Source organism: Homo sapiens, chromosome 4 (assembly GCF_000001405.40).
Source record: "Homo sapiens chromosome 4, GRCh38.p14 Primary Assembly".
In the NCBI taxonomy this organism is placed as follows: Eukaryota; Metazoa; Chordata; class Mammalia; order Primates; family Hominidae; genus Homo; species Homo sapiens.
Window position 1 is genome coordinate 180,082,746 of NC_000004.12, and position 144,179 is coordinate 180,226,924.

The 144,179-nt window shown below is 35.1% G+C and overlaps 3 long non-coding RNA genes across 4 annotated transcripts, besides 1 other annotated feature; 2 read left to right on the forward strand and 1 right to left on the reverse strand.

The window, feature by feature from the left end:
- Nucleotides 1–12,752: 12,752 nt before the first annotated feature.
- On the reverse strand, nucleotides 12,753–34,456 carry LOC124900818 (uncharacterized). The gene is made up of 3 exons (XR_007058396.1): nucleotides 33,899–34,456; nucleotides 19,253–19,509; nucleotides 12,753–13,128 (listed from the first exon to the last, which is right to left on the reverse strand). It is a non-coding gene; the product is annotated as an uncharacterized LOC124900818 (long non-coding RNA).
- Nucleotides 16,861–66,125, forward strand: LOC124900623 (uncharacterized). Of its 2 annotated transcripts, none has more exons than XR_007058392.1 (2): nucleotides 16,861–40,437; nucleotides 66,070–66,125. It is a non-coding gene; the product is annotated as an uncharacterized LOC124900623 (long non-coding RNA). The 2 variants fall into 2 exon arrangements; XR_007058393.1 differs by lacking the exon at nucleotides 16,861–40,437 and adding an exon at nucleotides 64,770–65,012.
- Nucleotides 66,126–89,080: 22,955 nt separating this feature from the next.
- LOC124900819 (uncharacterized) lies at nucleotides 89,081–95,926 on the forward strand. The gene is made up of 2 exons (XR_007058397.1): nucleotides 89,081–94,369; nucleotides 95,381–95,926. It is a non-coding gene; the product is annotated as an uncharacterized LOC124900819 (long non-coding RNA).
- Nucleotides 122,874–123,049: a silencer, noted in NCBI's record as "fragment chr4:181126772-181126947 (GRCh37/hg19 assembly coordinates)". NCBI's record gives its function as "represses an EF-1alpha promoter that drives an FKBP-Casp9 reporter gene in an ReSE screen in phorbol 12-myristate 13-acetate-treated (for megakaryocytic differentiation) K562 erythroleukemia cells {active_cell/tissue: K562(+PMA)}" and the evidence as "EXISTENCE:reporter gene assay evidence [ECO:0000049][PMID:32094911]".

Here is a 144,179-nt window from a genome sequence, read left to right on the forward strand (position 1 = left end):
ACAATGCAAAAATGTCTAATTTGGATTTAATCTCTATAGGCTTAGCCCACTCTCTGATACAACTTTTAATCATGAGTGAAGTAGCTCAAAGTCAAACATTTTGGAAGAAATATTAGAAGGTCTGTGATTTCAGAAGTAAAAATTAGGGACCAGGCATGGTGTTTCATACCTGTAATATCAGCACTTTGGGAGTTCGAGCACTTTGGGAGTTCGAGCACTTTGGGAGTTCGAGGCCAGAGGATCACTTGAACTCAGGAGTTTGAAACTAGCCTGGGAACATAGTAAGAAAAAAAAATAGCCAAGTGTGGTAATATGCACCTGGAGTACCTGCTACTTGGGAGGCTGAGATAGGAGAATGGGTGTGGGAGAGTGAGGCTGCAGTGAGCTGGGCAACCAAGTGAGACCTTGCCTCAAAAGAAAGAAAAAAAAGTAAAAATCAGCACCTGAAATCATTACAGCATCCATAGGATCTCAATAAATTAGAGTTTGACATCAGGAAAACCCTTGTAAAGATTTTCCTTTGCTGGGAAGTATAATTCATTTAGGAACAATTCAAAATTTTTTTAAGAGAAGATTATTATTTAAGAAAAGATTTTTTTTAAAAAAACTGTTACCATCCTTCCAAATAAAACATTCAGCTTCAAAGTCAATACCAGCTTAAAAAGTACTATTTATTTTAAGCACATGTTTATTCAGTGTTTCTACCATGCCGGTACTTTTTGAGGTATGTAGCCGTGAAGCAGAGACTTATATTTTCTCATGAGTCTTACCTCTGGTTGTGGAGACCCTTTATGCAAATTAAGTAAATAAGGAAGGATAATATCTCTAGCAACAAGCTCTGCAATGTCTTGAATTAGGGCAAAGTAGTCAAGTGACTCTATGACTGCTACACATTGGTTCATTAGGCAAGCACTTGCTAAGGAGATGATTTTAAGCAGCACCTGGAATGATGAAAAGTTGTCACTTATGCAGATTGGGAGGAAAGGAATCCAGGAAGGGCTTTTAAGGGGCCCTTGGTGGCATGAGGGGTGGTGATCAATTATAAATTACTTTCAGTTTAGACCTGGCATTAATGCGGTTAAAAATAGTTAGAAATCACATACGTGAATATGTGGACCCGGATGATACATTCCTGAAACAGTTAACACTATTTCCCATTCCATTATCCCATGGAAGATGTTGCTGATCCGCCACAGAACTAGATTCTTCCAAATTCTAATGCATCTTCCAAATCCTCAATAACAGCATTCAGGGAGTCAGATCATTGGCTCATAAGATGAAGCACATATGTATCTCACTCTTATTCTGAGGTCCGGGTAAAACTCTGGCTCAAACCTCTTTTATACACGCATGGAGATATTTTAAAAAGCTTCAGTGTCCCAGCCTGGACCATTTAAATTAGGATCTGTGGGCACAGGACTCAGGTAGGGATATTCCTTTTTTTTTTTTTTTTTTTTTTTTTTTTTTAAAGACGGAGTTTGGCTCTTGTTGCCCAGGCTGGAGTGCAATGGCGCCATCTCAGCTCACTGCAACCTCCGCCTCCCGGGTTCAAGCGATTCTCCTGCCTCAGTCTCCCGAGTAGCTGGGATTTCGGGCATGCACCACCACGCCTGGCTACTTTTGTATTTTTAGGAGAGACGAGGATTCTCCATGTTGGCCAGGCTGGTCTCAAACTCCCGATCTCAGGTGATCCGCCCGCCTCGGCCTCCCAAAGTGCTGGGATTACCGGCGTGAGCCACTGGGCCCGGCCTCAGGTAGGGATATTCTAAAAATTTCCCAGGTGCTCCTTAACATGCATCCAGAGATGAGACTAGGTCCCTGTTCCTCAGTCTCATGCTGTTTCCTACTTATCCATTCAGTTACTATATTATTAAAATAACAAAAACAAAATAAAAACCTCCAGATATTTATAGAATGACCAGCAGCCAGTGCCTTCTACGCCCCAAAGCTGTCGTTTTTCTTTCTGTTTGTTAGTTTATTGTTTCCTAGGCATATTCTGAAGTGCTTATTCTGACTCACTGTCCTTTTCTCTGTAAGCTGTATCAGTTTTTCAAGTGCATAGACATATTTTCCCGATGAGAACACAATGTGAGCCACATATATAATTTTATATTTTCTAGTAGCATTAAAAAAGTAACAAGAAAAAGTTGAAATCAATTTAATTATCCAATCAATACATCTAAAATAACTTTAATATATTAATAAATGGGATCGTTTACAGACCATTTTTCATCTTAATGTCTTTGAAATCTGTGTGTTTTCCATTTCCAGAACTGGCCAAATTCCAAGTGCTGAATAGCCACATGTGGCTAGTGACCTCCAGATTGGGGAGTGCAGTGTAGATAATTAATCTTGTATTTGGATCTTGATCTCTGCTAATGTGCCACTGGAATATATTAAAGCATGCATGATTTAAAGTTACTCTAGAATTGATTTACTCCAAATTAACTTATTTCTGTAATGGTAGGAATTTTACCTGCTGCTTTGGAAATATATTTTGTGGAGGCAAGGCTTTGAGCCACTATAAGAATCATATCACAGATGATCACCAGTTATTACAAGAAGTTCTATTTTTGTGGTAAAGGAACAGACGTACATATGTACACACACATAGCCATACACACAATGTTGGTTGCAAATCAATATGTAGATCTACAGAGAGAGAAAACTGACTCAAAGCAAGTCCCAGGTTTCTCAATCAAATGAAAGTATAATTCTTAAAATGCTGAAAAATTGCTCACATCCTGATATTTTAAATGCTCTAGCAAAATGGTATTTTCTAAAAATGCAGCATCCTATTATACCTTTGAGGATTTTCATTACACTTTCTATATTTTTGCTAAATTAGCAGAACCTTAATCATTAAGGGCATTTTTAACTTCTGAATCCCAAAACCTTATAGTGACTAGTCATGGTTAAATATAAAATAAGAAAACAATCAGTAAAAATCCCTTATCCTTAACTTTACTAAATATTCAAATGAAGAAAGAAAAACAAGTGTTCAAGTTTATGAGGCAATTTGCTTATTAGATTCTTTAATTCTTGCATTTATTCACATAGAAGTAAAGTTGTGGCTATAGTATAAATGTATATAAAATGTGTAATTTCCAGATAGAACAGAACTGACCCTCTTTTATAAATTAAGAGAAAAATAGTTTGTGTATACATGAGCTTAATTTGTGTTCATCTCCAAATAATCATATAATTTTTCCTCAATGCTCTAATTCATGTTAAATCTAAATATTTTACTTTAAATATCATTTTTGCATGTTATCGAAGATTTAATCCTAGTAGAATGGGATCAGGGAGCATCTCTGTTCTATAGAAACAAAATAGTCCTGTGCTGATTGGTCTCTTTCTTTGGATTTGTTTAATTGACTAGTAGAAAACAGACCTATTCCCCTTAACGTTGCAAGTAATATGTAGTCATTAATGAGAAGCCCCTTCTTTTGGAGGTCGCAAGTCAATATGGTTTTCTAAGTGACTGAACTAGAAAAGACTAAGTCTAGGGGGAAATATAATAGAAAAGAAAAAATATGATTCGGGATTCAAGATATATAATATCTGACCATATCTAGAAGAAAAAAAATTGTTCTGCTGCATGAAAAATGTTTCCTGTAATAGAATGCACATATAACACCTTCTGTTTGAAAAAAAATGTGCATTACTCTCACCCAAGTAACTCTTTCTAAACTTAGGTTATCCTTATCATTGAAATTGTAGTAGTAAAGCGATAGAAAAAAAGACATTGAAAATGGAATTTATATTTATTTTTTTCATTAATATTTTATCATAAAATTTGAAATAACACAGCCTTAAGAGGTGATCTTTGGGACTATGCTTTTAAGAACAGAAAGGAGGAAAGATTTATTCCTTTTACCTGTAGTATCTTTATAAAGGGAGTCATCATGATAATGATAATTGCGCAATAAAGCAAAAAGCACACTAAAAATGGAAACATACTTTTGAAAATTCTGAAACAATATATTTTATTGCAGCAAACAAAATAGATAGCTAATACTAATTATGGGCTAAACAAATTTGTTTAATATTCAATTTAATCTATAATACACCAAAAAATTGCAAATAGATTCTATCTTGTCTGTTTAGAATGTTATAAGACTTTGTTCTGTATGCTTTTCAAAGCTTTGTTCTTCTGCCTTTGGGACTAAATCATAAAGTTCAACCAAAAAAGCTTTGTTTCCCAAAGGACACAGCAGGCATTGATAGTGTACTGTAGCTGTAATTCTATAGTGACACCAGATTGGCGACTGACAGAAATCTCTTGGGTGAAAGTGACAAAGCTGTAATATTTTCACAATGGACTGACTGATGTCTTTGGAAGGTCTGTTTGATTTCAAAGGACATTTATATTTTTCTGTGAAGATGAAAGTATATTAGACCTTTGTGATGAAAATCATCTGACTGCATAATAAGCATGGAGATAAATAAAATTATAGTGCTAGTTTCCTGACTTATTTATTGCCTGAAGCTGATTAAGAATATTTCACAGTATAGATCAAGTGCTATTTATTTTTAGGACAAAGTGGTTATGAGGTTATCTTTATTTCTATCTGATTAATAGAGAATAAATTACTTAGAAAATAGAACGCATTGCCTATTCCTATGAAGAGTGAGGAGCATATGTATTTTTATAAGATGATGTATTTATTACTTATAGTTAAAATAATAAATATTTAATAGATTAGCGCATAAAGTATTTTGTTTATATCAAGGTTTGAAACAAAGCATGTAACAACATTTTAATTTTTTTCTGCTTAGTTTACCGGAGGGTATCCAGAGTTCTTGAAACTTTAGTAAACTAAGGAAACTGCCAAAAACTACATAAATTTAATTAAAAGTTAAGTTTTAAAATTTTTGAAAATTTGAAACTCTAAATACATGTTAAAATCTGTCATACTTAACATCAGTAAAATATGAGTAATTTTTAAACTTTCACTTTCATACTGGTTTATAAGATAATATTTTAAGGAGAAAACAAGGAACAGTTCGTGTGTTCACGCCAGCATTCTTGGCTCATATTTTTTAACTGAGTGGTTAACACTTCACTATGTTATTTTGAAATTTGATGTTGCTTATTAGAGCTTACCTAAAGTCTTGCTGTTTGAAAAACTATACAACTATGATTAACATGGGTTATGTTTGTAAGATGTAAATGATATATAATTTAATATTTAAAAATATTAGTTATAGCATTTTAAAATAGCTATTGTAAAATTGCTTGATCAACTACTTAGGAGAATGAAATAAATCTTTTATTTATTTATTTTGTATATGAAATTAAGAATCAACACAATTCAAAATTGTCTGGGCTTTTAATGTTAATCATGCTACATTTATTTTTAAATAGTTTTAAAATAGTGTTCATATATCTTTAGGGTCAAAATACATCTCTCCTTCCTTTGGGCCTCCATTGGATTCTCTTCTAGCAATGGTTTCTTAATGGCTGCCTTGATAAATGGGTTTGTGTTGTCCTGGAAGCTGAAAATAAAATTGCTTGCCACAGATTTCACTGAAAGATGTAAACAATATAGTGTGAAATGGTTTTGATGCAGAAGTTTTATTGATGATAGGAAATAAAGTTTAGAAATTAATTAAAGGTTTATGTTTTATCAAAATATTTTAATTTTTACCTTTGAATTTAATTGTATCATTATCAATTTTTATTACAAGTTACTGTCCATTCATGCAGTGGTTTTCAGCCAGGCCTAGTACTCTACTACCTGAGGGCACTTGGAAACCTGGAGGGACTTTTCAGCTGTGGCAGTAACCAAGGAGTATATTTCTGGCATTAGATGTAAAGGGGCAAGGATGCCAGTTATCTGACTGCTCAGGACAGTTTTACACTGTATTAGTTTACTATTGCTGCTGTAAAAAATTACTGTAAATTTCGTAGATTGAAACGACACAATTTTATTGCCTTACGGTTACGTAGAAGTCCAACAGAGGTCTCAGTGGTCTAAAATCAAGGTGTGGATAGGGCTATATTTCTTTCTAGAAATTCTACGAGATAATCCATTCACTTGTATGTTCCAGCTTCTAGAGGACATTCCTTGGCCAGAGGCCCCCTTCCTCCATTTTTTGAAGTCAAACATTTTATCTCTCTAACTGTTCTGAAGTTTCTTCTCTCAAGAACTCTTCTGAAGTTTCTTGTCTCATAACCACGTTTGCAAAGTCTGTTTTGCCATATGAAGTAACAAACTAACAGGCCCCAGGGATTTGGACTTTTTTGGGGAGCAGTGGGGTTCTATCTGTTTCATGCACCATGAAGAAATTTCTCACTTTTTCAATAGCTGGAACACAGAGAAGCCCTGTGTTGGAGGGTAGTACATGAAATAAGCTGACAGCTTTCACTTCTTTGAAATTTGCATTTGATGCCACTTAAATAATGCTCAGGGTTTGCCCCACGACCGTATCTACTTGTTTTGTTGTTTCTGTCTAAAAAAAGCTAAAGTGGTAATATTGAATAATGAATCAGGATGACCTCAGAGATGGCTCTAAAAGCCATTGCTAAGATATATAGACGTAGATATCTAAGCTTTTACATCTGGATTTCTTCATAGGCAGCCTTTCGTGATGCACACCTCAGGTTCTTGTTCTATGGATTCCTGCAATCTGTCTTTTAAATGTATATAGAGACAGAGTAGGTATAAGACTAGAAAAAAAAAGGGGGAAGAAGTATAAGACAGCTGTCCTTCATTACTTAATTCCTGGATGAGGAATTTTAATTTAATCCATGATAGTTATTTCTTAGAATAATCATCTAGATTTCCTATATCTCTGCAAGGTTATCTTACGATTTTAAAGATTTCTTTTCTGATAAAATCAGTTACATATCACCAAATAAGTTGTTACCATCTATCAGGAATTTTTAAAGACTTGAGGTTCCAAGTAATATTCCCTAATATTCAAATAAATTTTCAAAAGATAAAAGAAAATCTATTAAAACAAACAGCCTAAAATTTTTTACTATACATAGATTATTTAATTTGGAGTAATGATAAAATTGTATTATTTATATCATCTGTGTTTAAAATTGTGATGAAATTTGACATTTATTTAACAGTTCACTATTTGCAAAAATACTGTAAGTGATTTGTAATACTTGCAATGGCACCATAATATAGCTATTAGTATTTCTATTTCACAGGTAAGGAAACTGAAGTTCATAATAATCTTGTCCAACAGCAACACACGTAGTTAATAGTGAAGCCAAAATTGGGACTCTGAATTTGTGCTCTGCTCTTTGGCAGCTGTGTTAAAGTAGAATCACTGTGGAAATTTATTTATGCTGTTGATTCCTCCTTAGATGCTATTAGAGTTCCCCGATTAGTAATGAGTGACTAGTTTGAATTATTGTAGTTTGAATTATACACTAGTTTATAATTGTATATTGGCTTCTTAGCCAATATACAATTAGCCTTAGACAACCTAGGATTATCTAGGCTTCTTAGCCTTAGACAATCTAGGAGTTCATTGAATGTTGAGTACTTTAGTGGGCCAAATCTTCAGGTTAAATATTTTTGGCATGTAAAATTATAATTAGCTGTATGAAGCTGATTCTGGGTTTAGATTGCTAAGGAAAGTCAGAACTAGCTAAATTAGTCCTACTAGAATTATATTGCGTTGATCAGCATATCATAAAGAGGGGAGGAAAGAAAATTCTCCTTGGAGGTTTCCTTTATCTCTCTGAATTTTTAAATTAAAATCTATTTTCTATGTTTCAGGCACTTTATAAATTATTTTAATTAGCATTTTAATACTGGCTTCATATTAATAAATTGAGATAAAACTTTAAATTTTACTAATGCAGTAATTGATTATTTGGTACAACTACAATATCTTTATAATTTGAGCTTTGAAACAATCAAGAATTTTAAAATGCAAATATTATAAGATGGTTTCTCCTACCTGTATATTTGGTGACCATTAACTCTTCAGTCCACTATGATTTTTAACTTGTCATTGTTGATTGAAAGAAGAATGTTAAGTAGGAAAAAGTACTCAAATTAATGTAATTAAATCAAAGTAATTGAGTATAGAATTGCTTACCATGGTATAACTTTTTTATTTTTTATTTTTTTTACTTCTCATTTTTATGTTCTTTTGTCTCATCAACTTTTCCTTGTATCCTATGTGACCATAAGACTACTGGAAAAAACTGGGAACATGTCTACGTTTTGAGGTTCATTGTTTAAAAGAGAATAAACACATATTTTCTTATGTACATCATATATTAATAGATATGGTATCGGCTATACTCTAATTTATTTATTCTGCTTTTTTCAGATATTTATATGTATGTTGTTGGTTGCTTTTGTTTAAGATATTTGATAGCATGTCCCCGAGTATTTCTCTTCTTATTTGTAGAAAAGAAACATTATATAATGTCGTAGAAGAAACAATAACAATATATTCTCATTATATTTGACCTTTACTGGGTCATTCTTTATAAAAACATTTTTTTAATTCATACCAATGGATGCTATAGGAAATATTTTCATTTATTGCATACAGATCATTAAATTTAGAGAGATAACACTGATAGCCACGAAGTGATAAAAGGGTATATGATCAAAGGCTAGAGCATACACAGTGTCTCCTTTTAAGCAATCCTAAGATTACGGTGCATTTCAAAGATAATTGTTTTATACAATTCTTCTTTTAATTTAATCTACATAATAATATTGTCCTGCCAAAATTTTCCAAAATGCTGATGATTAGGCCCATGTTTGGCAAAAGCCTGTGTATCTGTACTCCATAGCATTGACCAGTAAAAGGAGGAAAAATGCTTTTGAAATCAGTATGATTTTATTTCATTTAATCAAAGGCTAATCATTACAAAAGCAAATGATTTGATTGTTTGGTTGTTCAGAAAATAATTGTAAATGGTGTCCATTTCATTAAGCTTTTAAAAATAAAGGCAACTACAATAAATAGTTACAGCCTGTTTATGTCCACTTTCCTAAGTTTTAATACACTACAAAATTCAGCTGACTTACTGTTCATATAACCAGCTTAAGAGTGTAAGTGGTAACTTGGAAGATGACATTTGGAAAAATAGACTGCTCTCTCAGCCCCATGAGGCTCACTGAGCATGAAACGACCACTGGCACCATGGTGGCCTTGTATTATCAAGTAACTGGAGTGAAGTTGATATACCAGCAGTGGCTGGAGTCAGGTTCTGACTCATAAAATAGACCTTTTCATGCTCTGCTACGTTCTCGTTCAGGAAAGCTACCATATGTAGAGAACTGTGTACATAAAATTTGGAATATGATTTCTTGTAGCTTTTGGATAACTGTTATGAAACTCACACGGCAAAAAATATTCTTAGTATTTCAACAAAATTATTTTTATTTTATTTTGAAAAATGCAATTTTAAAAAAATCTCAGTTGTTTATAAATATCATTTCAATCAGTCTTTTATATCAAAAGTGATATGTTTAATATACACTTACTGTGTACCCACAAAAATTAAAAATAGCAAAATTTAAAAATGCTGTTTTAAACAAACATTGATACTTGTATGTAGCATCTAAGATGGCTTTAGCAATATATATTAATATACAATACCTTTATATGGTTATGATAATAGAATAAATACTGTTTGTTCTAAGTATTATTTATTCATTCATGCAGTAAATATTTATTGAGAGTCAAACATGTAAAGGGTACCATGCTATTAATTAGTTTGGAATCTAACTTCCAATTGGAGTGAGTAGATAAAAGCAACTTTTGTTACAAATGAAGATTTACATAGATCATTCTTTTAGTCACAAAAGTGGAAGGGAGAATTTGTGAGACGAATAAAAAATGTATATACTTATCTTTCTCCTTCTAAATTTCCACCTGTCAAGATTTTCTATGTGTGGGACAGAGTTGCAAGGAAGACACAAATAATCCCACTCCTGTTTCAGAACTCCACTGTGCACCAATTTTTATTTTCCCTCCCCTACAGATCATAATCTAAGTTGCTAAGTGAGTGAAAAATAGTGGAATAAGCTTTGATCACAGGGCTGGCTCCTACCTTTCCTTTAAAAACTGTCTGAGCATTTCATCCTTCATCTTGTGCCTTTCTTGGGATAAGAATGGTGAGTTAGAAGAATACTGACTCTCAGGAAGTCTCTGAGTAGCTGGGGAATTGTGACATTCAGCCACTCTAGGGAACCTTATCCTTAGAATACTGATACATACTATTGATTTGGGAAGGTGAGATATGAAGATGAATTCATCTTCACTGATATTTAATTATACTTTGAATATAAGTTTTTCTAATCCATTGACACACATCCCTTTCAGTCACACTGACACTTATTTCATAATCTGATTGAGAAACTCGGTGTTAAATATGACAATGAATTTTATTTTCTTTGTCTGTAAATGTCAGAAAAATATATCAACAAGTTTCCTTAACCTACACAATTCTATGTGCTTCCTTTCACTGAAATAATTTATTTTGCCCTTGGGCCTGAAAACTTTAACATTATCCCACTGATTTCATTATCCATTATTTGTAACCACCTGGATTATGCATATTTGTAATATTTTTATTTGGCTCGTGGAGTTAATGGGGTTAATCTTTAAAATTATAGAAATATATGGATTATTTTTCGAGTGTTTATGAACATTTAAAAACTGTCCTCTTCAAATACTAAAATATTTAATTTATTCTACTCTCTTGCTATTTTTTTTACTTTCTTGTTTAGTTTTTAGTGCTGGGTTATTTTGTCATTAACTTTTATACATTCCCATAGTATTGTATATACATTTTCCAGAAATACTGTATAAAATGTCTTTTACTGATTATATAAGTACTACATATCTATTGTAAATACTTTGGAAAATTCAGAAAAATTACACAAAAAAGAAAGAAATCCCTAGTATAATGTTATCAGGGAAATACAACATTTAGTTTTTGTCAATGTAAAAATTTTGTTTATTTAGCTTATTAGCATAGATGTATAACCAATAAGGAAGTTCGTTTCAACAGTTATTATTACTGACATACTGTGTACCTTGCACAGTGTTATGCACTGTGAAAATAAAAGCAAGGTGTCAGACTCACAGACTAGTTAACAGAGATAAGACAAAGAGATATAGGACAATAGAATAATTAAGCACCAGTGTAATTGGATCATATAAATGAAGGATAAATGCTTTTATAATAACTTCCAATTAAATTTATGTAATTTACGATTATCTTAATGAGCTTTACCAAAAGCACTATTTAATTATGGTTGCTTTTAAGAACAGTGCAACATAGACAGACAGTCTCTGTAGGTTCAACAGCAATTTCTTGTCAACAGAAACAGCTGTACTCAGTGAAATTTCAAGAGACATTTTCTAAGTTAATCAGCTTGGGGGCTATGAAGAAGTAAAACTAGGTGTTTTCTTTCATTTCTTCTAGTCCTCTTAATCATCATAGTTACAGTAGTTACAGGACCCTAGAGTTAGAAGAAATGTCCATAATTATTCTAAATCCTCTACTTTAGAAATGAGACAGTGGAGGCCCAGAAATGCTACCTTATCCCATCTTATCCTTTCAGAAAAAATGGTCTAGTAATACAACTGTTACCTTTGAGATTGTGAATTCCATAAGGACAGGTACTCTTCTGGCTTTTTCTTTGTATGTTATTGGTCAAAATTGTACCTCGTTTAAGTTCTTACTAAATTGAATGAATGTAATCACATCTCTGTAAGACTATATTCATTCATTTAATTTTATAATATTTTCTCATGTATTTACCTATGCATTAACTTATTTGTCATGCACTTTTAGATAACCTACTCATTGTTAAGTACCCTATTCTTCCTAGAAGTGCAAGAATAAAATATATGTTCTTGGCTTTTGTATAACACAGAGTTTAAGGTAGGTATCAGATTTGCAAGTAAGGTTTTGGTGTAATAAAGTTTGTAAATTCCATGCCTCCATCCAGGGTCTAAGTATTATTATTAACATGTCTCTTTGATATACATTAATCTTGGGAGCATCTGTTGTTGTCTCGTATTATTCTTCCCAAGTTAAAAATATCTTATACAAACTATTGTAGTTAACCCAGTACCTCTTGCTGGCAATGCAGATACTCTATAAAAGTGGAAAGCCTTCCCCACCTCCACCTTTTCCAAGTATATTTCCTAATATTCAGGCTTTGTGTCATCTTCCTCATTATAGTTGAAGATGTGATACTCTTATGTCCAACTGTCTTCTTTGACATTAAGGATGAGGAGCGCAAAGAGAGGAATTGTCTTTTTTCAGGCCTGTGGGCTTCCCAGGAGGGTTCAGCATTACAAATGGACTTCCATAGTGTGCCTGTATCCCTAAATGTCTCAGTAATCAACAGATCACCCTCAAAATATGTGGGACAGCTTCCATTCAAGAGTACAGAGATTTTGGTCAGGCATAGTGGCTTGCACCTGTAATCCCAGCACTTTTGGAGGTTAAGGAGGGCGTATTGCCTGAGGCCAGGATTTCAAGACCAGCCTGGGCAACATGGCAAAACTCTGTCTCTACAAAAAACAAACAAACAAAAAACAATTAGCCAGGCTTGGTGGCACTTGCCTGTAGTCCTAGCTACTCAGGAGGCTGAGGTCAGAGAATTGCTTGAGTCCAGGAGGCAGAGGTTGTAGTGAGCCGAGATGGCACCACTGCACTCCAGCCTGGGTGACAGAAGGAGACCCTGTCTCAAAAAAAAAAAAAAAAAAAAAAAAAAAAAAAAAAAGTACAGAGATTTTAGTTGTTCTTTCTCAAAGCTCCCAATTTTTCTTTTTCACTCATTTGTCTCTATATTTTATTTATTTATTTTTCACTAGAAAAAATTACTTCTGAGATTTCTGACAAACTAAAGACACTACACATGATGCCTCCCCCATTCTTTTGACTGTGTTTTCGTTGTTTGCTGACTTAAGTATGTTGAAAGTCTTTCAATTTTATGTGACCAAAATGCTGGATGAAACACAGAGTGAAAATCCATTTTGTCCTATGGTCCTGGATAGGAGGCCATCCTTGGTCACCATGGGCAATAGTCAGGCCTGGAGTTATCTTGAGAGAAGCATCCTAATGATCTGCAACAGCTGTGGCCCCTGCTTACTCACAAAGCTTTCCTCCTATGGATAAAAGACAAGGATCAAGAGTACCAAAATATTTCAACAATCTAGCTAACCCTCTTCCTAGTCAATGATCTTAAGCCCTCCAAGAGATTACAGGACCCTTAGAGAATAGAATATGAGACCTCAAGAAGCAAGTTTAGAAGGGAAACTAATACTTTCAGAATGTTGTTCTGTGATCTAATTCTCAGAATCCACTAATGCTATGCCTTGCCTAAAACTATTTCTGCCTTATTGCTTTCTACTCTTTTCCTTTTTTCTGAAAGCAGTATTTTTATATAGCAGCCATACTAGAAAAGATATTCACCAAAATGAGATATGGATGTCTGATTACGGTATACTTCTATTAGTATTTTATTTTTTAGAACTAAATCATCTATTAAAATAATGCTCATTTTAGAGAATTCTTAGGAAATATTATTTACTCTCATCATCCAGATGCAGACATGCATGGTCTGGAATATTTTTATAAGAGTTACACAAAAATGACTGTCATATTTAAATACTCATCTGGCTGTCCCTCCTGAGTTTATACTGTGTATCTTTAGAAATTAACAATTTGCAGATATATTTAACTAAATACAGAAGCAGAATCAATTCTCCATATTTGTTGACTGACAGAATGGTGGAACAATAGCGGCATTACCCCAACAGTTATGATTAGCAGAGCCCTTTACCTTCTGATTCCATAAAAGCACACAGAACATGTTAATGTAGATATAATGCAGTCCTCAAAGGATTAACATTCCATTTCGCAAAAGATATTTTCCAGAATCTCGGAAGTAGGTGACATCTTTTTAACTTTTTAAAAACTTTTATTTTAGTTTCAGGAGTACATGTGGAGTTTGTTTCTATAGGTAAATGGCATGTTACAGGGGTTCGGTGTACATACTATTTCATTACTCAGTTAATAAGCAAAGTACTCAAAAAGTAGTTTTTCGGTCCTCGCTTTCCACCCACCGTCCACCCTCGAGTAGCCCCAGTGTCTGTTGTTCGCCTCTTCGTGTCCATGTGTATTCAGTGTTTAGCTCCCACTTAAAAGTTTTAGTTCTCTGTTCCTGCACTAGTTCTGTTTGGATAACAGCCTCCACCTTCATCCATGTTGTTGCAAAGGACACGATCTTGTTCCTTTTATGGCGGCGTAATATTCCGTTGCCTATATGTACCACATTTTCTTTATCTGGGCTACTGTTGATGTGCATTTAGATTGATTCCATGTCTTTGCTATTGTGAATAGTGCTGTAGTGAACATACACGTGCATGTGTCTTTATGGTAGAATGGTTTATATTCCTTTTATTATGTACCCAATAACGCGACTGGTGGATCAAATGGTAGTTCTGTTTCAGGTTCTTTGAGAAGTCACCAAACTGCTTTCCATAGTCGCTGAAATAATTTGCATTCTGATCAACAATATGTACCAGTTCCCTTTTTTTTCCATAGCCTTGCCAGCATTTGTTATTTTTGGACTTTAATAATTGCCATTCTGAGTGGTGTGAGATGGTATTTCATTATGATTTTGATTTGTGTTTCTCTAATGATTACTGATTATAAGAATTTTTGCATATGCTTGGACATATATATGTCTTCTTTTGTAAAGCGTTCATCTCCTTTGCCCACCTTTTAATGGGGTTGTTTTTTGGTATGTTAATTTGTTTAAGTTTCTTACAGATTCAAGATACTAAACCTTTGTTGGATGCATAGTTTGCAAATATTTTCTCCCATTCTACAGGTTGTCTGTTTACTCTGTTGATAGTTTCTTTTGCTGTGCAGAAGCTGTCAGTTTAATTAGATCCCATTTGTCAATTTTTATTTCTGTTGCAATTGCTTTGGTGTCTTTGTCATAAAATCTTTCCCATAACCCATGGGAAATACCACCCATAGCCCATAGGGTGGTATTTCCTAGGTTTTCCTCAAGAGTTTTTATAGTTTTAGGTTTTACATTTAAGTCTTTAATCCATCTTGAGTCGAGTTTTTTACATGGTGCAAGGAAGGGATTCAGTTTCAATCATCTGCATATGGCTAGCCCGTTTTCCCACTACCATTTTCTGAGTAGGGAGCCCTTTTTCCACTGCTTGTTTTTGTTAACTCTGTCGAAGACCAGATGGTTGTAGGTATGCAGCCATATTTCTGAGCTCTCTATTCTCATTGGTCTGTGTATCTGTATTTGTACCAGTTCCATGCTGTTTTGGTCACTGAAGCCTTGTAGTATAATTTGAAGTCGGGTAATGTGATACTTTCAGATTTGTTCTTTGCTTAGGATTGCTTTATCTATTTGGTCTCTTTTTTGGTTCTATATGAATTTTAGAATTATTTTTTCTAATTCCATGAAAAAATGTCATTGGTAATTTCATAGGAATAGCACTAAATTTGCTTTGGGCAGTATGGCCGTTTTAACCATATTGATTTTTGCTATTCATGAGCATGGAATGTTTTTCCATTTGTTTGTGTCATCTCTGATTTCTTTCAGAACTGTTTTGTAATTGTTGTATAGAGATATTTCGCTTCCCTGATTATCTGCATTCCTAGATATTTTATCTTGTTTTGTGGCTATTGTGAACAGGATTGCGTTCTCAATTTAGCACTCAGCTGGGACATTAATGGTTTATAGAAATGCTACTGATTTTGTAGATTGATTTTGTTTCCAGAAACTTTGCTGAAGTTGTTTATCAGATATAGGAACTTTGGGGCAGACACTGTGGGGCTTTCTAGGTGTAAAATCATATCATCTGCAAACTGGGAGAGCTTGACTTCCTTTCTTCCTATTTGGATGCCTTTATTTGTTTCTCTTGCCTGAATGCTCTGGCTAAGACTTCCAATCCTATGTTGAATAAGAGTGGTGAGAGAGAGCATCCTTGCCTTATTCTGGTTCTCAAGGGGAATGCTTCCAGCTTTTGACTATTCAGTATGATGTTGGCTATGGATTTGTCACAGATGGATCTTATTATTTTGAGGTATGTTCCTTCAATGCCAAGTCTGTTGAGTTTTTTAACATGAAGGGATGCTCAATGCTATCAAAAGGCTTTTCTGCATTTACTGCAGTGATTATGTGGTTTTTGTTTTTAGTTATGGTTATGTGATCAATTATAATTATTGATTTGTGTATGTTCACTCAAACTTGCATCCTAGTGATAAGGCCTATTTGATCATGGTGGATTAGCTTTTTGATGTGCTGCTGGATTCAGCTTTCTTGTGTTTTGTTGAGAATTTTGGCATGTATGTTAATCAAGGTTATTGACCTGAAGTTTTCTTTTTTTGTTATCTTTGCCAGGTTTTTGTATCAGGATGATGCTGGTCTCATAGAATGAGTAGGGAGGAATCCCTCCTCCTAAGTTTTTTGGAATAGTTTCAGTAGTAATGGTCCCAGCTATTCTTTATATATCTCATAGAATTTGGCTTAGAATTTGTCTGGACCTGGGCTGCTTCTGGTTGGTAGGCTTTTTATTACTGACTCAATTTTGAAATTTTGTATTGGTTAGTACAGGGTTTGAATTTATTCCTGGTTCAGTCTAGGGACCTTGCATATTTCCAGGAATTTATGCATTCTTCTTGGTTTTCTAGTTTGGGTGCACAGACATTTTTGTAGCTGTCTCTGATTCTTTTTTGTATTTATGCAGGGTCAGTGGTGATGTCCCCTTTGTTATCTCTGGTTGTGTTTATTTGGATCTTCTCTCCTTTTTTTATTATTCTAGTGGTTGAGCTATCCTATTTATTCTTTCAAAAAAAACAATTTGTGATTTTGTTAGTCTTTTGTATGGTTTTTCACGTCTCAGTTTCATTCAGTTCAGCTCTGATTTTGGTTATTTCCTGCCTTTTGCTAGCTTGGGGTTGGTTTACTCTTTTCTCAACTTGATCTGGTCTGCTGTTAATACCTTCAGTTGTATTATGAAATACTTGGAGTACGTTTTTCAGCTCAATTAAGATCAGTTTGGTTCTTCCTTAAAATGGCCATTTTGTCTTTCAGCTCCGGTATCATTTTATTGTAAACCTTGGATTCCTTGGAGTGGGTTTCAACTTTCTCCTGAATCTTGATGATCTTCATTCCTATTCATATTCTGAATTCTGTGTCTGTCACTTCAGCCATTTCAACCTGGTTAAGAGCGATTTATGGGGAGCTAGTCATTTGGAAGAGAGAAGACGCTCTGGCTTTTTGAGTTGCCAGAGTTTCTGTGCTGGTTCTTCCTCATCTGTGTGGTCTGGTGTTCCTTTAACTGTGGTGTAATTTGAGTAAAGTCAGTTGACTTCCTTTCTGGTTGTTTTCAGAGGGCTGAGGCTTTGCGCTGCATCTTGATTTGTGGTTGAATTCTTGTCCTTGTTTTCTTGGGAGCAGTGTTTGTCAGCAGAGTATTTTTGGTGTGGCAGTTTGGGCTGTTGTCCAATAGATGGGGGATAAGCATAATGGATGGTAGGTAGGCACTCGTTCAGCCACGTGGCTTCTCTGTGTTTCCTAGGGTTTGCAGTCAAACTGCCTCTCAGTTTTCTGAGTGTGGACTCCTCTCTCACTCAAATGCTGGCTGCAGATCTTGGATTGGCACTCTCAGGCTGCACACCATACCGCAGCTCTGGGGTGAGCTCAGGCTTTATGTTCCCTCCCCAGCTTGGGGGCAGCAAGGACAGGGATCTCAGCAGTGGCAGTGGCAGAGGACCTTTCACTTGTCCCTGGAGATTCCGCCCCAGAGAAACACAGAGCCGCTACCAGTTGGAGCCATCAGCCCAGGCTGGGGCGGCTGTGTTGTGGGCCCAAGCCAGGGCGCCCTGCTTAGTGATGAGTAGGGGTGTGGGGTGCTTATGGGGAAGACAGACTGGCTTCTTCTCCTTAGGGCGGCTGAGGCTTGCTCGAGGTGTGAGTAAAGCATCAGGGTCTTTGTACCTTCCCCACTCCAAGGGCAAGAGGGGCAGAGTCATTGCAGTAGCGGTGGCAGAGTGGCTTTCATTTGCCTCTGAGAGCTCCACCCCAGAGAAACGTGCAGAGCCGCTGTCAATGGGATGTTCAGTCAGGGCGGCTGCAGCGTCCGCCCAAGCTGAAGGCCCTACTTGGGGGTTGGGGGCTCACATGGAAGAGAGACTGAGTTCCCTGGCGTGCTGGTGGTTCAAGTGAAGCCCTCCTGCTCTTTGTTCCTTCCCCAGTCCCAGGACAGCAAGGGCAGAACGGCTGCAGTGGTGGTGGCAGAGGGGCTGTCATTGCCTCTGGGAACTCCATCCACCCCAGGGAAACACAGAGACACTACCAGTGGGAATGCTTAGTCGGGAATGGGGCAGCTGGTCTTCCATCCCGAGGGGCTGGGGGATCCTCTCCTTACGGTGGCTTCAGTGTGCCGGGGATGTCAGCAATGCAACCTGGCTCGTTTTCCTTTTCCAGCCTGCCTGCGGTAAGGGTGGGCCTGCTGCGGCTGCAATGGGAGAGGGGCTGTGGGTTGTCTCTGCTATTCTCCCCGCCCCCTCCCCAGAGAAAAGCAGAGCCTCCACTGACTAAAGTGATCAGGCCGGGGAAGGGGGGTTGTGCTGGGAGCCCAGGTCAGGAGGCCCCGTGCAGTGAGGAGTAACGGGGGCAGGGACCCGCGTGGAAAACTGGCCGCCTTTTCCTAAGACAGCCTTGCGGTGCTGGGGGCCGGCGTTAGTCCTTAATCACTTCGCTCCAGCTGAGCCTGAGAGAAGCAGGAGCGGGACTGTGGAGCAGCAAAACCTGCAGGCCAGCCTGTGCTCTCTGGGATCACTGTCTCAGGCAAGGGCAGGGCTACCACTGGCCTGAGAGTACAGGCGGCACTGCGGTGGTCACGCCAGGCTCCCAGGCCAGTCGGCCTTGTCCATCCAGGTGCAGTGGAGGCGAGGCCTGCGGCCTGTCGCTGCTCAGCCCTAGGGATTCAGCCCCTTTCCTAGGGACGTGTGAGGGAGCCTGGCCTCCACTGTTGCTGGAGCTGCAGCCCCTGGTTGCTACCAGAGTTCCCAGGGGTCCAAGATCCCCGGACTCTGCGTGTGTCTGAACAGCAGCTCTGCCCGGACTCCTCGTAGCTCTCCGTGTCAATCAGGAGGCCCTGGCTGTGCCACGGGGTTCATGGTGCATCTCCTGAGCCCAGGGTTCAGAGGTCTGGAAGAAGTGTGGGACCCCGAGGGCTCTCCCTTACTCACCGTTTCCCGGCAGTGGGGAGCCTCCCCCTGAGTCTGTGCCAGTCCTGAGGAGGTGGCTGTCCTGTCTTGCTCTTCTCTGTTCTTTGTGGATTGTGTTGCTTCCTTGATTAACCCCAGTGTGTACGCCTGGCCCATCCAGTTGAGGAGCTAGTGCTCACTTGTTCCTCTTTCTCTTTTCCATGAGCGCAGTGCACACTGGCTGCTTGTACTCAGCCATCTGGGGCCCCAATCTCAGTATTTTCATTTCATTAGACTACCTAGGAAAGAAATGAGTAAAGTAGTTTTAGCCATTGGACACTCACTATGGTAGATTTTGCAGGCAGAACAACCTTCTTGATGGTTCCACATATGGCGAGCACAGACATTAGAAGCCCTTATCACATTTTCTCACTATTGATAGACTCACACCTTTACTGGCACTGTATTCTTTTATTAGTTGACATTGATCAGTTATTCCAGAAAATATGTTCAATGTTGTATTAACTGACCTTTGTTGACTCCATGTGTCTATGGAACTTTATATATATTTCATAATATCTGACTTTAGAACTTGACGTATTAACCAACTATTGAATCTGGATTGTATAAGTCATTTTGTATAACATAGCCTTTGAAATATACACAACCAGGGTCAAGGCTCTTGTGTTCCTTGTCTCCTCTCTGTCTTTGTCTTTATACCTGTGGACCAAAAATTGCATGGACCTGGTATCCTGGATCCTATTGATTATGCTGATTACATCGACTAGTCTTTTAATCATTTATACTTCTTAATTGCTTCTGCATCTGGCAGAAAACATTAGAAGCAGGCATTAATATTTTGTTATACAAGTCACAGGAGGAATTTAGTAGAAATTCTTTGACTCTGTGTTTGTGATAGAAGTGAGTAAAGGTAATACTTTTTTTTTTTTAAAATGTGTCTCCAAATGCCAACATCTGCTCAGGAAGAAAAAAAGGACATTTGTCCCAATGTTTGCATTATTTCCTATATATAGAACTCTTTGGATGATTTTTAATTTAATAACTATTTTTGAAAAGACTTAATGCATTTAACATCTAAATAAAGAAAAACATAATTTATATAACTAAACAAAGTTAGTGCTGTATGCGTAAATGCTAACAGATTGTTCACCTATAAGTACCTACAGCCTTCCTAATTTAAGCGTGGGGCTACATTCTGGATTCACACATTTTTTGCCCAAAGGTAAATTATTGTTAAAAGGTAAAGAGAATATCTATTCAGCTGTTTTTGGGTGAGGATATGACGTATTTTAGCTATACAAGTAGTGTAAATTTTAGTGTGTACATTTTTACTTTAGATGAATTTAGAAATTGAAGCCTGACCTATACAGATTACTTAAGTTAAAAATGGTTTGCCAAATTTAAACATAGTAATCTGAAGCATGATAGATTAAATGTAAAATTCAATATCTGAAATATATTTCCCTCGCTTTTTAATAAAAAGGTATCACCTTGGGGAAAAATATGTCTTTTCAAATCAAAGTTTAGATTATACATTGTAATACAAAATTTTACCTTAAAAGAAATACAATTCTTAAGTTCTAAAATGAAAAAAGTAAGCAGTGAAACAACACTTACATGTGTTAGTATCCCTGTTATTTCAGGAAGCAAAGTAAAAGAGGGTGTGAACATTTCTACACATCAACATTCACAAAAGTATCTTTGTAATGTAGTGAGTATAAGAATGGCTTGATAGGACTTCAGAACAATGTAAATCTCTGTGATTTCTCCTGGGGATTCTGACTCCTTAGTATGCAGTAGGGCCCAACAATCTGTATTTTAAATAAACAAATCATATAATACAGAGACAACTTCGAGACTCACTGATATGGGAATGATTTTTTATTTTTCCATGTATGTGAGCTTTAATTTTAAAATCAAATATATGTCTAAGTATTGATATGATTTATTTTAGAAATTGATTTCTCTTAATTACACGAAAGGAAGTTTTGTTGTTGTTTTGTTTTGCTTTTTGATGAGTCATGATAGTTATTTGGAAATAATTCCCAATGTTATAAAGAAAAACACATATTTTTCAAGTGACTGCTATTTGTTTGCTACTTTGCTAAGCTACGGCAACCAAAATGTTAAAAATCCCTGCTTTCTGAGGGTGTTTAATCTGGCTAGGTAATTAAAGCATCTAGATCAAAATGTTAAAGAGTCTAAAAGATTATAAGATGGTATATTCTAAGACTCTCAAGACCCCACTGGTAAATAGAGACCATTAAATTAGGAATCAGAAAACATGACTTTGGTTACTCTCTGTGCCTCTTAACAGTTCTCCGCTGTGTGTAAGTCTTTTAACATTTGCACTGAATCTACCTTGTATCCATTACAATTAGTATGAAAATACTCCACTTTTACAAATCACTAGCTTATGGTGGGATATGTGTGCAATAATCTGTATAAAATATCATGTTATAAATAATTTAGTAAATATATGATATTATGATTATTAAGGGTTTTAGGAGTTAAAGGCTAAAATATATTAAAATGCTAAGGTAATAGAAGAATGTATCGGAAAATTAGTGCAAAGAAAAGATTCGAACGACTAGAAAAATGGTGAGCACAGCTGGTTATGAAAAAGTGTAACTCTGAGATACTTTTGTGAAAATTCTCAAAATTATTTGTAATATTAAAGCAGAATTAGAGAGATCTTCCACACACTATAATTTAAGGCATTATTTTAATAGTCTATATGTTCTTTTTATTGTCAGGGTTATTCATTACCTATATATTTATATATAAAACCTAATTGTAAATTAATAGCAATGAAATGTTATACATGCATAAGGGAATGAATTATGGTTACTAAGGGAAACCTTAATTTAAATTTTCTTGTTTCATTATATGAAAATCTCAACTCTAACAATTTATTCATATAAAATTTTATTTTAAATTCACACACATTAATTATATTGAATTAAATTGTAGAGATCATTACCTAGTCTTATTTCTGCTAATGTTTCTCCTTACTGCTTATAAAGAATTCTGCATCTAAAATTCAGTATATTAATTAACCAATGCTTATCAAATAGATCTACAAGTAAAGCACCGCATTAAAAGCTTTATGCAAGGAAGCAAAAATAAGGTAAAGCCCTAATGTTTAAGGAGCATAAAATCTAGTTGTAGAGATAAAATATGCACGGCAAGATTTGTATGGCAGTAGAATCACTGTGTAACTAATATTAGCAAAGTTGACCAGATAAAAGTTACAGCAGTTCAAAAGTGAAACATGTCTTATAAACTGGACTACCCTGAAAAAGTGGAAGGCTTGACTCACAGGTTCAAGATAGGCTTTATATTGGCAGGGAGGGCATTTCAACATGGTGCATTGGTATGTGCAAAATAGAGTGATAGCAATATTGGAGTAAATAGCACAGGGATTCTTCTCAACTGGGCATCAGAGCCTATGGCTTAATGAAGAAATGAACTCCTTTTCTGTGTTAGTCGTTCTTCAAATATGGGGCAATCTCTGTGCTTCTGGTCTTTGCACTGGTTCTCTAGTCCCCCTACCTGTGTCCCTGTAATTATTTGCTGACTCACTTTGTTTTTTTCGATGTTGTTGTTGTTGTTGTTTTTGCTGCAAATGACAAGATTTCATTCTCTATTATGTCTAACTAATATTTAACAGTGTGTATATACCACATTTTAAAAATTTATGTATCCATTGATGGGCGCTTAGGTGAATCTCTGTTGTCTTTTGTGCCATCCCTTTAGGATCTACCAGTCTGTCTTCATTTTTACTTATTTGCTGGCAGATGACAAGAATTGATTCCCCAGATCAAATTTCAGAAATCTCCCAACAAGAAAATATCATGTTAACGGTTTGATGTAGTACCTCACACACACACACGTATCTATATGCACACACCACAAATATCATTGTTAACAGTTTGATGTAGTACCATACACACATCTATATGCACATACCACTTTTTTAAATAATAAAATTCGGTTGTTACTTTTAACAATTTTTTTTCCACATAATAAGCTTCCTCCTGGCATGTTTATTCTTTGCTTGTGAATGAGGCTTCTCAAACTTTGGTTTCCTAATCTGCAAAATGGGGCCAGTAATAGCTCACAAGTTTGTTTTAAGAATTGAATTGAATGAGATGACACTTGGAAAAAGCTTCAAGCACAGTCTCTGGGCCTCAGTACCTTCGCATGAGTTATTATGTCTCTAAATTTCCAATTGCTGAGCTCTGACCTATATGGATATGTTCCATGTCTTCCTCTTAGATTCTTTTTGCAAGACATTTGCCTGAGGAATGACTAGAAGTTGCCAAACCCATTTGTTCACTGATTCATACTCTCACGTAACCTCAGGCTGTCATTTTCAGATCATACACACCCACATACCACATCTCTATTCATTCATTTATTATAGGAACAGGGTTTTGCTATGTTGCACAGGCTGATCTCAAAATCCTGGTCTCAAGCCATCCTCCCTCCTTGGCCTCCCAAATTTCTGGTGTTACAGGTGTGAGCCACTATGTCTGGCCCACATCTCTCTTTCTGAATAAAAAATTCCAATTTTTTGAATATGTTTTCTAAGACACGGTAACATCATGGGTATTGTGAGCATGGACATTGAAGTGAATTGAAAGATGAAGTCATAATTTAAAATTCAGAACTGGGCAATGACACATATGGAAAAAAAGACATTCCAAGGAGGGCTTGTTTTTTGGGAAGTAGGAAATATGCGTAATGGAAATATAAGGTTGGTTCTAGATATATTTTACTTGCTATTCCATCAGGCCATCACAGTGGAAACATTAAGAAGACATGTGAAAATAAACCCAGAGCTCAGAGAAGAGGACTGCAGAAGGCATGTCTGTAATTTAGGAATTACTTACACACATTCCATGGGACAAATCATGATAATGTATGAATTCTCAAAATTTGATATGAAAAACATGATACATCCTTGGATATTTCCATAGTCAGTTGTAAGTAATCTTGAATTTGTGTCTGTTTTTACACTTGCTGCACAGTTTGGATATAGTACTCACTTTCCTCATTGAGGACTTGGGAAAAATCTAAGACTGTCCTCCTCTTTCAAGGAAAAATAGTATAGAACGTGACTGAACCAGGCACTGAGGCATGAGTCACAGAAGGCCTATGGAATATAAAGGATTAATATTCAATGAGTACTTACCATGTGCTATACACCCCTCTATTATTTCCAATGTACTTGCTCATTTAATCCTAACGAAAATTGTGTGAGTCATGCTGTCATTAGCGTCATTTTACAGATGAGGATGCCGGAGCACAGGGAACTTCATACACATTCCAGGGTCCCTACGGTGAGTGGCATGAGATCCTGGCCGGCCTGACTCCAAATCTGAGCTCTGAACCCTTACTGACTCTAAAACAGTAAAACTACATGTGAAATGTCTGTGTTAGGAAAATGGAGAAGGAAATCAACAATCAAAGTAAAATCAGTGTCCTGGGCAGTACATTGCCTTAGAAGAATAAAAGAACATTTCCACTGATATGGTCCTTAGGGTAATGATTTTGTATCCCAGGGAGAACATTAGGCAAAAAAGCAAAATTAGGAATGTTAAGAGCAGTTTGCATTCTAGATATCAGTGAAGCTGCCTAAGGAAAGACGATTCGTTTTTCACAGAGTATCTTTGTACTTTGAGTCAAATGAAATAATTGACCACAGGGTTTAAAAAAAACTATAGCAGTAGTTTAATGATATTTTAATGATAATAATAAATATACTAAGATATATTAAACACTGAATAATGTAGGCAGTTTATCAGCTGGTTATACATACTGCATGTTTCTTAACCATACATTGCATACCTTAAGGGTAACAAACCTGTCTTAGGCTTTTCTTTGATTTTGATAATGTCAGACATATTGCTCATTCTATAGTGGATGCTCACTGACTTTGTTAATTGATTGACTATTTGGATAACATAGTTCTTTTACTATTTTTAAAGACTCTGTGAATGGAATATAATTTTATTTTGCTTACAAATACTTTGTAGTACAAATATTTTGTATCTAATACAATGCTGCAAATATTAAGAAAGTCTTTCTATGATTCTTTGAGTTATTCATTCATTCATTTATTCTTCCATTCATTCAACATATACTACATGCACCAAATCTCATCTTCTGTCACCTATGCAAGGAGATCAGCGTGCAACTCTCTGCTGTCATTGTTTCATTTTCTTCTCTGCTCTGTTATGTCTTTCTCACCAGCTGTTATTTCTTACATACATAACAAGTATTTTCTTAGCCCCACTTTCCCCTCCAGTTACTGCCCCATATCTTCATTCCTCTTTTCAGCAGAACGCCTTGCCTGAGTTCTCTTAGCCATGATCATCCATTACCTTGCTGTCAGTTTCTATTTGGTGCACGTCAATCAGATTTTGCCACACCGATCTCTACAAATTGCGAATGTAAAGAAGCACTAACAACTGCAACACTGCCAAGTCTAAATGTCACTTCTTGGTCCACATCTTAATTGCCCCATCTGGAGCATTTGACCTGGTTGTTTCATCCTATCTCACTGGTCATTCCTGCTAGGTCTCCTTAAAAGATTTTCCGCTTCTGACATGTGGATGTTGGAGCGCACCAGGGCTCCATCCTTGGAACTCATGACACTGGAAATCTAACCAGTCTCGTGAAAGAACTATCTCAACATTTCAAAAGAAAAGAACTGTTTTAGGTCCAACTAAAACTGAAAGTAGAAGCTCTTTTATAGGAGAAAAGATTCCTCACTTGATCTCAAAGAGAACTTTTGAAAAGAAGGAGGGTATAGAGAGTAGCCTGTCTGAGAGATGAGAAATTTGATAAAAGAGTGATCTCAGGAATCCACCCCATACATCAGCCTCAGTATGGAAATGAGCCTGAGCTGGCAGGAAAGGACAAGTGCAGCTTGGAAGGGAGAGTCTGCTCAAATAACTGTGTCTCTTCAGACTTAGATTTGTCAAATAAATCTTAGTATAGTTTCTAGGCTCATAAACTTGGCAAAACCAAACGTTCTACAAGTTTATATTTGTGTGTGTACGTGTGTGTGTGTGTGGAGAGAGAGAGAGATGTAATCTGTAGACATAGGCATGGTGAGGTAAATAAATTGACTATAGCACATAGAATAGTTATCACATGATGGGTATTTGATGAATTGGCTCATCTGTTCTATAAAACAGGGGTCCTCAACTCCCAGGCTGTGGACCTGTACCAGTCCTTGGCCTGTTAGGAACCAGGCTGCACAGCAGGAGGTGAGCGAGCATTACTGCCTGAGCTCTGCCTTCTGTCAGATCAGCATCAGCATTAGGTTCTCATAGGAGCACGAACACTATTGTGAACTGTGCATGTGAGGGATCTAGGTTGAGTGTTCCTATGAGACTCTAATGCCTGAAGATATGAGGTGGAACAGTTTCATCTCAAAATCATTGCCCGAACCACCACCACCACCCACCCCATCTGTGGAAAAATTGTTTTCCATGAAATCAGTCTCTGGTGCCAAAAAGATTGGGGACCAAAGCTATAAAATATGAATTCCACTCATTCTTATAATTTCTAAATTGAACTTTCCAGAATGCTCTGTTTAAGACAAACAACCCAAAAGCACTTTAAACTTCTACAGCTAAATGCAAGAATTATTATCCCTTTGAGCTACTCTAAACGTTAATCTCTACTAAACACTAATTCATAGTTTAATTACACCAGATAGACATTCTTTAAAACTTGACTACTTTGAGCTTAGTTTCAGAGTAATGTAGAGAATGCAATGGAAAGAATCATTTAACTGGAAAAAAAATTATTTTTATTTGGGAGCTGATAATGCTCCCTGTCTTTCTGCTTCTTCAGATGCTTTGGCAAAGTGTTCAAAATATATAGTATAACGTAACTAGCTTAATTTTATCAATTACCTTTATTAAACTAAATATAAAGACTTAGGTCTTCAAAAAGTGCATGGGTGGGAAAATCCACCTGCTCACACAACTGTGGATGGGGACTCTGCATCCCTGGGTGGGTCCCAAGTTGTTTTGTTTATTTTTTTTAAGAATGTTCATATTAATCCCTAATAGCAATTATATCATCATTACCATTCTCTCTTCTGTCTCTCACTTTCTCTTTCCCTCTTTCTCCATACTTTCTCCCTCCCTCTGTCCTTCTTCCACATCTGTTTCTTTTAAACATTACATCGATTCCCTCGCGAATCTGAACTTACATACTGAGAACTTCACAAAAAGAAAGGGAAAGTGAGAGTTCTCCCCAGATCTGGTAGAAAAATTCCAGGAACGACACAAATTGATCTGCTTAGGGGAGGAATACCCTGGCCTGAACACAGTGGCAAGGTATGTATGATGCCACCACAGTGGCCACAGTGGTGAAGCGCTGTGAATATAAGCTCTTACTGGAGCCTTGAGTTTGAGCAGGAATGAATATTTCTAGTCAACTTCATTCAACTCCCTAGTCCCTCAATTGCTTAATTTTTTTTTTTTTTTTTTTTTTTGTCTATCATGCCCACCGGAACCCTTCACACCCTTCACAGTGTGGGGTCCATATTTGATCGTCACAACTACATTTTGACCACAATCTATGATGCCATCAACATGGCATTGGTAACAACATCTACTTTTCACATTCTTACACCCAGACACAGGAATCCATCTGGAGAAAATCATGCAGTTATGCACTTGGGAACCATTACACCTTCATTGTCTCTAGTTTCAGCCAGACATTTGTCAATGCTCCCCAAGCTTCTCATTGTCATTTGTCAGCTCATGCACTCCCTCTGCCTACTGCTACCTCAAACCTTCCCCAGTCTTCTGAAATTCAGATCTCTTGGCCTTGGCAGATGATATTTTCCTTCATTTATTGAAAACATTTCAAGCATCTGGCATAGGGCTCCTACCTCACTTGACAGCCCTCTGTCCCCAATAATATTTACAAATATATGCCTGTCTGTGCTTTTCTTATCTATTTCCTTTTAGATTCAGAGGACAAAATCTCCTTCAAAGCCAAGTCAGTCACTCAAACTATTAACACATGCCTCATCTACTAACTCCAACTTAGCCCTGTCCATCCCCGTTTTTTCTGGTGTCATGAGCTGCTCCCTGTTCTAAGAACATTTTCTCCTCTAAACAATAACTCTGCAATATGTAAAAACAGAACTACCACTCCCTGGCAGGTACCTGCATATACTCACACACCTTACACACACATAAAGCTCCCCTTGGACCATGCTTCTCACTTTAGGGTCCCTGCTGGTTACTTTCATGGAATTTTTTGGAAAAGCAATTTTCATTCACTGTCTCTAACCCTTCAACCTGAATCCCTGCTCAACCTGTTACCTTCTGGCTTATACGCTTAGTCCACACAATTATTTTAGTAAGGTTTTAACCTATTTGTCAAATGCATGGGCAATTTCAGTTGTTTTGCTAGACTTCCTTTTAACGTTTATCTCTGTTAGCCAATCTTGTCTTCAAACCCCCGTTCCCATGGCTTCTGTGACACCACACTCTCCACTAGCACCTCTACCTATTCTTTTCTGTCTTTTTAAGACCTCTCATTTCTTTTGCCCTTAAAATATTATTGCTCTATATTTTTGTGATTCTATTACTGTCATATTGATCTTCTCAACCATCGTACTGTGTCTGAAATCAGACTGGTACTGTAATATCTTGGGTGTTTCCACATGGATGCCTTCCTCCATAGTCAATGGAATTTCCAAAATTGAACCTATCATCTTCTTTTTTTTTCTAAACTGATAACATCTTCTATTTTTCTCTTTTTCAGTTATGGTACTAATAGCTACATGAAATTCCTGGTAGTATTAATTATAGTACCTAGTTGACATTTATTGAGTTCATAGTAGTATGTGCCGAGCACTATGCTAGGTACTTTACATGAAATATCTCAACTAATCTTAACAGTCCTGTACAGCACACAGCACTCTACTACAATTATGTAGTTTTGGAACTAAGATTTAAGTGTGTTTAATAATTTGCCAAAAGTCACTTAGGAAGTGTGGAGGTGGGGTGCTCATTTTGGAGACATGCTGAACAACTATGGCAGACAATCTGAGCATCATCTTTGACTTCTCTCTCTCTCTCCATTCCAAATAGCACCACATCTTGTCATTTTACTCCCCATATATTATAGTTGCAACTATATCCTTAACCTTCTCTGAACTGTACTTCTCAAATATATCTTTCCAGCAGTTTCCAGTAATTAGATAATAAAATTTCCAAACACACAAATCTGGGGGCATTTCCACATGCTCAAGATATCTTGATGTTTCCATGGCTTATCAGATAAATCTCACCTTCCTAAATATAATTTTCATGGTCCTGTTGATTAAACCTTGGTACACATACATCTCCAGCCTCATTCTCCATGGCTTCTTTTGTCTGGATTTCCATTTTTCTTTAGTAATGCAGACTGCTTGTGGCTCCCCTTATAGGCCATTCTATCACTCAGTTCTGTGCCTTTGTTCTTGCTGTCATGTCTGCTTGGAAGACTTCATTCCAGCCTCTTCCCACTGAATGCAAATACCTGTCTCTGTCCCCTGCCGGTCAATTACTTGTTGAGTACTTTCTCGTTCTGATACCTCACTGCCTCTAGTAAGCCTTTTCTTGACTTCCAGAACAAAATAAAAGACTCTTTTCTTTATTTCATCACTAACATTTTCATATTTCCATTTTTAAAAACTTGCAGCTTTGTTTTATAATTATCTATTTCTATCTAGACAGGACCTCTTGAAGTCAGGCTCTACATTCTCTTTATATTCTTATTGCCAGGCACCAGAGCACCCTGTTTGCTAAGGGAATTTTTAAATTTATCTTCAAGTAATAAGTGAACTTTGAGTCAGATCTTGATTAATGTGTTTAGAAATAGGTGGAATAAAGAAGATGAAACATATTAGAGCTTATGCTTGACTATCGTTGGTATTATATTATTTGAATATTAGATCTAACTTTGCATTAATACTATATGTTTTTACACTGTGCATTTTATCATATCTTTTATGAACCACTCATATATTTAGAAGATGAAACAATGGATTAGGTATGGAAACAAAATTGTGTCATAAAATTAGTTAATTTTGTGATTAATTATAAAGTACTTTAAAAACAGCAATGGGTGGGATGGCGTCTGTGGTTGGCAATAGACATGCTGTGGATAATTTATTATTAAAGGCCTTTAAAATTTTAAAAACCCAATTAAAAAAAACTTATAATTGAAGAGTAGGGAATTCTTCTTTAAAAAGCAGCAATAAGATTAAGCCACATTATGCAACCTCTGGGCAAATGCTGATCTCATAATAATAAAGTATTTGCCTATTTTTTGTGTGAGTTAAATACCATTGAAACCGCTGAACTTGATAACACCTCAGGCTATCATCATGTTAGGTTTCTATATATAATAAAGAGTGGGAGACATATAGGGGGGAAACCGCAGAAATGAGAAAACAATTTAGAATGGTTTTTTAAAAAATTGTTTTTGTTTTTTTCCTGAGACCATTAACCTGTCAATGGCACTATCATATGAATTAGTTTATTCCTAACTAGATGATGTTCTTAGGACTAATTGTCACTCATTTCTAAGCCTGCCCAATTTTACACCCACATTAGATAGTACAGTCAAAGGCGCTTAGATCATATGAAATACACTTCCCAAAGAAATATATCCTCCAGCTTTTGCACACGGGCTTTCTTGTGAATTCCTGAATTAAATGATGATAGCTTCCAAATATCACCTTGTTCGTATCTCCTTTCTAAAATAACAACTAAAGATTGCTCTTCTATGTTAAAACTAACTGTTAAAATAGTTTTCTGCTGTGCAGTTATACAGAGATTGGGTAAAAAAAATTGGCTTAAGAAAAAAAGATGGGAAAGCAGAAGTATAGAGCAGTACAGGAAAATCATCACCCTTCAAATGACCATATGTGTTTTTATTTGAAGATAAAATATGTTTCTTGATATACAGATTTTACAGCCAAATTAATTAAATTCTGATATGTTATTCTGCATTTGAGTTTTTGTTATGATTTATCTACCATTATTCGTTATGACATTTAATAGATACTTTTAAATAGCTTTTCTCTGTTGACATTCTTGTTTGTTGATTACCTGGAGGAATATTTTATAATTTATATAATTTTTAAAATTGCAAAATTCTTAAAATTGGTAAAGTTGAACTGATTGGATGATTGTAAAATGTCTCTATGCATTTCTAATAGTTCTTTTGGCATTGTTAATAGTTTTATTTTGTCTGATGAACCTTACCAGTAAAAGAAAATGTTAAGGAAGATATTTCAAACTGCTTTGATTGGTGGGATAAAATATCCTGATGCAGTGGGAAGAAGAACTCTTTGAGGGAATAAACAGTTTGGAGGAGAATGTGCTGTTACTTCCAGAAAAAAACCTATTTTCCCTGGAAAAAAATAAAATCCATAGAAAGTGCCCTTGGAGGCATGGCAAATGAATGAAGACTTGGTTATGTTAAAGCAGCTTCATTCTGAGATGGAAAAAGTGACTCTTTCAATCTTAATTCTCTGGTTAGAGTCTAATAGAATTTTTGGTCTTGTCTCTGTGCCTATTCTGAGGCCCTTAGAGTCCTTAAAAGGTGAATGAATTAAAAAATATGAAGGATGTTTGTCCATTAAATGCCATAATGTCTCTATTATTTACCTATTTCTTTGTAACAATAGGAAACTTGTTGATGGTAGAAGTTGTTCAGCACTCATACACACATCGTTTTCTGCATTACTCTAATTGTTTACTTTGCAATTTAAATGCTAGCAGGGAACACCAAACATTTTGCTAAATTCCCCATTGCTGAAATGAAGTTTAATAGCCAAAAAATTGCTATTGTATGTATTGCTATTGTGTGTGTGTATATATATATATGTGTGTGTGCATGTGTGTGTATATACACATACATATACCTATATTTCCAAATTTGTTGTGTAAGTATATTTCTTCGACTAGCAAATTTCAGATTACAGGTACTAATGAGAGTCAGATCAAACAAATTTAAAATGTATTGGCAAAATTCATTTAAGCTTTTATAATAAAACTTAATTAAATCATGTTTTATTAATTTACTATTTGTAGTAATTTATTAGTGCTAAAATGAGGTTCACTTTTGTATAAGAAAAATAAATAATTTTACTAACATGATAGAATAGAAATACAAAACACATATTCAAAGAAAAAACGACAGAGCTAGATTCCATCCCCCCCCCAAAAAAAAAAAAAAACACATTTGAAGGCAAAAATCACATTGCAGGAATTAATTCACAATTTATAGACAAAAGTACTATGCTAATTAAAATGTATATATTAGATTTTACTTTACTAGGCAACATATTATGATTTATATTATTTCAAATGTTATTTTTAATGCCTTAATGTTATTTTCAATAATACTTATATTTATTTAAAATATTATATAATTTCATCTGTTTCTCTCAGATTAATCTCTCTCAGTTAGTAGAGAATTGACTAATGTTGTCTTTACTTCTCATCAAACTTTTATGAGATCTGAAAGAAATGATGCATGCGTTATTATTATTTTCACATTTTTGCTACCCTTTTTAATTTTGGAGATATAAGCAGAAAGAATTATCAAATAGACAACAAGATAAAGGGAAAATAATGATTTGAAGTATTATTGTAAAATCAATTCCAGAATAATTAGGTTCTGTTGCAGCTGATGCAAAATTTTACTGAAATCGTGTTCATATCTATCATCTAGGAAGTGCTAAATATCTGTAACCACTTGATTACTTTGAGGGAAATTAAATTTTCCATCAACATATCCCCTAATACTACTACTCCTGTCCAGATGATGAAAGGATCAACAGGAATCCTCAATACGTAGATCTTCATTTTATCTTCCTTGGAGCTCTTGTGGTTTAAAGGACCCCAACTTTTGCTACCCATTTTCTTTCTTATCCTTCCTCAGTCTCTGAGCTTGTTGTATTTGGCTACATACTGACCAAGTTATCTGCATGTCTCAAAGACATCTCAACAAAACCTGCATTTATGTATGCACTTATTTATTGTTAAAGTGCATCATCTTTCTGGAGACAAACTAACTTCCCCTCCAAACTTTCCTCTTGCTGTATTGAGTGAAGTTTGCTGCTGGTGGGAATGCCACAGGGATGCAAACAACACAAGAGTTCATAGCCCTGCCCCACTCACAGGAGTCTCGCTGTCCAGCCTTAGAGCTTTTCCAGATCTGTCTTCTAAGCCTAGGAGAATTCCTTGGAATTTCCAGTCTTAGTTCATGAAATAATCTCTGAACTGATTTCCCAGGTTCAAAGTTTGATCCCCTCTATCCCATATTTCATGATTCAAAAGCCATCGAAGTTTTAAATCAAAGATAAATTACACTCCCTCATTTTCTGTCCCTATGATTTAGCCCAATCTATTTATTTTATCATCCTTTCTTTCTTAAAACTGTTGCTGTCAAATCAACTCTATTACCATTTCACAAACACGCTAGGCTTTTAGTCACCATGTTATCTGATTCTGTTGCAGTGGTCTTATTCCTCTTCACTACCTGGACAATTCACCCAGCTTTTAACTCCCCCTGAAGTTCTACTTACTCTTCGACAACTTTGTGCCTTTGGTGATCATTTACCTTTATCTTTCCTGTGGTTTTACAACACATTAGGAGCCTCTTCCCCACTCCTTCCCACCATAGCCAGTCTTAGTGATTTGTCTGCATTCTGTTGCTTGCTCGGTTCAGATGGATAAAATCTTACTGATTTTCATTTCTGTGATGACAAACTGAAGACTTCCTATTAGGCCTCACAGGGGTCTTTTCTGCGTGACCTCCTCTTGCTGCAGTATCAGTATCTCCCAGCCGTACTCTGTACAGCCATATTCTAGTCAGGCTAAAATCTTAACAACCCCACAACGATTCTCGGTTTCTTCAAGCTCCTAGGAATTTGCATATGCTGATTCTTCCACCTGGAACACTCTTTTCTCACAACCCCAATATCCTCACCACCATCTAGTGTATACTTTAAATAGCCGAGACTTAGACTATGACTTCACTCATACAGCCCTTGCTTATCAGGCACACAGGGGCAGGGACATCTCCTGTACTCTCATAGTACCCTGTAATTGTCCTCTCTGAGTGCTCACCATTGTGATGTAACTGTTTTTTATCCCTCCTCTTAAATGTGTAGTGATAAGGGTATTATGTCAATCCTAACAACATTTTATTCCCAGCATGTTTTTTGAAACCACGGAAATTAAAGTGTAGGGTTTTTTTTTTCCCATATGTAGATTTCAAGTTTTCTGTGGACCTAAATCATGTCTTTTAATGATATTGTATTTCATAAACTTTCTAAAAATGTGCTGAGTAGATGTGCTGTTTACTTTCATGGAAGAATGTGGTAATAATTAAATATTTATTCTGAAATGCTTTTTTTACATTCATGGTATTTGAACAAAACATATTCTTATAATTCTAATGGATACATTTATTTGCAGTTAAAAATATCATTTAAGAATACAAAAAATAAAGCTTAAGAGAACAAATGTTCATGGTTTTCAACTTTAACATATGAAACATTTTGAGAAAAACACATTATTATCAACTGTATGTATGTACATCTATATGACATTTTTCATACTTTCCACAAAATTTTCATGAAGTATTTATATAGGCTTCTCTTTAATCTTACATTGTTTAGAAGCATGTCTGCATTTAGTTTAAAATTCATATCTTAAATGTCTTAGGACCTAAATAATGACTTAGCTTTTCAGAAAAATCTTAGATGGTATAGTGATCATTCAGCCTTTGTTAACCTGATTTTTAATTTAGGTTCTACTCCAAGTTAACCTTATGCCCTTGGAAAAGTTCATATGGCTTTCCTCACTTTCATTCTTGTCATTTGTAATATATGGGTAATAGGCTGTATTATTTTTAAAATCTTTTTCAACTTCTAAAGTCCATGATTATTTTATTCAAAAGCTAGGTATGAACTCACACATCAGATTTAAGTCTACACTTTAAATTTCCCCCCTTTTCTGTTTCCATTGTTGAAATTAGAACAGTCATAAAGCTCATCACTAAACTGAACACAAATTTATTTCTTAAGACAATTCAAAATACAAGGAGGCTCTGACTGCTATTTCACTGTAATTCAAATTATTTAGCTATTATAGATAATGGAAAGGTTGACATAAACTAGGCAAAGAGAAAAAATATGGTTGAAAGTCACATATTCCATGTCCTCTTTTGTAATATACGGGGATTTTGATTCAAGAAACAGAAATAAGGTACTTAATGTACACTTCGTGTTAAAGGAGTTTATTATGAAATATGTTGGATTTTAATAGGAGAATGCATTGTAGTAATACATCAGTTTAGCAAATATGTATGGACTTTAAATGGGTTCGAACATCCGTTTCTTTTCTATCTTGAAAATGTTTTGTTTGTCATGATTTAGATTTCTCTTCAGCACACGTTAATTGATATGTGCCATGCGAATATTACGTTGTCATAATTTAGATTTCTATTTGGCACACATTAATTGGGTGCATCATATGTGTGATGCAGCCACTGCCATGCACTGTGGGAAACATGCATAATTCAATGGTGCATAAACAGACATGGCTGTTGACAGAATGGTTGGAGGCCACAGGGTCACCAAAACAGGCTCTGTGTGCATGTCCAGCGTGTGCTCCAGGAAATAGTTTGTGGCCGAAGTGGCTCTTACACATTTGAAGTGGGTAAGATTTATGGAAGGATACTTTACCTCCTGATATGGTTTGGCTGTGTCCCCACCCAAATCTCAGCTTGAATTGGATCTCCTAGAATTCCCACGTGTTGTGAGAGGGACCCAGGGGGAGGTAAATGAATCATGTGGGCCGGTCTTTCCCATGCCATTCTCGTGGTAGTGAATAAGTCTCATGAGATCTGATGGGTTTATCGGGGTTTCTGCTTTTGCTTCGTCCTCATTTTTCTCTTGCCGCTGCCATGTAAGAAGTGGCTTTCACCTCCCACCATGATTCTGAGGCCTCCCCAGCCATGTGGAACTATAAGTCCAATTAAACTTCTTTTTGTTCCCAGTTTCAGGTATGTCTTTATCACCAGCATGAAAACGAACTAATTCACCTCCCTTCAGAAATATTTCAGCCCAAAATACTTTGAGGAAAGGCTAGACATAGTGGCTCACACCAGGCCAGGAGTTCAAGACTAGCCTGGGTAACACAGTGAGACCCTGTCTCTAGAAAATTAAATGAAAGAATTAGCCAGGTGTGGTGGTGGTGCATGTCTGTAGTCCCAGCTACACAGGAGACTGAAGTTGGAGGATTGTTTGAGCCCAGGAGGTTGAAGATACAGTGAGCTATGATCGCAACACTGCACTCCAGCCTAGGCAACAGAGTGAGACCTCATCTGTAAAAGAAAAAAGAAAAAAAAAAAAAACATAAGGTTTCTCCCATGCTACCTATCTGCCTTAGGAGACCTGGGTGAAATAATTTCATTTTTTAAACTCATCGTTGTCAACTACACCTAAAATCCAACTTGGTGTAGTGACTGGTCATCACAAGTGGATCTAATCACCTGTATATACTAATTCTTTGTTTTATAAAAATTGTTCTTACTTGCTCTGTCAAGGGCACCCTGCCTAAACAATTCCCTCTAAGTTTGAATCTTAGGAGGGAGAAATGTGGGAATTTGAAGCTTTCCTTCTGGATAGGCCCATGGACTTGTTAAGCACATTCCTTCATCTCCTTCCTAGCAGCATTTAACCTCTAGATATCAGTAGTTTTAGTGAAAAAAAAAAAAAAAAAAAAGGAAAAGAGAGTTCATTATGAGCCAGTTGGTTACATGAGCTTCCACTTCCCATTATACAAATATTTCCTTTGCTTTTGATTCTCTTTATTCAAGCTTTGTCCTGGTTGAATAACAGATATTTTGCTGGAGAAAATGGAATATGTTACTTACATGAATTATGACATTTTTTCTTATGGTAAGAAGTGAAGGAGCTAGGAGGCAGAAGAGTGGAAGAAAGGAAAGAAATGACAGGGCAAGGAAAAATAAAAGATAAAATGCCCAAATGCATACATAAATAAAAAGGCCAGGAAGGGTACTGCACTTAATGTTCATATTAACTGAAGGGTAAAGTAGGGAAGAGTCTTCTCCACTGTTCATCTACCCCACATACTAACAAGAGGGAGTTTCCAGCAAATAGCTGGCAGCATGTTCAGTACTTTGACTAACGTCTGGAGACAGTTCCATAAAGCAGTTTTCCCTTTTCAGAAACACCAATGCACTGAGATTAAATGAGAGATATTGCAGCTTTCACTCTTGTTCTGCCAACCGCAGGCTTGACCTTGATGCCTTTGCAATCATCTCTACAGCCACAGAGTGGGAAACGATACCTGGGGTATGCTCTCTCATTGACTCCAAGAGCTTCCAAACACAAATTTTACACAGGTAGTTTAAATGTAATGATGAATGCTTCAGTCAATAGATCATAATTTCATAGTAGTTGATCTGTTTTACTTTATATTTAAAGAAAATAAATAACTTTGGGGCCAACCCCTAGCTTGTATTCAGGGAAGGATACAGCACAAAGGAATAAAAGAATTTAGTGTTGTGAAAGATTTTCTGTCAAACAAAAAGATATTTCTAAAATTAGTAATTTTCAGAGTAGAGTGTTTTAATAAAAATATAAACACAAATCAAAATTTAATTGTTTCTTTATACTCTTTCCAAAATATGAGCAATATTTCATGCTCTGAGGGTAAATATTTCATTTTAACTATAGCTGACTTGCCAAATATTCAGAAACCTTATTCCTGTTCTATGAAAGATCTCAAAGTTAAATTAGTTCACGTCACTTTTACAGACTATAACTTAAACCTTTAAAACACATTTTTTTCCTCAGCCTGATTATAGCATATTTTCTTCTCAACTTAATTTTAAATGACATATTCCATTGTAAACTAGCTACAATTAAGGACAAAAATATTTTAAGTAACTAACTGATATATATATGTTTTTGTTTTAATAAGCCCAAATCAATCAAGGTGTTTAACTCACTTATATTTCTACTAAGGTATCACTAGTATCACTAGGATATATGGGTACATTGAAGATATGGTAGTACATAAAAATTTTTAAAACTAAAAAAAAATTTAGTGAAAAATGTTTATCTCCTATTTGTATAAAAAGTGTTTTTCCAGTATTTTTTAAATCCAAATGTTCAAATTAAGATAATGTGAACAATGAATAAAATGGACAAAAAATATTATCTGTTTTTCCTAGGCCCAATGAAATATTTTTTATTTGAAATTTTAGCATTTTTTAACTAGGTTTATAAACTAGTAAGAAACACACACAAGACAAAACAGAGCAGGATTTGTGGTCACAGCATCTTTTCTTCTACAAATATTTAATTATTCTTAAAATAAGGGAACCACATTCTTTCAGAGTAATTATAGACTTGTAAAAGTAATGTAATGTAACTTGTAATGTAACCAATATCTGAGAGTATTTTCCATCAGATAGAAAGTAGAGATTCTCTTAAGAAAGTTACAAAAAAAGGTTCTAAGATTTCAGAGGAGGTAAATTATTGAGTTTTACAGCCTGATACAATTTTAGAGCTAATCAGCTAATCTTATCTTTTATTTTATATTTTACAAAATGTAGGTCAAAAAGTAATTTTTTTTCAAAAAAGTGTTGACTGTATGAAAATTTTACTAATTTGTTTTAATGAGAAGAAAGAATGAGAGAAGTATCCTGCAATAGTAGGAAATCTGAGATGGGAAGACCAGGCTTAGACCTTAACAGAGTGTGTCACAAAAATCACCTCAGTTGACCTCAGTTTTCACATCTATCCAATAAGAGTTTGTATTACATTATTTGGAATATAACTTCAAGTTCATAATTTTCATGATTATATAAAAACCATTACAAATAAATAAAATATCTGCTATGATTACATGAAAATTCTAATTTGAAAAGAAATGCATGGTTTTTTATTTTTTGGTTGCTATTATTAAGCAGAATGTGTTTCAAAGTAGATGTACTCAACCCAAATTTATTTATAATTAGTAGCTTCAGCTGGCATATAGCAATTAATGTGTTTTTTCCAAAGGGTTTAACATTCCTCCTGTTATATACTGCAAGCAACTTATTTGTTTATTATATTATTAAAGCAGCCTTTAGGCCGAAGCGTGGTAAATGATCACAAATCTCAAATTTAATGAAGTCGAAATTGGTGACATTTTATTTCATTTTTCTCAGATCATCATATGATAAAAATCACACTGCATTTTACAATATCTGGAGGACATGATAAACTAGAGTAGCTATTCAAATAAAATCCGTACTCTGTGGCTAAAGCTGGAAGGCTGAGAGTTATAGTAAAGATCACAAATTCATTAATGAGGGCTCTCTTTATAATTGAATTATCTAGTCTGCCATTTGTTTTTTGCAATACATTACTCAATCAGTGACCATTTATTAAGGGCATAATATTTTCCAGATACCAAGCTAGGAAAATGGAAGGGGCTGACGTGTGAAGTAGATTACAAAAACAGGAACTTGGAATGAAGGTGAAAGTGATAGCTCAGCTATTAGAATGAGAATGTGCTGGATGGTCAGTGTGAGGTGGAGAAAGGGAATACCTTTAGAACGGTGTGCTTTTATCAAAGTCAAAACAGAATAGTAACATGATTTACCTAGTACTGAGCCTTTTAGCCTTTATCCTGGAGCAAGAAAGTAAAAATAAAATGGAGAGACCAGTGGATGCTCACTGGATTATTCCCAATATTTATCAATAAGAACTTTCACATATATTATTTTATTTGGTCCATAATATAAAAATCTACTTATATTTTGTTTCTCTTCCACGTATTTGCAACAGAGATTTCAGTTTGAGTCTGTATTAGACTGTGCTACATCTGGAAATGTCTAATAAACAAGTAGGATGGGCCAGGAAGAAAACTGTGTTGCATGAATACTGATTTATTTATCACTGGATAAGTCATCCTGCAGGAATAAAGTCCCAGGCATAAACATCTTGGCTCAGAGAGGAAGTCTTAGTTTTCAGAGGGAGGCAGAATTCTGAATGCAGTATAGTTACTGAAAATTGCATTTATTTCCTGGTGAAACTACCATTGGACCTGAAATTCACAGAGAATAAGAGAACGGTAAGTGACCACTGAAATGATTCTCTTATAAACTTGATAAAATATTAGGGTGTTTGGGATGCCTCTAAATAAAGAAAGAGGACAGAGCAGGTCTTCCTCAAGCACTTATCTAAAAGCTGCTGTATAAATAACTTATCTAAAGGCATTCATGACTCAAATCATGAATGGTAGCATCAAGATACCAAGAGCAGAAGAGATCAGGGACTAACTATAGCCAGAGACATAGTGATGACCACTGGCAGGTGGCTGCCGTGTTCTGTAACTTAGTAATGCAGACTGCAGTGTGGAGTGGAATATCTGCAGGGTAATGGCAGCATCAAGCACCTCATGGAAATAGCAGTGTCTGTAGGGATCTGACTTGTGCAGGAACCATGTAAGAACAAGGCTGGAGGTTATGGCAACTGGTTTAATAGCCCTGGTGCTTTGCTGAAACCATAATTCTCTCAAACACAACAAGCATCTGGTAGAGCAATAGCCACAACTCACAGGGGAAACAGGGACAGGGGACAAATGACCAAAGAGAATGGACTTGTTTATTGGGTATATTTCAGGGGGTTATTTTCTCTTGGTTTTGTCTGCCTTCAAATATGTGACCATGTTGACCTCTCAAACTGTTTTCTTTCCTATCATCTCTAAGGATTCACATACCGGGTGCTTTCTCTCTGTAAGCTGAGTGCAGAAGTTCACATCGTGGAATGTCAAGGAGAGTCAAAACTATGTTGTACTACTGATACTGTAGTCCTTGCAGCTTCTTTTGAAGTCAGTGTGATAGACAGGGTGGAGTAGTAGAAAGCACCTGAGGGTTGGTGCATGAGAGGAAGCATTCATTCAGCGTGTCTGGAAGTATGAGCCTGGGCTTTCCAGTTTCACTGATCTGTTTTCAGCCATGGGAGCATGGCAAATTTGGGCAACAAGTTTGCGAGTCATCAGAGAAACTCAAATCATTACTCTCCAAAACCACCAATAGAAACCCAGATTAGAATATCTTGTAGTATTTCTTTCCATTTGCAGATCTGACATGTTCTTCCTCAAGATGTCTTCCCGACTTGGTGTCTACGTCTAACCAAGTCTGATACACTGAGGTCTCCTTTGTTCAGCCTATTGAAATTCCAGTATTTCACTTACCATGGCATTTTCTGGCCTTTTTTTTAAGAATGTGTCACTGTCAAATATATTATTTCATTCATTTATTTAGGTTTTTTTTGTTTACCTATTTTCCCAGCCCCTACTAGGATGAAAGTTCCGTAAGGTCCATTTTTTTGGCCTATTTTTGCTGCTTGTGTCTCTAGCACCCCAAATAATGCCCAACACACAGAGTGCAGACATTGATTAAATATTGGTTAACAAATAATGTAATGAAAAGAAATTTTGATGCTCTGAAAAAATTTGTCCCAGCTGAGTGATACAGTGAAGAGAAGCTGTGCACTCTTGTCAATTCTGTTTTATCCCTACAATACTTCTTCCCCCAATCACCGCAATAGCATCTTGGCTTGTCTTTCTGCTTCTGACCCCCTCCATTACAGCACATTCTCCACGGAGGAATTACACAGTGGATGTCTACCCCTGGTCCTCCAAGACATCCCATTGCTCCTTAATTAAACCTGGAGCCCTCTTCCAGCCTATTACCTTTAGGCCTTTGCTGACCTGTGCACACTCTGTCCCTATGATTCTGTCTTCTCCTGCATTTTTGATCTTCTTCACATTCCTTGAGCCTGCTGAGTTGTCCTACCCCATGGTATTGGTACTTGCTCTTCTTTCTGTTGCCAGCAAACCTTGGTATGGCTGGCTTCTGTGTACCAATTATTTCTAAAAACCATTTTATTTCGGATTTTAGCATTTTAAGAATAAAGACATATAATAGAACATGTTAATGTTTTGGATAATAATAGATTTATGCAAGTTTATGAGTAATCATAACTTGAAATCATTTATATTAAAACATCATTTGTGCATTAAAAATGGTCAAATACTCACTATATGATGGGCTGGAGAATTCAACAGAGTACTAAAAAGCTACAGTCATTGTAGTGGGGGAGATAAAAAATTAACTGTCTAGCTTCTAACAAACTAGAGAGATAATTTTGTACTAGCTAGCATTTTTGGCATACTTATACTATGTAAAAGTACTATTTATATTACTAGTATTTTCACATCAGCACTTTGATGTAGATGTAAAGTGCAATCATTTTATAGATATGAAAGCTGTAATACAAATAGTTTAAGTAAATTCTTCAAGATCTCACAAATAGAAAATGGGTATCTGAAGCAAGTGTATTGGGCTTCAAATCTCATGCTGCCTTTGTAAGATAAAAGAAATCTCAAATGGAAAAAGGAGCACAGTGGGGGGCTAAGGTCAATCACGGCTTCTGTGGTCAGAAAAGTCTTTCCAGAGGAGATGATGATAAACTGAATCCAGAAGGACTACTGAGTGCAAAAATACAAATGAGGCTGAGAAAAAATGATTCTTGCTAAAAAGTTAAACGACATCAAAATATATAGAATATAGAGTCTGAAAGAGAGTGGAGGAAAGGGGAGGGGTAAGGCAGAGATACGTGTAATGCAAATAAATTTGATTTAATGCTGCGAATAACCATATAATTAGGTAAGTATTTCAGCAAAGTTCTACGCTGACCACAGGATAAGAAAGATTGGAGCAAGGCAGATCTCTTTCGGAAGACTTGTAATATTCCAGAGAGGGATGATAACGATCCTGAAACAAGAAAATGTATTACAGAAGGAGAGCCATAGAGAGGCTGAATACACATTCAGCAGTCGGAATTCAGTTGGAATTACTGATTGTTTAGATGTGGGAGTGAGCCAGAGGAAGGAATTTAAAATAAAACCTGGGGTTCTGCTTATGAGGATTGAGAGGGATATGCACCATTAAGGAATTGAATAGAAAAAACAAATTTCAAGGGAAATACATTTCCTGTATGATTTTTAATTGTAAGTATCTGAGGAACATTTATATACTCACTAAACCATTTGAAATCCATGTTTGGAACCTAACATAGAGTTTAGTTGTGCTCCTGGAGACAACCGCCTGCTTCAACTCCCAACCTGACCACTTCAAATTTGTGTAACTTTGGGTAATTAGTTAATAATGTCTTTAAGCCTTCGTGTCTTCATCTATCACATTGACAGAGTTACAATAGCATATACTGTCCCCGTGAGAATGGGATGTGATAATCTATGAAAAGCATATGAGACATTGCCCAGAGGTATTTTTTTTTTGGCAGAGGCTATAGGTTTTGTTACTTTTTGTTACTTTCATTGGCACTATAGAAGAAATTTGAACAGATACATAGATTTATGACCTACTAATAATCTATAGATTATTAGTAGGTCAGAGTAGATCACCGGTGATGAATGAGATTATCTAGGAACATTGTATAGAAGAAAAGAGAGGAAACTTAAAGTGAAACCCATGGGAACACCTACATTTAAGAAATAAAAGAATAGAAAACTGAAAATATGCCTGAGAATAATTAGTTTGAGGACTGTTAAGAAGACCAGAGAGAGAGAGAGTGGTGTTTAACAGGCCAAATGAGTTGTTTAAGAAGTGAGTGATTAACCAGTTAGACAATGCAGAGGTATAAAGAAAAATGAGAGTAATTTGTCAATTTAGAGGTAGTAGAAGGATTTCAGTAGAATGGAAGGGTCATAGAAGGGTCAGAAACCAGACTTTAGCAGTTTAGAAATTACTGGGAGGTCTGGAAGTGGAGACAATGAGAACAGATGGATCATCATTTTAAAAATATAAAGGCAGCACACATAATTGTTGGAAAAGGTCATGGAGGAGGTAAGAGGAAAGGGAATCTAAAGGACAGGTAGATGAAACAGTTTTTGGAACTTTCAAAATGTTACGATGGCCTGGTTGATGTCTTGCTACACTCTTTGCAATAAAGCAGTCAATAAAAATGAGACTAAACACACAAATATCAATAGCTGTGCCAGTTTATTCATAATGTATATTGATTGATAGAGAGGAATACCGTGCATTCAAAAGTGCATTCAAAACAGAACGAACTTACTTTTATACAATATGTAAGTTACATTTTAATATCATATGACCAATGTATTTCTCTTTAATCTGAATATATTTCTTCAATAAAGGAACTTTAAGTTTAAAGTCATCAATTCAATTGTGAATCAGAAAAAGCATCATAAATACATCATAAATACAATACATTATTTACGCTGGGCTTCCAGATTTTGGTGGACATTCTGTAGGATATCTAAGATATATAAACCTGCGTGCTACTGATAATGAGGGATTCATTCTGGCAATAGCAGAACTGTTGAGAGAATTATCTAATTTATAAGAATAACTGTTCAGTGGTTTGCAGAGTTTTGGGCATCTATGTAAGATGTAAAGGCCACTGTCATTGTGATTGTGGTTGTAGTGTCTTTGTCATATTTCTTGTTAGGTTTTTGCTATGATCCTGGTTGTTACCTAGCATTTCTCGTTTCCACCCTAGTTGAAAACCCAGTTCTCCTGCCTGCTGATTACAGGAGCCACCTTAAAACTTTTCAACATATTACCTTTCAGTTTTAATCACAGAAAATCAGTGTTCCTTGTTGTGACTAAGAAACCATGGTGATAAACCTGTGGTATTACTTCATCATTGATGAGAAGCTGCATGTTCTTTTCATGGAAATAGTAATATCAGAGGAAATATGAATCCAACAAAACTAAAGGATAGCCATGCATTATAAAAATGCATTACCCCATAGAAATGAAAACTGTTCACACAAAAACCCATACATGAATATTCAGAGCAGCTTTATTTGTAATAACCCCAAATTGAAAATGTCCAAGAAAGCCTTCAGCAGATGAAGGGTTAAATAAACTGGTACCTTTATATTCTGGAATCTTTTATATTACAGAATAATAAACTACTGAAAAACACAACAGCTTTATTTAATCTCCAGGGCATTGCACCTGGATGAAAAAAAAAGTCCCCAAAATGTACATACTCTGTGATTCCATTGTATAATATTCTCGAAATGACAAAATTATGGAAATAGAGAACACATTAATGGTCTTCAGGAATCAGGAACGGGAGGTGAGGCAGAGAAGGAGTTTAACAACAAAAGACAACATGAGGGATCTATGTGATGATGAAAATGTTCTTTTTTTTTTTTATTGTACTTTAAGTTTTAGGGTACATGTGCACATTGTGCAGGTTAGTTACATATGTATACATGTGCCATGCTGGTGCGCTGCACCCACTAACTCGTCATCTAGCATTAGGTATATCTCCAATGCTATCCCTCCCCCCTCCCCCCACCCCACCACAGTCCCCAGAGTGTGATATTCCCCTTCCTGTGTCCATGTGATCTCATTGTTCAATTCCCACCTATGAGTGAGAATATGCGGTGTTTGGTTTTTTGTTCTTGCAATAGTTTACTGAGAATGATGGTTTCCAGTTTCATCCATGTCCCTACAAAGGACATGAACTCATCATTTTTTATGGCTGCATAGTATTCCATGGTGTATATGTGCCACATTTTCTTAATCCAGTCTATCATTGTTGGACATTTGGGTTGGTTCCAAGTCTTTGCTATTGTGAATAATGCCGCAATAAACATACGTGTGCATGTGTCTTTATAGCAGCATGATTTATAGTCATTTGGGTATATACCCAGTAATGGGATGGCTGGGTCAAATGGTATTTCTAGTTCTAGATCCCTGAGGAATCGCCACACTGACTTCCACAATGGTTGAACTAGTTTACAGTCCCACCAACAGTGTAAAAGTGTTCCTATTTCTCCACATCCTCTCCAGCACCTGTTGTTTCCTGACTTTTTAATGATTGCCATTCTAACTGGTGTGAGATGATATCTCATAGTGGTTTTGATTTGCATTTCTCTGATGGCCAGTGATGATGAGCATTTTTTCATGTGATCAATGGAACAGAACAGAGCCCTCAGAAATAACGCCGCATACCTACAACTATCTGATCTTTGACAAACCTGAGAAAAACAAGCAATGGGGAAAGGATTCCCTATTTAATAAATGGTGCTGGGAAAACTGGCTAACCATATGTAGAAAGCTGAAACTGGATCCCTTCCTTACACCTTATACAAAAATCAATTCAAGATGGATTAAAGATTTAAACGTTAGACCTAAAACCATAAAAACCCTAGAAGAAAACCTAGGCATTACCATTCAGGACATAGACGTGGGCAAGGACTTCATGTCCAAAACACCAAAAGCAATGGCAACAAAAGCCAAAATTGACAAATGGGATCTAATTAAACTAAAGAGCTTCTGCACAGCAAAAGAAACTACCATCAGAGTGAACAGGCAACCTACAACATGGGAGAAAAGTTTCGCAACCTACTCATCTGACAAAGGGCTAATATCCAGAATCTACAATGAACTCAAACAAATTTACAAGAAAAAAACAAACAACCCCATCAAAAAGTGGGTGAAGGACATGAACAGACACTTCTCAAAAGAAGACATTTATGCAGCCGAAAATGTTCTTTATCTTTACTGTTTACAAGTCAATACCCTGGTTGTGATATGAATCAAAGTTTTGTGAAACGTTACTGTTGGGAAAATCTAGGTAAAGTTACATAAAATCTCTGGTATTATTTCTTATGACTTCATGGAAATCTTTAATTCTCTCACATCAAAACAGTTTAATGAAAAAGTGCATTAAAAGGTACGTTTTTTTTTTGTTTTTTTTTTTCTGGAATCTTGCTCTGTTGCACAGGCTGGAGAGCAGTGGTGTAATCTTGGCCCACTGCAATTTCTACCTCCCGGGTTCAAGTGATTCTCCTACCTCAGCCTCCCAATTAGCTGGGATTACTAGGCACGCACCACCATGCCTGACTAAGTTTTGTATTTTTAGTAGAGACTGGGTTTTGCCATGTTGGCCAGGCTGGTCACGAACTCCTGACCTCAAGTGATCCACCTGCCTCAGCCTCCCAGAGTGCTGGGATTACAGGTGTGAGCCACTGTGCCCAGTCTGAAAGGTATGAATTTCTTATAGAAAAGACCTGGTCTAAAATGTCTAGAACCTTATTGTTTTGATGTGTGGATTTTCCAAAACAAAATGTGTATCATTAAGTATTATGCAGGGTTGCTTATTGTAATAAGCTTTTGAAAAAAATCACAAACAATTTGAGATACCTTGGTTTCTTTGTGTCCTGGAAAAAATTCAGTTCCTCAATCCCTGGGGGTGAGACAAAGAAAATTTGAAAAATAAATGCCTCATTCAAACTATTACATTCATCCCAGATCAATGACATTTCATCTACTATTTTGAATATCAAAGAGAAATAAAAGCTACACAATTTCCATTCAACAAGTAAATGAAAGAACTACTAACATCTATCAGTTATTCATACCGACACAATCAATGAAGAATAATACTTTGGGAGCCCATTTTGAAAACTTCAGGGATCACTGATTTTATTTTTAAATAGAAATGTTACTTTACTGACGGAAACATCATTTGAAAGAAAAATCTCAAATTGTTGTGTGCATTGGAAACCATTACAGGCTTGACATAATATCTGGTTTTGGTTATTTGATAAAGTAGGAAGCTTCAACTCTGAATCATGATTTTTACAGGAGCTACCTTTCCATTCGATATTCTGATAAAAAATTCTTAAAGACTTTTTTTGTTTACCTAAAATTTGTCAATGTACTTAATATTAGGATCATTTTAAGGGTTTTGCTAAGAATTAAAGATATAATCAACTATATAAGCCTTTCAAGAAAACAATCTTGGATCACCTTCTTAAAATTTGAAAATAAAATTGCTTTTTCAGAAAAAAACAAAAACAAGAACAAAAAAAAAAACTGCAGTATAGTTCTCAGGCTATTAAAAAGAGAATAAATTTTACCTACATGATGCAAGCTATATTTGTTTAAATAAGAAGGTAAATCATCCTTATTTAAAGCCATTTGGGTCATCATTTTATGGAAGACAAATATACACTCCTCTGACCAAACTGCCATTGTGTAAGAAGAGATGAGATAAAGATGTCAGTTCAAACTTCCCAGTGTTAGCAACACTAACCGTCATGTAAGCCAGGATTAAAATCAGTAAATACTTGTCTATTTATTTACAGACAGACTCTGAAGACACCTTGAAATTCTGTAAATAAGTCTGCATATAAATTCTTAAATGACTTTAAATGCAAAATATAAATTCACAATTCTTATGGACACAGATAAGAACAATAAGGAAGAACTTGCTGAGTACGATTCCTTGAACTAGTGACAAAAGAAATAATGGTGTTTGGTTTCCAACTTGGATACCTAGTGGCTTCTTGTATGAGACTAAGGTCCTTTAGCAACGTGACCGATGTGAACCCCAGTTTTGTTTTTTGATTTTGTTTTTTTAGTAACATGGGATTTATAGTCAGTGTTTTCTAAATTGTACATATTAAAATGAAAAGTCAAAACCGATCAAATGATATTGTTAAAAGAGACAAATGATGGTACAGCACTGTTAAAGAGTACGATTCCAGTTTTATTTAAAAACACCAACTGTAACTGTGTAAATATACATCATCCATGCTTTTCAGGGTTTAGGGTCAAATGTGTCATGATGTATCAAAACATTAATAATGGTTATCTTTGTAGACTGAGATTGTGCAAAATCAATTATATAGCTCTCTTACATTTGTAATAAAACATGTAATACACATGACTACCAGAGAGGGAATATATGTTATCAAGACATAGTCTTCAGCTTCCCTTCAAGATATCAAAATAAAATGTGTAGGATTTATTTAGTGCTTTTATTTGCAAAATTTAGAATTTTCTTCTTTTTTGGAAGAAAGAAATAACTATATGAAAATGAAAAAAGAAAAAGACATAACAATACTAATATGAATTTTGATCATGTGAATAAATAACTTTGTAATTATCTAGGTCTAGATTTATTTCATTTTCATTCTGTGTGAAGTGAAGTAGCAAATGAACAGGGAAATTTTATGTAAATTATAACTACAAACATGTAAAAGTCCCAGTGTGGGAGTACATATCTTGGAAAGAAAATGTGTGAACACACACACACACATGCATGCAGACACAAGCCTTTATACAGCATTCTCAAAGAGAATCAAGACTCTATTTGATTAAGAAATACTGAGGAAATACAGAATATCAAATGGGGTATATATATATATATATATATATATATATATATATATGCACTCATTTTCAGATTTTTAACTCTACTAGTCCTAATCAGGATATCTGATAGATCCTTTTTCATGTTCTATTCAGTGTCACCATTTTCTTTTCTTTTGTTATTCCAATACGAAAGCATCCTAGCTATCAGGATGCAAAATAGACACTAGTTGAGATTTTTGTCATGATGATGTGACTGTTGTGTCATAAGACAAAATAAATGTCAGTGGCAAATTAGAGTGAAAGTATTATTGTCCAAAGAGCTATCTCCAAAGTGTTTCCTATGAATTGGCTCACATGACACCCCAAACAAGATATGGAGTGGGAGTAGCAATAGCAGTAGTTTATTATTTTCATCAGTATTTTGTATTAAATATGTGCATGTCTTATCTAACAAAGGTTGTCTTTGCATGGCTGTAAAGATTCTAACAATACAACATATCATTATATTGACTATTATACTCTGTCATCAGTAATAAAAAAGTTGAATAAAAGCCAATTATGGTAAAAAAAAAAACACTAAAGAAGACCAAACAGCATGTAATCAATATGGGAGAGATCAGACAAAACTGGCTCCACTACTTTGACCAGAGTTAGCAGCAGATATCTGGAGTAGGAAGTATCCTTTGCTTATGATTTTCCTCAAAGTGAGCTGCAATACAGCGACTCCATTTACTTAACAGTAGTAATCAGATGTTTGAAAGAGACAATAGTCCAGGTTTAAGCGTAGCAAATATGTCTCTTTTGTAAATGAAATATTTAAAACAGAAAACAAAGCACAGGTCAGTAGACTAGAATTTACATCTCAGTTTGAACACTAAAATCTGGTATAGCACTGAGCAATCACTGATACCTGCACCCAGCATTCTCACTGTTTATGGAAGATGAAACAGAAAAGTCTCAAAATAATGTTTGAAATCTAAAATGTTATGACCCTTTTAAGGCACTAACGTATCCCTGTGTTACTGTTTTTTTTTCTAGTATGGAATACAAACATCTTTAAAAATGTAATTTTCATGCAATGAGAATGTATTTTAAAGTAATCATTGTAATAATAAGTATATCACAGTTTAAAATGACTGGAAGAGACGACATTAGCTTTTGCTTTTACTATCACTGTATTTCTAGAGAAGTAAAAATTTAAAAATAACAATAAAATCTGCAATTCATTTACATAAATCTTCCTCAATAAAGAAATATGACCACAACTGTTTCTAATTCAGTAAAGATACAACATCCAAAATTTCTCTGTGTTATGCAGTACAATTAGGTTCATTCAGATAAAAAGAAAAATTTAGAGATTTTTTAAAAAAGTATTATATTTTATGAAATGTTTGTAGATATTACATCAGTCTTTTAGCTTATTTATTAATATTTGGTAATTAAGGGATTAAGCTGGATATTTCTTTTGAACAAGTTTGCATCTCTCCAAATAAGCTATGGAGTAAGAATTCATTGGCAAAATTGTCTAGTCCAGATTTTGATCAGCTCTTTCACACTATACTGGAAGATCACCTTAGAATTACAATCCTGAATGGGAATGCCTAGCTTGACATTAGCTTTATTTCAGTGAAACAGATTCTGGCACAAAAGAAAACAGCAGGTTAAAAAGACATAAGGAACACAGCTATGAGGGAAGTTTTATGCTTAAAGGTAAAGAGGAGTGGTTTGAATTTCTAAAAGATAAAAGAATAAGCCACTTAGATCTTTCAGAGTACTGAAATAGTCATTTTTTACGTAAAAGCAAAACTCGCAGCTTCAGAGAGTTCAGAGAACTTCTTCCTGGAGCTACTGATCCAGCCACACCAGGGATTGTCAGCTATTGCAGGGCACTCTGTCAGCTGTCAGGAAATAAATCTCTCTATCAGACGGAAGCAGTCTGAGTTGGAGCAAGTCCTCCACAGCATGTCACCCCGGGAGCGCTCAACATGCTTGGCGAACAAGGGCTCCCTGTTGTACTCTGATTTATGTATATCTGTAAAGTTACTCCTGATAGGGTAAAAGGAGGAGACTGATCAAGAGTCTGTCACACTCGAAATGCTTTCATACTGTTGCCACCCCACTCAACCTGTCGTCCATGGAAGCAAGGAAACAAAAGCACTGCAGACCGTTCTCAGCAGCCCTTTCCTTTCCTCGGTGACCCTTTCACAGACCGTTACCAGAACCACCACTCACTTCTTGTGCTAGTAGAGAACAGCAAGTAGTTATATTTGTGTTTTAAAGGTTGTCCTGTTAATAGATTGTCCTTTCACACATGCCATGTACCTTATTATCTGAAAATTTACTGAATGCTCACCTTGCTGACAAATTTCACACATGCCTAAGCATGCAACTGGATTTCCCCACATGATCATTTCCATGGTTCATTTCCTCATAGCTCAGGAGTGATCAGATTTTGTCTTCATTTTATTATGTTTTCAATCCAGTGAAGTCCAAATTATATCGTATTTTTGCTAGTATTAATGGGTAAAATTGTGGATATTACTGTTTGGTTGGTGTTGAAATTTTGTCTATCATGTGTAATTTACTGAATGATAAGGATTTGAAGAAAATGAAAAGCCGGGAATACTGAGTTTTATAACATGATACTTGCAAGTAAATTTAAGATACACATCAGGGCTTTGTTTTGCAAGAAGAAGTATAAAAAACACCACAGAAAGGCATTAACTTTCGACTTTAAATTGCAGAACTCAAAGGTATATATGTATACATTTTGGAGAGTTTTGTTGTTGCTGTTAATAGACAATATATTGAAGTGAGTAGCCCAGTTACAGAAGAGCATTATTTGATTAGGGCTTTAAACAAAGCAAGAGGGGTTGTAGGATTTCAGAATTACTGAAAAAGATAATGATGGCTGACAATGTTGAAGAAGACTTGTTTTATGTAAGAGAATTATGTAGACCTGGTGTAATTGTGAATAATTTTATAGCTGATTTTTTTGTTTGCACCCAGAGTTAACAATATATTTTTAAACTTACTTTGTAAACAAGTGCTTCATATTGCAGTTATGTGTATAGATAGATTAGATAGATAGATAGATGATAGATGATCGATAGATAGACAGATAGATTTTCCTTAACCTTCTCAAGAGATTATATGCCTAGAGAACAGAACTGTGCATTGTATCCCATTGTAAGTAACTAATCACTTACAATATTGCTAGAATTGGGTATCTCTTCAGTAAACATTGATTGTAAAAATAATCCTAGTAATCCATAGGATTTACCCCATTATTTGTTTTAAACTTTATGCACATATAATTTATTTTTGTCTTTGTATTAATATACCTGGTTTCTCCCTGCCACCACTGCCTTGCCTGTGTTTTATTTATCTTTTGTGTTATAGTACTTTTTCTAGTAGCAATCCCAATATTCTTTACTGAAGGGATAATTTCTTTCTAACTTCACTATGACTTCCATTTTACCCTGCTCAAGTAGAGAGATTCAAATTATATCATTTATTTCCACTGTATAGTCGTTGGATAGATTGCGTGAGATCCACTGGAAATTATGACATGCAGACACTTAAAAATTTTTTAAACATAGTTTTAAATAGTTCCTTGTTTAAAAAATATTTCCCCTTAAATCTTCCAGAAAATGCTAGAATTATGGAAAGAGGAAAACATAATTTAGCCTATCGGATGTAGAAACTGGAAATCTTGTTTTTATTTCCATTTCTGACATAATGTGTTTTGATTGCTACCATAAAAATGTATGATAACATATATTCACAACTAAAGCCGCCATTGAATCCCATCCATGGAAGAAAGGGAAGTAGAAATGTTTCTTGAATTCGAAAGAGGTTGTGATTGTGACCTTAAGCAACATTTATTTGGAATGCAACAGTGATAAGAGAACCAAAGAGGTGCTAGTGAAGAGCAGAGTTTTGCAGTATGCATGTCCACAGGAATTACAGGAAGGCAGAGCCGACCTGGCTGCTTCCTTACACAGTACCATCATGTCACTGTGGACCTGATGGTAACAATTGCTTTGTAATGAAAATTAAAAAGTAATAGATATGTTTGTTGGATATGTGGTCTCGACATCTTCCAGATAGTGTATTAAAACTCTGTGATTAATTTTATGCAGATTTTTTTAATTTTTTACTTTTCTAAAGTTGATTTTTCAAATTTTTAAATGCCTGATATCATGTAGAAAAACTGGCTCATTGAGCAGACTTCCTGTCCACATGCTTCCAATGCTCATTCAGAGGTAAAGAAACAAGCAGCATAGTATAAAAACAAAAACTACTTTGGATATAGTAAGTTTAAAAATAAATTGTGAGCCAACACAGCTGGTCCATTAAAATTATCGGTAAGCCATGTTAATGTATTTTAAATAAGCTATGAGGATAAATAGCGAAAACATTCTCTAAATGAGCAAAGATTTTAGTAATGAATATTTTATTAATAAAATTATAGCTCTTTCAGTGAAGTTTTGGATAGTTTACTTTTTAAAAAGTGGTAGGTAGTATCATGTGTTAACTCAGCTATGTATATTTTCTTGCATATTTTTCAATCACTCTTAAGATTTTCATTCATTTGGTTATTCTTTTAAATTAATTCTACCACCTAAGTGATACAGCGCTAATATAGTATTTTTCTTTCTGTAACAGGTTTGATTAGTGTGGTGTATTTGCTAGTATAATTCATATTTGACATGTAAATAAGCTAATATTTGTGCTTTAACACCAGTTTCAATTTGAAAGTAAAACTAGAAATGTTAATAGCTTTTAGTGTAAGCAATTAAAAATAAGTAATATATATAATCCTGGAATCTGTTTAAGTTTCCCATAACTAAAGCAGTTTTGTTATGCAGAGTTTGTTGATTCATTATGTGGATACTTTGCATTAAGATAACATTTGCTTTGGGAGGTAATTGTTTTGATATCCTTCCACTAACTACAGTTGATAAGAGGTACGCCTTAAAAAAAATAACAATTCCTAGTGAAATAACCCATATTATAAATGTTTGAACTATCCTTAATATGGACACATTCAAGAAAATAAAATAATTAGTGGTAGTAGAGTTAATATACTGTTATGCTATTGCTAGCATCAGCCATTTTGAGATCCATAGCTTATACTCTATTTTCTCAGTTCTAAGATGTCAATATGTGTCAAAGATACCATTGATCTAATATCAGCTTTCCTGGGAGAAAGACAGAAATGGCCAGCAAGTTTCTTTGGAAATCCATTGTAGTATGTATACTAATTTAAAACATGTTAAAATGAAAAGAAATATTGGTCTTAGATTTGAAAAATTGTGGTTATGTGTGTATTTACAACCCATCATGTTCCAGATGAAACCCACCATATTGCAGCTGACAACTTTTCATCCAGAATGAATGCTGCTTACCTAAAGCTATTATAGTTTTACTGAGGTTGTTATAGGTAGATAGGTAATAATGAAGGTACTGTTTGATAGCAATTAATTGTATGATGGCTTTTCCATTTGTAGTCAAGATTGGAAACAACATGAAATATATTCTAAAACATTTCACTATATAGTTACATCCTGTTTCTAAGTATGAAGAATGTGGGATGTAAGAAGTTTGCATATTACTTTGAAGAAATAAAAATCATGAAAACAAAGAAATCATTATAAAATGAATTATTACTACCAGAGTTTTTTCTCCCCAGCGAAAGGTTGTCATGAGCAGAGTTTTAAGTAGAGAATGGAATCTGATTTTGTGAAACAGATTCCATTTAGAATTATATTATTGAAATTTGAATTCGCATAGAGTGAACCAGTAAGAGAAAAATGGCATTATTAAGAAAATAAATCAAACACAGATTTATTAGGATATGAAAATTTTTAGGAATAATAGAAAAGAAAGAGCTATGTTTTAAGGAAAAGGCCTAGATTGTCCATATTACTTTTGTCTTGTTTGTATTATTTATGATATATAAAATATTTAAATATTTGTTAGAAATTCCAAGGCTTACACATGATATGCACATAATAATTTCCAGAAACACAGAACCATGTTTACTTTAGGGGAACACTTAAATTGAAATATATACATCAATTCAGTACTTGTGTTGTGAAATATGTATGTATACACACACACACACACACACACACACATATCTTCTGTCAGTAGAAACAAAATTGCCACTCTTGCTTTGATCTTACCAACAGATGCAACGCTAGCAGAATGGAATGAATTCAAATAGTCTTAATTAAGCCTTTCTTGTAGGTTTAATTAGGTATGTACCAGCTTAAAATACATCTGGCCTATAAAAAAGACATAATGAGTATTTGATGTAACAATTTGATCTTGTTGTTGTGGTTTTCAAATTCTTTTGTGTGCGTCTGTACACATCTGTGAGTTTGTGTAAAGATAATAGCTATTACTTTCAATTGTTTCTTCTGGTTATACTTCATGGTGACACTTTGGGCCTCTCTGTGACTGTGTGTGTGTGTGGGGTGGGGGTGGGGTGCTGCAACCAGTAACTTTGGAAGTTTTGTCAACAAGTTCACAGAAATAAAAACTCAATGCCAACCTGTTTTGAGAATCCAGTTCTAAATACAATTTTTGAAATTTTTGTCATTATACAAATAGCAATCAAATATTATAGGAAGTAACAAAAATGACAGAAAAAAATTCCCACGTTCTCCATCTTAGTGACTTAACTTTCTTATTTCCATTTCCTTTTTATTCCTTGTTTTATTTATATGTATTTTTAATGTGTTTTTAATTATAATGTCAATACAATTTTATTCAACTTAATATTTAATAAATTAGAGTTTGTGCATGATTATTTTTATAGCAGTTACATTTTGTTTAGGTGATTTTAAATAATTTTCTACCACTACACTAATTAAAGGTATTTAGATTTATTTTTATGGTATGCCATAACACGGAAATGGAACTTTTTTAAAAATTAATTTTCCTCCTTAAAAACTATTGTAAAATTACATACCTCATAGTTTAACTGTTTACATTTATGTGTAACGAGGACATTTTGCATTCATGAATGAAAAATAAAATGATGAAATAGCAGTTATCAAAAGAAACAAACAAAAATACATCAGATATCCACATTTTAAAAAATAGAGCATTATATTATATAATATTCAGACATAGAGATGTGCCATTATAAGACACAGCAGAATGAACAAGGGTAGAATAAGAATTCTCTTGATAGAATTTTATATTAGTTTAATTGTACTATACTCAATAGATTCACATATATTCTGTATATGTGTTAATGCTTCATAGCTTCATAGAAATGGAAAATGTAAGTTGAGAAACATACTAAATGGCTACACTCTATGTACTATGTTCTGTATATATAGCATTTATTCTCACTTTTAATTCTCGTTGCCTGTTTTGAACTTGTTCATGATAGTAATGATGTAATATTTGTGTTACTTGAGTTTATATGGACAAAGCAAGGCTATTTATTTTTTGTGTTATAGGATTTGTGTCAATTATATTAAATGAAACGTCTCTGTCTTACAGTTAACAACACTTGCTATAAAAATCTAATATTGATATAATCGAATGTATTTATTTGAAACTCTTTAATGATTTATAATTTGCCTTTGTCCATGCAGCTGCTATAACAAAATACTATAGCCTGGGTAGATTCTAAACAGTAGAAATTTATTTCTCATAGTTCTGGAGGCTGAGAAGTCCAAGATCAAAGTACCAGTTGATTCAATTCCTGGTGAGGGCATGTTTCCTGATTCTTAAATGGCATCTTCTGGCTGTGTGTTCACATGATAGAAGGAGCAAGGCCTCTGGGGCCTCTTTTATAAGGGCACTAATCCAAGTCGTGAGGCCTGCACCTTCACAATGTAATCACCTCCCAAAGGCCCCACCTTCTAATCCTATCACACTAGTGATTAGGCTTCAACATAAGAATTTTTGTGGAGACATAAACTTTTATTCTTGCAATTTCTGGAATGCTTCATATGTATGTATAAATATATGTTTACACACAGATACATGGTTATCAAAAAGATCTAAATATACAGAGAAGAAATGCTTTGCTTTAAATGAGTGCTTCTCCAGACATAAGGTCTATGCCACACTTTGATAAACATAAGCAATTATGCATGCGCCACTGTATGGAATGTTGCTCTAAGGTGAAAAAGCCTGGTTGAAAATCATGATGTCTTTGCTTGTCCCTCCCAACAACTAAAGATTTTGTTGAGCTTCATTTTCTATATTTATATAATGAAATAATTTTTACACAATCCAAATATAAGATGCATATTTGTTATTTTTACCTACCTGAATATTCTAATACCCCCAGTATTTAGGTGACTGTATTGAGAAAGTTGGTACATTACATACTTAACCCTGGTATCATCATCAACAACAAGAATAAATGAATCTGATAAAAAGTAAGGCAATAAATTAGTTCAATGGAATTCAAAGACAAAATCAATAAAGATAAGATTAAAAATTAATGAGGTGACAAAGTCTAGGCACCCTGACTCACACCTGTGGTACCAGTGCTTTTGGAGGCTGAGTGGGAGAATCACTTGAGCCCAGGGGGTCAAGGCTGCAGTGAGCCGTGATTGTACCACCACACTCCAGCCTGGGTGACAGAGCAAGACAGTCTCAAAAGAAAAAAAAAAAGAGAGAGAGATAAAAACTTGATTAATCACCAGGTAACATGACTTTTTTAAGCAAGGGAGAAAACTTCATCTATGAGCAATAAATATGGAATACCCTTATGAATGGAGATTATATTTTCAAAATTACAGAAAAACATTAAACCCTTCTTTATTAATGGATCTTAAATCTGCATCATGTTGTTAAACTTTGTAATTTACTCAAAAAAAGAAGTAATAGACCTCTGGAGATCAGTAACTTCAAACTTACTTCAAAAAGTTATTCCTAAAAACGATATCAGAAATTCTAAGGAGCATGTGTGATTTCCAGAAGCTTCTCTCAACTCAGCACGTGATTATATTAGTCTCAGTATCCACATACCACTAAGAACTGCTGGTCTGGAAAAGTAAACATTTAGGAATAGTAAGGAAAAATCTTATGGGAATAGAGAGGCAAATCAGTAACAAAAAAAAGAAAAAGAAAAAAACCAGAGAGCGAAGAAACTGGCTCTAGTTAATATTCAATATATCTTTAAAATCAGTTGTCTAGTCACTGCGGGGAAGGGTATGGGAAATGAAGTACACAATGTGGAATCTCCAAATAGCAACTTAATTCCAGAGAACTTGAGTGTTAAGTGCATGCTATGTTTATATTATTCATAAACTGGAGTGCAAACATATGCAAAGAAAAAAATTTAGGTAAATATCCAGTAAAAAACAGTGCTTATAGCAAAATTCAGAAATGATGAGCTTAAAATTAAAACAATGGATTTGACTAATAAAAATTGAAACTTCTGAATGACAAAGTAGTACATTTCATAAATATATTTGAAAGACAATGACATTGCATGTGTGTAGACATGATATTTATTTAAATGCGTATACATAGATATATGTATATATCTTTGCATATGTGTGATAGCAGAAAAACGTGTTAATAGACATAAATATAGAAATAGTTTATGCAATGCAATGAAAAATATTCAACAGCTCATTAGAAAAATGAGTAGAGGAATAGGGTATTGCGTAATAAACTTAAAAAAAGTACTATCAGCTAAAATATTCAATCTCAAGAACATTAAATTAAAAAAATCATCATTAGTAATGATTTAAAAGATAAAGTTGTGTTTCCTGTCTAAAAAGGTTTAATTTTATAACACTTGATCCAAATCAAAAATATGCATATCATTTATCAAATCAATTCTAGTATTTGGATTTGAAATTAGTACAATATTGGTCCATTGTTCAAGGACACATACACCAGGATGTTCATTGCAGTGCTGTTTTTAATACTCCTAAATCAGATAAAAACTTACTTACTATTATTATTTGATGGAATATACATGCAAAACACAATCATAATACTATTCAAATGAATTATATTATTCAAAATTTATTAACTTGGAATTATGGCCTTGCTATATTTAGTAATATAAAAAGGCACATTATGGAATAGAGTGGTTGCATTTTTAAAGGAAGAATATTAGTATGATTATCTATGATATATAAGAGAATATGTCTGGAAAGTAATCAAAGTATAAATTAGGATAAGACAGGAGGGAATTCCTTTATTCCAACTATAAATCAAGGGATACATGTGAGGGAGAAAGATCATATTTCTATAGTGTGATGAAGTCCCGGAGATAGAAGAATATTTGACCAAAGACTAAAGGAAAGTGAGTGACAAAGACATGATGATGGCCGCAGGAAAGACTGTAGAAAGCAAGAAGCAAGTGTGAAAGCCCTGAGGCAGAAACATGGTTGCTGTGGTTCAAGTACACTAAGAAAACAGAGTTCATGAGAGGGGGAGGATAGAGCAGATAAAGTGAGGTCTACAAAGCTACAGGAAGAGGATTGGAAGCCATTAGATGGATTTTGCAGAAGCTTGTCTTGATCCAAGCTACTCTTAAGGGTCACTGTGTCTTAAGAATGGACTTAGAGACAAGAATGGAAGCAGCCTCTACTATCTTTAAAAAACTATTATAGTGATCCAGTCCCAAGAAAATGGTGGCTTATGCCTGGGTGATAGTTTTGGGAGTGATTAGAAGTGAAAAGGTTCTGGAAATATATCTATATCTATGTCTAAATTTCATATATATTTTATATACTATAAATAATATGATACAAAGACATATAGATAACTGCTTTCATTTCACACACATTTTTCTTTACTGTGCTTTTTTTCATTTACAATATATCCCAGAGATCGCTCCATAGTAATACATAGAGATATACCTCATTCCATTTTGTAGCCTCACAATTCTTCATTCTGTGGAGGTACTAGATTATTAATCAGTCCCCTGTTGATGGACATTTAGGTTCTTTCCACTCTGCCATTACAAATAGTGCTGCAATGAATAGCCTTGTGCTTGTATTTTTTCCTATTTTTGCTATTGTGTCTTTGGAATAGATTTCCTAGAAGTGGGATTGCTGAGTCAAAAGGTACATGCAAATGTAACTTTGATAGATATTGACAAATTTCCTTCCAGATTTTGATTTCTGTCTATAGTCTCAGATTTTCTTTTCCTTCCCAACTTGCTTTTACATTGTCTTCTTTTGAAAAACACTGGACATTCTTTTGTTGTTTGTTTGTTTGTTTGTTTGTTTGTTTGAGACAGGGTTTCCCTCTGTCGTTCAGGCTGGAGTGCAATGGTGCGATCTCAGCTCACTGCAACCTCCGCCTCCCGGGCTCAAGCAGTTCTCCCACCTCAGCCTCCCGAGTAGCCGGGACCACAGGCGCTCACTGCCATGCCCAGCTAATTTTTGTGTTTTTGTAGAGACGGGGTTTCACCATGTTGCCCAGGCTAGTCTTGAACTCCTGAGCTCAGGCGTTCCGCCCTCATGAGCCTCCCAAAGTGCTGGGATTACAGGCGTGAGCCACTGCACCCAGACTAAAAAAACACTGTACATTCTTGGTAAAAATATTTTGAATGTGGAATCCATATGGATTGCCGATTATTTTGATATAGAAGATAAAAGACAAGAGTAAACAAGATTTTGGCCTGAATGGCCATATATTTTAATGTAATTCAATTCTAATTCTTTTAAATTTACATTTAGATAACCACATGTGGTGAGTTTTAGCATATTGGGCAATGCAGATATAAGCATCAGGGTAAAAAGGGGACAGAGTAAGTTGAAGACTGAGCTCTTGGGCACTCTGATTTAAGGCCTTAGATCTGGAAATGAGGAAGAACCAGCCAAGGAGACTGACAAGCGAGGTGGGAAAGAGGTGGCAAGTAAATAAACCATTTTGGGATAGATTCAGAAGCCAATGATCAATGGGTCAGATGCTACCAATATTTGCATCCAATGAGGACTCAGAATGGACAACTGCTTGAACAGTGCAGAAAAGACTTCAACCTTTCCAAGTGTTTTATGACTGTTTTGTAGAGGTGCAAGGCCCAGTTTGACTTGGTTTAAGAAAAAACAGCCTTTTCTTTTGTGTGTGGGTCTCCCCATCTCTTTCTCAACGGGACTGCAAAATCTTTAAATGTATATCTTCCACCTTTTATATCTTTGTATAAAAAATTGCCTGACAAAGTTCTTTTTTTGTATTTTAAAGGGTTAGAAATATAAACGTTCTAATCATAAATGTCATTTTAATTATTATTACTTTCCCATCATTTCAGAAACATGAATTAGTCAAGGCAGATTGTTTACAACATAAAATGGTTACATTATAAAATGGAAGAAAATTAATATTTCTAGTAATTGGTTAGGAAGATTTGCAACTGTGATCCATACCTTTAAAAAAGAGCTAGTGAAATTCAGAATATAATATTGGTGTTATCTGTGCAATTTAAAATAATGATGAGCCAGTAATGTTTAGGTAACTTTTAAAAACAATTACTGTTCTAACTAAAGGAATTATTTTCTTTGAGGATAATTCACCTCCCACCAGTTCCACATTTTGACAACTTTATCATTTTGGACCAATGTGAATTTGACCTTTCCCCCCTCCATTCTTCATCTTGTAAGTGCTGTGCCCTTCCAGGCTGATACTTTGAAGACAAATTCTTTGTCCTTGTTTGGATTATTGAACAGTAAATGTCAAGGTTTTTTTTCCCCATTTACAAACGTTTTATCAATTGCTGACCTAAAAAAGATTAGATGTAATCTTAGATATTAAAACTACCATTCAGCATGGAAGATCTTTAAAAAAGAAAAATTCACATGAATTACAATTAACTTTAAAGACTTTTTAATGAGGAAATGACATACTTCTTGAGGTTATAATTTGTGCATTCTTTCAATTTCTTAGCCTATTAGCTTGATTTGACCCTGCAGATCAGGGAGATGTATATTTTGTATGTTTCTCCTGAAGTTCTTCAGCAAGTCTCTACATCAACTCACATACTGGGTTTTGTGAAAGCCAAGAGTTTCTTTAGTCATTGAAGGAACTAGCATGGAATTATAGAGCAAATGTACAAACAAACAAGAAACTATAGCAAAAAGCTAAAAAAAGAACCCTTCCTCATTAAAATTGTCATCGTCATTTAAAGTATATTCTATATAGATTTTTTAATGTGAACCACTGATGTGAAAGCAATGCATATAGGATGAAGTTGTAATTTAATTTATTTAAAATTCTGTCTACACCAGCCTCCTTACTTTCTTTTCATATCTGGTTTATTTTGAAAGAATAAATCTGTTAGCCTTCAAACACTTTCTGTCAAAAATATGAACTTATTTGATATGGGTTAGCAGGGTTGTGATTGGAGACTCAATATTTCATTTATTTTAATGTAAATGACACAGGATTGGATTGAATCTTATTACTTAAATATTGTATTAACTTAAATGACTCAATGTATAGACACGTTTACATCTTTTACATTTTTTTAAAATCTTCCTTAATGTTGGAAAATCAGGTATATGTGATTATTTATATTTGTGAAAACTTAAAAAACACAGGATATATCTGAACTATATTTAGGTTTCTGAAAGACACCTAAATATTGTCTTTTTATTTCCCATATATATTCTACAGTGACTTAACTCTGAAATTCAGCATTTTATCATGTTGACATTCATATCCTTATTATTTAATTTAATGTGACTATGATACTTCAGAAGATTCAGTTCTTACCATGTTCAGCATTTTTTCTTATCATTTAAAAAAATCACATGTTTACATTATATTGTTTTAAAATTGAAGTATTGCCAGTAATGTATTATATATTGTGACATTGATTACTTGGTTAATTTAAAAACTTTATTTTCTATCACAAATATTTTAGTCACAAAATGACATGATTTAATAGAAGGAACATGGGATCAACCTTGTCGTGAAACAGGTTTGACTCGTTGCTAGCTAGGTGCATGACCCTGAGAAAATTACTTAGCTTTTCCTGGCATCACTTTACTGATATGCAATGTGAAGATGATAATCACAGTACTTATTTCATATACAAATGAAAAAAAATCCACATAAAATGTCAACCTGACATAGAGTCATCATTCATAGATCTTATTTACTGTTATTTTGTTGTTATTCTTATCATGATCATGTAAATTATTTTCTGTTTTAGCCAAATATTTAGGCGCTTCTGTTGTGGATTTAAGTGTGTGAGAGGGAGGTAAACACTTTTCTTTTTTTTTTTTATTATACTTTAAGTTTTAGGGCACATGTGCACAACGTGCAGGTTTGTTACATATGTATATATGTGCCATGTTGGTGTGCTGCACCCATTAACTCATCATTTAACATTAGGTATATCTCCTAATGCTATCCCTCCCCCCAGTGGTAAACACTTTTCAAGGGAGCAGTGACTTCTGATAAGGAGTGAGTAGGATGCTAAGGGGAAATGGACAAGAGTCTCTGCGTGTTGAATCTCAAACTGGAAGTCAGAATGCTGTGTTCCTTTCTGACCATTATTTGTGTTTTTAATGGTGGCTTGGTTCCTAGACATGCTTACCAAAATATAATGAAGCCAACACATAGCTGTTTTAGTTGACTATTCTGAGATTTTAAATACCATTGAAAACATTACAAGAGCTATACTATGCCTAAATATCAACAGCTTGCAAATATATGCTGACCTCCTTCTTAGTTGTGGATTTCCTGGATTGTGGTATACAGATTTTGAGTTGTGAAAATCTATGAAAAAAATCTATTTCCCCTCAAATTACAGATTTCTTAATATAGTATGGATATTAACTTTAGAAAATTTAACACAGAAAAATATCACTGGGTTCCAGTAAGCTATAGCCATCTATATTACTTCATAAATAAAAAATACTAAAATTAAATAGCAAACCAGGCTAAATATTGGCCAATCAAGTCAGGTCACTTAAAAATAATTTCTTGAATGAATCAAATAGGGAGCAAAGATTGGCAATCTAGGCCTACTGGCAAACAACAATCATTCCCTTCCATTAACCCTCTTAACAATTACTTGTTCAAAAGCCTACGTAGAGTAACAGCTGTGGAAAATATCAAAGGATCAAATATAGAAGTCATTAGAAAGGATATGAGAGATTCAAAAGGGAGGCAAAAGAGAACTTACATGTATTATTGGACGTTGAAGAGAAAAAATAGTGAACAAACAAAAAGGAAAATTGAAGTTATAACTGAAGAAAAAAGAAATTGAAACTGTAATCAACTCTTTACTTTGAAATTTTTATGTACAATTATTATCAATAAATAATTATCTTTTAAAATTCTTGAACAGCAAGAACTGACAATTATATGATCAAGAATGAAATAAAAAGTCATGGGCCAGAGGCAAGGGTGATATTAAAAATCAGAATGGACATACTAACCAATCAGAAAGGAAGTGGGTTATGCGCCTTCAATGCTACTGCTGACTGACATCTAGTAATTGCACTGAGAGGTAGAGATGTTGTTTCTTCGAGGCGGGTTTTTATCAAGTTATTTATTCCTTCTGCATCCTCCTCTCACAGTGAGTGAGATTACAAAGGTTACATTGGGTAACTTCGGCTACTATTATTCTCTGTAACAATCTTCAGGGCTCACATGAAATGAATCCACTAAATTCTGGCTTTGGGAGGTGGGAGTAAGGGGGTTATAGCATTTTTACTCAAAAGTTTTGTTTTTGTTTTTTAATAAAGCAACCATATCTTAAAACTTTGTAGATTTTATTAGAAGATATTAAACAGATTCTTATTAAAACAGTGTAATACGGATCAGGAACCAGGAAGGCCAACTCCACTGGAAGTATTTTCCATTGATGTCATTGGTTTGAGTTCAAACGATAGCTAAACTAGAGGCAAAAAGAAGACACATGCCTTTCCCGTTGCAGATGGGAGGTCACCAAATTTAAAGATACCTTCAGATGTTTGTCTTCTCCAGGGACAGCTTACTGAAAAATTAATACTTTCTTTTAATAATTTTATTTAATGAATCTCTCACTATATTTAGATAAATGCTCTCTTTTTAAAACATAATATGGATATACATAGCTTACTGGATATAGAAGGATAAATGGACTTTTCTACGGCTGCATGTATACTAAAAATTAATTTATTCACTCATCCAAATATTCAGGGTTGGTTCATAAAAGTCACTTAACTGGTGGAAATAAAAAAAATATATATTTCCTATCATTCTTATTATCCTAAATATACTTAAAAGAATAAATGTGATTAAGATGACTCTGAGTGTGTGGAGATTCATTTCCCACCTTATTTGGGGAGTAAAAGGGGTGATATTTCACCTGCTTAATGCATATTTTAATACTATTTTTGTTGGCCTATGGTTCTTTGCTACATATATACATTTAATTTTTTAAATTCTTAATCATTTATTCTCTCAGTATTTAGAAACATCGTATTCTGTGAAATGCCAAGCATTTTCTTGTTGTTTTACAGATTACATAGAACTGGACATATTTATTTGATAGTAAGATGCATACAATTTTTATTTTTCAGACTTGAATGAAGTGATCATGTAAACTAGAGAAAGGAGATTAAAAATAACCTCTGGATATTCCTCTCATGTGATCTTTATTCTGGATGAAGCATTAGGACAGCTAATAGCCGTGTGTCACTGTAAGTATTGTGTAATGAACTTAGAATGTTTATTTTTTTGTTGCTGCATAACCTCGTATGTTGTACACTTTCACAGAATTTAAGAATAGTAGATGTAGTGTAGTAGCAGTAATGGGCAGAACAATAAAAACTAAAATACTAAGTGGCAGGGATAGCAACACAGAAGGGGAAAATTATTCTGGTTATAGAATCCCTTAAATTGAGTAAATATTTGATATAAACAAAAGTGAAGGACAAAATGATAATTATTTATGATATCAAAGTGATCTTTGCTAGAATATACTTGAGAGTGTGACAGCTTTCTGATGAGGAAGTAAACTAATTGTAAAGCTATGCTGAGAAGAATCATAATCTTACTATGAATAAGAAATGCGTTACGAGTTACAGGATTTGAAAAATAACAGAATGAGAAGCTTTTACAAGCCAGGCTATTTTAATTTTGGTGACGGTTTAGAATCTATAGAAGTACCAAAAATTATAGCACCAACTTCAATTAATAGAATGTTCAATCTGTATCTAATGAAGTTATCAAGTACTCTTTAATCATGCATCTATAATTTTATCATACAAAACCATTGCATTCATAAAGAGAAAAACAATCTTATAAACTGGCCTGAGGACTTCATCTGATCATATAAACGAAGAAATAGGCTTCCAATTTAACATTCTGCAGCACTCTAATGCAATTCAGGGGTAAGTGCTATTACCCTTGGTGAAGAGGTTGAATTTGATAGCCATTTCACTGTTAGACTAACGATGGCCTGTTATATCTCTTAGGTTACAATGTCTTTGATCCTGTGAATGGCAAGGAAACATACAACCTCAGGGGGAAATTCAGACAGAGAAGGTATTTAATAGAAAAGCCTCCAGACAACTGGAGTTTCTTTAGATTTTGAAATCATATGTAGACCTCTTAGCTGAGACTCAACCAGAATCCACCAGTAAGGCATTCAGCTTGGTTATACCTGTGCTGTACAGATGGCTACATATGTTGTCTGTCACCACAATACACGTTCAAATATGAATATATGTACAAAGATTCAAATGTCAAATATGTCTTATATTTTGACTTATGAACTTATTTATTATCTTACTAACTTGGACTTGTTAACCAGAGAAATTACTTACATAATGAAAGCTCTTTTAAAAATATCCTATTACCTTTTCCTCCCACAACTGAACACATAATTTGGAAAAAAGTCTCTGTGAAGGAAACAATTAAAATTTTGTTTTGCATTTGTAAAACTAGAGTTATTTTATTTCCTAGAATGTAACAATAACTTACCCTTTCCACTTCAGATTTTGAAAATTTTATTTGTAGTAACATTTTACCTACATCCAAAACAGGTGGTGGATCTAATTTATATTTTGAATGGACAAATAACGTTTTCTGAAAAAGTTGTAAGATGTGCTTGCTTTAGCCGAGTCATAATTTTTACTCTTTCATAGTCCCACAAAAACACGTATTCGCGATATAGCTGAATAAGGAAATTGACTTAACGCCAAGTTAGCAATCAAAACAAAAATCAAACCTACTAAGTGTGTTACTTGCCCTACTTAAAAAGAAATTGAGAGATGATAATATTTAATATGTCTTTTTAAATATAATTTATCTAGGTTAGATTCATAGAGAAATTTCCGTGAAGGTAAATATTCCTCTACCATAGAGATGATTTTAAATGAAGTGAAATTATTTTTAATTAATATCATTGGTAACTTGCAACAGAAGGGAATTTTCGTGTTACTTAAACCATAATTTTCTTCTAACATGGCTTAGGCCATTTATCAGAACCATGTTGTTAAATGCAGATTTGCAGAAATACTTTTCAATGAAATATAAGACTACGTGATATTTGAAACCATCCAGTTTATTTAACTTGCTTAAAACAGTGTTCACTTTATACAAGTTCCCTTTGATAAAATCACTTAAGCGAACATTTTTTATATCTATGTACACATGTAAATGTGTGTCTTTTTAAAAAATAACCATGATTAGAATGATGAGCATATAGAACTTTATTTATACCAAAAAATAACGTGGTGTAAGAAATGCTTTTATGAAGCAAAATGTATCAAGCCCTCTAGTGGTGTTAATGTATAAGATATTTCATTGTGGTGTTTGCTCAATCAAAGCAGGCTTTTTTTTTTTCTTTCTCCATTTGAGTGCAAGTATTTAACATGTTTTTGACGTTAGCTTTTTGTAAATTCCAATTTGCTCTGCTTGGCAGATAATTTGTAGAATACTCTAGGTGGTTTTTCTAAAGAAAAAAATCTTAACCTTAGGATTAACCATTTTAAATAACTAAACTTAGTGAATAAATGAATGGCCTGTTAGGAGATAAATCATAATTTTTAGATCAGTAACTGTTATTTTTGGGTCTAATGTTAAAAGACATTGTAGTGTTCCATATGCATGATGATAACAATACTTTTTAAAAAGAAAATTTACATAATTTACAAACTTAGAAAAAAAATCTTCATTTAAATAAACAACACAATTAAGGATAAAAAGTAGCTAAGACTTCCTTTGTAATTCTTACTGAGATCTTTCATGCTATCTAAAGTCTAAAGGAGGTTAATGGTCTTATTCATAACTAAGGATATTTACACTGCACTTTTTTTTAATTTGGCTCTTTTTATAGAAGGCACACAATTAGAGAGGAGACTTAGTTGGCAGATCTGCAAAACGTGTTTCAGTTATTAGGGCATGAGTTTTAGCTTCATGCCAGCGGTATTTTTCTTTCTTTTTTTTTTAAAAACAATTAAAGTATGAGCATTGGATGTATCTAGCTAGGGGAAACTGACAAATATCATGCAGTAGAAATGGAAAAGTAACAATGAAAAGTTTAAGACACAAAGATGAGTCTCAGAGTCTATCTGTTCTCAAAGATGAATTTCTTGATTTCCTGTCCTTTATTTCAACATTATTTTAGACTCTGAAATTAGGCTCATAGAGTAACCACTGAATACGCTGTGGTAGAAAGTGCTATACTAGGTTTTGGAAGACCCAAATCACTTCTCAGCTTCATCCAGTTTTCTTTGTTGTAAAATCAGAATAATCATGCACTACCTAACCTCACGTGCTCACGAGCACTTCTGACACTGATCACCATTCTTTTGGAAAAGTGTACATTATCACTGCTTCTCATCGAGGAATACATGCAGTTGGAGAACATGTGGTCTTCTCCCTAATATGTGCACCCTCATTCTTGGAAGTCTTCAATTAAAACTGATTTAAGTCAGGCGCAGTGGCTCACGCCTGTAATCCCAGCACTTTGAGAGGCAGAGGTGGGCGGATCATTTGAGGTCAGGAGTTCGAGACCAGCCTGGCCAACATGGCAAAACCCTCACTCTACTAAAAAATACAAAAATTAGCTGGGGGTGATGGTGCACGCCTGTAATCCCAACTACTCGGAAGGCTGAGGCAAAAGAATTGCTCGAACCCAGGAGGCAGAGGTTGCAGTGAGCCGAGATCATGCCACCGCACTCCAGCCTGGGCGACAGAACAAGACTTCGTGTCAAAAAGAAAATGACAAAAACAAAAATAGTAAGTTAAATAGTCTATATTAGGTAGAGTACTGGGTACAAGTGGTCCATACTAAGATAAGAGCCTAAAATAAAATGCTAAATCTTAAAAGAGACTGGGTTTATGCACAAAACGTTTTGTGCCTTGGTCTAACATTAACGTGATGTCTGTGTAAAATGACAAAAAGAACCAATGTTGAATTATGCTATATTTTCCATCACCCCAGATTGCTAAATGTGTTCCTTCCAAGAAATCTAAATGAATTATTATATACATTTGCTGTCATGTATACATAACAGTTGTGTCGTTGTTAGAGGTTTCAGTAATTAAAATGGGTAACAGAAGCTTAAGTTACTTTCCTTATCAAAACTATGTTCCTTGGAACCACATTATTATAATGGTTTTTGTGCTCTTGTACATTGGATGTCTTAAGCTGAGTACAGTTTAGGAGATCCTTTCTAATTATAAGAAGGTACTGCTTTCCTCAACACTGTGATCTAACCTGTGCTAAATCTGTACTATACACTATGTAAATGGCTAACAAGTCAATTGCAAACAAACTGAATGTACAAATCTTAGTGTTGGTACTGAAACCTTTTCAGAATAGTCATCACGATTTAAAAGTTTGTTTAAAAATTTGCAAGCATCAAGTGTCAATCAAAACTGAAGATGAAACACTAACGAATGTTGAATTCTCATGCTTTTAGGTGCACTTCCTTTTTAGAATTTTCAGTTATCTGCTATTTTTACCGTAACTATTTTCTTTACATTTGTTTCACTTAAATTTCCTGCACGCTAACTTTGTTTGTATGATTGAAATAAAACTGCAGTGTATATATATATATATATATATATATATATATATATATATATATATATAGTGTGTATATATATATAGTGTATACACACACACACACACACACACAAAAGTACACATATTGGCCAATAGGATTTAGTATTTTGTTTTAAATCAGTTATATATATACTAAATCCTATTGGCCAATATGTGTACTTTTCACCATCTAAATCTACCTAATTTCAAATATAAGATATACACTTAAAAATCTTTAGGCTTCACTCTGAAACAAGTTCATGTAGCAACTTGAAGACATTGATACTTGACTTGTATATGACCCAAATACACAGATTTTTCACATCTGCTCTCAGATTGTCCTAATTTAATTCACCATGATACATGATTACGTGACATCATAGACAGTAACTCCAAAAAGGGAACGAAGAAACAGAATACTCTGGAACTTGGTATGTTTTTAGACTCAACCCTACATAACATATAACACTATGAAAGTTACATTTTTGGGCTATGAGTCAAATGGCCTTGTCTCGCACCCAGCTGTGCCCTCGGGTTACGTAGTCTTCCAGGTTTACAACATTATATTCACTTCTAAATGAATAAATTGGATTAGAGGATTTTTAAGATATCTTCTAGAAATATGTTGGTTCTAGATCATTGAGCCACTCAAAAGGTTATACCATCCTGTAATGTGAGGGCAGCAAAATATTGTTTTCCAGAATATTTTTCCTTTGCAATCTCCTTCCATCTTTCATGTCTTCCTTGGTTGTTAGGAACTTATTAGAGCTGGAGAGAGCTGAGCTGCCAGCTGTCTGAGTATTCAGTTAACACAATAACCCCAAATAAAGTAATAGTCAATTAATCACTCACTGCAATGATGTAAGCAGGAAGCTAAACTGGAGAAAGAGACCTCATGGAGGAGTTTGGACCCTGGTGCTGGTTGAGCATCACTTGAATCAACACAGATGTGATGGTCAACTTATGCCTTGGGAGTCCTGAAAAAAAAAATCCTGTTTTTTTATGGACCAGCAGCTAGTGGTAGGGGGTAAGATAGGACTAGGAGTGGAAAAGTACTGAGCACTGAGTCAGCATGGAGAAAATTGTCATCATGTTTCCCTGCTCCCCTAATAAGGAGGTCTTAGCAGAGGAAGGCCTCTGCTGAAAATTCCAGATAAAGAAGATCTGCATGAAGGTATATGATCTAGGAGTATAGATATCCATAAGAGTATGGCTGGCCAGGGGACTCAAGTCTTTGATTGTAACTCCCTGCAGAGACTGCAGTGCACTGGCTGTGCACCCAGTCTATTGTGGGGAGGGCAGCTCTTTCCTCTGAAGCTTACCAGGTGGTCTGTAATTGCCTGTGATGATGTCTGAAAAATCATACATAGGGTTTTGGTCTCAAGCCAGATTCCCCATTGATTATCATCTTACATGCCTACTTCTTCTTGAGTTTAAATTAGGGAGTAAAATCCAATAAAATGGGTCATTTATTTAGAACGTGGGGTCACATAGCCTTCTCAGGCAATTTAAATTTAGAGAGATTCTTGCCCTGTGCCTTGTTTGCAGTGTTATTGATACTAAAATGAACCCCACCCTCAAGCAACTTAGTGTCTATTGGAAGTCCAGGGGGAAAATATTCAAAACAATAACATTAATATTGTAAAGTGGTTTATATAATGCGGGCTTGCTCAAAACAGTTTACTTTCTACTCACAACTACTCTATTCCTTGTGCACTATGGTGGTCTTCCATTTTGTGGATGTGAGAACAGAAGTTAAGTAAGGTTAAGAGGAGTTAAGTAACCTGTCTGCTGGTAAATGGTAAAGCTGCTTAGAGAGGCAATGCATTTAACCACTGTGTTTTACTTCTATTTTAAAAAACCTGAAGGCTATAGATATGCATAGAATGTCAGGAGAGAACTGAAAAGAAGTCCTGGATTCATGCAGTAAGTTGCAGAGGGAGTGGTACCTACATGGGGTAGACCTGGGGTGTGTTGTGCAGGTGAAGGGCTGGAATTGAAAGGCACTTAAGGCGCAAGAGACGTGAGTAGGGGCATGAGTGCTGTGGACTAAATCAGGTTGGTGTTTCAGAAAATAAATATCAAGTGAGCAATAAAAAAGAGGCTGAGGATAGAGGGAAGGATTAGATAGAGACAAAGAGATGAATATATTGAGGCAACAATCAGAAGAACTTTACACATTATCTTACATAGTGTGTTAGTGAAATAGAACTAGGGAGAGAATAAACAAGAAAATTTCCTATATCATTTTCTATTTTGATTTAATGAATGATGCCTCAAATGGAGCTAAATAAGTATAGGAAGAGGAGCAGGTTCATGAAAAAGATATGTTTTGCTTCAGGGCACTTGAGTCTATTGAACTACCAAGTAAAGGTAATTTGCAAACAGTTATATATGTGCATCAATAATTGCAAGAGAAATGAAAGCATAGGGAGCATAGATTAATGAGAAGGGTGCCCCAAAGCGTGTTGTCCAAGAAAAGACTGGAGCAGAACAAGAGCCAGTGAGGTACAATTTCAGAGTATTAACAAGAAAGAACCGATGATGATGATGAGCCCATTGCAAAAGATAGATTAGTTAAGATCACAACTGAACTCATACTTGAAATGGATCCCTAATAAAGTCACAGGTTTATTTAGCAAGGGCAGGATTTGTAGTGTGGTGGAGCTGAAGCCAGATGGTGCTGGATTGAAGAGTGATAGAGCAGAAACTAGATAAGGAAAGGCATGAAATTTGACAGTAGCTAGAAGAGACAACAGAACTAAGGAAGGCTTTCTTTTTCTTTGTTGACTGTTTTTTTTAGCTGTATTTAAAAAATGGTTTAATTACTTAATGTATTTTTGATTGACACATGATGTACATATTTATTGGGTACAGTGAGATATTTCAATACATATGGACATTACATAATGATCAAGTCAGGGCATTTAGTATTCTATCATCTCAAAAATTCATTGTTGCTTTGTGGTGAGAGCATTCAAAATCCTCTCTTCTAGCCCTTTTGAAGTATGCCATAGAATATCGTTAGCTATAACATGCTTGTGTGTAATAGCATCCTAGAAATTATTCCTCCTAAATTACTGTGACTGTGTACACATTAACCAGTCTCTCCTTATACCTCCCTTCCTTCCCTTCCCCAGTCTCTAATTACCATTTTTCTGCTCTCCACATCTATGAGATCAGCTTTTTTGGATTCCGCATATAAGCAGTGGCGTGTGCTATTTGTCTTTCTGTGCCTGGCTCATTTCACTTAACGTAATATCCTCCAGGTTCATCTATGTGTCTGCTAATGACATGCTTTAATTCGATTTTTGGTGACTAAATAGTATTCTATTGTAAAAATTTACCACATTTTCTTTATTCATTCATCTGTTGATGGACACTTGGGTTGATTTCATATCTTAGTTCCTGTGAACAGTGCTGCCATAAACATGGGGCTGTAGATCGATATCTCTTCTAAATACTGATTTCATTTCTTTTGGGTATATACCCAGTTGTGTGACTGCTGGATCATATGGTAGTTCTATTTTTAATTTTTTGAGAAACCTCTGTAATTTTTTTGTCTGTGCTAATTTGCATTCTCACCAACTGTGTATGTAAGTTCCCCTTTCTCCACATCCTTGCCAGCATTTGTTACCTTTTGTCTTTTTGAGAGTAGCCATTCTACTGTGGTGAGGTGATGCTTTCTTGTAGTTTTGATTTTCATCTCCATAATGATTAGTGATGTTTAGCATTTCTTTATTTACCTGTAGATCATTGTATGTCTTCTTTTGAGAGATGTCTAGTCACAGCTTTTGACCATTTAAAATATTTTCGATCATTTTTAATTGGATTATTTTCTATTGAGTTGTTAAGGTTTCTTATATAGTCCAGACATTAACCTCTTGTCAGATCTATAGTTTGCACATATTTTCTCCCATTCTATAGATTTTCTCTTCATGTTGTTGATTGTTTCTTTTGTTGGGCAGAAGCTTTTTAGATTGAAGAAATACCATTTGTCTGTTTTTGATTTTGTTCCTGGACTTTTGAGTACTTGTTTGAAAAATCTTTCCCAGACCAATGCCATAGCGCATTTCCTTTATGTTTTCTTCCAGTAATTTTATAGTTTCAGGTTTTACATTGAAGTCTTTAATTCATTTTGAGTCGATTTTTTATAATGTTATTGATAGGAGTCTAGAATCATTCCTCTGCATGTGAATATCCAGTTTGTCCAACATCATCCAAGTTTGCAAGGAGAAAATAAAATAGTCTCTGTCCTCAGATGACATGCTCATACATATGACTCCACCAAAATAAGTTAAAATTAATAAATGAATTCAGTAAAGTGGCAAGATAAAAAATCAACATACAAAAATTAGTAGTGTTTTTATATGCCAATAGTGAAACATCTAAAAAAGAAATCAAGAAAATAATCTCACTTATAAAAACTACAAAAAATAAAATGCCTAAGAATAAATTTAACCAAGAAGATGAAAGAGCTCTGCAATGAAACTATAAAACACTGATGAAAGAAATTGAAGAAGACAAAAATAAATGGAAAGTCATCCCATTGTCATAGATTGGAAAAATTAATGTTGTTACAATGCCCATACTACCCAAAGTTATGTACACATTCAATGCAATCCATATCAAAATACCAATGACATACTTTACTAAAATAGAAAAAATAATTCTAAAATTCGTATGGAACCATAAGGGACTCTGAATAGACAAAGCAATCTTAGGCAAAAAAAAAAAAAAGAAAAAAAAAAAACTGAAGGTGTCACCACATCAAAATATACTACAAAGTTATAGCAACCAAAGCAGCATGTTACTGGCATAAAAGTAGACACAAGCACCAATGGAACAGATAGAGAATCCAGAAATAAACGTAAGTACTTACAGCCAAGTGATTTTTGACAAAAACTCCAAGAACACACATTGGGGAAAGGACACTCCAACAAACGAAGCTGGGATTTTTTTTGTTTTTGTTTTTAATGGGAGAGGTATGAAGCTTAAAAAGTGCCAGGAACGAGAGTGAGGTTGAAGATATATGGAAGAGAGAATAAAACTGGAGGCACAATTCTCACAGCAATCAAAAGATGAGATTCAGGCAGACATTGGCTTCAGAGCCAGCTGCACCACTTAATGGCTGTGTGACTTGCAATGTCACTTAATTTCTCAGAACTTCAGTTTCTCCATCTCTAAAATGTAACAATAGTATCAATCTTAGAGGGTTATTATGAGTATTAGGTATTATTATAAAATGTACGTAAAAATAAATTACAGTGAGAACTCATTATAATATTTGCTATTATTTTTATTTGGTGTAAATCAGTTGGCTTCATCAATAAAGAGGCCTAGAAATAAACACATAATTGAAGACTGGAATAAAGAGGAAATGACTGATATTTCTCTAGGCAATTTTGTAAATATGATACTCAGGGAGATGATGCCTTATCGTCTCAATGACTTTAGCAGTTATCCATTTTCTTAAAATAAAACTTAGTTAAAAGTGGAAAATCAAGACCCTTTCTGGCCTAAAATTATAAACAAACAGCTGGTCAGTTCCAAGGTGTTTGGCAGTAAGACTTTTTTTTTATCTTAAAACTGTAAACATCTCGTTGGCACAAAGATGTTTGGAATATTTTTAGTTATCTATTCTATGGCACATCTTATATTCTTCAGGTGAAGTGGAAATCTTATTTTACCTAAATATAAACCTTGAGTGGATTCTTTGCTTAATATAAGATGTGACAACCTAATATAGACCTTTAAATAACAATAGAAAACCCTCCTAACACTGATCTAACTTACAAAGAGAAATAAAACTATCACATCTGCTTCCTAAGCAGCCTTAAACGAAAAAGTATGATTTTAATAAATATGTATATTAAAACAGAAAGTATAAAGCACACTAGATATGATAGTTGATAACGTGGCATGCATATTATGAATCTTGCTATTTGAAATGTGTATGTATAGAAATATTTTTGTTAAATACACAACTAGTCACTGAAGGAAGTTTTTTGTTTGATGCTAAGTTGATTTAAATAGTTTTCAGTGTTCTTTTATTTAACCTGAAGAATTGGAATCAAATTACTTTATATTTCTCAATTTTGGTTATTATCCTTTCTCTCTGTGGGTTAGTCACAAATTTAGATATAACCAAAAGTAATTTATGATGAGCCTGAAAGGTATTAATAAAGCTAGGAAATGAAAAAGTAGTGTTCAGTAATAGGGCTAATTTTCCTGTGTATATTTTATAAATGGACATTTTCTTACAGACTGGGAGTGTATATAACTTACATGTTTTATTAAGAGTTCTATAAACAATTATATCACAAGTTTCTAAATGAAAACAGTCCTGTGCTTTCTTTTATTTAACCTGAACCACTCTTTTTTTTTTTTTTTTTTTTTGATGATTCCAGGCTAATTTAGCCTGATTTACTGTTCTTTTAAAAATATAAAGTTACAAATAATCTCAGTTGTGTTGAATGGAAGTTAAACTTAAGAGAGGGTAATAGCAAATCTAAGGATGCAAGTTCCTAAATTTTGTTCTATTTCGGTATGCCTTACTCACGCTGATTCATGAGCTCTTCTGTGAATCAACATCAGTCCTTATCCTTAATTGTATATAGTGTTCATTCTAATGTGATTTTCCACTACATTCAAAAGCTTCCTACTTTTAAAAGCTGGCAGCACGTGAACAATTTATACCTCTTTGGAACTCTTACCTCTTTGGAGGAACAACCAGCTTCTTTTGGGAAATGACTTTTAATTAATAAATAGAACACTTTTCATCACCTTCAATGGCATAGCTTTGAAGAGAATAGAAAACAAAGCTGGTGACACCTTCTTGGGTCTGGCATGCCAAGAGGGGCCTAGAATTAAACAAGTAGTGACAGTCACAGCAACTGCTAGCTCTTTTTAAGCATCTGTCTTTATTTCAGATTGACTCCTATGTTTTTCTCTTTCTTGACTACTTCTTTGTTGCGGGATAGAGTTCTCTTTGGTGTCAATGTACTTAATGTTTACTTTCAAAACAGAGAAAAGTGAATACGGGGTGATGACCTTCACTAAAGGCAAAGAAGCCTTATCAAACTTAGAGTGATATTGATAGTGATTGTCCAACACGCAGCCTTTCATGGGGAAAACAGTGATCGATTTTAATTGGTTACTTTTTAGTGTCAGCACTGTTTTACTATGCAGCTTTAAATACGCATATAAACCGCAGTGGTACTAAAACCTAAGAAGTCACATTCTGATCATTTCTTTTGTCAAAGAAGCATGATCTTAACTCATGAGTCACTGTTAAATGTAAGTGTAATGTGAAGGAAAAATGAAAATACATTATGAGTAGTTTTTTGCCAATTTGTATAATTTTTCAGTTAAGCAGTCATAAATCAAGGAATATTGTATTTTTTGAGGCTCATTAAAGAGACATTATACATCAGAATAGTGAAGTCGTCAGCATAATGAAATGATGAATGCCTGTAACTATCTGTATGTAAATGATGTGAGACAGATTCAGGGTGTTACAAAGGAGAATAACAATCTCTCTGACAGTTCCCTGTAGGTGCAGTTGCTGGATGCTGGTGACAGATGTTAAATGCAAACCTCTTCAATGGCAAGCACTTATTAGCACTCAGTGGAAACTCGCAATATAAAATAAGACAAATAGCAGATTATATCATTTTAAATAAATTTGTTCAGTAAGGTGTGTTATTGCATTTTAAGATTCTTCTTTATTAACAAAGGCAGTATTCTAAATTAAAGAAAACAGAATAGAAAAGAAAATGGCTATTTGAAAACCAGTATATAGAATATGAGTGTGTGTGTGTGTGTGTGTATGTGTTTGTGTGTGTATAGTTATGCTTGACCATTTCTTTAACTAAAATAAGAAATTTTCCATATAGTAGGTAGTGTGTCGAACTTAACTAATTTAGGTTTATTTTAAAACTCACCCATTATCTTATCAAAGAAACACATCTATCTCCCTTATGTATCTCACAGATGGATTCCTTTCCATACACACTTAAATGGCAAGCATCTTAATATGCATACCACTTTGTCAACCTTCATATCTGGTGTGGTTTATTATTTCCATTTTAATCTTCATACTTATTAAAATCATGTTTCTTTTGTTCGACACTGCTCAATTTGTTGATTAACCAGGGCCTTAAATCCTACATTTCAGATGCTTTATTCCATTCACCAAAGAGGAGAAGGCAACAGATCTAGTAATTTTCTAGAGCTTCTCATTTATCTATGAATTTCTCAGCACCTGGTACAAGTGCCAAATACATAAATGATTATTAAATGAAGAAGAAATGGAGGGAGAGAGAGAGAAGATGGTTTTTAGTCCAACATGGGTCACTGATGGGTCTGTGGCATTGGCTAAGTCACTTAAGTTCTGTCTACATGATATATTATCTGTTATCTATTATCTATTATTATTAATTTTAAAAACAATGTTGACTTAAGCACTTTGGGAACAGAGAAAGCACTTTGGATTATATAACCAAATGTATGTGGATAAAGTCATATTAATATAATTATTCATATGCTTTGTGCCTTGAGGACTGTAGTTAATTATTTTTAATAACATTTTCCCATAACTGGGCCATAGTATTTTGGCATTTTATAATGTAAACGTGAATTGCTAGCAAGAGAAATGATAAAATTTCTCTCCATATTTATGTCAATATGATGGTTTTTTTTCTCTATCTTGAGGTATATATTGGGGGACGGGGTTAGGATAGTATTTGACTAAAGAGTTTTTCTTAAATAATTAATATCTATTTTACTTTTTTGCAATAGGAATGCAGCAAATTATTGGCATGTGAAAGTTTTATGAACAAATAAATGTATATGTTTTGTTATAATATGAAAAGTCTATGAGAACATAATGGTCCAAGTTTTCAATAGTCTGAATATAAATATTAATGACTTAAATTGTTAGTGGCTCTTTGGATATGTACTGTGATAATAAAGTGATTCACCAATTCGTTGAATATATTTTAAAATCTATATATTAAAAAATAGATTTGAAAGTACCAAATTGCAACTTAAAAATTCCTAATAATGGATAGCTATTATGTAACTAAACTGAAATTAAAATATTTTAGAGGTAATACACCATATTTTATTTTTCCCCTTCACATTCATCACCCACATCTCTTCTGATCATTTTGCAGTTTTACTCACTTACAAATAAAAGAACACTTATGATTTTATGTTCCAATTCTTTAACTTACTACACATGAACACACACAACACACAACCTGAGAGCATCTATTACACATAACAATTTTATAATATGATTCACTTTTTTCTATGACTGAATACTATGTGAGAACCATATTTTTGTTATCTTTAATATAAAATGCCACCACATGCTATTATAATTACATGTGTGTATTTTTAACAACAAGCATCTATATAATTTTTATGTTTAAAAAAGTACTTCTAAATCTATTATTGCATTTAATCAGTGACAAGATTTGAATCTTTGTCTTTTAATTCTAAGTTCATTGGTCTGTCTGACATATCATATTGCTTCTTGACAAAACTCTTGAATTGAAATCCAACAAAATACACCCTGCCAGTTGTAATGCACTTTGCCAAACCAAATAAGAAAACTTATTTAATGGAATGTTTTGTCACTTATGTCACATTTACTTACTTTATGCTCTAAAGGTAGTTAAGTGATGAATAAACATTCAAGGGGATTGATTGGGTGAGAATAACATGTCCACCATTCTACAGCACAGAGTAATTACTCCAAGAAGCATTTCTCAAAACCAAAGACATCCTACATAATTCTTCTTCCTTAAATTATGTATTATTTGTAAATGTCACCGAGCTATCATTTACTTCCAATTGAAATAAATGACTCCTGCATTTTTAATATTATAATTAAACTTATAAGTATTCAGCTTTATTTCAAACTCCAGATACACACACAAAAACACACACATATGCATACACACACATATCTACGTTTATGTATACATACATAGGGTATATGCTACATATACCTGTGTCATGCATGGCTTAGCTATTGGAATATATTCTGAGAAATGTGTCATTAGGTGATTTCATCATTGTACCAACATGATAGTGTGTACTTACACAAACCAAGCTGATACTGCTTACTACACACCTTGGCTCTATGGCATAACCTATTGCTCCGAGGCTACAAACCTGTAAAACATGTTATTGTACAGAAACATGTAGGCAATTGTAGCACAATGGTAAGTATCTGTATATGTAACACATCTAAACAAAGAAAAGGTTTGTTAAAAATATGGTATAAAAGATCAAAAATTGTACACTTGTATAGGTCACTCACCATGAATAGATTTCACAGGACCAGAAGTTGCTCTGGGTGAGTTGGTGAGTGAGTGTGAGTGAATGTAAAGGCCTAGGACATTACAGTACACTAATGTAGATTTTATAGAATATAGTACACTTAGGCTACACTAAATTTATAAATAAAAATGTATTTCTGTTTAATAATAAATTACCCTTAGCTTACTGTAACTTTTTTATTAATTTTTTAATGTTTTGAACTTTGTGACTCTTTTGTGAAACACTTAGTTTAAAACACAAACACAACATTTTGTACAGCTGTATAAAAATATTTTTCTTTTTGTATCTTTGTTGTATAGACTTTATTCCATGTAATTTTTTTTTTTTACATTTTAAACTTCTTTGGTAAAACTAAGACACAAAAACACACACTAGCCTTTGCCTACACAGGGTCAGGAATGTCCATATCACTTCACCTCCACATCTTGCCCAACTGGAGGGCCTTCAGGGGCCATAACAAGCATAGAGCTGTCATCTCTGATGATAACAATGCTGGAATACCTCCTGAAGGAACTTCCTGAGTCTGTTTTACAGTTAACTTTTTTTTTAAATAAGTAGAAATACACACTACAATAATGATAAAAATTATAACATATAAAATACATAAACCAGCAACATAGCTGTTGACTATCATGAAGTATTCTGAACTGAACATTGTTGTATTCACTGTACTTTTCCATGACTGGCAGTGTAGTAGGTTTGTATAAACCAGAATCACCACAAACACTTGAGTAATGCATTGAGTTATGATATTATAATGGCTACCATGTCACCAGGCAATAGAATTTTGCAGTTTCATTGTAATTTCAGGGGACCATCATCGTGTTTGTGGTCCATCATTGACCGAAATGTCATTATGTGGCACATGACTGTATGTCTGTATATATATGTATATACACCCTTAATAAACTTCAGTTTTATTAATCAGAATCTAGAGAACTCAAGCAGATTAAGGAACATTGAACTAAGAAGCACCAAAACCCATGCATAAATAGCATGAGGATTATCTAGAGAGATGAGAGCTTTGGAGCCAATACGGTATTAATACCAGGAATCAGTTAATCATATTGGGGCATTTAGAGTTATGGAATGCTAGAAATAGTAACAACCTTAGAAATTATCCAGTCTTAGGATGGCAATCTTTGAAAAATTTAAGTTGAAAAATGCAATGCTGTCTAAAGCTGATTGGAACTTGCTGCCTGGAACACTGTGCAGGAAAAGGAATATGTGAAGCATGTCATAATCAGTCAGTTAGTTCTATCTGCCACAGATGAGGCATGAGAACTAGTAGCATACTTACTGAGGCTCAAACACTATAAATCACTTTCCCAAAGTTACACAGACAGTTAACTCTGAATCCTTGACTATAAACAAGGCCTCTGACTCATAGTCCAGTGCTATTTGCTCTGCTCTACTGGCAAAGGAGAAACACTCCCAATCTCCCAGTAGGCTTTCTCAGAGAAAGTCCACAGGGGCATGAAGGAAAACTATACAGGGGATGGTTGCCGCTCTGGATTGATGCCCTCGTGGGTTAAATTTATTGAGACTTGCTTATTCTTCTCATGGCATAATTGACTTAATTATATTCTGAAGCACTGTAACTTGGGTGTGTTTTCTTTTATTAATTATATTTTATATTATTATTTTTTTTCCTTAGAATTCCTAAGTAGATGATGCCTGTGCTTCTGTAGGCTAAATAAATGGGTTCTGTACTTTGAATATATTAATATATTAGTATTCTCTAATATATGTTTTGAACATATATGAATATATGTTCAAAATAAAACATAAAAACTAGATGAAAGCATTTGCATTTCAGTGATACTTAATCAAAATTTTGAGATATATGTTTACATTGATTAACTTATAATAGAGGGCTAACACAGTTTAGCAAAATACAGACCGTTCCCAAGCTACCTTCACTCCACCCTTCTCCACCTTTTTATAGAATCTTGTCTAGCTGATTAATATAACAGAGCACTTCAGCTTTGGTGAAATACACTTATTCAATTTCACCGAAGATTATAGGTTTCAAATAATAAAATTGGATTTTATTGAGGATTGAAGTGTGTAAATAGAACATTTGATTGAATTTAATAAAATGGTATCCTGCTGATGAAGGCAAGTCATTTCCCCTAGTTTTAACTTGATTACAAAGACAAGAAGTTTTATGAGCTGCTGTGAATGGAAAATTTCTTTCTCTCTACAGAAAAAGACTATATCAAAACTAAGAAAAAATGAGTAGTACAATTTAGTATTTTTAAATTAATTTTGTTACTAATTTTGATTTTTTTTAATTTCATGAAACTACTTTCTAATCTGCATTTGTGGCTACTCAATCAGTTAATTAAACATGCATATTATTAAAAAAAAGGAACTCCAGCAAGTAAGTTTTTTTCTGTAGCTTTGAATAGCTTAATATTGTACCATTCTTCATCTGATCTATGATCATTAGTCCCTTTTTTACAAAAGGAATCAGTATATGGTAACTCATGATATTTAAATGTTTGACTATCTTTAGCCAATTCTGAAGTTTCATAAAAAGAAACACAAGGTGCATGTTTTTGCTACTTTCCAACAAATAGAATGTGAAATCTGAAAATGGCTTGCAATAATTTTGAGAAAACCAAAACCACATACCAAATGTTAAAGCTTCCTAGGTATATTGAAAAGATCATATTTAATTATAAAAAATACCATTTTTTCTTATGGTAATAGCAATGATTAATTTTGGTATTAAAGTTTTATTTCTCAAATGTTTTACATTTCAACATAATAAAGTAAAAATATTATTTACCAAAATATAGCATTTTCTTAATTAATGTCAATATTTTAATTGTTTTGTTAGGCTAGCGAGCCAACTGAAAATACTTTTTTTTAACCACTTAATCATGGCAGAACTTTTTAAAATTTATTAGGTTATTTTTAAAAAGACTATTTGGAGGCTAAAAGATGGATAGAATTTGCAGTGAGTCATCATTATAAATGTAGAGTGAGTGTTAAGATATGCCAGAATTGAAGACATTATGTTGACTGAAAATTGATAATAAATAATTTCAGAGCAAGATGAATTTTAATGTGGCCTAAAATAGTACTTTGAGTTGATTTAGAATATTATCTTTAAGCAGTTGATTCAAAGTATCTGCAGGGGAAATATAGAATCTAAATATAGTAGTTCTTTTTCAATTATTTGAGGGTTTTTACAAAGAAGTAAATGGTAAACAGTTAATGAAAGGACAGTACATTAAAGGAAAATGAATATGTGTGTGTTGCTAGTGGTTGTGTGTTTTTAATGTTTTGGAGAAAAGTCCATTTTACAGAGAAAAGGAAAGGTTACTAGAGAGGTAAAACTGGATGAGAAAGCAAAGATAAGAATAATCAGACAGATACAACCCCTAGATGTACATGGAAGTAAAAGCAGTTTAGAAATAGAAAAAAAGGAAGGAGACAGCAGAAATTAAATAAGTGCTGTATAGGAGAGTGTATGTGGTTCAGACTCTTTGCTATTATTTAGGAGAGCTGTTGCCTGTAGAGATTAGAAACACCATTCAAAAACAGAAAAATGTATAACAACTGAGGAATGATGGTTTGAGACTATCACTGAGATGAGAAGAAAGACCTCTAATTAGAATAAAAGTAGTTATATCCTGAAAAGTCCAAAGTACAGGAGACCGCTTCATCAAACAAATTAAATAAATTAGTGGGAAAATGTGTTCTGACGAACTTCCAGAAGCATTTTTAACAGGCATAAATGTTGTGGTTTGAGAGGAACTGCAAAGAAAGAAGGATGAGACATCTCTTCATAGAAAAGATGCACTGAAATAGATGGGCTAAGTGTAGAAATATGATTATAATTTAGGTGGGTGCCTAGAAAAGGCAATATAAGGGGATCAGTGTTCAAAGAGAAACATGTATGACAACAGTTGATGAGCATATTACACCATATGTAGCAGGACTTTTCACTTTGAGAGGCAGCTCTAGTAGCACCTTGGGTAATATGTGTGAATTTTAGAAAGACATACGGAAGAAAACAGACCACAAAAAGTGTCTGTTATTCATTGAATGCTTCACATATGCCTAAAGAATTGTTCAGTAGTTTATGTATCATTTTCAACTCATATATGTGGTTACATAAACTCACTCTACTATAGGAGTCTCATTTAATTATTAGAAAAAACTATAATAACAAAATGATTAGTTATATTAGGAGATGGTAATATTCATTCATAAGCTCAAAATTCTACTCTACAGTGTCTTTTCAGTTCTGAAAATTATTTGAAGAAAAAAATTTTGCTTATATGAATAATTTTGACGCAAACGATCCCCATCCCATTCCTAGTGTGAGCCCCATTTTTATTCAGTGTGAAAAGAAGATGACCAAACATCTGTCATAACATCATATTACCTGGTAACATATTGAGATTATACTCAGAATTGACCTGTGAATCTTATTACCTGTGGGAAGATTAAAATCTTCACTGAATGATCAAGGCAGAAATCAGAAGCTGAGAATGAAAATACAATAAATCTATTTTGAAAATAAATGAAACCCAATCTAACATTATAACAATTATTATTTTCCCCAACACTGTCAGATTTTATAAATAAGAATCTCAAAAAAAGTCTGCATCCTCCCCTGATGCAAGAGTGGTTGGTTTTTATCTGCCCCACACAAATTCGATATAGGTAACAAAGAGCCTGTCGTTTCCCCTGGCATGTGTTCCAAAGTCGGACAAAAAGAAAGCAAATGCCTGCATATGAGGTAGCAAATGAAAAGCCATTCTTATATTCTGTTCTACAGCATAAGTACCGAATGAAAATAATTTTGAAAAATATGAAACACTAAATAGGTGTGTATAGCAGTAATACTGGTAGTAGTCACAGCAGCCACAGCAGTAATAGTAAATATAAATTTTATACTGTAAGATATTTGTGAAAAAAGGTAAAAATTAATGTCAAATCAAAACCATTTGTAAAGAGAGGTTTGAGATTTAAATTTTTACTTGTTTATAAACTCTTTAAAGCCAAAAATAGCATTAAAGAATGATTAATTATATTACATTGAAATAGAACATTAAAACATAGGTGTATTTTTCTCCTGAAATATATCTACTTCTATGTGAAGTTGATATGAAGTCAAGAATGTGTATGTTTAACTAGTTTTAGAATAACAATCAATGAAACAGTAAAAGCAGTAGACAATTCATATTACAGAACTGTAATCTGAAATTCTCATTGCAGGTCCTGTAGTACATTTACACACGTTACCTGTAGGAAAATTGAGCGGTGCAGCAATGCTAACTGATTTATACAAGGTCTCTTGTCAGGCAGAATAGAATTATTCTCATTCTCCTTTCGGACATGTAATATTGTATAATCATCTCTTTTAATGACTTAATCTCAAGGTATTTATGAACAACATACTCTTATTTCAATCTAGGCATTATTTTTGTATAGTCGGTTCCATATTATTGCCATAACTGTCATTATAACCAACTCTTAACTTCATTTAAGTGAAATAAAATTGGATGTTATGATTTTAGTTACTCAAAAAGATACAATAGAACATACAATAAAGGTTGCAATAATTGTCACTTAACAAGGCTTACAAGCATTATCTGTGATTTGTATGAATTATGCTAATAGAATGCCACAAGGTTAAAGAAGCTTACGATGGACATTAGAGAATAATAGTTACGTTCCACCTTATTTGGCAGGACTGAGTAAAGAATGTGAATTGTCAACATTTTGAGAAACATTAGTGGGACACTGTAATTCAAAGAGAAAAGAATAAGGGATTGAGTAGGCAGGCTGTAGTAGCGTCAAAGAAAAACTCTGAGCAACATTAGCCCTGTATATTTCTGCAACAGAGAGTTGCCCAGGGTAAAAGCAGGAAGCACCAGCAAATACACTCTCATTCAGTCAAAGTGCCAATTCGATAGAGGAAGTCACCATGGGCTAAATGGTCCTTAGTGTAGACAGACAGTAGGAGAGAGAGCAGACGTCAGCTGTCTTAGCTGGGACTACTTCAGCAGGAGACCTCACTCCCTTTCCCTCACTTCTATGTTTTCAGGCTGCAGAAAATATACAATGCACATGTCTCTCTCACTGAAACTCTGTGGTGAAGTCAGTACAAAAAGGGGGCAATGCAACTAGCATATGCTTTATCAGAGCAAATAGAAGTTATGGGCAAAGATGCCCAAGTTAGCAGGTAAGACTGGCCAGAGCCAAAAACCAAATTAACAGGAGAAGGGAAAATCTTGAGCTAATTACGGAGGTTAATGAAGGGAATCTAATAGTTCATCCATTAAGAGAAAAAATGATCAATACAGAAGACAGATAAAAGAAGACCAATAAATGAAATACAAAAATTAGATAAAATAGAAGGAAAAATCCTGAAATAAACAAAGAACTGTATCTGCAGCTCAGATAAGCATATGAAATACTAGAAACTGGAATGAGGTCATAAGACTGAGGAGCAGAGGTTGAATGAGAAACTAACAAACCAAATGAACATAGTATAGGCTGACATGTGTGGGAAAAGAGTGTGGGCAAGATAAGCATCAAGATTTCTGACCAGTTGCTTTCAGGACTCTGGTGAGACAGGTTAGTTTAAAGGATTTTTAGGACATTTTACTGTGTGTCATAAAATGCAGTCGTCCTCTGACATCTCTTTCAGAAACAGCAAAAAATCATGTAACTCCTTTTTGATGTTTTATTTGTGTGGCGCGAGAAAATACCTATTGAACGGAAAACATGCGGAATAAGGGAAAAACCTGTTACTGTTGAACTTTGGTAGCACATTGGGGTTTCTGCTTGGATTTTGGACTGAAAATGAAATGTAGATTAAATTGTTATTTAGAAATGATCCTTGAGAACACCTTTACGGTGTCCTCTATCAGAGTATTGTCATGAAAGGGAGTAGGGAGCTACTCAGAAGAAATCATGATGAATTTGGGGATCACTACTCTCATTAGGAGGGAAATAGTGGAAACTAAAAAAGTTACCAAAATCATAATTGTTGTACTAATGCATGATTTATAAATGGGTTACAAATGGAGAATAAATATAGGAAGGATTTCATTACTTAAAAAACTGAAAAAGCCTTAGAAACTCCCTCATGATGGTACAGATTATAAATTATTATTTTTCATCTGACATTGACAAACACCTAAGTGTTTTAATATATTGGACCTGTTCGTGGCATTTACTTTCCTTAACGAACTGATACTAGAAGCCCTGAGGACTGGGTGCCCATCATGGCACAAGAGATGAAACTGAATAAAGAACTTCTGATAGAGATGAACTGCTAGGACTAAGTATTAGTATTGAACAATATTGCCAGAGACAGAAGTTGGAGCTATAATTTACACAGTTCACAGATATGTGGCAGAGGGCTGAAAAATGCTAAAGATGAAGTGATAGACAGATGAACCCAGAATTATACAATTTTTTATCAGTCTTAAAGACTTCTGTTTTCCTGACAGAGTACCTGATTATCTAGAGTTGCTTAGAATTTGCTTTCCAGTTTATTTACTTCTTCATCTCTAATCAAATTGATGATGGCAAAAGGCGGTAATCATGGAGTCATGGGGGCCATCATCCATCCACGGAAGAGGGAAGCCCATTTTTCATAGAATAGGGATCACTGAGTTATGTAGGGAGACCAAAAAGAATATACTATATTCTCATATTTTACTAAGATGTTAAAATTTATTTTTCATTCTTGTCATTAACTTTGAAAGAGCTAGAATCCCATAGAACCCTGGGAGTCTCAATTTCCGTTACCCAGTAGTGTTCTAATTATCACCTAAACAGGCAATCTTTGGTCAGATTTTGCATTTGAATGAACGTCCTTATGGCATTTCAAAATGTAACTTTGAGCATATTTTATTATAACGGTATTTTATATATCATCAGATATTAAAATAGCTATGTATTATTTTATTAATATGCCAATAATACCTTAGCAAATGGCATACAAGGTATCATGCCAATCTTGCACATGGTTGTATTTTCAGCACTAACACAGGACTTGGAAAATATAGTGAATATAAATTTTTTACATAAATGAATGAAGCAAGTGGCATTTGCTGCATGATCACAATAAAAATTTATCAGAAAATAGATTAAAAACTCCATATAAAATCTTTTTTTTTTTTTTTTTTTTTTTTTTGCCACAGAGTCTCGCTCTGTCTCCCGGACTGGAGTGCAGTGGTGCGATCTCGGCTCACTGCAAGCTCTGCCTCCCTGGTTCACGCCATTCTCCTGCCTCAGCCTCTCGAGTAGCTGGGACTACAGGGGCCATCACACCCAGCTAATTTTTTGTACTTTTAGTAGAGATGGGGTTTCACCATGTTAGCCAGGATGGTCTTGTTCTCCTGACCTCGCGATCTGCCCTCCTCGGCCTCCCAAAGTGCTGGGATTACAGGCGTGAGCCACAGCGCCCGGCCAAAATCTTAAACTAAATTTTAGAACTCAACACACTCATAAATTTGGACAGTATCTAAATGTAATATGTTAAACTATTACATATAATATATCTTGGCCATTTTCTTTCCTGAATAGTTATCATATATGCTTTATTAATATACCTAAGATCGTTTTACTTTATTTTTGTAATCAAATAGCCAGACTTAAAGGAGACTAAGAAATTTTAAAAGTTAAAAAATATGAATTAAGCAGGTAGAGCTATCATCAAGATGTAAAATTCATTTTAATATAATAGAATTATTTCAATTTGTATTCCACTTGCTAATAAATTTACATTTGATAAGTTAAAGAGTTAATGAAACTCACTGGTATTTATTATCTTTTTGATAGCTCTAGGATAATATGTTTTTATTTGCACTCAGAAGCACATCCTGCATTCATTTTTATTAGTTTTAATATATGGATAGACTGCAGTAAATATTATTACTAGAAATCTGTGGCTTGCTTGCTTTCTCCAAAGGATCTGGAAACTAATAGATTTCTCACATGCATTTAAAAGATTGCTGAACAAGAATTAACGTTAACTTTTGTGTCTGCTTGTGGGCTAAACAACAATTATTGCACATTTTTATTTCTGGAATTCATCATTTCTCATCTTTTATTTGTTATTATGCTTAAAACCTGACCCCTGTTTTAGGACAGAAACTACCTCTTGGGCGTCATCAGTGATTTCATATAATCTACCTTTACCCCATGTTCATGCTGTGGGATCTTTCTACTTGGCCAGAATTTCTATTAGAAATCTGATAGTTAACAGGCATTGGCATTCTAAGGAATAAAGAAAGATGACTGTCCTTCTTGAAGAGTACATCTGTTATTAGTGGTAGGGATAATGTTCCTTAATTGTACTTCTGTTGGGTTACTAACAATGTCTACATAGATTAGAGATCTCAGAGTCAAGATGTCCAAAATCAAAGACCTCTTTTCCAATTATTTTTCTTCCTTCTTTCCTCATTGTATTGATTAATACCACCGTTCCTTGCATTCCTGGGCAAAAGTACAATGAGAATAGAGACATCCTGTTCTGCAGACGGAGAATGGTGTCAGAACAAGATGAAGTTCCTAAGATACAGACACCATAATATAATATTGTAAAAGTCACAAAATCCTAAGTAGAAAAACAGAACAAAAAAGGGTAGACAGGAGAAAGAAAGTTCTAATTGAAGGGCATGGTGATACATATACATTTATGAAGAATAACTTTTAAATTCCAAATATAGTAAAAATCAAACACATCCATACAACAATCATGTGGGAAGAATACTTGTAGAATGTTGCTATTCTATCCTTTTTGCAGATCTCATTGCAGATGAAGGAATTATTGTCCAAAGTGTTTTGTTTTCCTGAATGGTTTTCCTGTCATTTATGAGGAGACTTTAAGCTATAATGCTGAGTTTTATACACTATGCTGCAGAGCATTTCTTTAGCAAGAACCGGAATTAGAGTGAGAGCAGGAAAGAAGTAAAATAAAAACATTAAATAAATGTAATATGCAGAGGCAGAGAAGCTTTGGGATTCGTGGAAAATAATACAAAGAAATTCATGAAATAACATTTACAAATGATGAGATAGAAGGAGAGGAAAAGTTAGGGTATTGTTTTAATTTAAATTGTTTTAATTTAAAAGACAGTCTTAACCTGAAGCAAACACTTCAGTGCTGAAAAGCACAACCAATTATCTTTTTTTGAAAGCAGTTTCCACCTGAAAGGGATGGAAATTAGGAAGTGAAGAGATGAAAAAGAGACTGCCTTGGGAATATTGTCTCAGAATGCATGTATTTAACTCTCTAGTAAATCTGGCAGTGAACCACCATCTGGTGACCACAGTGATGAAAAATATTCCTATTGGTTAAGAACAATGTCTGAACTTTAGAAAAGAGCATTCATATTTTATAGAGATCTATGTATATCCATTACATAATCATTTTCTAGTCAAAAAGACAATGGTCTTGCTTTAAGAGGACCCAGCGAATATTTCAAATATATGTGATATTTTGTGATAATATGCAAGAGCATTCATTATAAAACATTTTAATAATTTGAAGGGAAAATCCTAAAGGCTGTAATGTTATTATAGAACTCATAATACATATGCATAACATAAACTAAATATTGGTCAAAGCTATATAAGCAGATACAGATATGTGGTTTTTGAAATAAGTGTCTACATATTTATATTCTTGAACTTCCTCAATCTCTTTTGAAGATATATCTAGATTTAAAAAAATGAAATAAAATTACTCCCATAAATTCTCCAAGTCAGACTCAGAGCACACAAGGGCACTCCAGCTATGAAAGTTTGATAGATTTTATACTGAAGAAGTATAAAATGTAATTGAGTACACTTTCTTTTTTCTTTCAGCAGAAAGCATATTTATACCACTTAAACTACTCTTATCTAGCCTTAAGCATCTTATAAATAAGAAATTATTCAGAGGGAAAATTTATATTTACCCTTAGAATATGCAAGAACTATGGGTTAGTCAATGTAAAATTAATGAGAAGCTCACAAAGTATCACAGACATGTAATATGTCTACAGTGCATATATGGCAGTGGTTATGAATCCTGGCTGCAAGGTACAATAGATTCTGCAAGGTTTTAATTTTTTTATTTTATTTTTTGCTACATTATATTTGTCCATATTTATGGGGTATATGTGAAATGTTATTACATGCATAGAATGTGTGATGATCAAGTCAGTGTAGTTAGGGTATCCTTTACGCCAGTATTATCCTGTCTAAGCGTTGGGTACATTTCAAGTCCTAGTTTAAAAAAATCAGGAACTATTCCAGACTTACTACCTCATCATCTCCAGGAAAGTGACCTAGAAGTCTTTATTTTGAAAGTATTTTATTATTGATTGTCCTGTTTGGTCAGTATTGAGAAACTATGGATATATGCAGTTTTTCTTAATAATCGTGGAAATTTGGAGCTGATAGGGATCTAAGATTCATCTAGTCCAATCTGCACATCAGTATCTAAATCAGATACATTTGGCTGTGGTTTTGATTAGTGTATATAATGAAATCAATATATATGTATTTATATGCATAAGAGCTAACTTTTACATAGGTATCTATTCCTGTGTATGTGTTTGTGCTCTCACATACACAGGCACACATACACACGACTCCCTCACTGGAAAACTTCACTGTGGTAGGTGACAGAGGGAACACATGTGAATGTGAGATTTATTGTGCTTAAATAATTTGCAGTCTGAAAAACATTTACACCCCTAATCACAGTTCAAGGCAATACTACAGATAAAGTGCTGTCGTAGTGCAAAAGAAAAAAATATTAATTCCCAGTCATATAGAAAGGATTAGATTTATCTGATGTTATCTTTCAAGAAGGAAAAGGCATTTGAATCTGGAAAAGATGAGACAGGAAACAAAAAATATTGAGGGAGCAGAATGTGCCAAGTCACAGGAACAAAATATTAGTGCTTTATTCAGCAAGTATATGCAATGAACATCATTCGTAGAAATGAAAATTTATCAACTTATTACTTATGATTATCTCTTATTAGCTTATTAATCAACTTATTTCCCATTCATTTTTTTCCTTCATTCAACAACTGTGGAATGCTGAAGATGGATTTGTCCTTGTCATAAAGGATATCCATGTATAAAAAAGAAAGAAGGCTTTGGGAGCTGAGGTGGGAGGATCATTTGAAGCCAGGCATTCCAGGCCAGCCTGAGCAACAGAGTGAAATCTCATAATCTTCAAAAACAGAAAAATCAGCTGGGAGTGGGGTATGCCACTGCACATCAACCTGAGTGACAGAGCGAGATTCTGTTCCTAAAACAATAAAATTAAAATTAAAAAATTAAAAATAAATAAAATTTTAAAAAAGCAAGAAAGAGCTGGCCATGTGCAAATGGAATTTGATTTACTGTTAAATATTTTGTTACCCAATTTTAAAAAAACTACATTGTATTCCTAAGATAATTCCCATTATTTGGGATATTTTACATTCAAAATTATGGAAATATTTTTAAAGCCATTTTCCAGACAGTCAATGGTAATAACATGAATTTGAGTTAGCAGCATGAGTTTTAAAAAGATTATAGCATCTTTGACTTTATTCATAGAAATTTGTAGCACTTTCTGTAAGTTTGATAATTGTCCTCTTCAGTGCTTAGTTTTAAACTTAGTACTTGTTGACATGAAAGAAATAATTGTGCTAATATCACTGGATATTAAACTACTCAAATAGAATCATGGAGCTGGAAATGGGTCGTTAGTTCATTTTTTTTGGGGGGGGGGGCAGATGAGAATATATCTTATTCTGAAATTTTGTCTCAGATATGCTAGGTGGCTTATATTTGTTGTGTTTTTGTTCTATTATGAAATGTCTATTCATTCTTCAGTTCTTACTGCATTAATCTCAAGGAGTAAGTCCTTTCTGTATCAATTGCTTCCTCAAAAACCTGAAATAGTATCTGATGCCCAGAGATTCAAGCCACAATAGCACATAGGGAATGCTTTCAGTAGTTGGTCTTGTAATAAACTACATTGTTCTTGCTCGTATGCATGATCCAGTTCCCCATCTTTGTGCCTCTTTCTGCTTTACTTTTCCCATTTTATAGCGCTCTTTCATTGATAGGTATTCAACTTCTGTTTCTTTTTTTTCTTTTAATTTTTCTTTTTCTTTTTCTTTTTTTTTGAGACGGAGTCTTGCTCTGTTGCCCAGGCTCGAGTGCAGTGGCGCGATCTCGACTCACTGCAAGCTCCGCCTCCCTGATTCATGCCGTTCTCCTGCCTCAGCCTCTCGAGTAGCTGGGACTACAGGCGCCCGCCACCACGCTCAGCTAATTTTTTGTATTTTTAGTAGAGACAGGGTTTCACCGTGTTAGCCAGGATGGTCTCGATCTCCTGACCTCGTGATCCACCCCCCTCGGCCTCCCAAAGTGCTGGGATTACAGGCGTGAGCCACAGCCCCTGGCCTCAACTGCTGTTTCTTTCAAAGGTGAGCATGAATGTGCTTTCTCTAAAATTTTGCCTGTTTCAACATACCAGAATCTCTTCCTGTTCTCAATACAAATGGTTCTTTTTCCATTTCTCCTATGAATCTTTGCTATTTATCTTCATCCACACACATAAAAATATACACATATATATTTTCCTCATTGGAGTACAGTGTATATTCTCCTTGCTGAGGGTAGAATTCTCATTTTAGTTATTCTGTTTTACACATCACCTAAAAGAGAGAGTTGCACACATAATTGTACCTTACTGTGTACTTACCAAAGGTTTTTCCCTAATTAAGAATCCCTCAATTTAAACTATATGCTGGTTATCTTTGCTGGGAAGAGTAAGGAAAAGGGATAGAGTTCTATGCTCTCAATCTGTTTCCTCCATGTGAAATTTCAAACTGAGGACAGTAATAATGTATAGATTATATAGTATATTCTAGGACACCTTTTGTTATCTATTTTAATGATTCTTCAGTAAATATTGTCATTAATCGCATATTACCTGAATTCCTTGAATGCAGTTATGGTTTCTAAATCTCGCATCCTGTTTCTTTTTTAAGTAGAAAAAGTGCACCTTCCTTCTATGTATGTAGCATGGACTTTGAGGTTTGTAGCAAGGTAAACCCCAACTCCATGAAAGATGGAATTTCTTAGAAAAATTACAGCTAATAATGCATGAAGTTCTAATATCTCAACACAGATCCCACATGTTCTTTTCTTTCATTAATCATTATCTTGTGTGAACTTGGGAAACGTGGGATAACATAATTTATCCCCCCTCTGACATCCATCCTTATTTTCTGACCATGAAAATGAAGAGATTGGGTAGGTGATTTCTTAGGCATCTTCCATTTCTGAAATTCTAAAAGTCTAATTTTGTTTTTAAGTAACTGCATTGGCGTTAAGATTATTATCTATAGAAACTCAGTGACTTCAATTTCAGAGCATGGTTTGCAATTTTTCTCTTCACATTTGGCAATAATTATTTTTCTTTTTTATTTCAGATGCATACAATTGATTTAATTCAGATCTTGTTTTTAATATGTATTCACCATTGGACAATGCATGGTTTCTTTAAATTTAATTCAGTTGGAACCTGACGGATGACTTCGGCCTGCTGGCATGCTCTTTTCGTTTTACCGTTCCGTGCGTGCTCCATTCCCCATAGCCATCATCTTGATTTTGTGTTTATCAATCCATTGCTTTTTTATAATTTTCCTGGATATACATATTTATCTAAAAAATATAACGTTTACATTTGCTTATTTTGAAATTTATTAGAAAATATTATTCTGCATGTAAACTTTAGAGTCATTTTTTTGCCCAATATTTCGTTCCTCATATTTAATCATATTATTACAGATAGCTGTAATTGTTATTGTTTAACACTTCGCTGTGGGAAAATGAAACAGTCTATCTATTCTCCTGTCCATGGCGTATGATTCCTTCTTGATATTATGATCAGTGCTGGTTTGAATATTTTTATGTCTTCTAGTGTGTATGTAATCAACTATATAATCCTGGAAAATAATAAAATGTTTTAAACTGGTCATTTTTCTCATACATCAACTTCATTTTGGCTTTGCTCAGAATGAATTTCTTAGAAAAAATAGTTATAATTATTAAGAAAACATTAGAAAATATGCTGATATTTTTTCTAAATTAGATTCTTTTTTTTTTTGTATATGAAGATATTTCCCTTGAGTTTTTGTCACTTATCATCTGTTTTATTCCCTTGCTTTATTACTGTTTCAAACGAGACTTTTTTTTTTTGGTTTTGATTTTGTATTAGGAAATCTTACTAAGTTCATTAGAATTTAATCACTTTTTAGATATTTTCAGAAGCATTAACAAGATATCATTGCATTTTTCATGGCTTATTTGACAATCATCTAAGTTAACAAGGTCATTTGATGATTATTAAGACATTTATATGTAGGAGGTATTCCTCTTTACATCTTTGTAGAATTAAGAACCTTATTGTCTTTCTTTCTTTTTTTTTTTAACATAGCACTTAACTAAAGTTAAGTAGTATAATGCCTAAGAACTAGCAATCTGATATCAACTCTCTAATGGAATGATGCAGGAAATAATTTAAAATTAAATATGAGGAGCAAAAGAGAAAAGGAGCAATTTAAAATAAAGAATTAAGACAAGCATATTCATCAATTATCACTTGGGCACAGTGGAGGAACTGGCCTGAGGGCTATTCAATTTAAAACGTTCCATAGGTACTATTGGATCCCTAAAGCAAAGTATAATGAGTTGGTGTCCCAATTAAAGTATTGGAAATGTCAGCAAGCTGAAAGGGATGGCTTCATATGGTTTGAGAGACAAGTATGTTGGTAAGGCAGTTCTGGCATGAATTACTTGGAAATATTTCAAGAATAATCAGACTGTTTTTCTTAATTTTTAACTTTTGCTTTCTCTTTATTTCCCTAAAGGGATTTATTTGTCCAGTGCCAAAAAGCACTTATTATGAATTGACAGTGGACCAGATCATGGTGAAATTGTACAGAAACTTAAATATCTGAAATCCCAAAGGTAGATCTGGCTAGTGAGCCCTTGGGCGATTTAAACAATGATTGTACTTTCAAGAGAGAGGAAATCAGCATTATTTCATGTCTTGAAAATGTCTTCTTTCCGAAACAATGTAACTTAATGAATTTGAACATTTTCTATATTTGAACTTGCATATAGGACTTCTATAATCAAATGAAAAAGTCACCAGTTTCCTAATTGTACCTTTATGAAAAAACTAAAGCAACTAAAATTAAAATAATCATTCTAATTTAAGTCATTTATAATAAATTTAACTCATACTTCACAAAATTTCATTTATATATATAAATTTTTAGAAAGCATGACCCCTAATTAATCACAAGGACATATCCCAGCCGATTACTTGGGGACTCTATCACCTTGGAGAATTTACTTGCCTGTGCCTCAGTTGTCTTTCCTTATGCATGGGTAATACCTGTACTCACTTCAAGGAAGTTTTATGAGATTTAATATGTTAAAATATTTCAAGACTTTAGAACACTATCTGGCACATAAAGACACAGGAGTTATATCTCATCATAAGCATAAATTTGTGATTTTGATAATAGTCATGTATTAGAGCTTTTATCATTTAAAATCTTTTATGATTCATTTTTAATTTAAAGCAGCAAATATTGAACAGAAATAATTAACCAGGAGGGAAAAACCAACTAACATAAAAAATACTCTGTCATGTTTCACAGTAAATTGACAGTAGAGACATTCTCTTCAAGTAAGATAAAGGGAAACAACCTTTGCTCTCACAACTTTTATTGTATTTCTTTCTGAAGGGAGCAAATAAAATAGAGCAAGAAAACTGCACTAAAATTTGAAGCAATTAGAAAAGAGATTAAATCATCATTTTGGCAGCTAATATCATTAGTGACTTAAGAACTCAAAATCGAAAAATTAAGGAAATTAATAATACATAATATTAGTGCTGATACAAAATATATATAAAATTACATATTTTTATGTATATTCTTTTCTTAAATGACATAATATTTAAAAAGCTTAAAGCTAAATAATTTACATAAATCACCTTGAAGTAACTCAAGAAACAAATTTCTCTATACATCCATTCATCCATCTAACTATGTGATTTTGTTGTTCTCCATGTAAAAAATAAATAAATAGAAGATAATCTGAATAAGTTAAAAGCATGACAACATTTCAGATGAGAAAATTATATATTTTAAAAGATGTCAACACTAAAGGGTGTTTGCATATGTATGTGTATGTTTGTATATGTAAATAAAGAATCTAAAATATTTCCTGGGATTTGGGGGAACCGCAGATAGTGATCTTGCAAACAGCAATTGCAAAAATAAATGTGTGTGACCTATACTGACAAGGTTGCAAAGAAGTGTAATCAGTTGAAATTTCCATACAACGTAATCAAGGATTATGTTCTATTGCAACATAATGAAGCATATAATAAACTAAAATATGCTATTAGATGCTTACAATATTATATAAATTGGAAAAATATGAATACCTTATGAATCAACATTTCTTAAATATGAAAAAGAGTTAATTCTGGATCTGTTTTTAAAGATTATACTACTTTTGGTCATACCTTGAGCAACTTCCCCTATCCAAATTCCAAAACCATGGCATTGATAGATAAGTTATAAAAAGTGATAAGCAAGATATGTCACAGAAGACAAACAGAAAAAGTAAGATGAGCCTTGCTAAAGCCCTCGGCCTACTGGGTCCTGGGGTTTTGAAGCAGTCAACATTATGTGACTGGGAATTTGGCTCACATAAAATTCTAAATTGTTCTTCGTTAGTTGGAGGAATGAAGTAAGGTTTATGATTTGAACTGAGGGATTGGTATAGCGATCTTTGACATGTGACTGGAGACATAAATAAGAAAGCTATTAATTGGGGGTGCAGCTAATAGGAGATGGGAAGATACTGGCCCAAGCTTGTAGTTAAGTGCTATGGTAAATGGATGGGTATTTGGATTTTTCAATATTTCCCTAATATTACCCAATATTTCCCAGTGTTAGCTAATGCAGGGACACCAAACTGCTGATATGAGACCTGGTTTTGCATTCTGAACTTGGATAGCTATGTGGAATTCATTGTGTAACTACTACACTAAGGGACCATGGAGACAAGTGGTCATAAATTAGAAAAAGAGTGACAAAGGGGGGGATTATTTAAAATGTTTCTATAAAGTATCATTTCATAACAAGAAGACAGCTAATATGATTAAAGCCAAATGCATCCATAATCAGAAAATTAAATAAAATACCTTAACAACCTGAAAAGTATTTTAAAATGTTTATAGTCCCGAAGTGATAAATGAAGAATAAACATCTTTTATGAAAGGAATTTATAGAATATAAGCAAATGACAGAAAACAAGAATAGTTAGATAGAAGAAATTCAATTAGAAAAAGTATATATTGAAATATTCCATAGTAAGTAAAATAATAAAATTATCTGAATACAAAAATAAAACCAATAGTAGAGAAAGAATATTTGAAGGAACAGTAGCTGAGAGTTTTGTTTTGTTTTGTTTTGTTTTGTTTTGTTTTCTAACATTTGAGGAAATAACTAAGTCCTCACATTGAATGTTAAATGAAATTTAGTATCCACTTGGGCACAGTGGTGTGAAATGCAGATAATCAAAAATTAAGAGCTTTTCAAGGCTCTGAGGAAAGAAAGATTACCCATAAACAGATGAAAATAGATTGCAACGGATTTCTCAGCAGTAAAATGATCTCAGAGTGTATAGTATATACATAGAACTGAAGGAAAATACTCACATAAAATATCTTCTCTACTAAAATATTTCAGAATTATACCAAAAATAAAGATATTTTCAGAGCAGCTTCAGGGGACTAAACCAAAAAAGACCTTTTCTGAAAGATCCGTTCAATATTTTGACTTAACAAAGAGGATATTGAGGCTATGAATGGCATGGTAACCAAGAAACAGAGGTATCTATAAAAATTGATGAAAAAAGGTCAGGCGCGGTGGCTCACACCTGTCATCCCAGCGCTTTGGGAGGCCGAGGCGGGCGGATCACGAGGTCAGGAAATCGAGACCAACCTGGCCAACACGGTGAAACCCCGTCTCTACTAAAAATACAAAAATTAGCTGGGTGTGGTGGCGGGCACCTATAGTCCCAGCTACTCAGGAGGAAGAGGCAGGGGAATCGCTGGAACCTAGGAGGTGGAGGTTGCGGTGAGCCGAGATCTCACCACTGCACTCCAGCCTGGGCGACAAAGTGAGACTCAGTCTCAATAATAATAATAATAATAATAATAATAACAACTAATAAAAAGGTATTGGTAAATATAATTACGCTTAGACAAAGTATTAACTAATTTTTGTGATAAAAAGATGAAACTAAAACTCAAGATAAAATAGTAATCTGGGTCTTCAATTTAGTAGCAGGGTAAACTTTGCTAAGTTTTTGTCAAGAGGTGAGCCTAAACACTGCATAGTGATGTAGGAACCAAGAAACAGGAGGAGAGAATAAACAAGGAGGGGGAGGAAAAGTGTAAAAAGAAAACCTAAAATCAGTTTATAAAAGTATTTGCAATTAACAATAAATACAATCAGGTTAAACTCAACTATTAAGAATCCAACTGGCCGGGTGCGGTGGCTCACGCCTGTAATCCCAGCACTTTGGAAGGCCGAGGCGGGCGGATCACGAGGTCAGGAGATCGAAACCACCCTGGCTAAAACGGTGAAACCCCGTCTCTACTAAAAATACAAAAAAATTAGCCGGGCGTGGTGGCGGGCGCCTGTAGTCCCAGCTACTCGGGAGGCTGAGGCAGGAGAATGGCGTGAACCCGGGAGGCGGAGCTTGCAGTAAACCGAGATCGCGCCACTGCACTCCAGCCTGGGCGACAGAGCAAGACTCCGTCTCAAAAAAAAAAAAAAAAAAAAAAAAGAATCCGACTAGCAGATTGATTTATCTGCAAGCAGTGTCTGAAGAAGTCAGATCACAGACTCCGAGACGCTCGAAGCAGCATATTTGTCATTACTCAGAACTCGTGGGAAGCGCTGAAGACGTTGATGAAGTGCCACTCCCCAGCCCCTGACATGTAATTTTACGGGTTCATTTTTATAGGTAAGTATAACTCAAGATTTCTTCTACACTCCTTTCTGGAACTTGTTTGGGATCCACAGAGGAGGAAACCCTATTTGCATAGAAGTAGACTAATTATAGCATACATTTGAAAAGCAATTAAATATACAATTTTAAAGTAGGCAAATTACATCTGGGGCTATAAACAGTATCAACACCACCAACAACAACAGTAAAATGCTCTAGTTGTGCTCCAGCATAGGATTACTACTAATCATGAACATTTTTAGTAACTTAAAATTATGAATTTTCATATATTAGAACACAGGTGATTCTAACAGTGAGAACTTAAACAGTCTTTTAATTAAAAAAAAATCATTTGTACATGCTAAATACATATATTGAAAAAAGTTAAAGATCTATTCAAGTTATTTCATTCTGGTTCAAATATAACACATATAAGTGCATATAATGACTATTTGAGTTCACTCTCCCATAATTAGATGAATGGAGAAAGCCACATGCCTATGTTAGTTTTGAAAGTCTCAGAGATGGCTCAATTTGTGATTTTTAAGCTAACTTATCTTCATTGGCCTCCAAATAAAATAAAGGGGATAAATAGAATTTCTAAAAATTTATTGGTATTAGTGGAGGCCTAATAATATGGAGTCAAGTGAAGAGTAAAGGGATGGACATTTGTAAAGACACCCTGAGAGCATCTGTTGCCCCAGATTTTGAAATCATGTATGCCTAAAGCAGGATAATTTAGTTTATCTGAATTTGGTTGTGGTGGTGGGGTCATGCAGTAACTGAGTTACAGTTTAGCTAGTTCAACATACATTACTTTATTCAAGTGGTAAGAAACCTAAATAAAATAATGTGTATAGCATGATTTATTTTTAATATAAGCATTTAAATATCATATTAACATAATTTATAAGTACCATTATGAGAAAAATAAATATGAAGTTCACAATCCTAATATCAAAAGCTGAAAATATATATTATATTTGAACACTAGGATTCCAGGTCAGTTTATATATGACACTAGTGTTTTTAAAGCCACTTTGTGAGAATCATAATATACTTTTTTGTTACTTCATCCTTTACATATTCTGGCAGCTTTCCAGATTTTAGCAAAGAACTCTTTGAGATGTTTGGCTTTGTCAAAAACTAAATATATTGACAAAGTCTGGAAGAAAGATAAAACATAATAAAGCCATCCAAGAGAGGTGAGCGTGCATTCAAGAGAAGGTTTATGTTATGCAGAGCAAACTATGTTAAAACAAAATCTATACAGCTAAAAATCCAATGTTTTTGGATTTCTATTCTAATTTCAGTCTAATCTGCTAGGAAGATGAAAGATTCAATGTTACTCCTCACTTTGTATTATCACTTCAACTTTAATATGAAAGACTTCGCAGAAGTCAGCACTGGAGCTTTATTTTAGTAACCATAGGGGAACCATTCTAGGAAATTGTGGAGCCAAAATCCCAATTAGACACGTTCTATATGCCCAAAGTTTATACAAGGATTAAAGTTACCTAGAAGAGCAGAAAACATATGTGTGATGGGGATATATACATGATAGAGCCATAGTAAAAACTTACAATGATTATAACTTCTGAAGAAATAATCAGTTTGAACGCGATACAGTATTAAGAGAAATAACTATAAAAAATGACCAGACAAGACCAAAATGCTTCTGTCCCCTATGCATTCTTTTTTGTAAAATTTCAATCATTTTGGGGGTATAGTTGGTATTTGGTTACATGGCTACCTAATGCATTCTATAATGTGGGAATATTTCTTCTTCTGCACAAAATCATCTTTTTCATAGTACACAACACTCTTTATTAAACCTTCACTGTGGATAACTCCAAAATTGTCAAAAGGCAGTTGTGTACAAGGCCAATAGACGTTCAAAACATTAGAAAAGTTTTCAGCTGTTTGGTTATCAGTGCATTTGACATTTAATTTAACTATTGTAATAGATGATTATACTTAACACTTGTATAGAATAGATTTAAAGTGAAAAAAAAAGGTAAGTTCAAGCTTACTTTCAGGAACATTGAGAAGCTTCAATTACACTTTGGTAATGTATAGTAACCTTATATTTGTAATTTTAATTTTTCGTAGGTATATTTTTATAAAATTAATTTAAGAATTTTTAATAATTTATAAAACTATCCAGTTTTATAGAAAAAATAATAGTTAGTGTTTGTGACATTATATCTCCCATAGCAGCATTTTTTTTCAAAGAGAATATATTGTTCATTGTAAAGTTTATCTTTGTTTAAGGTTTAAGGTTTTAGATATTTTAGACTTGTTTTGTTTTGTTTTTGAGATGGAGTTTTGCTTTTCTCACCCAGGCTACAGTGCAGTAGTGTGGTCTTGGCTCACTGCAACCTCCACCCCCCGGGTTCAAGTGATTCTCCTTCCTCAGCCTCCCAAGTAGCTGGTATGACAGGCGCCTGCCACCATGCCTGGCTAATTTTTGTATTTTTAGTAGAGATGGGGTTTCGCTACTTGGCAAGGCTGTAGACAGTTTTTTTTTTTGTTGTTCTTTTTTTTTTTTTAACAGATGACTTCAGTCAAAAGTTGATATAGCTGATTTTTTTTTTTTCCAATCTTTAGTTTTCCTACACAAAGAATCCATCCTACTTCTGGGTCCTTCTGATAAGTTCAAATACCTTTTGGGCTTTCTCCTAAGAGCAAATAATCATTTCTCAACTGGTTTGTCAGATTGCAATCTAATTGATAAATTAACATTCACTTTTACTCAGCATGATATATCATCTTCCCAGAAAAAATTATATTTCCATTGTGCCAATTCTCCTTAATTATGTACTTCCTGCTATTAAACGTTTGTAAATGCTACTGGATGGACTCTAGATATAAGTGAGGCAAAAGGAATCTTACATCTGACAAATAGGAAATCTTCCCACATTATAAGCTTTGGTAATGGGAAACCCTGTCTACATTTTCTTGCCTCCTATACATGTGCAAGTCAGTAGACTTAAAAATAGTTTTTCACTCTTAAAGGTCTATAAAAATAGTCTTTCATAATTCATTCAGATTCTATAATCTTTAAGAAATCATAGGACAAAAATGTCATATACAAGGTGTCATTTAAAGAAAGACTTTAGCAGACTGGTCATTTAATAGGATACTGCAACTACACAGAATGTTACTAAAATTGTTCAAGAAAGTTATTCACATGTCTTAAAATATGTCACCTTAAAATATTTTAATACATTCAAGTGTACTACACAGCTTTTCTGGTTTATGAGAATATAAATAAATGCTTGATGAAAATACTAACTGTATATGGCATAGAGATGGAAGACAAGAATGAATTTAAGATGATTTATTTTCCAAGTATATATGGGATTTTATACTATTGGTTTTATTTATTTAAAAATGGTGAAGAGAATCTGGATTTTAGGACAGAAGTAATAATTTTATTCCTAATCATGCAAGGCATATTTAAAAAATTAACAAATGTGTAAGCCCTAATTAACAGAGCATTTGATCCTTTCTTAACATTTCCAGAGCCAGGTAGCTTTTGTCCTATGTGTGGTATAATAAAATCCATTATGAGACAATCTTTCTCACAATGCATTCTGTATGTCACTGCTATACTCACCTTTCCTAAGAACGTCTCAGTTACCTCCAGTAGCCCTAAATAAAGCAACCTAAAGTCCTACCTGCACACTGTGACATTAAGGCCCACCAAGCCCTGACTCTAGAGTACTTTTCTCACCTTAACTCTCAATATTTCTCAAAAACACATAGTGATTTCCTTGTGTACAATTATATCTCACATGGAAATTCACCTTTGCTTGTATTTGCATGGCATTTTCTTGTCTATTCAGTCAGTTTTACATCAGATCTTCTTTCTGTCTAAAAACAATTTGTACACATGGGTCTCAATCCACATCCTATTCAGCTTTTTAGACCCATATACAAGTGTCTGTATGTAGCTCCCTTAATGCATTTAGACAGGACTTTTTTCTTCTCTGCTTTACATTTACTATAGCTTAATAGATGTTTACTAGAATATGCCTTAAGATCTAGGTATTTTTATGCATATCTTTCTCCCAATATAATTAAGAACTGTGGCAGTATTGTCTTGGAAATTATACCATATATCAAGTAAATATTTCAGAAGGGAAGGCAGAGGAAAACCTAAAGTCAGGCAATTACATGACCACTTAAACCTGCTTTATAAATGTTGAGAACTGTCTATGGCACATAGTGTATTAGGAAGCATCCAGCACAGGAGGATGATGTAGGCTGGGAGGCTAGACCCATCTCACCTTTTTCATGTCTTTCTGCTTGCTTTATATTCACTGGAAGCTGATTAGATTGTGCCCATCAGACTAAGAGTGGATCTGCCCTCCCCAGCCCACTGACTCAAATGTTAATCTCTTTTGGTCAACACCCACACGGACACACTCAGGGTTAGTACTTTGTGTCCCTCAATCCAATCAAGTTGACACTCAGTATTAACCATCACAGTGAGCACTTGATAAATTTTAGCTATTTTCTTATATTGTAATTAAAACCAATTTAGACACATCTTCAGAAACAATCAGCCCTGTGATTCTATTTCCTTTTAAGTTCATTCAAAGCTCTGTCTGTAAGATGAAACAGTAAATTTCAGATGTTTATGCAGTTTTGCTTTAGCTAAATCATTGTCTAGTGTAGAAGTAAAAATGCTCAAATGACAGGTCTCATAGCTTTCATTTTTCAAGTTTTTCCCCATTTTGCGGATAAAAGAAATGTTTTTTAACCAAGATAGTGACATCCCACATTTTTGGTAAAGACTTGACCCCTGTTTCCAGGTGGTCCTTAAAACAGTGCCACACTTCTTACATATTCCTGTACATCATCTATAAGAGGGATGTGTAGCCTAGAAATAGATGAAACAACAGGTTTCCACAAGGCTACAGACTTTGAGTCAAAGGACACCATGAAAAAGGGTGTCCTGAATTTATTCTTAGAGACTAATTTCCTTGCCACTGTTGAATTTTGCTTATAGCACCAGAATTTTATTACCACCATTTTCTTTTTCTGAAATATGTCAAGTATTTGCAAACATAGGAGTAGATGATAGGTGTGATATATTTCAGTGATTTAAAAATAGTAAATTTTCTAAGCCCTTGAGAAAATTCCTTTTTGTTTTCTTTGGAAAATGTTGAATATGAATCTCACTGAAGTAAAAAACAATTGATTTATGTGCATTGTATAGGTCCGTTCTCACACTACTAATAAAGACATCCCCAAGACTGGGTAATTTATAAAGGAGAGAAGTTTAATTGACTCACAGTTCTGCACGTCTGGGAAAGCCTTAGGAAACTTACAATCGTGGCAGAACTGGGGATGAACATGTTCTTCCTCACGTTGCGCCAGGAAGGTGAAGATTGAGAGCCAAGTGAAGGGGGGAGCCCCTTATAAAACCATCAGATCTCCTGAGTACTTACTCACTATCACAAGAATAGCATGGGGGAAACCACTCCCATGATTGAATTACCTCCTATTTGGTCCCTCCCACCATACATGGGGATTATGGGAACTACAATTCAAGATGATATTTGGGTGGGAACACAGCCAAACCATATCATGGGTCAAAACAAAAATGAACTGGATGTTATTTATAAGTGCTTCCTCAACCCAATTTGTATTTTTCTTAGGACATTTATTCAACTTCATGAATGTAATACTATGCCAAGTGGTTGTTATGCACTGTGATTATTGGACACAAATATTCCTAGGGGTATTACAGACAACTGTTGTGATTAAGTTATTGATAAATTTCACATGAGATCATAACAATGTTGCATCAAAAATATTAGAAGGCTATTCATTATATCCAGGAATATGTAATTTAATTCTTTGACCATCTTTAATTGGCTTAGAATAGTTTCCTTGGAGAATATTTAATAGAGATTACTCAGGAGAGAAAACAGAAGAAAATAGGAATGGAATCTACTGGGCACAGCTGAAAGTGCAGTGTTAGGGATCTCCTTGTGTACTAGTCACAGGGTTATTTGGGTAGGGAATCTACACAGTGGCTGATAGCCATTCCCTGAGATTTTCTCAGATGAAACATCTTTACAGGCATGACTGTGCATAGAAAGTTGCACCAGCTGTAGAAATTTCACACCATCTGACTGAACATAGCCTTATCCCTCAGAGTGTAAATAAACTAACTCAAGATTACTAGCAAATCTGGACCATCCAGATGGCTCCGGCAGACATTTAATTGATAAGACAAGGAAACAGCTATTATTTAGGGTATTTTAATTTTATTTTGTGCCATGTTTTCATATATGTGTTTATTGAATGAGTGGAGTTGCTACAAGTATAATCATGAAACTTAGTTTCTCCTCATGCCACTGTCCTTGAAACATAAAATAGTAGATCTCCCTTTTCTGCTTGGACAATATTTGTGGCAGACCTTGTGGCAAGTGTGCTTATTTTAGATATTAAGGTCTAATTTGGGGGCATTAAAATATTCATTGTTATTTAAAGGAAAATGTGAGTTTTTCATTCAGTTCAATGCTTCTCTCCCTACCCTAACTTTATCATGATTCAGTTTCAGAAACCTACATAAAGAAGGGGCACATGGTCACTTTCTTTTGTCTTTTCTTTCCAACTCTTTAATAATAATTGTTCTTTAATATTTCTCCTGTATTCAAATTCAGAGAGGAGTTTCCCTAAAAATAAAAGCCAAGTCAAAAGTGACTAGTGTATTTGACATCTGGCATTGGTGTCTTAGCTGGGATAGATGCCCAAATATGTTTATCTCCCAACGGACTATTCTGTGGGTTGTTCTGAAACTCCCCCACGTGGGAAGCTCTCACTGCAATATTTTGTGAAAAGGTCAATATACCTTCTGTATTCTCTTCTCACTTCCTGCTTCTGGTGTTACACCACAGAAAGACTCCTGATGGAGTCTATACACTCATCTCATCAGTGTAACCTTCAAGATAATTCATGTCTTTTTGTTTACCAGGGTCCTCTTGGACCCTGAAAAGAGCTAACACACTTGTTCCTTACCCTTATTAGTGCTTCTTGCTTCCTCTCTCTAATTCTGTGCCATTTTCCTCTTTCTCCTCAGTTTTACTTTTAAAAGTGTCCATGTCAGAGTCACATACACCAAATTCGCTACATGAAGATCTCTAGGTGGTTGATTGAACTGATTTGAAGAAGTTTGAGGTGTAAGGGAGAAATATTTAACATTCTGACAACTCTTTCCAATAAATACTCACTATACATGTTTCTCTATTTGTAGATAAGCTTTAGGTAGGTGATGGGGTAAAATTTGAAGAACCAGCTTTGGGTCAATCCCTCAGCAAGTCCTGAATAAATTATCAAGATATTTATCACCAATTGTTCCCATTTCTGTGCCTCAGTTCAAAATGAAATGACAGGGGACATATCTTTTAATATCCTATCACATATATTTCATGTATACGCTGTCTACATGGCAAATGTATCTTCTGTTTGCTTTCTTGTTTTTTGTTTGTTTGTTTGTTTAATATCATCTAATCCTTTATGAAGGCATTTCAGCATTGAACTGAATTGCCTTCCTGTGCCTCAGGAAAAAATTTAGGCACCTATTGGAGCTGAATTATCTTAGACTATAAATCTCTGAATCCTTATTGAGCAGAACTATAATCAGGTGAAGTACTTACCGAACCATTCAGACACAAAAATATTTATCTTGGTTGATAAGAAATTTAAAAACAAAATTGATGATCATAAGTATGTAGTGCAGCAGAATATATTACAAAAAAGAAAAGGAGAAAGATTTTATATAAGGCTTCTCTGAGATGTAGTAGAAGAACTCCCTCTTTTTTTGTTTGTATAACTGAGATTTGAAAAATGTCCATAGTGCAAGCTGATAGGTTTCAACTAGTTCTCAATTATGAAGGAAGTTTTTAAATTCTGAATTTTTGTAGGACTCTAAACAGAGAGAAACTGGAGAGCCAAGGGACGAGAAGTCAAAGTTCAAAAGTGTGACCAAAATTAAGAAATATTACAGGTATATTAAAATTAAACAGATTATCAAATTCTGAGTGTAGAAAAAAGGTTAGGTCTGTTTGAGTAAACACATGTTTACTTAAATTATTTTATATATACCAAATATTTATAGATTGAGTCTAAATTCCAAGAAAGCCACTCTTCAGACAAATTTGAAGATGTTGCCATCATACAAAAGATTTTACATAATCTTTAAACAAAAGCATATAGTCATACATAAAAAAGCTTTCTTTTTTTTTTAAGATGGAGTTTCGCTCTTGTTACCCAGGCTGGAGTGCAATGGCGCAATCTCGGCTCACCACAACCTCCACATCCCGGGTTCAAGCGATTCTCCTGCCTCAGCCTTCCAAGTAGCTGGGATTACAGGCATGCACCACCACACCTGGCTTATTTTGTATTTTTAGTAGAAATGGGGTTTCTCCATGTTGGTCAGGCTGGTCTTGAATTCCCGATCTCAGGTGATTCACCCACCTTGGCCTCCCAAAGTGCTGGGATTACAGGTGTCAGCCACTGTGCCCAGCCCAAAAAGCACTCTTTAAGGCTAAAATCATTTTACTCCATATTGCGTTGCATATATTAAACTTAGTAGCTTTAATAAAACACATAAGAATTTTAAATATTAACCAGAAAAATTTTTAAAAAATCAATTTATGTCATCCCCACATCACTGTGACCTATCTGTATAATAAATTCATTTAATTCTATTACATTTATTTTTTATTAGAATGTTGCTATTTACTCTGAAGTGTCAAATGATACACTCATACAATATAGCACCACCAGAAAAATATTTTATAGCAAGAGGAAACATTGAGAAAATATAGAAAATAGTTCAATTGATTTGACATGAACAAATATCTTTTAAATATGGATTTACTGGTGACCAGAGTCTTTAAGAAAATTTTACATCTATTAATGAATATATATATATATGCTAATGAAAAAATATGAGAAATAAATCATGGTCAAGATTTCAAAATTTATAATTTTTAAGATACCACAATTTTCTGGATTTTTAATGTAGCATTTTATTTAGTCAGGAAAATTTACTGAATGTTTTTGTGCAAGGCCCTGGGAGATGCAAAAATAGGGTAATTTGAAGTCATCGGCCTTCAAAGAGATAAATTGTTAAACAAACAAGATAAGGTACATGGTGCCTGATTGACAAGGATGGTGATTCAGAGTTACGAGGCAGAAAATGCCACAAGAAACATGATGCTTTCCCAATACTTTGCATTTACCTAATAAGTTTTGTAATATGAAATGAGTGGTGGGATCATAATTTTATGACTGAGCACTCTGACTTTGTGTCCTTGGACAAATTACATATCTTGATTCCTCATTTATTGTTTCTTAACAATAAGATAGTAGTTCCTAATGCATGACATTGTTGTGAGAATTAAACTATATCTTTTTAAAAAAATTTTAAATTAATTTTTTAGATGGATTTTTGCTCCCGTTACCCAGGCTGGAGTGCAGTGGCACGATCACGGGTCACTGTAACCTTCGCCTCCCAGGTTCAAGTTATTCTCCTTCCTCAGCCTTCCAAGTAGCTGGGATTACAGGTGCCCACCACCATGCCCGGCTAATTTTGTGTTTTTAGCAAAGACGGGATTTCACTATGTTGGCCTGTCTGGTCTCGAACTCCTGACCTCAAGAGATCCGCCCACCTCAGCCTCCTAAAGTGCTGATTACAGGCGTGAGCCACCATGCCCAGCCCTATATCTTTAACTTGGACAGTGCTAGACATACAATCAACTGTCAATTAATATTAGTAAGTTAATATAAACAAATTATTAGAAAATTTTTTTGTTACCCCCACTTTACATGTGAAATGCTACCTACCCTTAAGCAGCTTGTATCTGGCAGAGTTTCCTAAGAAAAGCATGTCTATATGGCTCACTCCATGACTTTCTTAGGAAGATTCCTTTAAATGTCATGCAGTTTTCCATTTTCTCCTTCATCCCTTAACATTAGACCTTCCAGGTGTTTCTTGTTCATTCTAAATGAAAAGCGCGTACAGAAGAACAAAGAATAAATTGCATAATCTGGTTAGCACCTAAGTGGCAGAATCCTAATTCTGGTCCCTGTTGACAAAGCCAGTGTATCTTTTCCTACATGAAAAGAAGAAAACTTAAGAGGGAGCAATGACTTTGGGCTGGAGGGAAATGATCAGAATTTAAGCTGGATACTAAAGGGTACTATGCTCGTTAGAGATTGCATTGATCTGCATGTGACACATTTCAGCTAAAAATTTCGCTGAAATTTTTTCTCTTATAAAAAGTGCTCACAGCCAGATGGTGCCTGGCTTTGGTTCACCAGCTTGAGGATGCTAGGGCTAAATTTCCTTTCTCTATTCTTCATGTTGTCAGATGGATGTTGAAGCTCCAGCCATTACAACATTATTTAGACAGCAGGGGAGAAAAAGGAAATGGGAAGTTTGACACCTGTATTAGTAGAGCAAATTTGCCCTCCTATGCCTGGCACATTTCCAGTTTTCTGTCATTTTTCAGAAATGTGTCATATGATCATCCCTTCCTATAAGAGACTTTGGAAAGGTGAAGTTTTACCTTTTAAGGGTCATGACAGTGAATCTGATGAGACTGGTAAAATGATGGGAATGTATACCGAGTGAACTACAAATTACGTGCCCCAAAGGTGGGCTTACTTGTATGACCAGAGATGGGAGAAAGAAATTACACGCAACCAAAGGTTCAGAGATTTTGGAGACTGATGAATAATCTAGTCAGAATCAGAAAGCAGTGGTTCTTAAGGGTCAACCAGGCCTGGCAAGGTGGCTCATGCCTGTAATACCAGCACGCTGGGAGACCGAGGTGGCCAGATCACGAGGTCAGGAGATCAAGACCATCCTGGTCAACATGGTGAAACTCCGTCTCTACTAAAACTACAAAAATTAGCTGGGTGTGGTGTCGGGTGCCTGTAATCCCAGCTACTCAGGAGGCTCAGGCAGGAGGATTGCTTGAACCCGGGAGGCAGAGGCTGCAGTGAACCGATATCACGCCACTGCACTCTAGCCTGGCGACAGAACAAGAATCCATCTCAAAATAAATAAATAGATAAGTAAATAAATAAGGTCAACCAAAGGAGTGGGGAAACATTTATTTAAAAACAGAAAAAAGTCTCATGAGAGATACAAATGAAGGCAGTGTTTTAGAAATTACAGAGATTATGGTTACAACTCTAAGAAAGATAGACTGTAGGAGGAAAAGTGAGAAAATGTGAAGATAATCCTTGAGAATAGCTTCACTGAGAAAGCGGTAATAAGACCAAGGAAAGGTGTGGCCAGAGAAGCAAGACAAGGTGGAAAGTGAGTAGCGTCACAGAAGCCCATGCAGTGAAGGAACGCAGGGTCGCTATTTGGAGACTTCAACTATTCTACACTTGCATTAAGAAAAATGAAACGAAAAACCCACTGCTTTTAAAGTTTCTTCCATGACTTCGGAAAGAAATTCTCGTAGACTCTCTGGGAAATGTCAAGACTCAAGGCTTGAGCTAATTGATGGAAGAGGATAGCAGCTGGAATAAAATACAAATTATTTTAGAAGTTTTACTGTCAAATAGAAGGGAATTCAGTGAGGATGGGAGTTACAGAAGATAACAAACATAAGAAAAGTTATTTTATGTAGTTTTTGTGTTCTGTTGCTAATGAGGAAATATTAGCATGTGTGTCAGAAAAATGCTGGTGGAAATTTAGAGATTAAAATGGAAAAAAATAGGAGGGAAAATACTTGGTTTTTTAAGTGGATGTTTTATTTATTTTTGATTGTTCAAAGTCTGATAATGTACAGACTTACCTATTTGCCAAATACAGTTCATTTGTTTAAGTAAGAGGGAATAACATTTATTAAACTGTTGAATGTTTACTATATTCCAGCCAAGTTACATAGGTTATCTCATTTGGTGATTGAAAAATTCCTAAGAATATCTGCTTCAAAATGTTGTTATGAGAATGCAATTATCAACATGTAAAATGCTTAAAATAGGTCCTACCATGTTATAAGCAGTACTACTATAGTTATAATTAATAGCGATTGTAGAAACAATCTTTTACACTGCTTTCTTTTATAGAAAACTGGAGTTCAAGTAATTTAATAAATGGATCTGCATTAATGAAAGAAAGTAAATTAGAAATTACCTTGAAAGAAACTAAATTAGAATTCTGTCTCAGGTGTGTCTGACTCCAAACCCCACTGAGTTTCAGGAGGAACGGATTCTGTTAAACATCTTAAGGAGAGTGTCACAGCCATAGGCCTAGTTCAGGGACAGGGACAGTCTTCTACAGACTTAGTAGAGGAGTTGAGTTTATCAAAAGCAATAAATAATTCAAAACCCAATTCTTAGATAAGGTTATGGTTATTAAAAGAGAATACAAGGTAGGAACAAAATGTCAGCAGCAAAATGGGTAACCAGGATGAGCACAAGTTGGAGTTATTAGTAGTCAGGGTATTGCCTAATATTGGTGAGGTGCTCCTTAAATTTCTTCTGCTGAAATGTTAGATTTTTTTTCTGGAGGCTAGAACTATCCTACACTTGCATATGGGAGGCAAATAAATTTAACTTTTGGAAAGAATGGCATGCAAATGCTAAGAATCAGATAAGGCATTTAATACTAAAAACTCAGTTATTAAATCAAGTTAAATAGAATAATCCTAAATTCTTTAAAAGTTTATGTAGTGCAGTTTGCAATATACTGAATCACTGATTCTTGGATCTTAGGGCATTATATCAATTTATATACATATAGTCAATCAATCCATATATGGTCAATTTTTCATTAAAAAGTAATTGTTATTAACCATAGAAATAAGCACTCATAAATAGAAACCACATGTAGTTACTGTATTCTTAATTTTGGAGACTTTAATGACTTTGAAATATTAATGTATGTATTTATTTATCCTTCACTTCACAAACATTTATTATAAAGTACCGTTCAGAAGCCAGTATGCTTGGAAATAAATAATGAGCTGGCTCACACCTGTAATCCCAGCACTTTGGGAGGCCGAGGCAGGCGAATCACGAGGTCAGGAGATCGAGACCATCCTGGCTAACATGGTGAAACCCTGTCTCTACTAAAAATATAAACAATTACCCGGGCATGATGGCGGGTGCCTGCAGTCCCAGCTACTCGGGAGGCTGAGGCAGGAGAATGGCATGAACCTGAGAGGGAGAGCTGGCAGTGAGCCGAGATCATGCCACTGCACTCCAGCCTGGGCGACAGAGCAAGACTCTGTCTCAAATAATAATAATAATAATAATAATAATAAGCTGTATACCTGTAAGAAAGATGGAGTATTCCAGAGTGAAAAAGCCATGCACTTCAGAATTAGGAATTATATACCATCACATAACATATAGATTACAAAAGTAATACAAGAAAGATTTCCAAATGAAGTAACGTATTCTTTCACACTGAATCTAAGATTTGTATATATAATTATATAAATAATTCTATCCAATTAGAAAGGTTAAAAAAGGCAAATATAACAGTTATTTTAAAATCCCAGGGACTGTGTGTATGTGTGTTTAGTAAAGAAGCTGTCAAAATTAATCTTTTAGAATTGTAACTGAATGCAAGTCCAGCTGCTCACTGCTCGAGGGCCAGAATACAAGAAGCAAAGTGTAGTGAAAGGAAAGCAACTTCATTCAAATGCTAGCAGTTGGGAAATGGTCAGGTTCTTGCCTCCAAAAGACCACTTCAAATGTTAGTCTTGGGAGAAGGGGTTTAAAAGGGAGGGACTTGGTATGGAAACCAGCAGGAGAAACGCAGGATGCAGGTCTGAATATCTTGTTCCAAAGGCTATCTTGAGTCATCGTCCACCTGGAGTGCTGGCTGGACCATCTCGGTTGTGGCTGGGTGGTAGATTATCTGTCCTGAGGCAATCTCCTCGTTGGGGAGAATTCCGCAGCTGGGCCTCCTTGCCTGGCTTGTTATAAAATTAGGCCCTGGAATTTCTTAACAAGCATGCAGTTAGATAAGTGTGCATGGTGCAAGGGACTGTCTGCTGGGAAACAGGGAAGCAGAGTTTCGAAGTACATTTCAAGGCTTTATCTCAAGGCTAAGAAAAAATGTTTCTACAATCTGTTTCAAGGTTACATCTTAAGACTTGAGAGGAAAAAAAGGAAAAAAAAGGTTTAAAATGAATTTCAAAGTTAAAATACTTGGTTACAAAATTAAATAAAATGCATTCACATGGGAACATAATCTCCGATATACGCACAAACACATATGCACGTAAATTTTCACTGCTATTGATGTTTACTATCTGTTCATTTAGTATAAATGCTTGTTTCAAGAAAGATTAAGTGTTAAAAATCGTAACTTTATCTGAGAGATGAATGAGTTAAAGCTAATTAAGTACTTCATTAAAGAAAGAGAACATACTAAAGTACTAATTATATTTAAAGCCTCAAACAATATACTTAAATTATGTACTGAGCAATTTTTTTTAAATGAGTAAGTTACAAGGCTTGTTCAGAGTAAAAAATAAGAGTGTTCTATCTATCGAAATCAAATTTTGCTAAGGCAGTTTCTAAAAATGATGAGCCAAGATGCTGTTATATATTTTAGCAAATGTTATATTTATGAAACAATAACAATGCCAATTTATATTCTTTTTTGTGCTTAAGTACTAGATATAATGTCATGTAGGTCAGATGAAGGATATTTACATTTAAAGTGTACTGACATCTCACTGGTTCTCAGTATAGATAGAAAGATGTTAACTAATTCTAGACTTTTAAAATTAATTCGGGGATAACCAACCATACAACAACTATTGAGTTTATAATTTCCAATTCAGCAGAGAAAAAAATATTGATAAACCTAATAATTGGAAATTGACTAAATGTCTTCATAAAGACAGAGATTTGTGGAATTCAATTTTTTAAAAAGTTCAACTATATAGGTGCTTTTTACAAGGAGTATAACTAAAATGTAAGGACATGAAACTTAATGATGCACACTTTTCCTGTGACTATTCAGCTTTGTTCAGAAAGTCTTAACAAGAGTATTGAGGTAAACAAATTAAATGCAATATATAAGAGTTGGAAAGGAAGAAAATGGAATGTTATTATTTTCGGATAACAAAATTATATATATAGAAAATACAACAGAATTTGCAGACAAATTACAGAAAAAAATAGAGTTTAGGTGGGAAGCTGAAGATGGGATCAATAAAGAAAAATATTTTTCTTGTATAAAATATTAATAGCACAAACACCAACCATCATAATCATAGTGAACCTTTTCTGTTTACTTACTGTCTATCAAACACTGTTCTAAGCATTTTATGTGATAGGAATCATTCAAGCTTCACAACAACCCTATGGGGCACGTGCTCCTAACATCTCATTTTAGAGACTGACCCACTTTCATATGGAAAATTCGTGTATGCTTGAATTGGCATTGTTGTTCAGGAGAGAATAAATGACATAAAGGCAACTGGTTAGCAATATGAAAAAAACAGAAAGAAATAAGATTCCTCCCTCACACCATACTCAAAAAATATTTGCAAGACTGACAGCCTCACCTCTTTCGAGTATTAGTTCAAATGTCACCTTTGCAATGATGCCTTTCACCGACTAACTTTTAGAAACTGGAATCTGCCCGTCTGCCTTGCACACCTGATTTCCTTCATCTGCTCTAAATGCTTTCCTCCATAGCATCCATCACCTTCTTATTGTATGATTTACTTATTTAATATGATTATTGCCTGTGGTCTTTGTCCTTTCCTGCAATGTCACTCCATAAGGACAGAGGTGTTTGTCTCTTTCCTTTACTGATACATCTCAAGTGACTAGAACAGTCCCTGTCATGTAATAGATGCCTATGAAATATTTGTTGAATAACTTATAGATGGAGGATTCTGACCCAGGATAAATCTGCGTGAGGACTGATTCTATATTTGTTGTGAGGCTACTGAAGTTTATGCAGATAATGATTACCCTGTTACACATAAACTGATTTGTGTTATTAAAATAAACCATTTCTTTAGAAGCCTTGGTAAATTATAAATCATTCACTGTAAAGACAGACGTTTTACTCATTCTATAGCTATTAAATAAGCTAGCCCAAAATATAATTTTAAAACTACACTGTTTAGTATGTATTCTGTTAAGGTTACTGGATATGCTAAATATAACTTTTCAATTAATGGTACTACTGTTGGTACATATATTTTAAAAATTATTTCTAAGTGGTTAGAGGATCTGTACACAAAATAATAGACTAGGAAATCTGGACATCAGAGCTACTGTTGCATTGATTCACCTAGATAATCATGGGCACATATTCTATATAAATTCTGAATGGGTAGTGGATGGGTCTGTGGTGTTCTTTGTCAAGAACCAAGCTCTTTGAAGAGCGCCTGGAAAATGGTAAGCACTCAATGCCTATTTGTTGAATGAATTGTTATATCAATGAGATAATCATTTATTTTCTATATTTCAGTCTTATTATCAGAAAATGAAAATAATGCCATCTATTCAATATTCCTCTTATTAGGTTAAGTGACAACATAAAACAACATGAATATCATTACAAGTGGAAGGTCAATGTCTTGTCCATCTTTCAAACAGTACTACTTTGCATATTTTATTTTATAATGTTGCTGTTTATCTGTAGTAGAGGCTGGAAATGTTAACTCTTTAAAAAGGCCTTGATTCCAGTATTTTTCACTCCTGCAGAATTGATTTATCCTATTATGGGAATTATCTTAACATGTATTAGTGTAAGATGTTAGCAAGCCATTTAATTAAAATAATTATTATTTATATATACTTTTTAGGCTTACCAATGGCATTACTAAAATTTTATCAGTGATAGCTATTATTCAACTGAAGTTTTTGGGGTTTTGTTGGAGAAAGGGTTTTATTCTGTCACCCAGACTGGAGTGCAGTGGTGCCATCATAGCTTACTGCAGCCTCGGACTCCTGGGCTCAGGGAATCAAGGGATCTTCCCACCCAAGATCCCCGAGTAGCTGGAACTACAGGCACATGCTACCATACCTGGCTAATTTCTCTATTTTTTTTTTTTATTATTTTTTTTTAGAAATAGGGGTCGTGGTATGTTGCCAGGACTGGTCTTGTACTCCTGATCTCAAGGATTCCTCAAGGATTCCTCCCACCTTTGCCTCCCAAAGTGCTGAGATTACAGGAGTGAGCCACCATGCTCAGTCCTGCTCCCCCTGCCCTCCAAATCCTAGGTTAAGCAAAGACAGATGAAATACAAGTATTTATGTCCTTGTGTTTATCATTGTACTAGCTCCTTCAGGAATTTCTATTGTAGGAGGCACATTGTTCTTTCTGGAAAATTTCCACTTCCCACTTCTCTGAGCTAAGTAGTTTGTTAAGAGATTTTTAATCATGCATAAAAACATAATGTGGTTTCTCATTCAATAAATTGTCAGTCACAAAACTATTTTTAAACAACATCAATATTTCAAGCAAGTACATCTACTAATGCATTGGCTGTTTCTTTGCTCAATAAAGCACGTATTACAGAGACATTCTTAAATGTATTGTACATATTGAAGAGAAAATAAAATTCACTACCCTACAAATGCTATCCTCATAGCTTATCTTTTTAACTTAGCTTTCATGCAAATGGGCTTTCACCCATAAGCCTAATCCTGAAAAGAAATTGTAAGTGCTAAAGAAAAGATGCTTTGACTAAGTAAGTGTCAATAAAAACAAAGCTCCTACAATATTACTCCATATAGAGCAGCTTAATCAGAATTTGTAAGTGATGGAAGTTAGAACATTTTAATAAGCTTTTTTTCTTTCTTTGTTTTTCAGCATTTTAGCTCCTCAGCCTTTCGTTCTAGGCCATGAAGTTAGTTAAGGACAAAGTTTTCTTCTCTTCTTTGAATATTTCTTCTTTCCATCTTGCAATCCTACATTTTCCTCTTTTCTTCAGAGATTTGTTTTCTTAAAAGAGATATTACTATAACCACAAACTAATTATAATGTTTAAGCAGCATAATTATTTACCCCAGCTAAATGCATAGAAATACAGATGACAGAGAGCTCATCAGGAGTAAGGAAGGCTCCTGGGACCAAGGGGAATTCTTTCTGCAATGGGACATTTCATTGTCCCTCAAATCACAAGTACCTACAATTAGTTTGTATAGTATCAGAAAACTATATTACAAAATAATAATTGCCAGTAAATTGTTTACTTTCATTATGTATTATAATATAAATTCAAAAAATACTTAAAATAAAGGAACCAAAATAATGTTAGGATAATAATGCTGTTTTGCCCCAAATAAAGCCAAACAATCTAGGGATTATTTTCCTAAGGGAAAAAATACTATAAAGTTTTACATAAGACAGTATGAGAGTAATGTTTAAATATTTCTTATGAGGAAACAGAACAAGTTTAAATGCTAAGAACTAGAAGAGTTAAATTCTAGTCTTAACAAAAATACTGGTTAAGGAATATAACGGCTTATATTCCAAAGTTATTACTTAAGGTTTTTAATGTTGGTTTTGTTTTTGTTTTTGTGCTTTTTTTGAGACAGAGTCTCACTCTATCACCCAGGCTGGAGTGCAGTGGCGCAATCTTGGCTCACTGCAAGCTCTGCCTCCCAGGTTCACGCCTTTCTCCTGCCTCAGCCTCCCATGTAGCTGGGACTACAGGTGCCCAGCTAATTTTTAGTATTTTTAGTAGAGACAGGGTTTCACCATGTTAGCCAGGATGGTCTTGATCTTCTGACCTTGTGATCTACCCGTCTTGGCCTCCCAAAGTGCTGGGATTACAGGCGTGAGCCACAGCGCTCGGCCTACTTAAGTTTTTAAACTTTAAATAAATCCATCATCTCTATATATTGAGAGCCGCACTTCTGTTAATGAAAAAATTAGAATAACACTGCATTATAAAGAGAATAGACTGCAATTGTTATATTGACTTTATATATTATTCATGTATTCACTGATATCACGGGACATTTTTTCCATAGCAGTAATTTTCTTCTATAATATGCTTAATGTGGATTGTAGTTACCTCGATGCTGATAACTAGGGAACCAAGTATAGGGTCTAACTCAAGACAGCTGCAAGATGGGGAATGAGAAAGAGACATAAGATAAAGGGAGAAAAGGCATACTCACTCAGAGTCTGAAAAATGACTGCAACTCTGCAGATTATAAAGATAGAATATTGGGAAAAAGTCATTTAAAGCCACAGTCTATCTTATTCTATGAAAATAATACTTCAGTTTTAAAAAAATATCTTACCTAGGCATGTATTATTCGTGGTATGAAAATCAGTATTTGAAGGGACGTGCTTTGCCAAATACCACTTAGAGCTACTCAGGGGACACATTTGTTTCTGCCAGAAAGGTTAACAAAACAACATCTCCTTGAGAGATGGACAGTGAAACACGTCTTTTTTTGGGGGTACTGTCTGAGTTGAGACCTCTTAGTCTTTGAGGATGGACCTTTATTGGAAATTTTTTTGATATTAGTTACTGTATACTAGATGCCAGAGACGTGAGTGGGAATGTGTGGCCTCTTCTCTCCAAAGTGTTAAATCAGGAAAAAAAAATCGTGGAATGAAGCAGATGATTGCAATAGCTTGTGATAAGTCCTTTCGTAGTGGGTGCTATGGAAAGAGACATGTGGGTTTGCGTGGTGTGTGGAGGGGGCAGGGGAGGTCTACACAGACTTTCTGGTGTGGAAGACTTCTGAGAAAAGAGTAGGAGGGAGGAGGAAGCGGGCCACAAGCAAAAAAAGCAGCATATGTAAGTGTGTGAAAGTGAGAGGGAAGCCCATGTGAGAATCCCACATGAGGTCATAGCATGAAGAGAGAAATGAGAGATGAGACCACAGTACAGCTAAGCTAAATAGTTTCAAGATTATCTTGAAGACTATGGAATATCATGGGATTACTTTAAGTAAGGGAATAAGATGCTTTTTTTTTTAATAGAAATTATTGAGATGGAGAGAGGAGCCAGAAATGAAACCCAAATTGCGACCTTAGGTGCTTAGATGGATGGTGGAGGGCAAAGCGGGGAATGCATACTTTTATTTCGTTGTCAAAATGAATGAAGATACCTATCTAAACCTAAGTGAAGTTCCGTCTAAATCTAACAGAAAGTTGTATATGTCATGGAAGTGGATGAGAAGCAAGTGGAGGAAAATAAAGACAGTAAGATAATCCTAGATTGGTTTAAAGAAAAAAAACTGGCAGGGTGTGGTTGCTCACACCTTGTAATCTTAGCACTTTGGGAGGCTGATGTGGGCTGATCACCTGAGGTCAGGAGTTCAAGACCAGCCTGGCCAACATGGTGAATCCCTGCATCTCCTGAAAATACAAAAATTAGCTGGGTGTGGTGGAGGGCACCTGTAATCTCAGCTACTTGGGAGGCTGAGGCAGGAGAATTGCTTGAAACCAGGAGGTGGAGGTTGGAGTGAGAGGAGATCACACCACTGCACTCCAGCCTGGGTGACAGAACGAGATTCCGTCTCAAAAAAAAACAAAAAACAAAAAAAAGACAAAAACTATTGAGGTACGATTACATGAGGTTGGTTTCTTTTTCAAACTAGGTCATTTTTAAATAATTTTTAATTATTATAGGTACATGATCATTGTATATATTTATGGGGTACATGTGATGTTTGATAGGGGCCTACAATGTGTAATGATCAAATCAGGGTAATTGGGGTATCCATCATCTTAAACATTTCTCATTTCTTTGTGTTAGGAACATTCCAGTTATACTCTTTTAGTTATTTAAAAATATACAACGCATTATTGTTAACTATGTTAACCCTATTGTGCTACCATATACTATATTTTATTTATTCTATCTAACTGAATTTTTGTACCAATTAATCACTCCCACTTTGTAACCCCGAACCTCTCTACACTTTCCAGGCTCTGGTAACTCTTATTATACTTCATCTTCATGATTTCAGTTTTTAAAAAATGTTTAGCTCCCACACAGGAGCGAGAAAATGTGAAATTTGTCTTTTGGTGCCTGGCTTATTTCAGTTAACATAGTTCCAATTCTATCCGTGTTGTTGCAGATAACAGGACTTCATTCTGTTTTATGGCTGAAGAATGTTTAAGATATCAGAATTAGTGTAGTCCTCGGTGCTGCTGGTAGGTTCAGGGCGGCACACGGGCGGAGGTGAGACAGGGGAGGAGAAAGCTTCATGGAGTTGGGTTGCGTTGAAAAATATCATGCCGCTGTGAGCTATTATTACCATGTGAATTGCCTTCCCGGACATTAACCTCACCTGGAATGATGACCTACTGTCTTCAATTTCACAGAGAGCGTAAGACATTTCCTCATACATTTTTTTGTTATATTCGGTTATTTATTAATCAAGCATGCTTGTGCACAAAGGGGTTCACACAGTATTCTGTGAAGAAGTTCAATACATAGAAAACTTGGTTTTATGATTAAATACAGCCAAACCAGCACTAGCATGGTTGCCCTGGCAGCACATATATTTCAAATTGAATTAAAGTTTCATAATATTTAGTTTGCATCTTTATTTCTGTAAACATAGCTCAATTGACACCCAAAGTGATGGCACTGGGGAGAACTAATGTGTGATTAGAAAGCAATGTCTAAAACAAATACCTAAGAAGCTAATAGAAGGCAGTCGGGCTTTTGTACCTAACAGTCTTTATTCTTGTCTGAGGACATCTGCACTCAGGTTCACAGTCAAGCCGATTATCTGTTCTCTAAATCACCATTTGAAAAGCTTTCTTTTGTCATTATAAATAAAAGTTGAGAAAGCAAATCACTTTTCTGGTATTCGAACATATGTCACTGCATCAAAAGAAGAAATATAGAATAAGTGAAAGAGTTGGGAATAGAAAGCCAAAACTAGATTGCACGCTAGCCTTGCCAGTGACCAAACCAGCAGTGTGAACGCATGGACACTCCATTATGTATCCTACAGAAATCCCACCTCCACAAGGTTTCTGTCATTTGCAGTTTGATCTTGACCAGACAAATATCCCTAAATAATCTGTAATTTTCTCATTGGTGAATGAAAACTGAATGGCAGGCCACATGTGGTCGTACGAATGTAACCTCCCAGTTGTCACAGTTGAAAATGCTTTATTAAGTTACTTCTTATAAAATACTTATTGCCATTTTCTTGTACATTAACCTTTTAAAATAATTGCTTGCTTCTGAGTTAAAATTACCATATTTAAGTTTAGAAAAGTTAAGCAAAAACGAAGTATTTACTTAGAAAATAATCAAGAATGTCAAATTAGAGAGAATATAATGAATGTACCCATATGTAGATAAATATATGCATACATACATATATAAAATAATGTTGATGTGCATCAACCAACATGTGCTTGTATTTCTTTATAAAATTACGTAAATATCTGCTAACATTTATTTAGTTATATTACCCATTTTATTAGTCCAGGAATCCAATCTGGCCAAAAGTTGAAGCTCTAAGATTATGTAATGTAGCTGTGTTCTGTGAATACATAGAATTTATTATTGAGATTTTGTATTAACTGTGAATTGAGCTTTATAAATTCTCACATACTTGATTTGCTAAAGCGTTCATCTTAATGGCTTTGAGTCAAAAAAAAAATGCATGTTTAATACTTGCAGAAATACTAAAATAGCTGGAAGAAAACTTGGTTTTAAGAAGCTAGCACTGAAAATTATATTTTATTTCATTAGCATAAGTGGGATATTGACAGTCTCTCACAAGAAGAGAAAACATAGTTGCCTTTTTTGTCATTTTAAGAAAGATTTTACAAGCCAACTCAATGGAAAGGTGATATCCAGGCATATATTGCTAATCATAGTTAAATACTTTTAACAAAACATGCCCTTAGTTTGGGGTAAGTTAAACCAACGATTGCTTTTTATGAGACTGTGAATATATTCATTTAATTGCATCAAGTGAATCTGTACTTTCAACCAGGCATTTTTTTATACAAACTTCTTAATCAAATTTTAAGTGTGTATTCAAATTAAGGGAATCAATAAGCAGTGTTTCATATATTCTTATGCAAATGTCATTTTTATGTCATTACTTAGCATTCATATGAAAATGTCTTTATATTTACAAAATATTTGTGTATTAGTATAAATACATGGAGATATATATATATATATATATATATAGTATATCTGTTATCTAGCATTATGACATCTAATTGGAAGGATTCGGAGAACTCATTTATTTGAAAGATTCCTCAGCGTAAAAGAGACTAGTTATCAATTATTAAAATACATTATCAGAGAAATGACAAACCACAAATTAAATACTGATTGTTGGAAAACATAAAAAGTATGCTAAAAACCATGTGTCACCAATAGACATATTTACTTTCTGATTTAATTAAGATGCACCTTTAAGTTATATAGAGTAAGCTGTGCTTTAGAAAGAGCAATTTAGTTTTTTATCTACTTATTTAATGAAATAATATTTATATAATATTTATTTATGTTGAGAATGGAGAACATATTTTAAAATAATTCAATGGAATTAAATTTATTATACAACCACAGGCAGTATGCTGTCTGAAATAGATTATTTCTAGTATTAAATATGACAATACAATTATTCTTAGATCACTCTGGTCATTTTCATACAGATATACTCACTATAGCATGGTTTCTGAAAAAAAAGACTCTTGAAACATTTCCACAAGTAGAAGCTATCATGTACTGAGTGTCATTATGACATAGCCCAAGGAAGTAATTACTTTCAATGCATCTACTTGAGGAAAATATGACACAGATAGAATGAATAATTTAACTAACAATTCAACTAAAATTCCACAGCTAATAATATTTTATTGTAATTTTTGTATATAATTAAGTAGTCCTGATTCAGACAGTCAATAACTTAATGTAAACAGAGTAAAACAAGTTTGTTCAGTTAGTGGAAAGAATAAGGAACAATGGAGCAATCTGCATATGTCCACTTCTTGGTATTTAGTTTAATCCTTATTAGTTTCCTGAAATGTTGTTTCTAAAGGAAAACTACACATCTAGAAAGGTATCTTGGTATTAGACCTATGCAAACTAAGTTAAAACTACTGTGAAATTTTGCTTTTCTTTAGTATGTACTTATCTCTGCAATATATTGCTCTTTGGAGCAGCTCAATTCTGCATTTCTCTGTATACTGGTGTCTCCATGGGTGATAATTAACATTCTTAACCTTAGACACTGAAAAATGCCTTCTCTTTCCAAACAACAAGCATTGTTTGACATTTAGGTTTGTTTAAAGAGGAAAGATTGTGATATGTAATAGTGTAAACATGTAATAGTGAAGATACCTTCAGTTTTTTAGAAAGACAACTTCAAACTAGAGATAAATAAAGAAAAGCCCTACTGATGATGTGCCAGTTACTGTTCTGTTTACAGACTGTGTTAGAAAAATAAGCTGAAAAATAAAGCCAAGTCATTTAAAACTAATAAAACAATAATGTGACCACATGATTATTATGTGTGGGAAGCAAATCTTCCTACACTCAGCTTGACAAATCCACCAAAAAAAAAGACATAGCGAAATATCAAACTATGAGATAAGAAATGAAACATCCTACATACATTTATATTATCATAATTATAAAGTTAATATCTACTTATGGTATTATACAGTTATTTAAATATGTATATCATATGATATATAGATAGACTAAACGTTACATATGTGTATATATTATATTAGTTAGGGATAAATTTTCTAAAATTAATTTTTATTTAGTTCAGGACTAGACTTAAATTACAAAAGAAAATCTGTTTTTTCATATGATGTGATATCAGAGATACTAGAAATACTCAGTGTTTCCACAAATCCTTACACATTCGCTAAATGATGCAAGCAAATTCAGCAGAGGTGATATATATTTTTTTTCTTAAGAATTTGAAAGCCCTTAAATGTAGAAAACTGATGTCAACAAAATATGTCACTAGTAGTGATTGGCTGCCATTAATATGAGTGGTTGTGACTTGGAAGATATACTGTATCCCTCCTTGGAATTCAAAGTTTAGTATGCTAGGGAACTGGAGAAGTGCTGGAAATCTGATTTTGCTAAAAGTGCCCAAATCAAAGCCTTGTCTCCATCACAGTTTTGGCAAGGGTTATTCCTGATAAAATGGAATAAACTGATACTTTCGTTGTTATGTCAGCTGATAGACTCAAATAATTTCAAATGCAGAATATAGAGTAAAACTCCTTGTGATATCCTTTGATAATCATATGGTAAATAGTTAATTTTTATTTAACTCATGGATTAATGCCTCGCCATGAGCCAAGCAAAAGACAACTGAGTCATAGGCAATCATAGGATGACTTAAATCATGATTATTAAGACAATCAGAATGGATTACTAATTGTAAAAATATATTAACTGTGTGACATGTAAAATAAAACTGTGATGGTCTGGGCAATATTTTAGTGCAAAATATGATTTGATTAGAATTATCTTAGTCATATATTTGCCTTGTTTCCTAGGCAACCATCAAGGTTTCATATGGATATAATAGCATTTCCCAAAGCAAGTTCTGTGCAGCCTTGGTGGGGAGTGCTAGGAAAGAAAAGACTGGCAGGAATTGTGGTATGCCCCCTGAAAACCTGTGGCTCCCTGCCAAGAAACAGCACCCTTAGGTCATACATGCTTAGTAAACAATATTTTTCCTTCCTGGTTTTAAGAGTCTCAGAAGGCTTGTGCCACTAAAATCTATTGTAATTTGTTGAACCCAGTGCTTTCCAAACTTAACTTGACTTTGATAATTCTTTTTAAAGTAACACATTTTAATTTCCATGAACTATACTTTGGGAAATGCTGTAATAGAGTTAACCCTACAATAGATAAACCAAATTAGTGCATAATACTAAGATTTTTTTCAAGAGCTTCATTTTATATTTTAACTATGTCTTTTTGTGAAGAGGCAGTCAATAGCTGACTTTCCTAGATCTTCAACAAAATGAATCATGCTTGGTTTACAACCATCACCAGTACCTAGAGTGTGTGATTTCTATAGCATATCCTAGAACTTGCTCTCAAATACCATCTAAATCCTTCTATATTAGCTGACACTTTCAGTACTCACTATGTTTGGAGATTGTTCTTCTCCCTTGGGTGTCACTTATTGCCTAGCTACTGTGTGCCTATATTGCAAAGCTTTCCCTGCCAGGGTCACACAGACCCTGCAAGGAAGGGTATTATTTTACTTTTGCAAAAATAAGAACACTAGCTTACAGTAACTTAACTTGCTCGTGATCACTGAGAGGCAGACTTGAATGAACTGGATCCTGTTTTCTGGGCCACAGTGATACACCGTTCAATGGCCCTATTCATGCTGCAGTCCAGGCTCAAGGAACCCCGGAGTAGAGACTGCAATTCAGTTCTGAACTCATGTTCTCAGGCTTTACTTCTAGGCTGTGAACTTCTCAAGGGCAGGGACACTATTCAGTGTGATGTCGCCACTGTCTATAATAGTGCTTTGCAGTTCTTAGGAGGTGCTTGATAAAAGTTGAATTAAATTGACTACTTTGATTCTTATGTATTTAGTGGAAGATTACTGTGTTTTATTGGAAAGTGGACTGAGATTCAACAAAAGCAATGTATAAATGTATCTTAAGTTAGGAATTAACTCATCTATATCATACCAATTTATTTTCTTACACTTGACTGTCATTTACAGAAGTTGATATTTGAATAAGCCTTTTGTAGGCTGAGGTGGTAGACTAATAAATCTGGAAATATCTCAGAAAATAGAGTCTGGTGTTTATAGGATAGGCTTTGTATCTAGATGCTTAAGCAGTGACAAGTTCACAATTTTAAAAAATGATTAGGATCTTATATCAGAGGTAAGAGACTTAAAATTTTAGTTGAGGTACATAGCTAGTACTTTTTCTCTGGGGATGTTTGTCTAATAGGGTTAACTCTCTTTGTATAGAATGCCTGATGAGTTTATTAAGTAATCTGAAAGGATTATGCTATTAGTGAGAAACCAATATGCTCATGGAGATAGAATGAAATCCATACAATAGTTAGTTAACAATACAAAAATATTTAATCATTCTTTTCTTTGCCCTGAAGACTTAAAACTAAGAAGATTATTCGAATGGTGAATTAACTTGTTGAAGAGGCTATTCCAAAGGGATAGAATGAGACTAATTTCTGACTATGTTTTGCTAGTGATGGGTGGATGGGAACAAACATTACAAGAAATAGCATAATGAATGTAGAAAATATTTCAGTTTGGAGATGTGCATGAATTAGTTTCCTAGGTTTGCCACAACAAAGCATCCCAAACTGGTGGCTTAAAAAACAGAAATTTGTTTCATGGTTCTTGAGCCTAGAAGGTCAAAATCAAGGTGTTGGCAGGACCATGCTCTCTCTGAAACTCTAAGGGAGAAGCGTTCTTTGTTTCTTCCTAACTCTGATGGCGGCCAGCAAGCCTTGTTGCTCTTGGCTTACAGTTGTGGTGCTCCAGTTCCTGCCTCTGTGGTCACACGGGCTTTGTCTGCATCCCCATGTGATATCCATAAATTTCCTAAAAGCGTTAGATGTCCTTTTTTTTGTTTGTTTGTAGTACAGAATAAAACTCTTAAGCAACTTGTTTCCAAAAGATTATTCCTTGAAAGTAGAGTTAAGACATAAAAGTTTTTCTATGAAACTACTAGAAGAAAACATAGAGGCAATGTTTCAGAATGTTGATCTAGGCAAATATTTTATGGTTAAGATTTCAAAAGCATAAGTCAATAAAGACAAAAATAGACAAATGGGATTGTATTCAATTAAAAAGCCTCTGCACATCAAAGGAAATAATCAACTGAGTGAGGAGAAAACCTACAGAATGAGAGAAGATATCTGTAAAATACTCATCTGAAAAAAGACAGATATCTAGAATATACAAGGAACTCAAACAATTCAATAGCAACAAACCCAAGTAAATCCATTAAAAAGGGAAGAAAACTATGGCTAGGTCATACTCATACCTTGTAGGATATTGTGCGCTGCGATTTAGATAACAGTGTCCTTTAAATTAGTAAGTCCATTTCTAAAACTGATATGACACATCTCTCCAAAGATTCTTGATAGAAAAAAAATAAGAGTGAAAAGGTTCAAAGAATCCAGTAAAATTATAGATGCTGTTGTATGTGTGTGGTAACAAAAGGAAGTGAAGTTGGGCCTACCTAATAAAACTATAATTGAATGAAAGGGTATTGGTGGGCTTATGAACAAATTTAGGAATGGTGGAATGCAAGGATGAAACCCAGGTGCCTGGGTATATAACACTTTCTGGAAAACTGAAATATCCCAGTCATTGCCACTACTGTCTCAACAATCACCGTGTACCTTACAGCAAATATCCTTAGCTCATTCGTGGCCTAATTGAGGTTACACACACATGCCACAGCAAAAGAAGGCTCTAGCCCCCATGCCTTCCGTAGTGGAAAGGCGTTCCAGAAATAGCTTTTATGTCAAGGCTACACACAGGGCAGTGATCACCAACCCCCCCAAAAAATGTAAGGTGCCATTAGGAGGAGAAATGATGCGAGATATCCACTGTATACTAACAGGAGTGATGCCAGAAAGGATTAATAATTTGGGGAGTGGAATGATTTTATGAGATGATAACTTTGCTAAAAATATGAGTCAGGTTTCTGCGTAAATCAGGTAAAGCAGCTACCCTTATTTGCAGACATCCTGAGAATGCAATATGATGAGCAACTTCTGTTTCCCCAATCCTTGCTGAAGGTAAATAAGATTTATTGTTGCCAAAACTCTTCAATCTACAAAATATTTTTTTCTTTATAAAATGCTTTTGGTCTCTTGTTTCATGTCTATATATTTTCTAAGCCCTCTTCTTCTCCCATTGCATGGCTGTCCTCACCCTCACTCTTACCTTTGTTTTGCTGTTTGCAGGACCTCCTGGTCTCTGTCAGAAAAGACTTGTAACTTTCCAAATGAAATGTTGCAACTTCCTATTTTTCTGAAATCTATTTACTAAATGTTATGCAAGACATGAAATTTTTGCCTACTTTATTCCACCATCATTTGTTTTATGAAACAAACAAACAAAAAAATCTCTAAACCTAACCCAAGTAGAAGATGCTTAACTTTAAGGAAACACTAGGCAACAGGCAGTATCATGGGGTGTCACAGGATATGAACAATGGAAAGGTCTCTTGGAAACTGGAGGAGGTGCTACTGGGAACTAGCAGTGCTCTCTCCATCTCTCAGGGCCCAACCCACATGGTTTCCAGTTTCTTTGATTCTCTCTGTCTCCTCTTTTATTCTGCTGCTGCTGCTTGGTCAGTCCTGAATCAAAGAGCCCTTGAAGGCCTTTTCATACCATGGATTAGTTAACGAACTTTCTCTCTTATAGAACATGAAGGATGTATCACTGGATAGCTAATTGGCCAATTACCTGTCCTTGTTTAAGTATCTTTGTCAAGGTAGGCAAGGAAGGCAGACAACGCTGAACGCATAGGCCATGTGATGTGGATCGAATACGGCAGCTGCACAGGCCTCTCCCATCTCAGATTGTGAAATGATTAATTAATATTTTCAGTTAGTAAAAGAAACTGGGGTCAGCAACTCTATGTGTGTGTGTGTGTGTGTGTGTGTATCTGTGTGGGGGTTTATATTCACAAATATCTGTATATTTGATTAGAAAACCCACAGAGAGATCAAGGGCTCTCTATATCCTGCTAAGTTCTGAAGGATTCCCCCATAATGTGCCCCCACCTACTCACTACCCTATCCTCCAATGTCATAACTGCAATAGAGATCCACTTCCATCTGCTCGAGGCTATTTAGTAGTTCAATAATAAACAAGGTTGTTGTTTAGAGAAAAAGAACCAGTGTTCCCCTGCCATTTTTTTCAAACTTTCACTTTACTTGTTCTGTCTTATTAGATCTAGTTACCCATAGGACCTTTCCTATAATAAAGCAAACAGTTACTGCTAATTATATTTCAGGACTTGTAAGGAACACTAAAAATATAAAGACATATATGCCATTATATCTACTTGCAGAGTATTTATAGTCTTTAGAGGGGAACAGAGAAGTAAATTAAAAACTAAAGGGTGGTGACATAAATACTATAAGAAAGAGAAATAAGGATGCAATAGGAAACCCTGAAATCAGGTTTTTTTCTGACTTACCTCAGTTGACTAGCCCAGCACATTAGATCCACCCTCCCCTTTTCCAGCTCCTGAAGCTTACTTCAAACAAAACCTGTCTCACCTCCTCTCAGTCCCAAGACTCAGATCCATTTTCACACCTATGGACTATTTAGTTTTGATGAGAGTAAATAGCTTCTTCATACTGTAACTATTTTACCTGATATCTTCAAATGTATTAACATTCCTTTATCCTGTAGTTATACAGTTGATGGTATTTCTTACATAACATTGTATTTCTGGTACACCTTCTTGGTTTTAAGAAGTATTGCTACATTCATCATACTATGTGCTTGAGTTTTATTCATCTCCCTGTTGATGATTCCAGAAATGCAGGTTGATGTATCACACAAATAGCCCCTCTAACTATAGTTCTCATAATAGACAACAGTTAAATATTTTTGTCACTCCTTAAAGCACTTTCTTAGAACAATGCCAACTAATATGAGGCACAGAAGTGCATCAGTCATTACTGCTTTTGTTCACATATGCAATCTGTCATCACCAGCTTCTTTGCCTCTGCTTACAAAAATACTAAGTATTTCTCAACACTAAAGAAACACAAATTCAAAATTTTTCCGAAGTTATCTTGCTCCCACAAGGATATCCCTGCCTTTAAGGGCTAACTTCTCAGATTACACTCACTACCTCTACTTCCTTACACTTACACCTTACGTCTTGAAACTTCACTTTGAATAATTTTGTAGTAGGGTTCCACGAACGACCAGCTCCTTCTTAAAACCTGCTTTTATATTCATCCCTTGGGGCTGGGCGTGGAGGGGCAGAAGAAAAAGTCAGATGTGGGTTCACATTCTAGCTCTGCTACTTCCTGAGGATCCTTTGTCACAGTGGCAGACCATAAAATCGGATTAATAATGCTTACTCCTTAAAATAATTTACAAAATTAAAGGAGAAATCAGTTGTGCAAATCTGTCTCTTTTTTTGCCCTTTCAGTTTATTTTATTTTTATATTTTTTAACATTTAAAGATATTTATTTGAAAAATAATACCTTACAATCCTAGTCCTATCAATCAAACTTCAATAAGAGCAATTTTAGCATCAACTAACAGTAGCTAAACTAACAACAGATCAACTGAAAGTGTTTTAAAGGGAGCAGAACCAGCTGATGTTCTGTAGAGTCCATGGACATTCAGGACCTGGCTACAAGGAAAGCAAAGCCAAACCGGCAGGTGGTCTGGAGAGAAGCCCTCATACCCACACCGTGACCAGCTTCCCTCCTGGTGGCCCTAGCGGCCCATGAACCCCCTGTGGGGTTCTGGGCCCCTGTGGGCTGTGGGTCAAACCCCAGAATCCAAAGGGCCACTCAGGAAAGGCTAGAACTTGGAACTCAGTCATCTGGCTTCTGCGTGTTGTGGTCATTTTCTTTCTGGAGCACCTGGAGCACTCTCTTGGTGGACATTGTGGCCATCCAGCCTTCCTGGGCCATTTTCTCATGGAAGAAGATCTCCCTATGAAAATTGGAAGCGTCTTCCTTCAATTCCTGGGCCAGGTCTTCTTGTAGTGGTTCTGCGCCATTTTCTTGTAGTAGTTGCGGGTGTAACACACACGTTTCAAATTTTTTTGCACCTTGAAAAGTCTCTGGTTGAGGTGCAGGCAGTGGGCGTCCTCCTCCGTGGACTCCTGCTGAGGCCCCATTGTGGGTTCTTGGTGCAGTGCAGGTGGAGTGGGATCCTCAGCTGCAGCTTCAGGAGCTCCTTCTCCAGCTGTGTCCTTGCACCCTGCAGAGAGCCCTGCTGGTCCAGTCAGACTTTGGACTTGTGCTGTGACTTCTTTCCTCCTTTGGATTTCTTTTCACAACTGCATGTCTGCTTCTTCAGTCTCCCCCTCAGGACATTCGAGGGACACATCTAAGTCACCATCATCATCCACACTCTTTGGAGGGTCTTGTGGCCAGGACACTGGGGAACCACCATGTCCCGCTTCCCTGTTCCCCTCCACTGCCGAGTTACCATCCTCACATGATCTCCCACCCTCAAGCAGATGCAGGATGCTCGGCGGGGTGTGGCCCGGGGAGGTCAATCACCTCACTTCAACATTCGTGGTCTGCTTAATTCCAGTCTTGGCCTGCTCCTGCCTTTCCTTCTTCGCCTTTTTTCTGGCAAACGTTGCTTTCATCTCACAATTTCTTGGTGGGGCAGCTCTGCAGGTGGCTGACAGTCCGTGCTGTCCTTCAGATCCTCCGCAGTTTGCCCCTGAAGATCTTCTCCCTCGTGCTGTGAAACATGCGGGACCCGCTTTGTTCAGTCACTCGGGGAAGTTCAGGAGATTTGTGTTTTTGTGCTTTTTTCAGAGGCACCCCGAAGTCCTGATGGGAAGACTTGCTTATTTCCTTGAGAACCCTTGAGTAGAGGGTTTGGAGTGATCGAGGACTGGCCTGCGGCATGGGCAATATGAGGCCACCACCACCCTGGGGTGCTGGCTGAATCTTGACTCTGGCCTTGATGATCTCACCCTGGGCCGACTCCCTTTGGGCTGGCTCTTCCCTTCTTCTCACCGCATGTCGTCTCCTGACTATAAAGGCCGCCACAACAGTGCACGACCGTATCACCCAGGATATCCATAGTTTGCAGGCATTAGTCCCAGGATTCTCTACATCACTAGCACTGTCACCCACATGTGGGCCAGCAGCAGCTCAGAAGGCATTTCGTGGTGGGAAGCAGGCCCTCCGTGGCTCCCGAGAGCTCTGCAGCTCTGCCTCTCCTTGCCAGTGGCGTGTGGGCCACAGCTGACCACTGGGAACTCTGCAGAGTGTTCCGTCTCCAACACAAGAAATGGCCCACCAACAAGGTAGACCATCCATCTGCTGGGGATAGGGAAGGTATCCTGTGTTCCAGAAAACTGTGTCCCTGATTTTGCTGTGCAAATAGAAAGTGATATTACTTATGCAATGCCTTGGGGAAGTGGAAAGAGCTCATGGCAGCCCCTAGCTCAAGCCACTCCAGATCCTACCAGGCCCTAAAGCAGAGCTAGAGAGTCAAAGCAGGGCCACGCCATGGTCCTGAGTCCACACATGATCCTCTCAAGGCAACATGGTGGCCCATCCCAGGTGAGGCTCATGACCGTGATTTCATGTTTCCTTCTGCTGCAGGGAAGCCTGGTCCTACTTGCAAAAAGTCTGTCTACCTTGCTAGATTGAGCTGCCTGAAGAAAGGACTCTGTTTTCTTCATCTCCATATCCCTTGTATCTAGCTAATGCTCACTACACACCAGGGACTGGGTCATTGTTTATCTTATTTTTTTGTTGACTCTACTCTGACTTAGGACGTGCCACTTTCCCTCTTGACCTCCATATTCAGATCTGTACATAAGAGGAAGTGGGTAAAGTTCCCTCTAGCTTTAAAACTCCTCCAATACAGAGAGAACTCTGAAACCAGAGCCAGAAGCTGAGGAATGGTGAAGATGGTGAATGGAACATTTTCCTTGGCATGATGGAGGGGACCTGCAGGTTTGGCTATTAGGGTAGCATCTGGCCACTTCAATGCCTCTGCAGAATTTGATTCCAGCTTTCAAATCAGACTCAGAAATGATCTTCAGTGTCGGTGGTTTTATGGTTTGTTTCTTTTTTTTAATTGACACAATAGCTTCTGAAAATCTTTTTCATGGAGAGTATGGGGGCTTCTTTGACCAAATTGCATGGGTGCAGACTCCATCTGCTCATCAGCCACTGTCTGGGCCACAGCGTGTCTTCAGAGTCCTGCTCCTGTACATAGGTTTAATCATGGCAGAAGGCAAAGGAGACCCAGACACGTCTTCCATGACCAGAGCAGGAGGCAATGTGCAGATCTTTCTCCATGCATTAGATAATTAATCATTTTAGTTCCCTTTCTGCATTCTTTCTTTTAGCAAATTGTGTGCCTTATGTGATACTGGCTTAGAACAATACCAAATAAGCTGTAGGAGTATGTAAGTTCTTAGAAAGAAACTAGCGGAAGGTGATGGTTTTCAAAAGAGGGTTATATTTTCAAAGGGAAAATGTTATGGACCTAAACTGAGTATTTTACCTTTAATTTAATGTACGCTACAATATATTTATACCAGTGAATAAAATCATGATTTTTTGCTTAAACGATTTTATTAAAGATAAACTGAGAATAAGATGACTGCTATCATGCTTTAAAAACAAGACTGTGTTCTCTTCATCAACATTTTCTTCCCCTTCATTTCAGATCACTTCTTCCCTTTTATTTCAGACCATAATTGATTCTACCTTTGAATTCTCCTATCCTCCTCTAATTGCTACCAGCATATTTTCCAAGGAACTTCTTAAAAGTGTATTTTCAAGACACCTTTCTATATGCCTCCAACCAGAATTACATTCCTTTTCTTTTGTGCCCTTATAGCATACTGTGTATATTTATCATATGATGTTGCTTTTGTCGTTGTTGTTGTTTGTAACTTGCTTGGTTGTTGTTGCTGCTTTTCTGGACTTATCTTATTGATAGAATTCTACATTTTAGCATTAGAAGGGACATCTGAGTTTGTGGTCAACTCTAAAATGAGTCCAAAGTTCAACTTTACCTCTCAATTACTGAATAGACTTAGCAAGTTATAAAACCTCCTACCCATTAGATTCTGCCACTATAAAATTGAATTAATGTCAATTTTATAGAATGGTTATAAAGATTAAAAATAATACCTCTAACTAACAGGGTGCCTGCTGTATAATAGGCCATCAGTAGTTATTACTTGTAAGATTTTAGACAGTGTACCTGAACATGTCTTTATCCTGTGAAAGTTCTGTTACAGGGAATGCCTTGCGTTTAATATGTAATTGAAGAAAGGAAGAGTTGGAAAGATGATTGGACATCTAGGGCTATGGTGATCACATGCATAGCTTGCAAAACTTAACAAAATAAAGATAATACTTAAGAATTTACAGGAAGGTGGGGCGTAGTGGCTCACGCCTGTAATCCCAACACTTTGGGAGGCCAAGGTGGGTGGATGACCTGAGGTTAAGAGTTGGAGACCAGCCTGGCCAACGTGGCAAAACCCTGTCTCTACTAAAAATACAAAAATTAACCTGGCGTGGTGGCACTTGCCTGTAATCCCAGCTACTCAGGAGGCTGAGGCAGGAGAATCGCTTGAACGTGGGAGGTGGAGGTTTCAGTGAGCCAAGATCGCGCTATTGTACTCCAGCCTGGGCGACAGAGCAAGACTCCATGTCAAAGAAAAAAAAAAAAGAATTTACAGGAACACAGCTTAAAACACTGTAACTCAACTGTGGAAAGCTGGACAATAATTAAAATGGATATAGTTCTTACATTGTAATAAAGAAAGGAAGTGTTCTCTTTGTGCAAAGATCTGGTCAGTGGTTTTAAATGCAAAGTTAGAAAAACTTACTTATTAACTTAATAACAGATGCTAGTTAATATATAAACTTCATTTGCTTTGGTATAAGACTAATGATGCTACTTTCTTCTTTAAAATCATAATTATAAAGAATGAAATTACCTAATTTTAAGCAAAACTAAAAACACATTTTTCTGCATAGTAAGTAATAGAATGATCTACTGATCAAAAGCACAGTAGTTTCTTTCTTTTGTACTACTGAGAAAGAATCATTAGTTCATAGTTTCTTTCTTTTGTACTACTGAGAAAGAATCATTCGTTCATAGAAATCCCCAGGAAAAGGTATTTGCAATAATAAGGTCTAAAAATTCTGTATGCTTCGAAGTAGTTCCCCTGCAGGCATGAGGTAGACATTGTAGAAGCTGCTCAGAAAACCATTAAGTCTTTTTAATCATGTTAACATTTTATGTTTAAATAAGTTAGTCATGAATATGAAATTGGAAATTTGGAAAAAGAATGTCTAAGATGATCAGTTTTCTCCTCTTACGATGAGTATGTGTCATCTGTTTGTGAGGACAAGACCATAGAAATGGCATTGTCCTATATAAGAAGGTGCTACATCTGAAAATTCTTTTTTTATCACATTAAGCCTGCATTTATTTATATTTTTAAAATATTTTTATTTCCATAGATTATTGGGGAACAGGTGGTATTTGGTTACATAAGTTCTTTCTTGGTGATTTGTGAGATTTTGGTGCACCCATCACCTGAGCAGTATACACGGCATCCTATTTGTAACCTTTTATTCCTCGCACCCCCCACCCTTTCCCCCTGAGTCCCCAATGTCCGTTCTGTCATTCTTATGCCTTTGCATCCTCATAGCTTAGCTCCCACTTATGAGTGAGAACACACGATGTTTGGTTTTCCATTCCTGAGTTACTTCACTTAGAATAATAATCTCCAATCTCATCCAAGTCACTGTGAATGCCATTCATTCATTCCTTTTTATGGCTGAGTAGTATTCCATCATACATATGTCTCACAGTTTCTTTACCCACTCATTGATTGTTGGGCATTTGGATTTGTTCCATGGTTCTGCAGTTGTGAATTGTGCTGCTATAAACATGCGTGTGCAAGTATCTTTTTCATATAATGACCTCTTTTCCTATGAGTAGATACCCAGTATTGGGACTGCTGGATCAAATGGTAGTTCTACTTTTAGTTCTTTAAGGAGTCTCCACATTGTTTTCCATAGTTGTTCTAATAGTTTACATCCCCATCAGCAGTGTAGAAGTGTTCCCTGTTTCCAGCATCCATGCCAACATCTATTTTTTTTTTTGATTTTTTTATTATGACCATTCTTGCAGGAGTAACGTGATATTGCATTGTGGTTTTGATTTGTATTTCCCTGATCATCAGTGATGTTGACCATTTTTTCATATGTTTGTTGACCATTTGTATATCTTCTTTTGAGAATTGTCTATTCATGTCCTTAGCCCATTTTTTGATAGGATTTTTTTTTTCTTGCTGATTTGTTTGAGTTCATCATAGAATCTGGATATTAGTCCTTTGTCAGATGTATAGATTGTGAAGATTTTTTCTCACTCTGTGGGTTGTCTGTTTATGCTGACTATAGTTCCTTTTGCCATGCAAAAGCTCTTTAGTTTAATTAAGTCCCAGCTATTTATCTTTGTTTTTATTGCATTTGCTTTTGGATTCTTGGTCATGAAATCCTTGCCTAAGCCAATATCTAGAAGGGTTTTTCCAATGTTATTTTCCAGAATGTTCATAGTTTCAGGTCTTAGGTTTAAGTCCTTAATCCATCTTGAGTTGATGTTTGAATAAGGTGAGATGAGGATCCAGTTTCATTCTCCTACATATGGCTAGCCAATTATCCCAGCATCATTTGTTGAAAAGGATGTTCTTTCCCCACTTTATGTTTTCGTTTGCTTTGTCGAAGATCAGTTGGGTGTAAGCATCTGGGTTTATTACTAGGTTCTCTATTCTGTTCCATTGGTCTACGTGTCTATTTGTATACCAGTACCATGCTGTTTTGTTGACTATGGCTTTATAGTATAGTTTGAAGTCAGGTAATGCAATGCCTCCAGATTTGTTCTTTTTGCTTAGTCTTGCTTTGACTATGTGGGCTTTTTTTTTGTTCCATATGAATTTTAGAATTTTTTTTTTCTAATTCTGTGAAGAATGATGGTGATATTTTGATGGGAATTGCTTTGAATTTGTAGATTGCTTTTGGCAGTATGGTCATTTTCACAATATTGATTCTACCCATTCCATTTGTGTCATCTGTGAAATATTTCAGCAGTATTTTGTAGTTTTCCTTGGAGAAGTCTTTCACCTCCTTGATTAGGTATATTCCTAAGTATTTTATTTTAATTTTTTTGCAGCTATTGTAAAGAGTTGAGTTCTTGATTTGATTCTCAGCTTGGTCGCTGTTGGTATATAGAAAAGCTACGGATTTATGTACATTAATTTTGTATCCAGAAACTTTGCTGAATTCTTTTATCATTTCTAGGAGCTTTCTGGAGGAGTCTTTAGGGTTTTCTAGGTAAACAATCATATCATCAGCAAACAGTGACTGTTTGACTTCCTCTTTACTGATTTGCTTGCCCTTTATTTCTTTCTCTTGTCTGATTGCTCTGGCTAGGACTTCCAGTATGATGTTGAAGAGGAGTAGTGAGAGTGGGCATCCTCATCTTGTTCCAGTTCTCAGAGGGAATGCTTTCAACTTTTCCTCATTCAGTATTATGTTGGCTGTGGGTTTGTCATAGATGACTTTTATTACATTGAGGTACGTCCCTTGTATGTCAATTTTGATGAGAGTTTTAATCATAAAAAGATACTGTTTTTTGTTAAATGCTTTTACTGCATCTATTGAGATGATCATGTGATTTTTATTGTGGATGCTGTTTATGTGGTGTATCACATTTATTGATTTGCATATGTTAAACCATCCCTGCATCCCTGGTATGAAACCCACTTGATCATGGTGGATTATCTTTTAGGTATGTTGTTGGATTTGGTTAGCTAGTATTTTGTTAAGGATTTTAGCATTTATGTTTATCAGTGATATTGGTCTGTAGCTTTCTTTTTTGGTTATGTCCTTTCCTGGTTTTGGTATTAGGGTGCCACTGGCTTCATAGAATGATTTGTGGGGGGTTCCCGCTTTCTCTATCTTGTGGAATAGTGTGAAGATGATTGGTGCCAATTCTTCTTTCAGTGTCTGGTAGAATTCTGCTGTGAATCCGTCTGGTCCTGGATTTTTTTTTATTGGTAATTTTTAAATTACTTCAATCTCACTGCTTGTTACAGGTCTGTTTAGGGTATCTAATTCTTCCTGATTTAAGCTAGGAGGGTTGTATCTTTTTTGGAATTTATCCATCTCTTCTAGGTTTTTAAATTTATGTGCATAAAAGTGTTCACAGTAGCCTTGAATGATCTTTTGTATTTTTGTGGTGTCAGTTGTAATATCTCCCATTTTGTTTCTTATTCAGCTTATTTGGATTTTCTGTCAGTCTCTCTTTTTTTTTGGTTAATCTTGCTCATGGCCTATCAATTTATTTATCTTTTCAAAGAACCAGTTTTTTGTTTCATTTACCTTTTGTATTTTTTGATGTCACTTGAATTTATTTAGTTCTGCTTTGATATGGTTAGTTCCTTTCTTTTGCTGGGTTTGGGTTTGGTTTGTTCTTGTTTCTCTAGTTCCTTGAGGTATGACCTTAGATTGTCTGTCTGTGCCCTTTCAGACTTTTTGATGTAGACATTTAGGTCTATGAACTATCCTGTTAGCACCGCCTTTGCTGTATGCAGGAGATTTTGATAGGTTTTGTCATTATTGTCATTCAGTTCAAATCTTTTTTTAATTTTCATCTCTATTTTATTTTTGACCTAATGATCATTCAGGAGAAAGTTATTTAATTTCCATGTATTTGCATGGTTTGAAGGTTCTGTTTGGAGTTTATTTTCAGTTTTATTCCACTGTGGTCTGAGAGAGTGCTTGATATAATTTCAATTTTCTTAAATTTATTGAGGCTTGTTTTGTGGCCTATTGTATGGTCTATCTTGGAAAAACTTCCGTGTGCTGTTGAATAGAATGTATATCCGGCAGTTCTTGGATGGAATGTTCTGTATATATCTGTTAAGTCCGTTTGTTCCAGGGGATAGTTTAAATCCATTATTTCTTTTCTTTTTTTTTTTTTTAGAAGGAGTCTTGCTGCTCTGTCCCCCAGGCTGGAGTATAGTGGCACAATCTTGACTCACTGCAAGCTCCGCTTTGTGGGTTCATGCCTTCTCCTGCCTCAGCCTCCCTAGTAGCTGGGACTACAGGCGCCCACCACCATGCCCAGCTAATTTTTTGTATTTCTAGTAGAGACAGGGCTTCACCTTGTTAGCCAGGATGGTCTCGATCTCCTGACCTCATGATCCGCTCGCCTTGGCCTCCCAAAGTGCTGGGATTACAGGCCTGAGCCACTAAATCCATTATTTCTTTGTTGGCTTTCTGCCTTGATGACCTGTCTAGTGCTGTCAGTGGAGTATTGAAGTCCCCCACTGTTACTGTGTTGCTGTCTATCTCCTTTCTTAGGTCTATTAGTAATTTTTTTTATAAATTTGGGAGCTCCAGTGTTAGGTGCATGTATATTTAGGACAGTGATATTTTCCTGTTGGACAAGACCTTTTATCATTATATAATAACACTCTTTGTCTTTTTTAACTTCTGTTGCTTTAAAGTTTCTTTTGTCTGATATAAGAATAACAACTCCTGCTCACTTTTGGTGTCCATTTGCATGAAATGTCTTTCTCCATCCCTTTACCTTAAGTTTATGTGAGTCCTTATGTGTTAGGTGAAGGGCTATCTCTTCAAGGCAGCAGATAGTTGGTTGATGAATTCTTATCCATTCTGCCATTCTGTAGTTTTAGGTGGAGCATTTAGGCTATTTACATTCAACGTTAGTATTGAGATGTGAGGTACCCTTGCATTCATCATGCTATTTGCTGCCTGTATACCTTCATTTTTTGGTTTTTGCTTTTGTTTTTCAAATTGTTTTTGATATATAGGTCCTGTGAGATTTATGCTTAAAGAGGTTCTGTTTTGATGTGTTTCCAGGATTTATTTCAAGATTTAGAGCTCTTTTTAGCAGTTCCTGTAGTGGTGGCTTGGTAGAGGAAAATTCTGTAAGCACTGGTTTGTCTGAAAAAGACTGTGTCTTTCCTTCATATATGAAGTTTAGTTTCACTGGATACGAAATTCTTAGCTGATAATTGTTTTGTTTGAGGAGGCTGAAGGTAGTGCTCCAATCCCTTCTAGCTTGTAGGGTTTCTGCTGAGAAATCTGCTGTTAATCTGATAGGTTTTCCTTTAGAGATTACCTGGTGCTTTTGTCTCACAGATGTTAAGATTCTTTCTTTCATCTTAACTTTAGATAACCTGATGACAATGTGCCAAGGTGATGATCTTTTGGCAATGAATTTCCCAGGTGTCCTTTGTGCTTTGTTCCTAGGAGGATTATGGCTGCCTCTACTGTGTCATGCAGGTTGTCAGGGAAGTGGAGGGAAACCCAGCAGTCACAGGCCTCACCCAGCTCCCGTGCAATCCGAAGGGCTGGTCTCACTCCCACCGTGCCACCCTGTATAGCACCGAGTCTGTTTCAAGGGGTAGGTGAGCAGTGCTGAGAACTTGCCCCAGGCTACCCGCCTCCCAGCTGCGAAAGCAAGTATGGCTTTCCTTCTACACCCGCCTGTGGAGTCTGCACACTGGATTCACTCCCCTACCCTGAGTTCTGGCAAGAAGACTTCTTGATCAGCTCAAATTGTTACAAAGTTCAGCTGGAGCTTTCCTTCTCCCTGTGGCCTTTTCCCAGGGCCTCTGGTGCCCTCCCAAAGGACCCCTGTGAGACCAGGCAGAAATGGTTTGCTAGGGGACCCAGTGAGCTCACAGGGCTTTCCTGCTGCTTTCTCTACCCCTGTATTTTGCTCAGCTCTCTAAATCGACTCAGCTCCAGATGAGGTCAGAATCTTCTCTTGTAATGTAGACCTTCAGTTTCCCCAGTTGAGGGGTGTGTATGGGGGTGGATGATCTCCCTTTCCCACTTCCACATTTTGGGCACTCACAGTATTTCGGATGTCTCCCAGGTCCTGCAGGAGCAATTTGCTTCCTTCAGAGGGTCTGTGGGTCTCCTTGGGTTTCCTGATTTATTCCTGCAGTCATTCCAAAGCCAAAATTCACAGTGCGGGCCTCCGCATACTGCTCTGTTCATCCTAGTCAGAGCTGCAATCTGGTCCTGTCTCCTGTCTGCCGTGTTCTGCCTACATCTGAAAATTCTAATAGCAATTATTATAATAAAATAGTAGTCCTCACATTTCTAATTATTAATAGTTATGAATACAAAAAGCAAGAAAAGGATTACTTGTGACAGAAAAGTACTTCATTGATCATTGGCATCCTTCACTGCCATCTACGTTGGCAGAAACACTTCTGATTGTGGAAATAGTCATATGGGACCATATGACTCATACAGATGACTTACATGTTTTATTGGGTTTCTATCTTTTTATTTCTGCAGTGAAAATGAAAGGTGGTGAAACTGGAGGCAAAAAAAAAATGAAGCAAAGATGCTTTTATTTTCTTTACTCTGAAGTTATTTTGCCGGTAGAAAAATGAGGGAACATTGAGATAATAAAAGAGCCTGCAGCTGTGAAGAAAAGCTCTCAGAATTCTCAAAGACAAGAGCACATAGTCTGAGAGGTTTTGCCACTGACATTGCTAAATTTGAAAACTCCAAAATTCTTTCTGCAATGTGTGAAGAGGACTAAGACTAAATATTATAATTGTTAATAAACAGTGAAAAGAAAATAAATTGTATTATCTACATGTATGAATATATACACATAATCCCTGACTCAGCATGGTTCAACTTACAATTTTTTGACTTTACTGTGTTACAAAACACTACACACTTTCACTATACTCCTTGAATGACAACAGGGTTACATCTGGAGGAACCCATGGTAAGTTAAAAATATCGTTAGTTAAAATGCCCTTTTGACCCAGGATATATTCAATGTGTAATGGGCATAACTCCATCATCAGCTGAGGAGCATCTGTATAGCCGTCCCTCTATCCACAAAAGATATGTTCCAGGTCTCCCAATGGATGCCTGAAACCACAAATAAGACAGAGCTGTCTATATTATGACTTTTCCTATGTTTACATTCCGATTATACAGTTCAATTTATATATTAGGCACAGTGAAAGGTGAACAACAGTGACTAATATTAATAATAGTAGAAGAAATTATAATACACTATCATAAAAGTTACATAAATGTGGTCTCCTCTGTCTTTGTCTCTCAAAATGTCTTGTGGTGTACTTACCATTTTTCTTCTTATGATGTCGTGAGATGATAAAATGCTCAAGTGCTGAGATGAAGAGAGGCAAATGATGAAGGCACTGTTATGTAGTGTTAGGCTATTGACCTTCTCACAACAGGATAGAAGGGGGATCATCTGCCTTGGGAGATCCTGGATCATGGGGCCATGATGTGGATGGTTGGATGTCAGGAGCAGACCACGTTGATGACTAATGGGTACAAACGGTGTGGATACCCTGTGTACCACAGGGTACACATGTCCCAGGGACATGTGGGAAGATTCAT